Source organism: Arvicola amphibius, chromosome 9 (genome assembly GCF_903992535.2).
Source record: "Arvicola amphibius chromosome 9, mArvAmp1.2, whole genome shotgun sequence".
In the NCBI taxonomy this organism is placed as follows: Eukaryota; Metazoa; Chordata; class Mammalia; order Rodentia; family Cricetidae; genus Arvicola; species Arvicola amphibius.
Genome location: NC_052055.2, coordinates 118,418,217 through 118,559,832, shown reverse-complemented (window position 1 = coordinate 118,559,832; position 141,616 = coordinate 118,418,217). Strand labels below are relative to the sequence as shown.

Genomic DNA, 141,616 nt, shown 5'->3' with positions numbered 1-141,616 from the left:
TGCCCGCCGCCGCGCTGGGCGGGGGCGGGGCCGGAGCCCGGCAGGCCCCGCCCCCGCGGTGAATATTGATGCGGCGCGCGTCGGCGTCGCCCTCCTCCCATTGAGCGAGGCTGTGTCGCGTGGCCTAGCGTCGGCGTGACGGTTGGACGCGGGCGCGGCACTGCGGGTCCCGATTGCTGCAGCCGCTTGTCAGTGTGATGAAGATTGGCACCCAGGTAAGCTGTCACTCAACCGCTCCGCCGCCGCCGCCACCGCTCTCGCCGCCGCCGTCCCTATCAATCACACCGGCCGAGGCCGCCGCTGCGGCCGCCTCCGCCGCTGCCTCTTCCGCCGCGGGCCGGGCGGGTGGTCGGGCTGGCGGGCGGTCGGGCGGGCGGTGCCCGGGGCCGCACTTGACCCGCGCCCGGGGCGGGGGCGGGGGGCGGGGGGAGGGGAGCGCCGATGGGGGAGGGGGCGCTGCGGCCGCGGCGCGGGGGCGCGCCCGGCTTGTTTTCTTCTGCGGGTTCAGGGGCGCGGAAATTTCTGGAAGGCGGCAGGGCCTCCGCGCTGGGCCCGCTCGAGGCGCGCGCCTAACCGTCGCTCACGGAGCGCGGAGCGCGGGCCGGCGGGGGCGCGCGGGTTAGCGGGGGCGCGCGGGACGAGGGCCGGGGGGCTGTGAGGCAGGAAGATGGCGGCGGGGTCCGTGGCCCAGAGGGTCGGCCCGAGCCATCGTGGGGCTTCCCGCGGGAGTCCGCGGACGGTGACAGCGTGTCGCGCGTGTCCGCGGCCCATCAGGGATAGCTTCTTAGGGAGCGATTGGCCCGCTGCTCCTGCTCCGTGTGTTCCTGTGAAGGGAAGCGGCACAGATGAGGAGATCGGAGCCCGCCGATCTCGGGGCTCCGGGCTCCTGAGGCCACGGCTTGCGCGATCGGTCCCGCCACGCCACCCGGGAGCGCGGGCCGCGAGGCCCAAGTTTGAGCGCACGCCTGGGATTCTGGATAGCTGAGACATAGGCGTTAGCCTCGACACGGAAGTTTTATTTTTTTAGATGTAGGTGCTTTCCACTAAGGATGGAAGAACCCGCCCCTAAACAGGCCTCCTGTCATGGCTTTAGAAAAATGAGCTTTCTTTAAACACTCCGAGGAAAGATTTGACCGAGGCGGGATCGCGTTGCTAGCACGTTTTGTTGCTCAGGAGGTGTCCAGGTGATGCAGGAGTCGGCAGACCCTCTCAGTCTGGGTTCTGTGCCTGTCGAGCATCCCGCTGCAATAGCGTGTTGAGTCTAGATCCACCATTGTGTGAAGTATCGCTGAAGTTCACGGTTTCTCCTGGCAAACTTTGTCACCGGGGTACTAGGAGTGGAGGCTCCTTAAGAGAGTTCACTGTGCTTTAGAATTGAGGAGTCATGGCTGGAACGATAGCTCATTCCCCCACGGTCTCCGATTCATGTTGCAAGCATGTTGATGTTTAGTTCCGTTTCTTTGACTTTTGTGGCCTAACTTTAGGAAAGTTCTGTGAATTGTGGAAACAAAGTCACTACGGGAGTAGTAACATTCTGTTACAAGCTTGGTTTTGGTCAGGTATTGTTAAAACTAGAACGGCTGAGAAGAAAAGAAATTTGCCAAAGTTCCAAGTGTGGATCCAGGAGCCGTAACTTTCCCAGGGTTGAACAGAACCGGCTGTATTGAAATAGCTATCAAAAGTATGTGATCAAAGGGGAGAGAGTCTCATCTGAGCCCTGGATTAACTCACGGTGCAGCCAGGCTGAACAGAGCCCTCCGCGTCCTTCGGGAGTGTGGTGAGGTTTCTGTGACAACCCGGATGCTTTGCGGACATGTCTCACACTGGCCCTGCTAGATCTCCTGCTCTTACTGTCTGCCTTCCTCCAAGAGTTGGAGTACACCTGGAAGCTGCTGCAGATACTTTTGATTTTGTCAGTTTCAGCTACTTAGTTTAAACGGTCCTCATTAGAAATCCATGTACATTCAGTGATCTTTGGCAGGAATACGGGGGTAGGGGGGGATGTGCCCCTCAGCCTTCCTGACACGGTTCTTTGATGGCAGAGGTGACAAGGAATTCAAGTAATACAGCATTTGGGGGACTTGAATATCCTGATGTAATGGTGTGGCCTCAGAGTGGCTGAGGGTAAGAGTCTTTGATGATTAAGGTGGCTTACAACTAGCCGTGCTGAATACATGTCTTCAGTTTTGTTTAGAGCCTGTATAAAGTGAAGTATGTTTGCGTATAGAAGTTGGTGGCAGAGATTGGTAGGATGAACAAAGTCTGGGATGTATGGTCATTTGGTGCCAAGAGTCTATAGGCCTGGCCACAAAGGCTGCCAAGTGTTCCTTTGCTGAGAGGATGCTGGGTACCCAGCCTGCTGCGGCCCCTGCTGTTCTGCTATTGTTTCTGGAAATTTTCTGCAGAAGGCAGTCAGTGTGGTGCCTGGCCTGAGGTTGAAAACTCCTGTTTCTCTGCTGTTCTGTGGTTCTCAGGACATGCCTCAGGAGCATGGAAAGAAGATGGAGCAGCTTCTTATTCCAGGTATTTTCAGGGAGGAAACATCTGGAGTGTCTTCATCATGTTGAAAACCACTAGGTCGGGTTGTAGCTCACAGACAGAACTTTGCTTTACAGATCCCTGAAGCTGATTCTGAACATCCCTACCCCAGGTGGCTTTATTGTCTTGGGCCAGTCTCTGGAATGATGGAGTGTGGTCATCCTGATGTGTCGAACCACAGGACCTTCTTCCCTCTTGAGAGATTAGTGTGGAATGTCCATGCTCGTGTGTGAGGTCATTTCTGCTCAGGGGAATCCTATCATCCTAAATTCCTGTGTCACTTACTTTGGCCCACCCTCTAATAGAGTAAAGCCTTCTCAGGTGACAATGTATATGTGTGCTCAGTGGGATGAGACAGCAGGAGTCCAGGGTTCCCTCTGTAACCACCATGTTGCCTGGTCCTCACCCAGTCCATCTCACATTCTCTCAGTGCCCATTGTAAATTCTTCATCCTCTTCCCTTTGTTAGCCATGAACCTGAGATTTCTGAGCTCTTTCCCCACACATCACTGTCCACACACTGACCTCGGGGCTGGGGGCTGCCTTTTTCCACATTAACTACTTTTTCTTCCCAACAACCACATTTGACTTTCTGTGTGTATGAAGGTGCCAATTTTAGGTATCCCATACAAGTGGGATAATACATTTGCCTTTTTATGATTGGCTCATTTCACTTAGTAAATTTTTTTTCATACTTTAGTTTGTGCCAGCATTTCCATATTTTTAAGCCTAATACAGTCCCATTCTGTATCTGCCCTGCATTTTGTTCATCCACCCTTTGCTGAACACTTGGTTCCTTCCTCCTTTTGGCTATTGTGAATAACGTGGCCGTGAACATGAGTTGTCAGTATCTGAGGCTATGCCTTCAGTGCTTTGGTGGTCTCAGAAGTAGATTGTGATATCATGTTAGTTATGTCTTAACCCCTATCCTGCTTTTCTACAATGGCAGTGAAATACTCACGGTTTCCAGCTTCTCGCCGTCCTGGCTCTTGGGTGTTTGGTTGTTTTGGGGCAAGAACTGAGAGCTTTTTGAACAGGAGGCAAGCACTCTCCTAGCACCAGTTTCCTGTGTAGTTGTTAGTAGCTATCCTGCTGGGTGTGAGGTGGCATTTTATAATTTTAATTAATTTCTCTGGTGATAGTGATGCTTAGCATCTTTTCCTGGGTTTATTTGCCAGTTGTGTGTTTTCTTTGGAGAAACTTCTTTTTTTTAAAGTTCTTTGCCCACTTTTGAATCTAGTTTATAAGCATACATTTTATGTATCAATTGTTAAAATGCTTCTGTATCTGGCATTATCATATAATTTTATGCATGTTAACATAACTGTTTCTTATTTTAAAATTTTAAAGTCGGGCCAGAGAGATGGCTCAGCAGGTAAAGAAGGGCACTTGCTACCAAGCCTGATAACCTGCATTCATTCCCAGATCCCACATGGTGGAAGAAGAGAATTGACTTCTACAAGTTGCTCTTTAACCTCCACATTAGCTGTGGCATTGTACAAACACACAATAAAGAAATTTAATTTAAAAACGTGTCACAATTTTTTCTTTTTTAAAAATATCTGATGGTTATGCCTAATGTGTCAATGCCTTTGAACATTTAGCTTTTGACATTGTCTGTTTCCCATCTGAAAGCTGGCTTTCCTCTGATCTGCTCAACACTGTACTAGCCAGGTTGACAAGGACTCTGCTGTGGAAAGGCAGCAGCTGCAGGCAGAAGGGCCCTCTGGGGCCTCTTTCTGTAGTGCACCATAGATGGCTCTGAGCAACACTGGCAGTGCCCGAGGGAGAGAGACTGTCCTAGGGAAAGGGTGCTCAGTGAGCAAGAGTTACAGTCCCTGTTTCTACTTCCTTCCTTTGCTTTCCTTGTGCTAGGAATTGACCCTGGGATGCTGTACATGGTAAGCACATGAACATGGGACACTGTACATGGTAAGCACGTATTACCATTATGCTGTAGCCTAGCACCCATCTCTCACAGGACAGTTTTACTGATTTAATAACAAGGACATTATGTAAGTTTTGTGTGTCATTTGTATTGATGCCAGTGATAGTCATAAGGTCTTAAAACTTTGATAATTTCCTAGCTATGATAGACCATCTAACTCGGTCTATCAAAAAAAATTCTAAAACCTGTAAAATGTCTTTTATTAGGGCTAAGGAGATAACAGGTAAAGTGCTTGCTACACAAGTGTGAACCAAGCTCAGATCCCCAGATCCCACACAAAGCACATCTGTAAATCCCAGCACTCCTGTGAGATGGAAGGCAGAGAGACGTGAGAATCCCTGGAAGTTCTTGGGCCAGCTTGCCTAGCAAATGCAGTAGCAAACAAGAAAAGTGGAAGGCGAAGACTGTCTCAAATCTGTCCCCTGACCTCTGCACACTCATGCTGTAGCACTATGCCAGCAATCACACCGTTACACTAACACACGTGTCTTTGTTATTAGAAATTTGTTATATCTTTTATTCTGTAGATTTTTAGTGTGTTTTTTGCTTTGTATCCCAGGCTTGCCTCAAACCATTCTTATGTTTGAGCCTCCCATGTGGCTGAGTTGTTTTGGGTTGTAACTGTACCACTGTGCCTGGCACAGGTTTTGTTTTAATAAGATTTAATATCTGATTTTATTTGGATATTAAGTTTTAAATGGCACCTTCTCAAGCTTTGTTTGAAAACTAAAGTGGTTTCTTGGCAGATGTTTTCCTTCAAATGAGTTACTTATTGACAGACTGTCTCTGTGCTGGGGAATGAGAACTGGGGCTGTTTATGAGTTGTGAGCCCCAGTCACCTGAGATTTCTTATACAGTGGAACTCCCTGGACTTTATGCTAGGTGATTAATTCCAAAAGAGCTCCTGGAGAAAGTGTACTTTTTTTTTTTTTTTTTTTTTTTTTTTTTTTTTTTTTTTTCGGTTTTTCGAGACAGGGTTTCTCTGTAGCTTTGGAGCCTGTCCTGGAACTAGCTCTTGTAGACCAGGCTGGTCTCGAACTCACAGAGATCCGCTTGCCTCTGCCTCCCGAGTGCTGGGATTAAAGGCGTGCGCCACCGCCGCCCGGCAGAAAGTGTACTTTTGAAAACAGGTCTTCGCTAGAGTTCTTAGAATGAATGCCCTGGCTTTGCAGGTTTATTAAAAAGTAGATTTAGGACTAAAGACATGGCTGAGCAGTTAACTGGGTTCAGTTCCCAGCACCCACATGGCAGCTCACAGTTGTCTGTAACTCTAGTTCCAGGAGATCCAACACCCTCACCCAGACATACATGGAGGCAAAACACCATTGTATAGAAAATTTTTTTAAAAGCAGGTTTAATTTGGACAAAGACCATCAGTTCTTAGGAGGATTAGTAACAAGGAAAATGCAGAAACAGCCCAGCACTCTCTAGTGCTGTCTTCAGCTTTCTGCTGTCGTGTCTGCCTCTTTTAGTGCTGGTTTTGCTCTCCGCAGATACTAGAACTGAACTTGCCCAGAATGCCCAGGTTTTTTTGGATTGGGGTTACTAAGGCTCACTCTGAAGCAGGTAGGACTGAGAAAGTTGTCCTGTGTTGGTGTGGCAACTGGAAAGGAACATAGGATGCTAGGGCCTATCCCGTGGCATAAAACATCACCAACTGAGTTGGTAAACATTTTAGGTGGGTTAAGAGTATTCTGGGACAACCAGGGTTACACAGAGAAACTCTCTTCCAAAAAAAAAATTGAGAAAAAAAAGGAAAGAAGAAGACATTTTTCTTTGGTTAGCTATACTTTATTTAGACCAGGAGTTAGCAAACTACAAAATCCCACGGTGGCCTGCATTTGTATGGCCCTAGAGCCAAGGATTAGTTCATGGCAGTAAAGGGGGGGGGAGTGTGTGTGTGTGTGTGTGTGTGTGAGAGAGAGAGAGAGAGAGAGAGCACATGTGAGATAATACATGCAGTGTGGTGAAGACCAAAAGTCAAGGTCTCTCTCTCTCTCTCTCTCTCTCTCTCTCTCTCTCTCTCTCTCTCTCTCTCTCTCTCATCTTTTTGAAGGCAGGCAGGGTCTTTCACCAAACCTAGAGCTCATGGATTTGGCTAGAATGGCTGGCCAGTGAGCTTTAAGGAGTCTACCTGTCTGTCCATGTTTCCCCAGTGCAGGGGTTACAGATGCATGTTACTGTGCCTGGCCCTTAGATGGGTGCTGAGGATCTGAACTTGGGGGTCTCAAATTTTTTTTAATATTTATTTATTATGTATACAATATTCTGTCTGTGTGTATGCCTGCAGGCCAGAAGAGGGCACCAGACCCCATAACAGATGGTTGTGAGCCACCATGTGGTTGCTGGGAATTGAACTCAGGACCTTTGGAAGAGCAGGCAATGCTCTTAACCTCTGAGCCATCTCTCCAGCCCCTCAAATTTGTATAGTAAGCGCTTTGCCCATTGGACTGTCTACCCAACCTGATTTGGGCTTTTTCCTTTTTAAAATGTGTTTCTTTTTTTTTTTTTCTACATTTTAGCGATTTTTTTGTTTGTTTTGTTTTTCTGTATAGCCCTGGCTGTCCTGGAACTCACTCTGTAGACCAGACTGGCCTTGAATTTAGAAATCCACCTTCCTCTGCCTCCTTAGTGCTGGGATTAAAGGTGTGTGCCACCACCACCTGGCTTTTAGTGGATTTTTTTTCCTTCTTTTTTGAGACCTGGTTTCTTTGTTGCTTTAGAGCCTGTCCTGGAACTTGCCCTGTAGCCCAAGCTGAACTTGAACTTGCAGAAATGTGCCTGCCTCTGCCTCCCCAGTGCTGGGATTAAAGGCATTCACCACTACCGCCCGGTGGATATTTTTAAAGATTTATTTTTATGTGTATGAGTGTTTTTGCCTGCATGTATGTCTGTGCACATGTGTGTCTATAGAGGCCAGAAAAGGGCACTGAATCTCTTGAAAGTGGAGTTACACATGATTGTGAACTGCCATTTAGGTTCTGGGTAGCAAACCTCTGTCCTCTGGAAAAGCAGTGTGTACTTCATGTTGCCCAGGCTTCCCTTGAACCACTCACAAGGATCTTCCTGAAGCAGTTTCTTGAGCCATTGAACTGCAGGTGAGTACCTGCACACCTGGCTTGTAAACCTGTTTATGTGTAACAGATAATACAGGGTTGTTATGAAAACCAACAGGGATAGAATGTTACTGTTGACTTTAGGATTCTGTGTGAAAATAACCAGTTGATAACTGAGGATAGGTGAGGACAGGGAACACACCAAACATGCAGGATGAATATCAGGAACCACAGCTAGTTTGAAAGGACTCCATCTTTCATCTGATAAAGCTCTAGATTAAGCAGGAAAGTGACTTCTAACTAAATAATGTGACTGTATATACAGGGCATCTAAGACTGTCAAGTAGATGGCGAACAAGGGGTTGAAAACTTAGCCTATCAGGAGCAGCTGCCAGGCAAGACAAACTCCTGGTGGCAGTACTAGATAGAGGAGAAAAGCAGTGAGGGCCACTGCATGACACAAAGGATCAGTTACTATTGTAAATTTAATATGCCTTACTGAGATAGATTATAGCAGGTAAACTAACAAGCATGCGTGTGCACACACACTCATACACGCAGACAAACAGATCTCTCTGAGAGTGATCTCCTTGTGATCCTAGCAGCTCAGTGACCAAGAAGTTATCAAAGGAGGGTAGGCAAGACATGAGCCAGATCACTCGGTCAGGATCTCACATGCTTCAATCATCAGAAATGTCTCTGGGCATTGTCAGATGTCCCCTGGGTGCCAACATTGTCCAGTTGAGAACTGCTGATGCAGAGGAACCAATAAACATGGGCAGAAATTTGTGCCTATTAAAGAAAATGTAGATTGTCTTTGTCACATAAACACTTAACAAAATTAGCTGTGTGTTAAGGGTAAAAGAAAATCTCAGATTTCAGAAAAGTAAATTCTAGCCTGGTGTGGTGTACCACTCTTGAATTCCAGCATTAAAAAACAGATCAGGAGAATTGCTGTGAGTTCAAGGCTAGTCTGGGCTACACAGTGAAATCTTGTCTTAAAAAACAGACCCCTCTCCTAAAAGGTATGGTAACGTCTTCCTGTAATTCCAGCTCTAGGAAGTGGAGGCTGCATCAGGGGTTCAAGGTTGTCTTCCGCCTCTCAAAGACAAGTAAAGCTGAACAAGGAGTTCTACGAATGGGAATCTGAGACCAGAGCCTAGTTTGAACTTTAGAAGGGAAGCCAAAGATTCCTAGAAAGAAATTTTTAGCCAGGTGTGGTGGTGCTCACCTTTAATTCTGCCCAGCACTTGGAGGCAGAGGTAGGTGGATCTCATTCTTTTGTATATTTCTTGGAAGAAAGAGGAGATTCCAAAACTATCCCAGTGAGATGGGACATGCCTTTATTCTTAGCACTCAACAGGCAAGAGCAAGAGGATCTCTCTGAGTTTGAGGCCTAGACACATAGTGAGTTCGAGGTCTGTTAGGGTTGCATGTTAGACCCTGTCTCAAGAACAAAACTGTTTTCTGCCTCTGAATAAAAGAATGACCACAGCTATTTTCTGATTTACAAATGAATAACTGTATTACACATGCTCACCTCCAGGATAGAGCCAGAATAGGGCTCAGAAGAAACTAAATCCACAAGTGCTTGTACTAGGCCATAAGAAAGGAAGCAGATTAAGTTTTCACCTTAAGACACAAGAAAAGTAAAATTGACCCAAAGAGGGCAAATCTGATTTTGAGCTTGTTAAATTTGATTGAGAAGAAATTAGAGAAAAATAGTTATAAAAAGAGACAGAAAGATAGGTTGACAGTGACAAAAATAAGGACACATTACATTGGGGCTGCAGAGATGGCCCAGAGGTTCAGGGTTGCTGGCTGCTCTTCCAGAGGACCTGAGTTCTATTTCCAGCACCCACCTGGAAGCTCACAACTGTAACTCGAGTTCTGTGAACTAGTGATTTCTACTGGCTTCTGAAGGCATCAGGCACACACGGTGCACAGATGTGCATGCAGACAAAGCATTCATAAAGGTCTAATAACAAAAAGGAACACCATATGCTACCTGATGGCAATGCCTTTGAGGAGCTGTGGGTCGGGTATGAAGGCAGAGTCTGAGTTGACCTTCTAGGTAGAGCATCTTGAACAGGCTCCGGGCACAGATGAGTGAGATCTATGGAATTTTCATAGAACAGGTAATTCCTATGTTGTCCAGACTTTAGGAATCTCTTACTAAATAATGGGACTCCGCTGTGTACGCAGCATTGTGATAGTGGCTGGGAATGTGAGGATGAATAGAAACAGCTGAAGTTCCTATCTGGAATGTACAGAAGTTTGTGCCTGGAAGGAAATGAGTTCATCAGTGACTCATCAAAAGAAGTGGTCTATTACAACCGGGGTAAGGACTGGAAGGGAGGGGTGGGGTGACTCATGCAATGAGATGACTGCCGTGCAGAGGAGAATGGGAGCCAAGCCATGCTAGACAGAAGTTATGTGTTTGGAGGACAGCTTGGAGAAGATACTAAGGAGCCTGCAAGAAACCTGAAGTGACTGGTGGGGGCCAGGGAGGAAGGGAAAACCAAGGCCCAGCCATCATTGGATATGCTCAGAGTTATGGCCTTCATCTCATGGCTAATAGAAAACCCCTGAAAGGTCTTAGACAGCCTTAGGTATGTTAGTATCAGACTGAAGTCTCTCTTTAAAGACTTGGGATCAAGCAAGACTGAAAGCTGTAGAGCAAACACTAAACTTTGTAGGGCATGTGCCATATTTAGGTACAGTGTGCTGTGTAGCCAGCCCCACCACTGCAATGTTGCTGTTTGCAGTCTTCATGTCCTCATCCTTAAGCTGGCTCTGCTCCATGTTTGTAGCTTTTTCTGGCAGAAATAATCCATCGTCAGTGTCTCCCACATCATTGGGTCTCCTTCCCAATGTCAGGAAATGCTCAGAGTTTCACACATCACTCAAGTCTACCTGCAGGAACTCCACCCCATCACACTTCACTTTTTTGACAACTGGGTATAAGACTCAGCAAGACACTAAATCTTGCATTTTTCAGATTGCAAAGCTTGATTCCTATGGAGAACAGCACACTCCCGGAAGCACTCTCTTCTTAGTAGAAAGTCAAATGAATATTTGCCTTTACATCCTTAAGCCTGGGGGGGGGGGTCCATGGGGCCTGGAAAATCCTGAGGTGTCCTCACAGCAGCTTTGTTATTGCCCTGATGCAAAGTACTTGACTTCTCTTTAGTGTCTAGTCTTTATGTTTTTAGTGTTTAGTGCAGTTATGTTCTTGTTCTCTGTATAACAGTCTCTGGCTGTCCTGAACTCGCTCTGTAGAGCAGGCTGGCCTCCAGCTCACAGAGATCCACCTGCCTCTGCCTTCTGAGTGCTGGGGTTAAAGACCTACACTGCCACCACCCAGCTCTTGCCTGTAATTCTAACTGAGCTCCTTTTGTGTCTAAACTGTTTTTCTAAATCTTTCTCTTCTGCTTTTTGCTCACAATTTTTATTGTAAACCTGTCCAAAAGTACCCACCGATAAGCACATCACAGGCTGACTGGGAATTTCTTCCACAAGCTTAATTATAATTAGCCCATCTGCTTTCAATTCAGCTCCACATAATTCATTATAGACAAGATATGGGCATACATCTTTGCCAGAATGTACACAAATGGCCTCTAATCCCGTTCTCAATGGAATCCTCACTCCTGTTAGAAACCTTGAAAGCACACACAATATTTTCTCTCCACTTTCCTGTCAACCTCTGGCCTTCCAAGTTCACTCTGAAAGGCAGAAGCAGTTGAGAGCTTCTAACCCTCTTACAAGCTTTTCCACGTTCCTCCTACAAACAAGCTCCATAGGCTTATGAACCACATGGTGAGGTAGTCACAGTAATGCACCTGCTTCTTCTTTCTTCCTCCTCCTCCTTCTTCGTCGTCTTCTTTGTTGAGGGGCGGTTTCAAAACAGGGTTTCTCTGTTGCTTTGGAGCCTTGTAGATCAGGCTGGCCTTAAACTCACGGAGATCCGTCTGCCTCTGCCTCCCTAGTGCTGGAATTAAAGGCATGTGCCACCATTGCTTAGCTATGCACCAGCTTCTTGGTGCCAGTTATTTCTGTCAGGATTTCATCACTGTAGCAAGATAGCCCACCATACACAACTTAGAGGAGGAAGGATGTAATATTGACTCACAGACTCAAGAGGTTTCAGTCAGGGTTATCTGCCCATTGCTTCGGAGGCCAATGTCAAAGACAAGCGCCATGGAAGGACATGGCAGAAGATACTTCGCTCATTACATAGTAACCAGTAAGCAGAGAGAGAAGCAGGAAAGGATCAGGCTGGCTAACCCATTTAAAGGCACACTCTAGGCACCTGCTGCAGCAAGGCCCTACTCCTCCAGCAAGGCCCCACCTTTTTATAGCCCATTTATTATGAATTCAGTACCCTAACCATTGATGACCTTAGTGCCCCTATCACCCAGCTGCCTCTCAATAGTGTCACTAGTCAAGGATCAAACACGTGGTCTTTTAGGGAAGGACATTTCATGTCCTAACCCCACACAGATTCCCTGTGTTTCTCTGTTCAGTCAACTGTCTAGCTGACTCAGAGTTTGAAAAAACACCATGATACATGAATTGAGTTGATGAACTTAACAGACACCAGAGCTTATCAAGTTACAGAATGCTTCCTGATTTCCCCTTGTGAAGTCTGTATTATTATAGAGAAGAAGAAACTAAAGGACCTTGGAGCTGGGCAGAGCGACCTCAAGAAACTGGTTAACTGTGGTGTATGTTTCCTAGATCGTGAACTTTATTTCAAAAGTACATGGTTTATTTACTGGTATAAATCTAGTAACTTTTAATGGCATAAAACAACCATTTTATCATATGCATGCTTTTCTGTAGGCTAGAGTTGGAAAAAACAATCATAGGAAACAGCTTGCATGTCCATGATTTTTGGGTCCCTCAACTTAGGGACTAGGGTAGCCTGATGATAAAGAGATGCAGTCTGTGTTAGGGAAATCATTTGTCCTCCTCCTCTTCTCCTCACTCCTCCTCCTCCTCCTCTCCTCCTCCTTCCTCCTCCTCCTCTTCCTCCTCCTTTGTCATCATCTTTTCCTTTTCCCTTCTCTTCCAGGTCTCTGTATGTAGTTCTGACTGTCCTGGAACTTAGCATGTAGACCAGACTGGTCTCTCAAGAGATCCTTTGGTCTCTGCCTCCTGAGCAGTGGGGACATTTTCTTAAGTCTTACAGATTAGCTGTCAGCTATAATATAAGGAAGGGATGTTGGCCAGAACACTTAGTCTGTAGAGGTTCCATGTGACCAAGGGGCTTGCTTATAGCCTTATGGGGTTTTCTTACAGTCTTGAAGGAATAACTCACAGAACTAAGGGTTTGCACAGAATCAGAGAAATTTCCTCTCATAGCCTTAGGAAGGTTGCGCCTAAAATCAAGGAGTCATCCTTATATCTATCCTAAGAGGAGTTCTTCATAATCTTGTGTTAATTGCTTCCAGACCTAAGGGCGGTCACAGGTTTGTGGCTCTAACCCTAAAGGGCTGCAGGATTCTTCTCACTAGCTCGATCAATACTTAACAAGAAGTAATTGTAAGGGAGGAGTTCATTTGGCTTCACAGTTTGAGGGTACAATTAATCCATCATGGTGGGGAAAAACATGGAGGCTGCTTGCTCATCTCTAGAGGATCAGGAAACAGAGAGGAGTGGTAGTGGCTCTAGCTTTTAATTCCAGCACTCGGGAGGCAAGGTAGGTGGATTTCTGTGAATTTGAGGGGCAGCTGGTCTATATACTGAGTTCTAGGACAGCCAGGACTACATATAAAGACCCTGTCTCAGAAAACAAAGTATGTGGCGAGGTATTTGTGGCTCAGCGTCCCCTTCTCTTTTTTCCTATTTAATTCCTTCCTAGACCCGTGAGAAATGGGCGCCACTGCTGTACAGGTGTCATTACCCCTCATTAACTCTCTCTGGGAATGCCCTTGTCCTCCCTAAATCACCCATAGTCTGTTATAGCAGTTGTTAATAAAGTGATTTCTGTATGGTAGCAACTTTGTTTACTGATCCATCCCTGCACTTGGGATAGATCCCAGCGAGGAGAAAGACTACTCTCTCTCCCCAGTATATATGCAGAGTGAATGAAAGGTGCAATGAAGTGCATGCTGGCTGCAACTCTGCCTTCCCCACTCACTGCTGTTACTCATTCTCACTGCTTTTTGGGTTTTAGTTTGTTTTTTATTCTGGGGAACTGAAATCCTGGGGCTTCAGCATGCATGCAGAGGTGCACATCCCCACTTTGCATCCCCTCCCTTGTTCTTTCCCCCGATTTTAATTTTTAAAAACACATTAAAGGGTTATTTTTATGTGTATGAGTGTCTCCTAACATGTCCACATGTGTACTAATACCTGCAGTGCTCAAGGAGATTATATGCATTGGATCCCCTGGAATTAGAGTTATGGATGGTTGTGAGCTGCCATGTGGGTGCTGGGATTGAACCTGGGTCGTCTGGAAGAGCACCAGGGCTCTTACCTAACCATTATTTGTTTTATGTGTATGGGGTATTTTGCCTGAATGTGCATCACTTATATACCTGGTGCCTGTGGAGGGCAGAAGAGTATATTGAATCCTGGAGCTGGAGTTCCAGTTGACTGTGAGCCTACATGTGGGTTGCTGGGAGATAAACCCCAGTCCTTTGAAGAGAACATCCAGTGAGTGGCCCTTAAACCACTGAACATCTGCTTCCAGCTCCCTAACTTAACGTGAACTTTTGAAGAACACATTCAAATCATAGCACAACTTTAATGCACAGCAGCTTATTCTTTTTGTTTTTGAGACAGGGTTTCTCTTGTAGCCTGTCCTGGAACTAGCTCTTGTAGTCCAGGCTGTCCTCGAATTTAGAGAGACCTGCCTGCCTGTGAGTGCGGGATTAAATGTGTGCACCACAACTGCTGTCCCTATTCTTGGATTTTTGATGTTTCTTTCTAGTTTTTTTTTTTTTTTTTTTTTTGAATTCACTGTGTCCTACCATCTGGCTGGAAGTCAGAGCCCATGTGCTGTACTTGGGGACTGTGAACAGTGTGTTTGGGAGGTTCCCCAGTACTCTGTTCTGGAACACAGACATGGAGACACTAAAATCTTTGGGTTGTTTACACTGTCCTGCTTCCCAGATGTGTTATTGGCCTCGTCTTTTAGCCAGATTGCCCAGGAAGCCTTGTCAGTGAGACTGGAAAATGTCTCCCACACAGCAGCAGGGCGGCTCCTTTGCTCTAAAAAACCACTCTCCCTGGCATGTGGAAGTGCTCTGTGAGAGCTGTCTGGAAGCCTCAGGACCATCGACTTACTCCTGCTGCAGTCACTTCCAGACCTGCTGAACCGTCAGTAACACTGTTAGATTTGAGGTCTGGCTACACCGGAAGATAAGCCTCAGCAGAGTTCCTCTCCACCCAGAGTGGCCAGGAAGTAGTACCTGTGTGAGGGGAGTCTAGTGGCTTTTTTTTTTGTTTTGTTTTTTTTGTTTTTTTGAGACAGGGTTTCCCTGCAGCTTTAAGAGCCTGTCCTGGAGCTAGCTCTTGTAGACCAGGGCTGGTCTCAAACTCACAGAGATCCGCCTGCCTCTGCCACCCGAGTGCTGGGATTAAAGGCGTGCGCCACCACCAGCCCGGCTTGTTTAAAATACTTTTATAAGAGACTGGGTGTGGTGCTGAACGCCCTTAATCCTTCAGTATTCAGAGATAGAGTTGGGCAGATTTCTGAGTTTTAGGCCCACCTGGTCTAAAGGCTGCTATGGAGTTATAGAGAGACCCCGTCTCAAAAAAACAAAACAATGCCAAGTAGTGTGAGTTCGAGGCCAGCCTGGTTTATAAGAGCTAGTTCCAGGACAGGCTCCAAAGCTACAGAGAAACCCTGTCTCAAAAAAAAAAAAAAAAAAAAAAAAAAAAACAAACAAAAAAACTTTTATATCTTAAGCATCTCAGACCTTTAGGAGACATATACCTCCAGTTTACTGATGGTTGAAGATCATCAGTTTCCAAGACTCTCTGTGGGGTTCTTGTTCCCGTAGGCAAGACCCAGGAGGAAGGTGGTCATACTCATAGCTAGCCGTGCATACAGAAGGGGGGGGAGGCAGACAGAACTTCTAGGGGTCTGTAGTGGGAGAGAGTAAACCACAGAAGGGAGATAGGGGTGTACTCTTGTGGTAGGGAAGTTGGGTGAAGGTGGGCTGATACCGGGGATGGGCTAGGGTAGTAAGTAACTTTATGAGGCTAGTCACATGACCAGATTTGTATTTTAGAAAGCCTGGCGAGTGTTTTGGAGCAAGGCCAGACTTGGGCTATGACAGCCACAGGGAAATGAAGTCTCAGGGTACTGTGCTGTGCTGGCTCTAAAGGTGAAGGGGCAGGTAGAAGTCATTTGGGAGAGTCAGTACAAAGGCCTTTAGGAGATGCTCGACAAGGTGTAGGTGTGTGGCTCTCTGTCCAGAGTTGGGTCCTGGGAGAGGTGAAGCACACAGATGTAGCAGACTTAAAACAGGGTTTTAAAGATGTTAATTCAGAGGCTAGTCACATGACCAGATTTGTATTTTAGAAAGCCTGGCGAGTGTTTTGGAGCAAGGCCAGACTTGGCCTATGACAGCCCACAGGGAAATGAAGTCTCAGGTACTGTGCTGTGGCTGGCTCTAAAGGTGAAGGGGCAGGGTAGAAGTCATTTGGGAGAGTCAGTACAAAGGCTTTAGGAGATGCTCGACAAGGTGTAAGGTGGGTGGGCTCTCTGTCCAGAGTTGGGTCCTGGGAGAGGTGAAGCACACAGATGTAGCAGACTTAAACAGGGTTTTAAAAGATGTTAATAATTCAGAGGCTGGGCATAGTGGGGGTGGCATGACTTCCCAGCACTTGGGAGGGCAGGGCAGGTCTCTGTGAGTTCGAGACCATCCTGGTCTTCAAAGTGAATTCTAGTATGACCAAAGCTACATAGTGAGATCCTTCTCTAAAAAAAGAGAAAAAAAGTCTTTAAACTTAGTTTTCCACTGCACTCAACTCCCATCTTCTGAGTCTGTAAGCCGCTTCTATTATTTTTCCACCCTTCTTGTACAGACAGTTCTCAGGAATGTGCCGTGCTGGTACCATCACTTCTTGGTGGTAGAGTTTGGGGCCATGGTTCTTGTTTTGCTCCCCCACAGAACCTTCTGTTCACCAGCTGCTGACTCAGTCCTCCCCTTCCTGGTCCTGAGGAAGTCCTTCACATGGTTGGCACTCCCCCATCATGGCTCCCTCTTCATGCTTATCATGTCATGCTGTGTCCTCTTGTCCCCTGGCCTCCAGGCCATCTCTTAGCACACTTCGTCTTCCTCTGTTCTCTGCTCTCTTGGCTTTACATCATGCATTTATGTGTATTTTTTTTAAACTAGGGCTGCTGTGCCAGTTTACTGCAAACTGAGTATATTAAAACAGTAGACTGCTCTCTGGCATGTGTACAGCTCCTGATTTAATCCCTACCAACCTCAGAAATGGATTCTCTCATAGTTCTGGAAATCCATGATCAAGTTATAGACAGGGCTGTACTCTCTCTGAAAGATCCAGGGGTCTGTCCTTGCCTCTTGCAGCTCCTGGTGACCCTGCTTACACTCCCTGGACTGAGGGGTGTCTTACTGCCATGTGTGCCTCCGTCTTTCCGTGGTGAACCTCTTTATGTGTCTCTTCTTAGATAGACAGCCAGATGCTCCCTCCCAAGTCCTTAGTGTCGTTCCCTCTGTAAGACCCTGTTTCTAAATCTGGTCCATGTTCAGGTGCTGGGTTAGAGTGGGACGTGTCCTTATGGAGGACTCAGCTCATCTCCATGTGTAACCCACTGTACCTTGATGATGGCCAAGTGATTCCAGCCCAGCCTCCTCTGCTCAGTTTCCAAGAAAGTATCTGGGACCTTCGCCTGCCGCCTGAGATGTCCTGCCTTGTTCCTTCCCAAGCCATGGAGCTGACCTTAGCTGTTTGCTCATCTCGGGACCTGCGGCTCTATTCTTCCAGGTGCTCAGGTGGGAAGCTTGGACCCATCCCTGCTCCCTTAGTCAACCTGCAGGTCCCTGGCTCACTTCCCTCTGATTCTTGTGCCTATAGCTCCCTACCTTTGCTTCCTGTGCCCCTAAGCCATACAGTCTGGTCTATACATGTGTCACCCCACTGCTCACTCCTGCTGTGGGTTTCCTGTCCAGCAACTTGCTGTCCTCACTGTAACCACAGACTCACCTGATCAGACACATCCTTACCCGCTCTGTTCATTCGTCTTGTCTCTTGGCTTCCTTCTGCACAAGAGTGGTAGGGCGGCCTCTCCTCTAAGGTGCCTTACTTACCCTAGTCCATTCTCTGTCATCACTCCTGACATTGACTTGCCAGTGTTTGTCAGTAGTTTGCGTCTACACCAAACCATGTGTCCCTATAGTAATCTAATGAATTTAATGTATTAGCTCCATCCTATGGGTCTAGCTCCTGAGCCTATGGAAACTCTGGTACCTGGGGACAGATTCAGTATGATGATGCTGAGGTGAGTCTAGCTCACCTTTTGGTCAGCCCTGTGGCCTTGGCCCCATTATTCTGACTTTTAAGATATAAGGTGGGCATCATCTGAGAACCCTGAGGAGCTATCATGTGCGCAGAAGGTAGCCCAGCTACCGCTACAACACTACACTATTTAATGGGATAGACAACCTTTGAGCTGTCTCAGACATGCTGCTCATTCCTCTCCTTGGCTTGCCCTGCTCTGACTGTATGTGCTTCTGTTTTGTACAGTCTAGAGTATAATTGGTACTTCCCTTGGTGCCCCTTAGTTGATTCTGTCAGTGCAGACAAGTGATGTCCCTGCCTTGGTCTTAAAGTGACTATCTAGGCAAGCTCCTGCATGCTGGTGTAGGCCAGCTGGGGCTTGACCAGTGCTGCCCATCCCCCTCCACCTCCCATGCTTGTCAGATCCCTGCTTATCATTCCAGCTCAGCAACATTATTTGAGGGTTTCTGTCATCATTAAGCAAATGACATTGCTTACTTATTTGTGCTACACACACAGATACGTCAGAGTGCCATCTGCTACTGTGGGGGCACATTATTTCAGTTTGCACTAGTCCTTTCTTTTCTCTCCAGTCTTGCGGGTTCTCAAGCCTTTCTTAGATGGCCTTTCCTGGGGAGGCCTACTCTGCCTACACATCCCGGAATCCCTCCATACTCTCCTTTTCTCCTTGTGCCCTTGGTGTCTCTCCTAATAGTCTCCTATTCTGCTGCCACTGCCCTGTTCTCAAGGAAGGTGGGGTCTCTCTAGGCTAACCCCTGTGCTTCTGGTGTCCCAGCCCCTAGTGTCCTGTGTGTGCAGTATTTACTGGCTCCTTGTTAGGAGATAAAGGGGTGTGCTCAACCGTCTCATAGCAGGTTTGGGGGCCCAGCACAGTAAGGCGAGTGATAGCTAAACAAATGTGGTGTTGCCGAGGAGGGTCTGGCTTGGAGTTAAGAAGGGATTGTCCTCTGTATAAAATACATAGTATTTAGAAATTACATGATGCTCTGGGATAAAAGATAAGAAAGAAATGCTGAGACCATGTTAACCAGTACTCTTCTGCTTTATTTTTTCTAGACACCATTCGCTTCTGACTCAAGATGATCTGATGTCTGAAGTGAATCCTCATCAACCATGATGGCTACACAGACGTTAAGTATAGACAGCTATCAAGATGGACAGCAAGTAAGGGCCTGACCTTTATTTTGCATCCTGATCACTGCCAGGCGACCCGACACTAAATGTGGACAGCACTCAGTGTGAATGTTCAGCTCCATGAGCTCGCACATCCACCTTACAAATATATTGGGCATCCATTGCACATCAGAGCTCAGAGTTATCAATTGCTCATGCTTGTTCCTTAAGCAACACCAATTCCTGCCCAGCCACCAAACCATTTTTAGAGTATTTTATTGTGCACGGATACATGGGTGCATGCAAGCATGTGGTGCTGGGGATTAAAAACTGGGTACTTTCAGAGTGATGGTGGGGCATGTCTTTAATTCCAGCACTCAGGAGACAAGGTAGAGGCAGGAGGATCTCAGAGTTAGGGGCCAGCCTGCTCTACGGAGTTCCAGGACAGCCATTGCTATACAGAGAAACCCTGTTTCAAAAAAAACAAACAAATGAGCAAAAACCAAAACTGGACGCTTGTCTAGGATTTATGAAGCATTTGGATTGATTCCAGCACAGGGAAGAAAAAAAGGAAAGAAAAGCTGGATGGGTGTTTGTCTATTTGCAACTCTAGTACTTGACAAGCACTTTACTGTTATGCCCCATAAGCTGGGTGTTCTAGAGGTTTTGTTGTTTGGTTTTGAGACAGAGGCTTTCTGCATAGCCTAGACTGGCCTTGAACTCACAACCCACCTGCCTTGGTGTCCAAAGTGCTGGGACACAAAGTATGCCATGTGCCTCGCTCTGTTTTTTTTTTTTAATGTTTGTTTATTGTACATAGGGCACATGTACCATAGTGCATTGTGAGGTCAGAGGACAACTGTCTAGACTCACTTCTCTCCTTCCACTCTGTGGGTACCAGGGCTTGAACTCAGCGTATCAACCCTGGCAGTGAGGGCCTTTACCTACTGAGCCATCTAGTAGCCCCTCCATTTTGTTTTGTGAGACAGGGTCTCATGCTATAGTCCAGTCTAGCTTTGAACTTGTGGCAGACCTGCCTCAGCCTCGTGAGTATAAGATTACAAGAAGGGAATCCTGGGTCTAGAGAGATGGCAGAGCATTAAAATTGACTAATTATCTTACATAGCATCTGAGTTCAGTTCCCAGAACCTCTGGCAGCTTACAACTACCTGTAACTCCAGCTCCAGGGTATCCAGTATCCTCTTTTAGATCTCAAGAGCACCCGTACTCATGCATGTATATACCCACCACCCCATACACACACACACACACACACACACACACGTAAAAATCTTAAAAGAACATTATATGCATGTGAGTGTGTGCTGGGGATCAGATCCAGGCAGGATGTTGCACATGAGCTATGCCCCCCAGCCCGTGTTCTTATTTGCATAATGGTATAGGGCAGGTGTGGGAGAACTTGAACCTTCCACAAAGTTGTACTGTTGCGTTTGAATTGTTTGTGTGGGAGTATAAGAACACAAGCCTTCTGCTCAGTCTCCTAAGTTTCTAGTTGGGAGCACTGCACTGTTCCTGTCTGCAATTCATTGTGATGGCTTCAAAATCCTTTCAGTTTTTGTAGTATGTGTGTGTGTGTGTCTGTGTGGTTTTTTTGAGACAAGGTTTCTCTGTGTAACAGTCCTGGCTGTCATGGTATCTGCTTTGTAGACCAGGCTGGCCTTGAACTCACAGAGATCTGCTTGCCTCTGCCTCTTGAGTACTGGGTTTAAAAGTGTGCACCACCACCGCCCAGCTCATCTCAATTCTTAATGTGTTGGAAATTTGGCCTTTATGTTGTCTATTGGTAGAGCGTGAGATATTCAAAGGAGTTTTGCTGCTAATGTTCTATGTGTTATTGGCAGTTATATAATCTTCCAATTGCAGAGTGAATAGCACTTTATATTTTGTATTTTGTAACAAAATTTCTCCTTTTACAGATGCAGGTGGTAACCGAGTTAAAAACAGAGCAAGATCCCAACTGCTCTGACCCAGATGCAGAAGGAGTGAGTCCTCCTCCCATGGAGTCTCAGACCCCAATGGATGCCGACAAGCAGGCCATTTATAGGTAGTGCCCGGGTGTGGACTCTGGTTTTCAGAGGACCAGGAGGAGTGCAGACATGTGAAGTGGAACCAGGGCTGGGCTCTAGACTGAGCTGGGAGGGACCACTGGGATACTGTGACTACTGGGGACGCCTTTCAGACTGAGGTGTTACTTCTAATAGTAAAACAGGTTTTATACTACAGATCTTTGTGTTGGGTAGCCTTTCAGAAAAGCTTCATCCAGGCATGGCGGTGCACACTTGGAATATCAGCACTGGGGACAGAGAACTCAAAGTCAGTTCCAGGCCAGTCTGGGCTACTTTACAGACTAAAAGAGAAAGGGGGCCTTGAGATGGGTCAGCAAGGAAAGCACTTGCCGTCTAAAACATGACCTGAATTTGATTTCTGGAACCCACAGAAAGTAGAGAGAAGTCTACAGAGCGGTCCTCTGACCTCCACATATACAGCTTTAGAAATTGTCATTTTGCAACTGGGCGATGGTGGTGCACGCTTTTAATCCCAGCACTTGGGAGGCAGAAGCAGGCGTATCTCTGTGAGTTTGAGGCCAGTCTGGTCTACAAGAGCTAGTTCCAGGACAAGCTCCAAAGCTACAGAGAAACCTTGTCTTGGAAAAAAAAAAGAAAGGAAGGAAGGAAGGAAGGAAGGAAGGAAGGAAGGAAGGAAGGAAGGAAGGAAGGAAAGAAAGAAAAAAGAAGAAAGAAATTGTCATTTTGCTCTGTATACCTCAACTACCCAGAGTATCTCCTGAGTAAGGTCATGTTCTATAGTGAGGGTTCATTTCCGTTACATAGTATCTTCTTGATTTTCTTTTCTTGACTGGCTTCTTTCACAGAAAATGTTTTTTTTTTTTTAAAGATTTATTTATTTATTATGTATACAACATTCTGCCTTGATGTATGCCTGCACGCCAGAGCAGGGCGCCAGATCTCAGTACAGATGGTTGTGAGCCACCATGTGGTTGCTGGGAATTGAACTCAGGACCTCTGGAAGAATAGCCAGTGCTCTTAACCTCTGAGCCATCTCTCCAGCCCCCACAGAAAATGTTTTAAACATGAATCTGTAATGTAGAATCTGCTGGGACTTTTTGAGGCCAAATATATTTCACTGTGTTCACCGTGTATATACTACATTTATCTATTTGTGTTGCTTCATCCTTTCTTTTTCTTCCCTTGAGACGGGCTCTCTCTTTATATACGCCTAGCCTGGCCTGGAACTCACTTGCTAGATCAAGCTAGCCTTGAACTCATAGAGATCCACCTGCCTCTACCTCCCAAGTGCTAGGATCAAAGGTGTGCACCACCCTGGTTGTGCTTTCTCCTTTTGACAATTAGTGCACTATGAGCTGGTGTGCAGATCTAGCTGTCCACAGTGTATTAGAAGCTCCCCTCATGACTGACAGACTAGAACAGCCTATATGTTTCTCAGACAGTGTGGCAGGTCCATACAGTGTATGCTACTCAACATTAAACGGAAGGAATATGGCTGCATGCAACTTCATACATGAATCCCAGCTGTCTTATTCTGATGAAGGAAGCCCTTCTCAGAAGGCTTGCATTTTGTATAAATGCCTTCTCATAACACCAAGAGAAAATTTAATGGTGACCCCTGCTGGGGCTAGGGATTCCAGCATGGTATACCAAAGGGGGAAGAAAAGGAGGGTTTGAGGGCCCTGGTGTGACTAGATACACATATAAGGGTCTAAACACCAAGAATAGTCCATTTATTTTTGGATAGTTCACAGATAATAATTTAAATACAATGCATGGTGGTCCATGCTGTAATCCGCGCCTTGGGAGGCTAGGGTAAAAGAAGTGTGAATCAAAGCCAGCAAGGACTATGTAGTGAGATGCTCCGTCATAAAACAAATAGATCAGGAGCTTTGAAAAATTATCTTAATGTAACTTAAAACTAACTCAATTAAAAGTATTTTGCTGGGTGTTGGTGGCAGAGGGTAGGCAGATCTCTGAATTTGAGGTCAGACTGGTCTGCAGAGTGAGTTCCAGGACAGACAGAGCTACACAAAGAAACCCTATCTCCAAAAACCAGAAAAAAAATTTTTTTTCATGAAACACTTCCACTCAGAATATCCATGCCATATAAAAAAGCAAGACGGTTAAGAGAGATGGCTGAGGGTGGAAGAGCATAGACTCTTCCAGAGGACCCTGCTTCAGTTCCCAAGAGATCCGATGCCTTCTTCTGACGTCAGTGGGTGCGGAGCACACATATATTGAATAAGAATGTAAAAGAGCAAACAAAAAGAAGTAACAGACTGTTTAAAATCATTCATACATGCCAGACAAACACATCCCTGTAACTTAGTACTTGGAGGCTGAGGCAGGAGAGCCTCGAGTTAGAAGCCAACCTGGCTCGTATAATGGATCCCTGTCTAAAAAGGGGTGGAGGCTCATTGGTGCACACATCCCAAAGACTTCTGGAGAGAGGTGGCACACCTTTGCTCTCTTTCCCTGCAGGCACCCACTATTTCCATTACTAGCTTTGTTGTTTGAGAAATGTGAGCAGTCCACACAGGGCTCAGAAGGCACAACCTCTGCCAGCTTCGATGTGGACATTGAGAACTTTGTCAGGAAGCAAGAGAAGGACGGGAAGCCCTTCTTCTGTGAAGATCCAGAAACTGACAACTTAGTGAGTAAAATTCATTCTTTGTTTCTTTTTTCTTTTCCTTCCTTCCTTCCTTCCTTCCTTCCTTCCTTCCTTCCTTCCTTCCTTCCTTCCTTCCTTCCTTCCTTGTCTTCTAGTTTCTAGCTAGTTTTCCCTTTAACAATCTAACTGATTTGTACTTCCTCCTGAGGTGGGACTTAGTCCTCTCATGGGTGTCTGTAAAAACTTCCTGGGGCAGGCTGCTCCTACGGGGTGTCTGTTGCACTTGTGTTGTGAGTACAAGTCTAATCTTAGAAACAGGCTCGAGCCGTCATCTGCAAAGCAGCCTCCCTCCCAGTGCTGACACCAGTTGCTGTGCCTTCTTCCTGTCTGACCCAGTGGCAAGGTCTTTGAGGACACAGGCAGTGCCAGCATCCTTTGTCAGGGCACCCACACTGTCTGCCCTTCCAGCCTGAGTCTCTCCCAAATTCAGATGAACTCAGAGCCCCACAGCAAGGTGTATTCTCTGGGTTTTGTATCTGGAAGACTCCGGCCCTCAGCAGGTCTTCATCATCTGTGGATAAATCATATTGGCCTTAGCTCTGCTGCTCCTGATTTCTCGTTGTGTGTTCAGTGTTTACTACCTGAGAGCTTTCACAGATGCGCTGTGTTCAACTTTTTATGGTCTCTGAAATAAATGCCTGTCGTTTGAGTAAGGAGCAGAAGCTCTTTTGGTCCTGGCCCATCCCTGGCCTGGCTCAGTCAAGGAGACAGGTGTCCTCTACACCCTGCGAGCACCTCCTCATCTAAGCACAGGGTCTAACAGAGCTCATGCTCCATAGCTCTTGTTGCTGATTGGTCTCTCACAGCATCAAGAATGTAGGTGACTTCATACCCGAGTTTGTGGCTGAGGGGCTGGGCCTTGTTCATAGCAAGGGCTGTCAGTGACATGGCACTGCTGGCATTAAGTGACCCATTGCTAGAGAGCAAGTATGCTCAACCGTGGTGACTTCATAGTAAAAGAGAAATAACAGGAGGAGAACTTGGGGATCTAGAGTTAGGAAAGAGTTCCTAAACTTGACACCAGAAGTATGATCCAGAAAAGGCAGAGCTGGTGGGTTGGACTTTTGGAACCACCCCTAGGGTAGGTGTGGACACAGATGGAGCAAAGCGAGGCTGTGGCCCCATCATCTGCAAGCCTTGAGTCACACTCCCAGCATGGCCACGCTGAAGGAGGCACCTTGGTCCCGTGTCTGGCACAGGTGCAGCTGGGCTGGGGCAGAGGCCCTGGGGTACTGGAACACTGCAATCACCAGTGCTGCTCTGTTTCTGCTACTGGCACTGATGTCGTTCCCATTTGATAACTAAGCAGTATGTGTGATAACGGTGACTTCTGATAACGGCACATTATTTCTCACTTAACAGTCTCTATTTTTTCTGCCTCTAGATGGTGAAAGCAATCCAGGTTCTGCGCATTCATCTTCTTGAACTGGAAAAGGTTAATGAACTCTGTAAAGATTTTTGTAGTCGGTACATTGCTTGTCTGAAGACAAAAATGAACAGCGAGACCTTGTTGAGTGGGGAGCCTGGGAGCCCATACTCCCCTGTGCAGTCCCAGGTACTTGCCTTTGGGGCCCGCTGTGCTTCTTGGTCACTATAGTATTGATCGTGCATCATTACTTCTGAGACTGCCAGCTCCTTCAGAATCGTTTGCTGCTCTGAAATCCTGTCCCAGTTGACTGTTAACTCATCCTGCCCTCCCCTGCCCTGGCCCTGTCATTCTGTTTCCAGCTCTGAATTGACTACTCTTAGTTTCTTACAGAAGTAGAATCATACAATATCTGACTAATTTCACTTCTCAGAATGTCCTTAAGCCTAGGCAGGAATGAAGCATCATTGTGTTTTAACTATTCTGATATGTGGTGGTATTTCATCAAGGACTTGCATTTTCCCGATAGCAAATGATACTTTTATGTTGCTGATCTGTCTTCTGTGTGACGTCTTTGCTGGAAAAGTTTGCTTATGTCTTTTGTTCCTTTTTTAATTTTTATTTTCCTTAAGTTTCTGAGTTTTGAAAGTTCTCATTGTTTGCAGATGTTCACCTGCTTCAGCACCTATTGCTAGCAGCTGTCCTACTGAACTGCTTTTCCCCTTTTGTCAAAAACCAGGTGGGCATGTTTCAGGAGTCTGGTGTTCTGTTGAGCTGTGAATCTGCACCACCAGACCGTGATTACTACAGCTGCCTGGCAGTCTCAGCACTAGAGATGCTTTCCTCCAGCTCAGCACTTCTCAGAGTTGTTTTTAGCTCTCTTCTAGTTGCTTTGCCTTTCCATATAAATTGTCAATGATGCCGTGTAGATCTACAGAACAAATTCCACTGTGGGCATTGATAGCATTGCATTAACTCTCTGTATCAGTTTAGGGGAGCCGGCATCTTTACTGTGTGATTCTTCAATCCAGAATGTGCCACATCTCTGCATTTATTTACATCTCTTAGGGCTTTTTCATCAGTATTTTGTAGCTTTCACCATAGTGATCCTCACACTTTTAGAAGTACATACAAGTAGCCAACCGTAGTGAGTGTACCTTTAATCCCAGCATTCCAGAAGCAGAGGCTGGCCGGATCTCTGTGAGTTCAAGGTCAGGTCAGTCTAGTTTACTTAGAGAGTTCTAAGACAGCTAGAGCTACACAGTGAGACCCTATCTCAAACAAAAAGAATTACACACAAGTATATCTTTGAGTGACTGTAAATAAATTGTTTTTAAGATTTGTTGTTTTTTAGATATGTGAGTGATACCTGCATGAATGTATGTGTACTTTGTCTGGTGTCTGAGGTAGCTGGAAGAAGGTATAAAACTCCCTGGAACTGTAGTTTCCGACAGTTGTGAGCTGCCATATAGTTCCTGGAAACCAGCCTCATGCTTTCTTAACTGCTGAGCTATCTCTCCAGCCCCTGGATTGTATTTTTTGGGTTTTGTGTTCATTGTTAGCCTGAAGTAAAGCAGTTACTTTTACATGTGCTGTAAAAGCATTCATAAGAAAATCAGATAAAGTCGTGTGTTTCTGTGAGCAGATGTCAGCTGTAGAAAATAGTGGATTGCATTTTGACACCCCACATGTGTGTGGTGCTTTGGTGTCCCTAACCCCTGTTACTTCTTCATCCTTCTTTCCTGCCCCTCAGAGCCCTTCCAACATTTAGTGTTTGTTCTCATATCCTATGACCTGATGAGTTCATTTCTCTGTTCTAAGTAAAGTGTTTATTGGTCTATTCCCTAGTTCTTTTTATTTTATTTTTATTTTTTGGTTTTTTGAGACAGGGTTTCTCTGTGTTGCTTTGGAGCCTGTCCTAGAGCTAGCTCTTGTAGACCAGGCTGGCCTCTAACTCACAGAGATCCACCTGCCTCTGCTTCCTGAGTGCTGGGATTAAAGGCGTGCACCACCACTGCCCGGCTTCATTCCCTAGTTCTTTACTTTCACTGGTATCCTGTACAAATAGGAACAACTCTGTCTGCTCCCTTTCTGACCACTGTGCATTTGTTCCCTTTCCTTGCCTCATTGCATTGGCTGAAATACCCAGTGCTCACTAAGTGCTCACTTCCTTCTCCTGTCCTGGTCACTTCTGGTGCCTCTGAGCCAGTGGTGTCAGCTTTGCACGTGTTATTCTGTCCTGAAGGATCTGGTTATGGAGAACTGGTATCTGAGCCTAATGTAGGAGAAAGTGGTAATGTGAAGGCACGGTCTTTCTGCTCACCTCCTGGGCTTGAGCAGCAACAGGAAAGCCAAACACTGCACACACACACCACGGTGTGGATCACAGCTAGTCTGACTGCTTTTGCATCTCTGGTTCCCATATAGGATACTTGCTTTCTGAAAGCCGGTCCACTGAATGTGCTCAGTGTCCCTGGCCTCCCTCACCTTCCTTATTGCAACATTATAATCCTGCTTCCTTTGACGTTTGAACATGCTTTCTCTGTGTTCTAATAATTCCCACATGTGTGTGTTCTGACATTCAGCAGATTCAAAGCGCCATCACAGGCACTCTCAGCCCCCAGGGAATCGTGGTGCCAGCATCAGCCCTGCAACAGGGAAATGTAACCATGGCAACAGTGGCAGGTAGGACCACCTAAAAGTGGGCATTTTTTCTGTGAGCTTTTGCAGAAAACATCCATTATATTAGAACAAGCACATACATAAATGCCTTTTAACTTCTGGGGTTTTTTTCTTCTTAATTTCATTGTATTTTACTCAATGCCAGTTACTAATATAATAGTGCTAGAGTCCAGAGCAGTTTGAATATCTGCATCTTGTTGATTTTTCAACAAGTGTATTGTACAGATTATAGTTTTCTACCAGAAGCATTTGGGGGAAAGGTTTTATATAGGAACTGACTGTATGTAGCAAAGGGCTGGAGAGGTGGCTGAGCTGTTAAGAACCAGAAGATCCAAGTTTGATTCCCAGCATCTGTGTCAGGCTGCTCATAACTATCTATAACTCCACCTCCAGGAGATCCCCTGTGGGCACCTGCATTCATGTGCATATACTGCGCGCTCTCTCTCTCTCTCTCTCTCTCTCTCTCTCTCTCTCTCTCTCTCTCTCATACACACACACACACACACACACATTTAAAATAATAAAGTAAAAAAAGAAAAGTTGTTGGTGGCACATACCTTTAATCCAAGTACTCGGGAGGCAGAAGAAGGTGAATCTCTATGAGCTCGAGGCCAGCCTACAAAGAGTACCATGACAGCCAAAGCTGTTACACAGAAACTCTGTGTTGAAAAAAAGAAGAAGAAGAAAAAGAAAGGAGGGAAGAAAGAGAAAAAAAAGATATAGCAAAAATTAATTATGGTTTCAAACAACATAGTTTTAAAAATACTTAGTTGGTGTGTGTGTGTGTGTGTGTGTGTATGCACCCACAAAAACAGATTCATGTACATGTGTCACTGCATGGGTGTGGTCAGAGGACAACTTGTAGGAATCGGTTCTGAGGATCAAACTCGGGTTATCTAGGCTTGGTAGCAAGAACCTTTACCTGCTGAGTCATCTGCTAACTTCTCAAATAATATAGTTTTTAATTGTGCTATCCACATGACCTGGAAACTACCTAGTATTATGAATTGGTCCCCAGTGACAAGGGCAGGTGCCATACAGGCCAGAATTGATGTGATAATTTGTCTCACCACATACTCTGCTAAGTCTTGTTGACCATTTGAAATGGGTAAAAGGCTCGTCCAATAGGCTTTTCATTTCTTCCATAAACATATCAGGAAGAATAGCTTTAAATCATTAAGACTAAAAGTAGTTTAATATTTAAATTCTCTTTTTCTTTTTGAGGTGGCACAGTGTACCAGCCTGTCACCGTCGTCACTCCACAAGGTCAAGTGGTCACACAGGCGTTGTCTCCTGGGACAATTAGGATCCAGAACTCCCAGGTGTGTGATGTCCTCTAGGACTTGTAATGAGTGCTGCCTAGGTGGGGGTAGGTGAAGTAAGCTAAGCCGTCCCTTCTTTGTGACTGTCATTTGCTGTCAAGCAGTCTGTAGTCGGTTTGTTTCCTTTCATGCTTCGTCTCCCTTGTTGTGGAAGTTTACAAAATTCAGAACAGTCTGGAGCACTAGGGAAGCTGTTCACAACCCCAGGTGCAGCCATGGCAATGATGTCCACTGTGTATACACATCATGACTCACAGTCCTATGATGCAGAACAACCAGGCTCAGTTTTCAGAACCACAAAGCCCAGACTGTACCCCTAGCCTGAAGCTACACCCCAAGCTCTGGAATCATCCCAGGCCTTTGCTTTGTATCCTTGACATGATTGGGGTATTTTATTGAGGTCAGGCTCTGGGTGTCTGCAGTAGCAATTCTTGGCTTTGACCTTCAGGTGTTTGGCTCCTTGGACAAGAGGTGACCTGTGGCATATTGTGGCCATAGTCATTCTACAGTTTTTCCTTTGTAGTAAAATGGGGAAGTTGGATCTTCTGAGCTGGAAGACCCTCTGAGTTCTAGAAATGTGAATTTTTTACTTTGAATAAGGTATAAAGTATAGTTCTACTTTGTGGATGATTCACTTTGTGAGGTCTCTGTCCACATCCTTATCAAGGACTCTCATGCCTAGCCCTGGGGTGTGGCTGTTGTTTTAAAGGAGAAGCCATCCAAGTAGACTGCAGGTGCTCTCAGTGTCTGGCTAGTCTGGGGCTGCCATCTTGTCCATAAAGGTTTGGTGACAGCACTAGAGAAAAAGACGCAGGTGCTCCTGGCATAGGTGGGGACTTCGGAGACTGTCTGAGCTGCGTGACTGCTCAGGTCCCAGCCTACACAGGGAGAGCTAGAGCTCACTGATGTTGCCTCTTGTCTCCCTGCCGGCCTTCTTTCCTCGTCGTTTTCCATTTTAAATATTTGTGACAATAGAGCCATGTCCAATTCCTGCCTAGTTTCTGAGACAGGGTTTCTCTGTGTAATAGACCTGGTTGGTCTTGAACTCACAGAGATTCATCTACCTCTGTTCCCGAGTGCTGGGATTAAAGGTATGTACCACCACCACCCAGCAAATTATGCAATTTTTAGGGGAAGACATTTTAAGTCGAATAACCTACTAGTACTGTAGAAGATACTCCACTTGTCTTGTTAAAAAAGGAAGTTGTGGGATTGGTTTTGTTGTTGTTGTTTGTTTTTGGGGGGGTGGGACAAGGTTTCGCTTCTTTGTATCTGCATTTTCTTAGGGATAAAGGTTAACTCATTTAAGTAGCAAACCTATTAAGCCTGAGTCCTTCAGGGCAGTACTTCCTGACCTGTTGTAAAAACCCTATGACCCTCATTCCCACACTATTTTCCACTGTCACACAGGGCTCCCTGCCTAGGGGCACATGGCAGACTCAGGTCAAAAAGTGCTACATGCTGCTGCTCCCTGAGGAGGGTGTCAGCCTTGGTTGGGACTCTCTGATCTTTGCTGTTCATGGCCTGGTCATGATGATGATAGTAGGCTGGAGTTGACTCTGACTTCCTGAGAGATGACCACTAAGAAGTCTTTTTTTTTTTTTTTTTTTTTTTGGTTTTTCGAGACAGGGTTTCTCTGCAGCTTTAGAGCCTGTCCTGGAGCTAGCTCTTGTAGACCAGGCTGGTCTCAAACTCACAGAGATCCGCCTGCCTCTGCCTCCCGAGTGCTGGGATTAAAGGCGTGCGCCACCACCACCCGGCTCACTGAGAAGTCTTTAACCATATTGCTTAGCACACACCCACATAAAAATGGTTTTGAGAGGGAGGACTAGGCAGGAGGTAGGTTTTTATGTTTCATAAGCTGTCCTTAAACTCTGTATCTAACCAAGAATAACCCTGGACTTTTCATTCTCTGCTTCCGCCTTCTGAGTGTTAGGACACAGGCTTGTTTCACCACCCCTGGCTTATGTGGTACTGTGGGTGGAACCTAAGGTTACTTACATAGCTGCAGCCCCAGCTGCCTGACCACTTACTGTACCACTGCTACTCAGAAGAGTATCGGCTTTTGACTCCCTCACCTCTCAGCATTACTTGGAATGCTTCTGTCAGGTTGGGGTATGTCACAGCTCAGCCTTCACAGAGCACCATAGGCAGGCTGCAGATCTGAATACTTCTCTATTGCCCCCAGGTCCCCTCCAAGCCTTTGAGCCAATTATTCTATCCTCATATGATTCTAAAGGGAAGCATGCCTCTGATGAATGCCCTTGGAACTTCCTTGCCTGCCTTCCGCTGCGCGGGGCTCCTCTCTCACATGCTGCCCATCCTCCTCCAGCTGCATCAAGTCAGCACTTATGGTGACACCAGCCCCAGCTCCTGTGTGCACTCAGCAGTAGTTTCATGATGCTCTGGCTTGCAGTGTGCTTATTTTTTGTGTATACCGGGTTTTCATTATATAAGTGTCCAGTTGCCCCTTGATCTGTATCTACAGTACCAGGTGACACATCGGTGCTGCTTGTCCTGTCAGAGCCAGCCGTTTCAGGACTCTCTTCCAGGCCTGGGCCCATACTGCTGGTCTTACTGTGAAGTCTGTTGCAGAGGATGCAGATAGAGGCAGGAATAGTGTAGAGGGCTGGCACAGAACTCCCTGGTTCCTCTCTAGTATGCCACCCTCCAGGAGCTTGGAAACTTCACAACACAAGTAGGATTGTTGAACCCCACTGCCTGTTGGTGATCACCCTAAACTTTAGCCCGCTGGTGCATGACAGAGGTTGAGATCTGTGATTCTGCCTCAGTCTAGACTGTGAACAGTCCCTTCCTGGGGGCTGAAGTCAACAGTTGACACAGTTCAGATTATGGGAAGCATCCCTTAGCAGTTCGGAGAGTCTACAAATTGTAGGGCTTACATGCTGCAAAGATGGGAATGAAGACCAAACGTGTTGTCTGTGTTGCAGTATCCTTAAAAGATATGTATGATTATATATACTCTGTATAGGGTTCCCACACGTGCCTGTTGACTGTAAGTAAGCCTGAGAGCCTTAGAGTAAGTTAGCTTCCTCTATGTGTAGCTGTAAGCTGCTTGATGTGTTGGCGTTTCAAAGCCTTGCTGACATTATTTGTCCACTATGTGAAAGCTTCAGCTGCAGTTGAATCAAGATCTCAGCATCTTGCATCAAGAAGACGGCTCCTCCAAGAACAAGAGGGGCGTCCTGCCGAAGCATGCCACCAATGTGATGCGGTCCTGGCTCTTTCAGCACATAGGGGTAAGAGTGCATTGGGTACACCCTGAGTGACAAAGGTGCACTCCTGGCTTGTGTCCCCAGGAAACTGACTTTTGTGTTTATTTAACCCAGGTCTAAGTTTGGTATTATACTGTGTCCATAGTGGGGCTTGAGCATAGGTCCCTAGTAATGACGTCAAGAAACTTAAAATGCAGCAAGGGTATCCCTATGGCTGGAAAGGGAGCAACTGAGCTACTACTTATCATGCCCATTTGGGTCAGAAAAACCTACTCTGTGATGGGGCTGACGGGAGGAGGCGGCAAAGAAAAAGAGCAAGTAGCATTGCTTGTGCAGTGGATCTAAAAGGGAGATGCAGTAAGTTAAGGCACATCGTGAAGTTGGGCACAATGAGGAGTGCCAACGCATGGCTTGTTTAGTTTAAAATGAGCGGCCCAGGCAGGAAGAGAGGCACACGAGTGTACTTGATGGTGAGGGCTGCCCACGCAGGCGTGTCAGGTAAAGGACGAGAAGTGATGGCCAGTGCAGTGGCTGTGATGCAGTGCACAGCTCCCCGTGGAGTGCTGCGCTGGGTGCACCTCTTTCCTTTTCGGGTGTCAGTGTCTTATCACACGTCCCATTAATGAGTTAATATTTCTCAAACATAAACCCTGGTTATATAAGGGCCAGTGAGGACATATTTCCTTTTTTCCTGTGCCTTCTTATCCTCATTTCTTTGCAACACCTAGTTTTCCAAGCAGTGGCGCAGCAGTGACTGCTGTCTGATTTCTCATTCTGTGCTTGTGTTTCTGACCTTTTTGTTTATTGTTTAGTGGCATAAGGTCTCCCCCTCTTGGCTCTACCTTCTAAGTTTCCACCACCTCACAATAGCAGCAGCCTAAGAACCAAGCCTTCAACACCCAGACCTTTGAGGGGCAGTCAGTGTCTGGACTTTAACACCATGTTAATCCATCAGAGGTTTGATCCTAAGAAAGCTATCAGTGATACTGGTCTATCCTAGTGTCCGTTTATTCTCAGGGTTGAAGTAGATGCCACGTGTTGTGTTGCTCATGCAATAAACCTCAACAAAGTTGATATAGATGTGCTGTGTCAAGGCTCAAATGTCTGGGCACAGAGGATGCCCCACAACAGGGCTGCGGCTCCCACTATTCTTACCTGTGCATCTTGGGACACTGGCTGACCACATTCTCGCCACACACTGACAGCTGCTAGTGTTGGACGTTCTTGGTCAGGGAGGAGAGATGCCTCGTTCTTACCTGTTTTTTTTAAGCATTTATTTATTCTTATTTTATGTGCATTGATGTTTTGCCTGCATGTATGTCTGTGTGAGGGTGTCAGATCACTTGGAACTGGAGTTACAGACAGTTGTCAACTGCTGTGTCAACCCCGGTCCTCTGGAAGAGCTCTTACCTGCTGAACCATCTCTTCAGCCCCTTTCTTATCTGAACATTTCTAAGACAAGGATTTGCGAAATAGTCTAGTTGTGCTGGAAGCACTACTGTATTGGCTTTTTCTCTTATTTGTATGCATCTTATTTGTCTAGATAGTCTTGGGTTTCCCTTTTCAAATTCAAAGCCCAGTGTGACAGTAACCTTCTTTATTTTTAGCATCCCTACCCAACAGAGGATGAAAAAAAGCAGATTGCTGCTCAGACAAATTTGACACTGCTTCAAGTTAACAACTGGTAAGATGACCACGTGCTGACACCACACCTGTTACTCTGGCAGAGCTTGGCCTCCTGATATGCTCTATGCTGCCCATCAGAGTGCTGCAGCCAGAGACATGTGTCAGGGTATATTGGCACGTGTTTCCACCTCACGGGTATGCTAACACAGTGGCCCCTCTTGTTCTCCTTTAGAAATAGGCCATGGCCAGGAGTGATGTCATATGCCTTTAACTCAGCACTCAGGAGGCAGAGGCAGGCAGGTGGATCTCTGTGGGTTTGAGGTCAGCCTCGTCTACATAATAAGTTCCAAGATGGCCAGAGCTGTTGAGAGACCCCTGTCTCAAAAAAACAAAAACCCATGCCATCACTTTAGACCTGCAGCTTAGGGACAGTCTTGCATGTGTCCCTGCATTCATTCTGCTGCATGATGGGACTTAGAACCATTCCTCAGATAGACCTGCCCGGAGAAGACTGCCATGTTTACAAGTGAAACATTCTCTGCTGGGTTTGGGTTACACTGTGGGAGATAGTTGAGCCCTAGGCATGTGTTCCCGTGGTGAGAACTGGTGTTCATCGGGTGCTGTTCTCTTCCACGGGGCAGTCACTGTCTCCATTTCACTGTGTTCAGATGGAAGACAATGTCAGCTTCCCAGAATTAGCGCACAAAAAGGGAAGCACACACTACACTCAGAAGCACTAGCTTCATAGTGTGGCTGTGCTGTCACCATCATCCATGCCTGCTACAGTTCTAGAGTACGCCGTGCAGTTGGCCTGCTTATTCTACCAGAGATGCAGGAGCATAAACATGCCTACTTTCTTGCATTTGAGCCAGTATTTAATATTAAAGTGGAAATAGTAGAACATGCTGCTTGAGTTATTTCCTGTTAAATATAGTACCAGCAAAAATATAAAGGTTTCGGGGGCTGGAGAGATGGCTCAGCGGTTAAGAGCATTGCCTGCTCTTCCAAAGGTCCTGAGTTCAATTCCCAGCAACCACATGGTGGCTCACAACCATCTGTAATGAGGTCTGGTGCCCTCTTCTGGCCTTCAGGCATACACACAGACACAATATCGCATACATAACAAACAAACAAACAATTAATTAAAAAATATAAAAGTTTCAAGCATGTTGCTGTCAATCCAGTGAACCATTCTTGGCTGACTGACTCCCCCCACCACCACCTTCGGCCTCTTGTAGCTATGAAGACAGTGAACCATTCTTGGCTGGCTGACTGGCTCTTGCTCTCTCTCTCTCTCTCTCTCTCTCTCTCTCTCTCTCTCGCTCTCTCTCTCTGTCTCTCCGTCTCGCTCTCAGTCTCTCTCTCTCGTTATGAATACAATGAAATACTCTTGCTGGCTGACTCTCTCTCTCTGCTCTCTCTTTGGTGATTGGTGAGATAGTTTCATGCGGTGTAGCTGAGACTGGGCTCCTCCTGTGACAGTCTCCTGAGTATACCCCCATGCCAAATCTGTACAAGTTCTTTTGGCCTGAGTATCTCTGTCTACTCACAGGTTCATCAATGCCCGAAGACGAATTCTCCAGCCAATGTTGGATTCCAGCTGTTCAGAGACTCCAAAAACAAAGAAAAAGCCTGCTCAGAACAGGCCAGTTCAGAGGTTTTGGCCAGATTCTCTCGCATCAGGAGTGGCACAGGCAGCACCCAGTGAGCTCGCCATGTCAGAAGGTGCGTCCCTTCAGATGGGCAGAGAGAGTGATGGGCCAGGCCCCCTGCTGGAGCTGTATCCCACGCAGAGCTGTGTGCCTGAGATGCCCTTTCTTTGTCTCTTAAGACTCGAGGCTGGCAAGATGGCTCATCGGGTAAAGGTTCTTGCCACCCAGCCTAAGGACCTGAGTTTGGTTTCCAGGAGAGAACCAACTCCTGCAAGTTGTCACATCATGCCCACATTGCATCATACTTCACAGATACTAAACAAATACGTACAAAGTAAATAACGGGAGGAGGTGTCCATGGATGGCTGTTCAGGCTCACCAGTGGTGGGGAGTTAAGTTGTGCATGCTGCCCGTGAGAATGCTTACCGTCTGGAGGTGTCTTTAGCAAGGCGCTCTTCTTTATGTCCAGCTTGCTTCCTTTCCCTTCCAGCCTCCAGCAGACACTGGAGTTGGTCCTCACACCTGGCCTCTTTCTTTAGGGCATGTGTCTGTCTCTTGCTTTTGACCTTTTCCTACTCCCCAGTCCCAAGCCATAGTTCTGATGTGTGTCCCAGCAACTGTGTGACTGTGTGCGTGAGCACTTCAAGGTCTGCCTTGTTTTGTACAGGATTAGTTTTGCTTTAAGCAAGGCCTCCTGCAGCTGCTCAGGATGGCCTTGAAGTCCAGGCCTAAGCTCTTTATCCTCAGCAGTTCTGACTGAGGTGTGTGCCACTGCCTCCAACTGGGTGTGTATGTTTGAATGTGCAGGCATAGCCGTGTCTTCTTATTCATTCTTTTTTCCCTTGACAATACTCTGCTATATGGTTAGGAAGCTTTGGGCACAGTTTTTCATTTCTTTTTCTCATAATATTTTTATTGATTATTTGGGAATTTTACATCATGAACCCTGATCACACTTCTCAGTCCTCCCAGGCCTATAGCACCCCAAAAGAAGAAAAAAAAAGAAAAAAAGTCCAATTCATGTTACCTATATGCTCACTGAAGCATGGTCAAACTCCTGGTGGCCAGCCCCTTCCTCACCCCTACCTTCCCGCCCCCTGAAGCTGTCGGCTGTGGAGAGCTACACTTCAGCGTCCTTATCACGATTTTTAAGAGTTCTCTTCAGTGGCTTTCTGTCTAGGCTGTTACTGGTTTTTGGATGGGTATGGTGGAGGTAAGGATTGTCGCAGAAGCCTTCTTTGTCCCTCTTCTCAACTGTGAGTCTCTCAGTCATCGATAACACTGCAGAAGTAGCTTCCATGCCCCTTACAGTCAGCAAGAGCATGATCATGGCGTTTTTATTTCTTTAACGTTGTTATTGGAGTGCCGGGTATGGATCCCGTGGCCTCACACGTGTACTCTACCGCTGAGCCCCCGCCCAGCCCCCGCCCCGCCTCTTCTCAAGCTTTCTGTTGCGCGTGTTTGCAGTCTGTCCATGCCACTGGCGTGCCCCCCTTTCCATCCATCCCGCCTCACTGCCCTTTCTTTGCAGTGTTGATTCTGTACAGTGTGAGTTTGTCTTAGATGGTGTGGACTTCACCTTTCCAGAAGTAGGGTGGGAGTAGTTCGTATCCTTTGCAGTGACTGGCATACACATGGCTGTCTTAAATGTAGACTGAACAAGCAGGCAGTCCCTGTCTGGCTGGTGAAGGCAGTGACACCCTTGTGCTCCGCTTTAGGTGCCGTCGTGACCATCACCACACCTGTAAACATGAACGTGGACAGCCTTCAGTCCCTGTCCTCAGATGGGGCCACCTTGGCCGTACAGCAGGTCATGATGGCGGGGCAGAGTGAAGACGAGTCGGTGGACAGCACAGAAGATGACGGGGGTGCACTGGCGCCCACACACATCAGTGGGCTGGTGCTGGAGAACAGTGACTCCCTGCAGTAGGAGCCACGCCAGCAGGGCCAGCGCGAGCTGGAACCCTTGACTCTATTGTTTGCACAGCAAACATTTTACACAGTTTTCTTTGTAATCTGTTTTATATGTAGATAGAGAAGAGTGCACTTTTGTATTTCACAGCAAGCTTCAAGATGTCTTCGCTGGTGCAGCGACTTCCTTCAGATGTGCGCGTGTGGGTTTTTAATGCTAGAAAAGTGATGAGTGGCCCCTGCCCCTTGATCCTGACAGGATTAAGGAACAGTGCTGCCATTTTTTACAAAATGATGCAGTTGCAGTTGAGTTCTGTGGTTTACAGCAGGTCTGGGGGCTACTGCTTGTGTCGCCCACAGGTCTGAAGATGACCTGCACGTGGGCTTCAGGGCAAGAGAACACTGGCCCTGGTGGGCCGCGAGTGCCCACAGCACACTTGAGTTCTCTTTGGGCAGCATTTGCCTGTTTCATTTGCTATATAGAAAAAGAAACTCCTATTTTTACCTTGCTGGGATTATTGGATAAAAAGCTATTTTTATAAATCAATTATTAATTGGATTATGACTATATTGAGGATAAATTTCTAGAGAAGGAACAGCACATGCTTGTCTTTGGATTTGGAATGTTCTGAAAGGCAGCCGTCCATGGTGGTCTTCTGCTCCCCGGGTGGGGGTCTCACCGTAACTGCTCAAAGGAAGCAACCGTCAAGTGAACTTTTGACATCTCCAGTTCTGTGTTCATATGTGATACTCAGACTACAGTGTATACTTTCTCTAGCGTCTCACAGAGTGCACTCAGTAGGATGGATGGTGAGTGAGAGCCGCCGCCCTGCAGTGCCCTTAGTGTCGTAGCTCTCTGCCATACCTAGTCCCGCCTAGCTCCAACCTGACTGCAGTTACATGGCTGCCTTGCCGTGTTAACTGGGTGGTAATTTTACATTTTTTTTTTTAGTTAAAACATGTTATACATAGAATGTTTATTATAAACTAATATAAAATGTGCTCTACCCCACTGGCTTAGAGCTGGGGGAAACATGAAACATCCAAACCTTCATACACAATGGGGCAGACGTTTGGAGTTAGAGCCGTGCAGGGATTATCCCAGTGGCCCCACTCTCGGCTCACAGCGTCTGCAGTGCTCTTGCTGCCGCTCATTCTCATTGCACGTTGTTCCTTCCCATTTCCAGAGTCCTCCCCTTCCACGATTTAGGACAGTTTGAGGGCTTCATTTCCTGGTGTCAAGACAGAGCAGACCGTAGGCTGAGGTTTGGGGGTTTGCTTTTGGTTTACTTGGGAGGCCTTTTCTCCGAAAACTAGTTCCCTGCTTCATGTTGAGCAGCTGTATTTTCACAGACGGTACCTAGGCCCACCTGCTGTGTAGCTGTCAAGGGTGCCATCCTTGGGAACCAAGGTAATTGGTTATGGCCAAGGTTAGGGACATCTTTAGCTAATTCACATTTTTCTTCTGAAACGGTTCACCCCACCCCCCCAATTGTCTTGATTCCGTTTAGTCATAGAGCGTATACCTGGACAGCCAAATAGTCACAAGAAAAATAGGGTCTCCTTTCAAACCATTTAAGGAGCCTGCACTACAAAAAACAGAACAACAAAATAAACAAAACCAAAAAAACTTGCCAGTAACTTTTCTGAGAAGAGAATAATGTTTTAAGCAGCCTTTCATTACTTATTCTTACTTTAATGTTTTAAGTCACGTATATAAAAGCCTGATAGACTGTCAGTATTGGGTTTAGGGCAAAAGTGCATCGCCCCGTGAGCTCCTGCAGAGTCTGCACTCTCCCCAAAGGAAGCCTAGTCCCTGCTGTTTGGCTTGTGTGCCAGCTGGTGGCTAGCTGGGATTTGAACACCGTGATGCACTGTGTCCTTCTTAGTTGAAATCAGCTTTTCTAAGCCCTGAACTCTCAGCTGCTAAATTCAGAGGGATAACATGAGGATCTTGAGAAAACCTGGGCGTAGTGACACACTCCTGGAATCCCAGTACTCAGAACTCGAGACAGGAGGCAAGCCTGGCCTACATAACCTGACTCTAAAGAAAGATTGTAAAAGAGCTGGCACAGGGTCATAGCCTGAGTTTCTGTCCACCTCCCATGCATACTGAGATGCTTCTAAGTAACACCCATGAGGCAAGCTGTTCTGGTTCATAGAATTGCTGCCCAGCACATTTCTTGTCTGTCAGTTGCACCTTCAAGACACCTGCTTACTGGGCATTGTGGCATGTGCCTGGAATACAAGCACTTAGGAGGCTGAAGCAGGAGGATTGCTGCAAGGCTGAGATCAGTCTGGTGCATTGTGAAACCCTGTCTCAAAAGCCCAAGCATAACTTCTGCTCTCCTTTCTTTGGCCTGTGGAGAAAATCTGAAAGTCCATCTCCTTTGGGCTTTGTTTAAATGGTCAGATTCCAGCTTCCATTCCTATTAAAGTCCTCCCTGACATTGGAGCCTTTCGAATGTGTTCTGAGACCTACAGTCAACCTGTGTCATTCCTGCTGTTTGGCTGCCTAGCAGAAATCTAGACTGGCTGACCACCCATCTGGTGGCTTCAGTTTTCTCCCTTTTGAGTCCAGATTGTCAAATAGAAGTGTATATGCAATATGCACTGTGACCCTTCTGCCTAGGGCTGATGGGACACTGTGTAGCCTGCTGAGTGGCCGGCGCACCTGTGCGAGCAGTCGGCAACATGCTCCCCTCTGCATAGCTCCCGCACGCTGGCAGGGAATGCCCATCCTGAGGATTTCTCCCGCAGGTAGCCACAGAACTCGGCAGTCTGCCTTCTTCAGTTAAGTTCGGTCTTTGAAACTGACAATCTTTAAAATGTGAATACTGTAACGATATGTTTTCTCGGATTGTTGTCTTTAAAAGGATTTTTGTGAAGCGATTGATTTATCAAAGAAAAAAATTAAAAACAAAAACATGCCTTGTGGATGATTGATTCTGTAAAGCTTGTGCCACCAAGCTGCTTTTTCACGCTGAGACTTGCAGACTGTCATACATCTTGTGGTGACACCAGAGTTCCTAGGGACAAGCTGACATCGCACCAACTGTTTAGCTTTATTTGCACCGTCAAGGGTCTGGGCTTCGGTTCGTCATTTTTCAGGAAAAACTTGCAAAATAGTTTTCATTTTTTTTCCATAAATTGAATTACTTTGGTGTAACAAGAAAAGAATGACTCTTGGGTGCAGTGCCCTCTGCTGGTCCACACTGTAAAACCCCCTGCTAGGCGGTCCTGGGCACGACCAAGGTGCATAGGAAATTGGCTAGGCCTTGTAGGTGTACAGCTTGTGCTTGGAGCAGTGGACCAAAGGCTTTTTCTTCAGAAGTGTGTCTAAGGGCTGGGGGTGAAGCTCAGATGGTAGAGCACCTGAACAGAACCCTGAATTCAATGCTCAGTACCCCATAAATCTGTCATGGAGGGACACCCTCATAATCCTGGAAGTTGGGAATGGAAGGTCAGAAAATCAAAAGTTCAAGCTCAAATTGAGCTGTATCGTAAGTTTGAGATAGGAGAGACCTTGTCTAAAAAAACAAAAATAACATTTAAAATTGGAACTCTGGGTGGCCAGTATCTTGTGAAGTGTTGATGACTTATAGATTCAGCATACCTATTTAGACAGAGACAAGCCTAGCAAAATAATTGCAGATAGGTGCTGTATTTGAATTAAAAGCTTAGGGCTTTTGCCTTTTGTGATTTATACAATGTTTAGCCCACAAGCCTTTCAATGGACTCAAAGAGGGAGCCTTAGTGCAGTTTTTTGTCCTTGTACGATTAACTCTTCGGCCTTCACTGGATCCTATGATCCCCTTCCATTCTTCAGACCTAAATGTTGCCAAGTATGGTGACTTGTACTGATAATCCCAGTATTTAGGATGCTGAGGCAGGAGAATTACAAGTCCAACGACAACCTGGGTCAAACCTAAAGCCCCCCACAGCTGTGGCATCTGAGTATGTCTGCCGGGTGAGACCCCCATAGGCCATCAGTGTGCTCTTCTCTGCAGGGGGCCCAGAGAAGACTGCTCGGACATGGGCTTACACCAACAGGAAGTCTACTAGCTGGCCTGGTGGACTCCACTGGGTGCCCGGGATCCCACTGTAGCCCTGAGCCTTTCTCAGGATGAGCTTTTAAACACAAAAACCATGTTCTGATTTGACATACTTCAGTTAACAAGAACAGCCAGAAGTGGAAATGCAGAAGGCAAAAAGCAAGGTTAGAACTATGGATGTTGATGGATTAGGTCTTTGTTTTCATTTTGGCAGGTAGTGATACTATACCTGCGGAATTTTATGGCCCAAACAGTACTTCCGTCATAGAGTCAGTTGTGCTAAGGGCCCTGTTATACTCTTGCTTCCCAGTCTCTTGCCTGGCCTTCGATGTTCTGGAAGGCCAGTGTGGCCCAAGCTCAAGGGATCATCTGGTGAGTACTTAATAGGTAAGCAGCATTTAGAGCCATTACCTATGCCAGTGATGCCATCCGGGGTCCTGGCCATGTAAAAACAGCAACAGTGTTAATACAAATTGGGAATTCTTTTATATCATCATACTTGGACAGTTTTTATTATTTTATGTATATGGGTGTTTTGCCTGCATGTATGGCCTGATGCCCACAGAGGCCAGAAGAGGGTCTTAGATGCCCTGGAACTGGTGTTACAGATGGTGATGTGCCAGCTGTGTAGCTGCTGGCAATGGTCCTAAAGAACAGTGAGTGCTCTTAACCACTGAGCTATATCTCCAGTCTCTGTAAAGGACAGCTTTAATGTCAGTAATGGCTTTTAGTTTCTTCCCTGCCTTTGGCAGGACTGGAACGGGGACATAGGAAATGGAGACACAGGAAATGGATCTGACCAGCTAGGTCCTGAGACCCAGGTCGCCCCTTAAGCCATTAGACCCAGCTACACATGACTAGGACTCATGTGAAGCCTGCATGCACTCCTGTTCCTGCAGGGCTGGCTGTATGCAGTAGCTGACCCCCACATCTGGTGGTGGCTAGTGTCCTGCTTCTGCAGTGCACCCTTTGAATCTCCAGCTGGCCTCGCCACTGTGGGCTTGGTGTCTGTGTGTGCTCTCTTCTTCATATCCATATACCTATTTTCCAGTTTACCCTTTCCACTTCATCTTTCACATGCCAGTGTGCTCACTCCCTATACCAGCTCTCAACTCCAACACTGCTTACCTTCCTCTGAGGATGGACTCTTATCCCCTACCCCCTTTTGCTGCAGTCAGAAGAAATGTTTTGGGAATCAGTTCTCTTCTGCCACTCAGGTTCTAGGAATGGAACTCAGGTCATCAGGCTTAGCAGCCAGTGCCTTCACCTGCTGAGTCATCTGCTGGCCTGCGTACTGTTTAAAATGTTTATATATGGGAGCTGGAGTGATGGCTCAGAGTTAAGAGCCCTGGCTCCAGAGGTCCTGAGTTCAAGTCCCAGCAACCACATGGTGGCTCACAACCATCTATGATGAGATCTGGTGCCCTCTTCTGGCCTGCAGGCATACATGAAGGCAGAACATTGCATACATAATAAAATAAATCTTTTTTAAGTATATATATATATATATATATATATATATATATATATATATATATAATTTGAAACAAGTCTTGCTATGTGTCTTAAGTTAGCCTCAAAACTTACAGCAGTCCTGCCTCAGCCTCCTGAGTCTGGAATTGTGTTTCACAGTATGTAGCCCATCTCTTTTCTTAAAATGAAGCAGTGAGACAGGAGCTGTCTTGAGCCAGTGATCTCTGCTGGAACAGGTCTGAGGCAACGACCTCCACAGGAGCAGGTACAAGGAAGCCACCTCAGAGGGAGCAGGCCCGAGCCAGCGACCTCTGCCAGAGCAGGCCCCATGCAGCAATCTCAGTGGGAACAGTGCCAAGCAAGCAACCTCCATGGGAGCTGGCCCAAACAACCCAAACAAATTGCGTAGCTACGCCTGGGAGCACTGAGCAACCTCTAAGAACACCAAGTGACTTCTGGGGTGACTGGAATCATGGCCCTGACTGCACCACAAGGAGTAACCCTTGGAGACTTGGATCCACTGGCACCTGGAAGATTTATCACCAGAGACACAGCTCCAACTACACCAGAGGAAAAGATGGGTAGACAAGGTAAGAACACACTCAACACCACAAAGAGCAACATGACACCAACAAAATATTTAGAGCTGCAAAGGAAAAAGGCCAAGTAACATAAAGGCAGACCTATCAGAATTATATCTGACTTCTCAATGGTCCTGGTCAAGCATTTCGCAGACATTAAGAGGCCACAGATGCCAGCCTAGACTACTATACCCAGCAAAACTTTTTTCTTCAATAATTTACTTTTTATTTTATATGTATTGGTGTTTTGCCTGTGTGTATGTCCATGCAAGGGTGTCAAATCTTGGAGTTACAGACAGTTGTGAGCTGCCATGTGGGTGCTGGGAATTGAACCCAGATCTTCTGGAAGAGCAGTTAGTGCTCTCAACCTCTGAGCCATCTTCTCTAGTCCCCACAGCAAAACTTTCAATCACCATAGATGGACAAAACAAGATATTCCATGACAGAACCAGATTTAACCAATACCTAGCCACAAACCCAGCCCTACACAAAGTACTAGAAGGAAAACTCTAACCCAACTAAGTCAGCTATATCCACAAAACCACAGACAATAGATGATCTCACAGCAGCAAATCTCCAAGAAGGGGAAAATACACACAGTAACATCACCAACAATGAAAACTAAAATAACAGGAACTAGCAATCACTGGAGAGAAACTCAGAGCTATCCCATTGAAATCAGAAACAAAACAAGGTTGTCCCCTCTTCATGTTCTATTCAATATAGTACTTGAGGTTCTAGCTAGAGCAATAAGACAACAAAAGGAGATCAAGGGGATACAAATCGGAAAAGATAGTCATACTCTCACTATTCACTGATGATATGATTGTTTACATAAGTTACCCCAAAACTTCTACCAAGGAACTTCTATAACTCATAAACACCTTCAGTAATGTGCAGGATAAAAGATTAAAAAAAATCAGTAGCCCTCCTTTACACAGATGATAAATGGGCTGAGGAAGAAATCAGAAAAACATCATCCTTCACAGTAGCCAGAAATAAAATAAATCTTGGAGTAACTCTAACCAAACAAGTGGAAGACCTGTATGACAAGAACTTTAAATCTTTGAAGAAAGAAAATGAAGAAGACACCAGAAAATGGAAAGATCTCATATGCTCTTGGGTAGGTAGAATTAACATAGTAAAAATGACAATCTTACCAAAAGCAATCTACAGATTGAATGCAATGCCCAGCAAAATTCTTCACAGACCTTAAAAGAATAGAACTCAACTTCATATGGAAAAACAAAAAACCCAGGATAACCAAAACAATACTGTACAATAAAGGAACTTCTGGAGGCATCATAATCCGACTTCAAACTCTACTACAGAGTTTTAGCACTGAAAACAGCCTGATATTGGAATAAAAACAGACAGGAGGACCAATGGAACCAAATCAAAGACCCAGATATCAATCCACACACCTATAAACACCTGATTTTTGACAAAGAAGCAAAAAATATAAAATGGAAAAAGGAAAGCATATTTAACAAATGGTGCTGGCATAACTAGATAGCAACATGTAGAATAATGAAAATAGATCCATATATATCACCATGCACAAAACTCAAGTCCAAATGATTCAAAGACCTCAACATAAAACCAACCACACTAAACCTCTTAGAAGAGAAAGTGGGAAGTACTCTTGAATATATTGGCACAGGAGACCACTTCCTAAATATAACCCCAGTATCACAGACATTGAGAGAAACAATTAATAAATGGTACCTCCTGAAACTGAGAAGCTTCTGTAAATCAAAAGCAAGGTCAACAAGCCAAAACAGCAGCCTACAGAATGGGAAAAGTTCTTCACCAACCCCACATCAGACAGAGCGCTGATCTCCAAAATATACAAAGAACTCAAGAAATTGGTCATCAAAAGAACAAGTAATTCAATAAAAAATGGAGCCAGATGTTGGTGGCACATGCCTTTAATCCCAGCACTCGGGAGGCAGAGGGAGGTGGATCTCTGTGAGTTCAAGGCCAGCCAGGTCTACAAGAGCTAGTTCCAGGACAGGCCCCAAAGCTACAGAAAAACCCTGTCTTGAAAAAAAAAAAGAAACAAAAAAAAAAAAAAAATGGAGTACAGACCTAATCAGAGAACTCTGAACAAAGGAATCTAAAATGGCTAAAAGACACTTAAGGAAATGCTCAACATCCTTAGCCATCAGAGAAATGCAAATCAAAACAACTCTGAGATTCCATCTTACACCTGTAAGAATGGCCAAGACCACAACCACTGATGACAATTTATGCTGGAGAGGATGTGGGGCAAAGGGAACACTTCTGCATTGCTGGTGGGAGTGCAAGCTGGTACAGTGCTTTGGATTTCAGTATGGTGATTTCTCAGAAAATTAGGAAACAACCTACTTCAAGACCCAGCAATACCACTTTTGGGTATATACTCAAAGGATGCTCAATCATGCCACAAGGACATGTGCTCAACTATGTTCATAGCAGCATTGTTTTCATAGCAGAACCTGGAAACAACCTAAATGTCCCTGGGCCAAAGAAGGTTAAGGAAAATGTGGTCCATTTACACAATGGAGTACTACACAGAAGAAAAAATGACATCTTGAAATTTGCGGGCAAATGGATGGGTCTAGAACATCATATTGAGTGAGGTAACCCAGACGCAAAAAGACAAATATATGAACTCACTTATAAGTGGCTTTTAGACGAAGAAGGAGGAGGAGGAGGAGAACAAAGAAGAAGAAGAAAAAACATCTTACAGATCACAATCCCAGAGAACCTAGACAACAATGAGGACCCTAAGAGAGACATACATGGATCTAATTACACAGGAAGTAGAAAAAGACAAGATCTCCTGAGTAAATTGGGAGCATGGGGACCATGGGAGAGGGTAGAAGTGGAGGGGAGCAGAGAAAAACATATAACTCAATAAAAATAATAAAAATTTACTGGAAGAAAAGGAAAAAAAGAAAGTAAAAGAAATAAAATGAAGCAGTGAGAGCCTTCCTGTGTACCCTTGAGTCCTCTGTTCCTACACTGCTTTCTCCTCCTCTGCAGGATTTTTGAATCCCATCTAATGTTTGCCTGTGGGCCTCTGCATCTGCCTCCATCAGATGAAGACTTTCTGATGACAACTGGTTCAGGCACCAGACAGCCAGTTCAGGCTACTTATCCACTGTTGCTAGGAGTCTAGCCTGGGATCCTCCCCATAGACTCTGGAGATTCCCCTGTGCCGGACTTCCATCTGACCCCAAAATGCTCCCCCCAGCACTCTGTCCCTAGGAGCTCTCAGAGATTGATAACCAGGGAGCCTGCATGAGACTGACCTAGGCACTCTGCATATATGTTACAGTCATGTAGCTTGGTCCTCTTACCGGACTCCTAACAGTGGGAACAGGGGCTGTCTCTGACTCTGGCTTTTAGGACCATCATACCGGGTCTTCTTGCCCAGCCTTAACACACGGGGAGTTGCTTCGTCTCACTGCAACTTGATATGCCATGTTTTATTGATACTCATTAGAGATGTGCCATTTCCTGGATTGGGGGGTGAATTGTGGGGGTGGGAGGGGGGATGGAGGAGTGGGACTGGGAGGGGGAAGATGGGAAGACTGCGGCTGGTACGTAAAATAAATAGATGAATTTTTTTTAAAAGCAGTGAATCCAACTCCTAGAAGCAAAGATGGGTTTTCATGTCTTGCATGTGGCATTGAGGAGGACACACCCGGAGAGGATAGACAAAAGCAAAACTAAGTGAAGGTAAGCGGGAGGGTGGCACACACTTCCATCCTCACACTCGTGAATTTGAGGCCCAGCCTGGGCTACATAGTGAGACCCTGAACCCCACACCAAAGCAAAATCCCTCCCTAGAAGCAAAGAAAAAGACAGCACAACTTAAACATGGGTGGAGCAGGTGGGATAGCTGTAGTTGCTGGGGGGCAAATCTGAATCACAAAGAGTAAAAGATACCCAGGGTTGGGAGGATGCTGAGAAAGCTGCTCAGGAATGCACAAGCAAGAATGTGAGCTAGAGCAGCCCACTGCAACAAATGGAACACAGGATTGCAGCGAGCCCAATCCAGGATCCATCCCATGACAAACATGTTCGAGCAAACATCCAAGAGGTGAAAACAACACATACCTGTGCATGGGTGAACAGAACAAAGCAAGGACCACCCACACAATGGACCATTGCTCAGCCATGAAGAGAAATGCAACTCTGACATTGGTCGCAACATGAAACCATGAGACACGGGGCCACGGTTGTGTGAGTCCATTTAATAGGAAGTGTCCAGGACAGGGAAATGCATTGAGACAGAAAGTGGGATAAGTGCTTGTCAGGGGTGCAGGGGAGGGTGAGCCAGAGCTGCATGACAGGAGGCATGACCTAAGTGGTGACACCATGGGCACTCTGTTCACAGCTGTGGGTCCCAGGTCACAGGAACTGCACCGTCATTAAAACCCACGTGCTCCCGTGCTGGGAACAACACTGCCCCTGATGATGGGCACAGAGTTGGTGCAGGGTTTGCCCTTCCCCATGCTGGAGCCTTCTCTAGGGAGGACACTTGCTGCCCCCCTCAGGCTTGTCACAGTTGCATTCTGTTTATCTTCCCCTGCTGACATCCCTCAGTTCTTCTGTGACACCAGGAGGCCATGACACCAGAGGACACCCATGCTAGGTACTCAGGCTCGGGATTCATTTAGGAAGGTGAATGTTAGGAGGGAGGCTGGACCTCTGCAGCTGGTCTAAACAGCCACCTGTTTGTGCCGCCTGTTGCACTTAGGCATAACTGGTCTCTAAAGCCAAGAAGTCCCAGCAGGGAGGATGGAAGCCAGTCCCAACTTTCAGGTTCTATTTCTGGTTCTTTTCATGGGCTGCCACGAAGTTTAGCAGGTCAATGGCAGTAACAACCCCAAACACCATCTGCTGCTTGCTGGACAGGCCATTGCTGTGGTCTAAGGAAAGGAAACAGCTGCTGGATTAAAGGTGCTAGGATACAGAGCTGATCTGAGGCCGCAGCCTGTTGGTAGCAGGAGACCCTTTCCCAGCCTCTAAGCAGGAACAGAGTACCAGCCGCTGCTGTTCCAGCTGAGCCACGTGGGCAGCGCCAGAGGGCAGCTCCTCTCGGCAGCTCTAATATAGGATGCTGGGTGCTGTCTGGAACAGAACCGGAAACCAACCCGGGCTCCCCAGAATGGACGGCCTGGCAGGGGCGTCCTCTCAGCCTATGCCCACAGGCCTTGTGCAGTGTCTCTGCCAGGGCAAGTCACAGGCCCTCTTTCTGTCCAGAGTCCTGCATGGCACTCAGAGCCTATTCAGCTCAGGTTTCTCAGACTGGAGCCTTCTGTCAGCTTGGGCCTGGCCCTACAGCACAGGGCCTACAGGCAGAGAGGGCCACGACAACAGTTTTCTATTTGTTTGACAGGGTATGGGGAGCCCAGACTTCTGTCCACAGAGCATGCGAGGGCCTGAGAGGAACATAGGGGCTTCCCATGAGTAGGGGTGTCCCTGGGCCAGGACTTACCCTGGTTCACAAGTTTTAGGGTCTCTAGGCTGATGACTTGGCCTGCAGCCCTTGACACGTGTCTACCTCCATAATGGTGAGCTGGGCCTTCGTGCCAACACCCCCCGCAACAGATACTCATTCTCTCAGGCCTTTTCTCAGGATAGCCTTTGCTGGCATAGTCCTTGAGAGGCTCAGAAGGTCACCTAGTGTCTGAAGACAGAGGCCTCTTGAGAGATACCCATCAGGGACAGGCACCTCACTGGCCTATCTGGAACCCCAGGAAAGGACAGGAAAACTCAAAAGAATTGCAACTGATGCCTTTCAGAACCCCTGAAGCAAAGGGGCTACTTGATTGGCTCTGGGACCCCCACGGAGCAAGTGATAGCAGGCTCCGATTAGGCTGACTGACTGGTGGGGAATGTTTAGTGTGACAACACTCAGCTCTGTCCGGTCAGTCTAGCTGCCCCTGATGTTGGAATTCGTGTTTTGTTTTGTTTGTTTTTGAGATGCTCAAAGATCAGGAGTCCCCCTCCCACCCAACCCAACCTCGGAGAGCCAAGGCCCTAGATGCCTTTGGAAAGCTGTGATTCTGAACATGAGGAGCACTTCCTGGGGGCTGGGATGGGTGAGGCGTACATACCTGTGGGCCCCCCCACCACTCCTGACCAGGCCTGGTCTCGTGCTGTAGAGCCAAGGACGGGAGAGGGGTTAGACATGGGGCCACCCCCACATGTAGGCCAGCCTTGGAGCCAGATATAAGGCCCTCCCAGTTCTTATGGATTAAGGAGTGAAAATCAATGCCCCTCACCCCATGGGGACCTGAGAATGTCATCTCCAGATGACATCCTGCAGATGCTGACATTGGGAAGGTTCTCTGAGAGCAGGAAGGACAGATTGTGTTTCATATGCACACTTCCCTGCAGAGTACCCCTGGAGCCCATCAGAACCAATCAATAGCTCCTGGCGATATGTCCTGAAGGGCCAGGAAGTCCAGCTGTCACAGGTGTCTCTGAGACAACCCCCAGCATCCTTAAAGACTGCCTGCTGTCTCACCCTGTGCACCTAGGAGAATGCCACGCTATCTAAACAGATGACATGAGGGTCTGCTGGAGCATGATTTGGCCCTGTGTGTTCCTTGGGTACATGACTGGATTGACAGGTCCATGGAGAGAAATTTGGGATGTCAAAAGCTATGGTGGGAAGATGAGGACCACAGACTCCCCATCACCCACTAGGGAGCATACCTGCCTACTGCGCATAGCAGAAGTCTGTACCAAGAGAGCCTGGGCCAGGCATGGCCAGTGTCCAGGGTTTAACATCCTTTGCCCCCAACAAGAACCCAGCACCAAAGTGAACCCCACTCACATTGGATCTGCTCATGGATCACCAGGGCGAAGTGGTCGATCTCCAGGATGTGGGAGAGCGTGCCCAGTGTGTCGGACAGGTGGATCTGCAAGAAAAGCTGTGTCCATGCTGGCCCTCAGAACTACCAGCCCCCACAGACTTGACAAAGGCAAGAGGCACAACAGTCTCCAAAGCTGCTCAGATAAGTAGCAAAAAAGGCCCCGCAAGCCGGGCGGTGGTGGCGCACGCCTTTAATCCCAGCACTTGGGAGGCAGAGGCAGGCGGATCTCTGTGAGTTCGAGGCCAGCCTGGTCTACAAGAGCTAGTTCCAGGACAGGCTCTAAAAAAGCTGCAGAGAAACCCTGTCTCGAAAAACCAAAAAAAAAAAAAAAAAAAAAAAAGAAAAAGAAAAAAAAGAAAAAAAAAAGGCCCCGCAGAGCCTTAGAGCATTCTGTGTTGTAGCAACCTGCCTGAAAAGTGACTTGCCATTTGACTCCAACCCATGGCTTCTGCTTAGAGGCCAAACTAGCGGGCAGACCACAGCTTGTGGGGTCTGTGAAGGAGAGATGGACCAAGAGTACAGAGTCTGCACACAAGATCTATGTGACAGTGGTCACCTTAAACTGAAGTGACCTTGAGCCCCCTAAGCAAGCTGTAGAGTTTCCCAGGGGTGGTATGAGTCAGGGACCCAACTCGGGCACAGCAAACACAATACCCTGCTTTGAAGGCCCAACTTGCTTTCCCATGCCCACTTCCCCTCTGGAAAACACTTGTACCGGTTTGAACTGCTTGTAGAGAACTTTGCAGACTTCATCTGACGGCTGCACCTTCCCAGCAAGCAGGGATGACAGCATGTTCCCAAGAGTCACCATCCCTAAGATGGCCCTGGGAAGAGCATAGAGTTGGGGGTGGGGGAGAAGAGGCAACGGTCAGAGAAGGGTCCCTGGCCAACTCCAAAGGGCTCTAGCAGGCCTGAGCATGGCAAACGTGGCTCTGGCAGGTCTTGCCCTTCCCCCATTCCCTCTGGCTTGTCAAACCCTTAGATTATATTCCTAAACCCAGCCATCAAGGTCCATCCCCTTATTTGGCCGCTGACTCATTCCTAAGACAAAGCACCAATGTCTGGCTATCAAAGTATTAAAGTCCAGCAATCAAATGCCCCCTTTTGGCTTCCCTAATTGTCATTCCCAATCAAAATTAACCAACTCATCCTACTTTCTTTTGTTCCCTCTAAAAACTGCCAATGGCCTATGGAGCCACATCTGTCTATCCAGAGGCAGTCCGTTGTCCTGTCTCCCCTCCTCCAACCCCAGATAATATCCTTTTCCCCTTCTCCCTCATCCTCTACCTCTTTGTCTCTCATTCCCTGCCCTTTGTCCCTCTGGGGAAAATAAATCTTGTGCAGAGAACTTGGTCTTCGGTATCTTATATTGACTTGACATCAAGGTCCTTTCACACTTAAACCAGGAGCTAGAGAGACGGCTCAGTGATCAGCACATTTGCTGTTCTCGCAGGAGACCTGGGTTTGGTTCCTGGCACCCATAGGGCAGCTCACAAACACTCTAGCTCCCGATCTGATGTCTTCTGACTGCCGCAAGCATTAGGCACACAGGTGGTGCACACACATTCACATGTGCACGTGTGCACACACAAACACACACATAGATACACATACACACAAATACACATATTCAAGGCAAAAAGCAGTCATATGCATAAAAAACACAGTTGGGGGAGGAAGAACAGTGGGACAAGTAAGCTTACAAGTCCTGCAGTGTTTATGTCCCCACGGGGGTCCATGGTGACCAGCCATCAGACTTCTGAAGCTGGATATAGGATGCTGGTCAACTGGATCTCCCAACCATGCATATTCATGCACTGCTGTGTGTGCCACCCTCCAGGGTGCCTGTCACCTACTCCCTAGGGCAAGGGTGGGCCTGCATACTAAAAATGAACTGGGGAGACAGAAGCACTGAGACCCCAAGAGTTAGTACGGTCTAATCTCAGCTGCTCGGGGGGGGGGACAAGGTGGTCAGCAGCTGACTGTTACTCTGGACATTGTAAGCAAAATGACCACATGCAGCCTGTGGCCGCCTGTCCCGTTTAGTGGTATGGGTTTAGAGGCCTGGAAAGCAGGACCTGGGATCCTGGCACAGTCTAAAGGCAGAGTCCTGGACTGGCGTGCGGATGAGACTGACCCTGACTCATTGACCACGGGCACCTGGTCGAAGCCCTTCTCCCGGAGAATGTTGATGGTGTGCTCACAGGTGACCGTGGGCAGCACAGTCAGTGGCGCTGACAGGCTCAGCTCTTGAACACGTAGATGCCACCACCTGAAGGAGCAGCAGAAGAGGGCAGGGAAAGGCGGTGTGAACGTGAAGCAGGAGATAGGGGCGTGAGAGAACCACCGTGACAGGAAACTGGAAGGCCGCCTTTGCTGCTCGTCCAGGGATGCCAGGGTCAGGCAGCACCTTACCAAGGCCTCTTCACGGAGAGCTCCTCCTTCATGAAACCCTTCTGCAGCATCCATTTGTCACTCAGGAACTTGGACCTGCAGGGTCAGGGTGTCACTGAGGCCTCTGTACCCAGTGGGCACATTCATGGGCACATATATGGTCAGGGATGAGTTTCAGAGGGCCTTGCAACTGCCTTGGGCCTATTTCAGCATATGAGGGAAGGATGGCAGAGTTCCAGGGAGGCAGAGAACTGGGGGTTACTGGGCATCGAGGTTGAAGGAACCAAGGAGGTTGCTTCTGGAAGCCTCTGTGATCAGTACCCCTCTTGTAGGTTTCCTGGGCAGCCTCCTCCTTGGACCCCCCAGGTCTGTCCAACAGAGGGAGCCTTTCCCATTCTGACCAAAGGCTGCAGAGCAGGCTACAGAGATGTTAGGATCTGTACCAGGAGGCAGGCAGGCTGAGAGGCAGCAGCATGGGACAGAGGCGGCCCCTGCTCCAGCACCGATATGATATACATACTCACGCACTCTTGTAATAAAATGCTCAAGGGCTTCTGACCCCTTGAGCACACACCTGCACTCACACAAAACAGGACCATGCACACACACAGATGTACACACAAGACAGGCCAACCATGTGCGGGGAAGATGGGTGGCCTCCTGGGTTGCTCGTCACCCTACCTGGAAGCCAGCGGGATGCCCATGCACCATGTGTGGCCCTGCCAGGCTGCCAGACTCAATACAAACATAGCTCACAGGCTGTAGAGGAAGTCCAAGAGATGAGGAACCACTCTTGCTGCCCACGAGGCCTGCTGCAGAGCAGCTTCCCCTAGTTCAGCCAGGACAGAGGAGTGTATAAGGGACACAACTGTCTACCAGAGCTGTCACCATAGGCATACACACACACACACACACACACAAACACACACACACAGGCTCAGGATAGAGCCATGCAAAGTGAACACTGGCTCTGAAGACACAGAGGACCCTGGGGCTAGCAGACTTACAGGGTCCACCTGTCCACTACCCTTTCCTAGCATCCCACGGTCAACACTTAGGTGACAGCAGCCAGGAGCGCAACAGGGACAAGGGGTGTGTCTTACATGTAGTTCCGCACAGAGTCAGGCAGGATGACCACACAGCGCTGTCCTTTCTCCAGCTCCTGGGCAGCCTTCACGGCCACAGCCATTGCGCTGCCTGAACTTCCACCTGCCAAGAGGACTGTTAGACTTGCCCACAGGCTTGTGTGTGCATCCATAGATGAATACCATGTGCTTGTATACAACGCTCTAGAAGGATCTGTGGGAACCATTCAGGCATGCATCTCACACATGCCCAATTCATGCTCTGGAAGGGCTCATGCATTCTCTGGAAGAATCTGTGGGATCTCTGGACAGAGAACAGGCCTTAAGGGACCCTATTCTTCTGTATCATCTTCTTCCTCTAGGTCAATGGAGCTTGCATTTCATAATTAAACACTCACTGGGGAACTGAGGAGACCCAGAGACAAAGAGGTGAATCATGCTCGGTCAGAATAGGGGCTCATGACAGGGGCTCCTGGTTCCCCAAGCTACAGCCTGACCCCAAGCCAAGAGCCAAACAAGGACAACACGTGTCTCACTACTGCTCAAAGCCACCATGCAAAGCAAGTAGGTGACACCAGGCTCATTGACACTGACCATAGAGGGCCCTGGTCCTGGGACCTCCAGAGAGAGCCAAAGACACTGTGACACTGCCTCTCCAGTTGGGGCTCCTCCGGGCTCAGCCTAAGAAGGTGCAAGTCAGTCAGAAAGGTCAACCTGGTGCCTCTCACAGAGGCCATGGTCCTGCCCCCAGGTTTATACTTCTTACACTGAGTGTGAGAGGCGGGCATAAACCCCCTAAGTGAGAGCCACATGTCTCCTCTCCCTCCTAGTGGTCATGTGGGGTGTGTGTGTGTGTGTGTGTGTGTGTGTGTGTGTATAAATTCACTGAATGAGAGCCCAAGTCACAAGTCTCCTCCTAGTGGTCACACTGAAATTCTCTTTAATCAAACGGATTGTTTCCACTCTCCTAATAGTGTTTGGCTGTTGACCAGGCCATGCTAGGGGCTGATTGCCTTCCCCTGCCCCATTCCAGCATGACTCAGAACAGATGGGGCCATACTTATAGAGCAAGTTCAGGCACGCTTGGTGTTCTCCAATTCTCAGGTCTAACTCAAGCTGCTGGAGTCTCCATTGCCTGTGGCCAGGCAATGGTACCCTGTTCACCCTGAACAGGATGACCGAGGAAGCCCTTCAGTGGGACCCAGCATGCCCTAGCCTCGAGCTGCTGTAGACGGAGCCATCATTCCAGGGACAGGACTGTATATGAATGGGGAGGGGGACCCACGAGAGCTTGCCTCAGACACTAGAAGGGCAGATGAAGCCTGGGCCCTGTGCCTCATGCTCTCATCTCCACAGGTGACTCCAAGAGGCTGCAAAGGACAAGCAAACAGCTAAGGAAGGAAGAGCCTGGACAGACGGACAGGAAGGGAAGTCACTGTGGTCAGACAGCCTCAGAATGTCCACGCATTTGGAGTAGGTAGCACACAGCCTGGATGCTCCTCTACCCTACCCCCCACAGGGCTCGCCCAGCCACTCACCACACAGCAGTCCTTCCTGGGCGATGAGCATGCGGGCAAAGGTGAAGGACTCCTCATCGTTGCTCTTGAACCACTTATCCACCACCTGTGGCAAGACCAGGTCATGGGCCTCGGCTCGGGTGGAGGGGGCTGGGGGCAGGGCAACCTCCCAGAAGACTTTGTCCCCTGGGTATGCAAACCGAGACTTCTTTGCCCTTCCCTGCTCCCTTATGCTTTGCAGGGTAACTCAGACCACCCGCATCTCTATGGGTCTGGTGGCCTCTGTTAATAGTGGCCTCCCACATCCACCCTGACCATCCTTGTCCCTCCTTCCCATTGCATCTCAGAGGCTGTGTTTGAACATGGTGTTGCGCTTCACCCTGACTCAGCTCCTGTAACGGCACTCCCCACGCCATCCCCTCAACACCCATTAGGTCAGGTAGAGTGCCGGAATGCAGAAGCCGGCAGCAGTAACTGCCTGGGGGAGCACATTGGCCCAACCTACCGCCCTGTCCAGGACCGTCGGGATGAAATCATAGCCGATCCCTTCCACCTCATAGGCTGTTTGGTCCGTCTGGTTCAGCTCCTCAGGCTCCGCAAGGATTGACCCTTCAGGATCTACACCAATGATCTGCAGGGTGGGCAGCTTTAGGGCTCAAGTCAGGGAGAAATCCAACCCAGCCCAGGCAGCTGCCGTTAGAAAGAAGATTATTCCACTACTATCTGCCTGTTAATGACTGGCTCACAGGATGACTGTGCTAGCTAGTCCCAGAATCTCAGACAAGAAGCAGGAAGGTCACACCTTTTGGGGCTAAGATCCAGCACAGGGTATTTAGAAAGATTCTCCCCATGCTGCTCTAGGAAGGGTCCCAGTCATGGGCATTTGGAGAGCCTTTGGGGACAAAGGACAGCTCTGGACACTGATATATTCCTGGAGGGTGGACAGTCTCATGGGGAGAAAATGCCTGTTTCTTTGTGCCCCTCTTCATCAGGCCTGCTCCTAACCTGTGGCTCTCACTCTTCCTAATGCTACGACCCTTTAATATAGTTCCTCATGATGTGCCAACCCTCCAAACATAAAATTATTTTTGTTGCTACCTCCTAACTGTAATTTTGCCGTTGTTGTGAATCATAATGTAAATATCTGATGTGTAGAATATCTGATGTGCACCCCCCAAAGGGGTCATAACCCACAGGTTGAGAACCACTGCCATAACTCAAGACAACCTGGGACTGTCTCTGGTGGCTTCTGGGCTAGTTTCACTCAGAATAGAAGCCCCAGGACCCTGTGCTCCCCAAGTTCCTCCTGGGAGACTTGATACAACTATTCAAGACAGCAATGCAATGAGAGAGGAATGTAGGAGAAAACCAGTTTCCAGGCAGAGGGACCTCCCAGCCTGATGTCAACAGCACTGAGCCTCTCAATACAGCCTAGGCTACACAGGCAAGAGAGCAAGTCCAGGCCCACTCTCTCAGCCACCCAGTCTGTACCAGCACCACCCAAGGTGCCACACTCACTTTACACCCGGGGCACTTCTCCTTCAGCTTCCTGGCGATACCTGTGATGGTGCCACCCGTGCCCGCTGAAGCCACCAGCATGTCCAGTTTCCCTGAGGGAGGGAAGACATTCTCAGGTCACGACTCAGTCAGCCCTCCACTCTGAATGACCATTGGTGGAAACACAATTAAGCCAAACTAGGTCAGCGAGATAAACATCGCCTGTCACTGCCTCCATCTGTGGACACCATGCCCAAGGCAGGGGCTGCTGTCTGTACTGTGACATTGGCCTTTAAACCACCAGTGTAGCTGATCTACAAGGATGGATCACGGCTGGGCAGCTAAAAGTCTGGCAGAGATAAGCTGTCAATGGTGTGCCTTCCTAGGCTGGCTGATTCTTGGGTGATTACAGATAAGCAAACTGGGTTTTTCGATACAGGAAACATGGCTGAAGCTGAGAACTGGCCCAAGCTCTCTCATGCCACTGAGGGTCAGCTCCACATCAAGCAAGCCTGAACTGGGCAAACTCAGGAATGAAGCAATATGTATCAACTCTGCCAAATGAGAATTCTCACTCATAAAACAGGCTAGGCAAATACCCGGGCTTTTATGGGCCGGTTCCTGGGCACCGAACAAGTCTGCACTCAGGTCAATGCCAACACCAGGTTCTAAGTGGGAAGCCAAGGGTGGGACCTTCCAGCGCCTTCTCCCATGAGTCCCTCTTAGGGATCCCACCAGCCCCCAGGAGATAGGCACTCAGCACATGTACATGGTTCTAAGGAGCCTCATGCCTGTACTAGAATACGCTAACTACAACTATCGCCAGGTAGCTCCAGAGGTAAGAAAAGCCGAATGTCAAATTCAACGCCCCTAGCCGGGCATATGGCTCACACCTTTAATCCCAGCATTCGGGAGACAGAGGCAGGTGGATCTCTGTGAGTTTGAGACCAGCCTGGTCTTATAAGAGCTAGTTCCAGAACAGCCAGAGCTATACTGTTTCCAAAAAAACACCAAAAACCAAAACAAAAGCAAAAAAAGAAAGAAAGAGAGAGAGAGAGAGAAAGAAAGAAAGAAAGAAAGAAAGAAAGAAAGAAAGAAAGAAAGAAAAAGAAAAAATTAAATGTGGGCACACAGTCTGAATCACGTGTCTGGAACACACGGAGAGGCACCGGTGAAAGCCAAGAGGCCTCAGGGGCCTCAGGGAAAGAATAGTGTCTCCAGAAACTATTTCACAAAGATGGGTGTTTAAGCTGAGTTTGCCAAGGAGAGGGTGACTCGTGCACTCCCAGGCAACCACACTTGACTGAGTGTGATAGTTCTGTCCACTTGGCACAAGATTGACTCTTGAGGGAAGAGAATCTCAATGAGGGATTGCCTAGATCAGGCTGGCCTGTGGGCATGTCTTGGAGGGACTGTCTATTTATTTATTTATTTATTTATTTATTTATTTATTTATTTATTTATTTATTTTTGGTTTCTTTGTGTGGCCCCGAATGTCCTGGAACCAGGTCTGTAGACCAGGCTGGCCTCGAACTCACAGAGATCTGCCTGCTTCTGACTCCCTAGAGCCGGGATTAAAGGCGAGCGCCACCACTGCCCACTTGAGGGACTGCCTTGATTATATTAGCTGATGTGTAGAAAGACCCAGCCGCTGTGGTGACACTGCGTCTGTGCAGGAGGAAGTCCTGTACTGGAGAAGAGCAGGGAAAGTGAACTGAGCACCAGACATGCATGGCGCTCTTCAGTCTGCTCTGTCACGTGACCAGCTGCTCCACGTTCCTGCCTCCTTCACGGCTCCACAAGAAAGAACCGGAACCTGGAACTGTGGGCTGAAACAAACCTTTCTCTCCTAAGTGGTGCTTTGTCCCGGTGGTTTTTTTTTTTTTTATCACAGCAACAGAAATGAAACTAGAATAAGAAATGATTGCAGGGAATGGAGAGATGGCTCAGAGGGTAAAAGCACTGGTTGCTCTTCCAAAGATCTTGAGTTCAATTCCCAGCAACCACACAGTGGCTCACAGCCATCTATAATGAGATCTGGTGCCCACTTCTGATCTGCAGGCAATAATACAGGCAGACACTGTATACATAATAAATAAATAAATTAAGAAGGAAAAGGAGAAGGAAGAGGAGGAGGAGGAAGAGGAGGAGGAGGAGGAGGAAGAGGAGGAGGAGGGGGAGGAGATTGCGGTCCAGGTGTGTGGAGGAGTGGAAAGCACACACCTTCACACTGCTGCAGGATCTCCTCGGCCGTATCGTCGTAGTGCGCCAAAGGGTTGCTGGCATTGCGGTACTGTGCAGAAGAAGAGAAGGACGGTGAGGGGACGGAAACCACCTGCATCGTGCACAGACACTGGCCAGCAAGCCCTACAGCAGCCTAGAAAACCTCATCTCGGGAACCTCACATACAAGATGTTAAAATCGGGCCATCACAATATGAAATTAACCCAGAAGGGAAATGAACAGGGGGCTAGGCTTTGGTGGTGCAGGTTCTTAGACATTCTGCATCTTCATAGCCCAGAGGGTCCTCTGGAAAGGTAACCCAACCTCATTGCTGACCAAGCACAACTGGGTGGTGTCCAGGGGGACAGCCAAAACCAAAGGCTCTGCCCCTGAGCAGGGTCCTGGGGCACCTCCCCAGAGGTGCTGGGCAGGGGTCTCCCAGTCTCCCAACAGGATCCCAGAGGAAACAGCACACTTGAACACAAATCCCTGACCACAAAATTGTCTCCTGGGGGAGCAGGAGTGGGGTAGGGGAGACACCTGACCTGGTCCAGAATGTGAGAATTGGGGATTTCATTCTTCAGTCGCCATGCCACTCCCACGTGAGACTCGGGGGAATCGAACCTCGCGTTGGTGGGGGTCCTCACGATCTCAGCTCCCAGGGCCCGCAGCACATCCACCTGCACAGGGAAAACCATGCTTTTATCCTTGGAGCTGATCCCTATGCCTAGGCACCAGCCTAAGTGGTACCCTCCAGTCACTAAAAAAAAGGCTTTTATTAAAGGGTGAAGACACAGAGGGACACACACAGAGAAAGAGAGGGAGAACAAGGCGAAGAGACTGTAAAGCAGAAGGGAGGACACTCTGAAAGCCAAAGTGCCACCTCTACCCCCCAGCTCCCCTTTTTATTCATTTGATTTAGCAATAGCCCATCAAGTCATTGCCCTCCTACTGGCCACGCCCTCCACCTAGCCACACCCTAGACACACCTTCTCCATGCTCATCTTCTCTGGCATCACGATAATGCAGCGGTAGCCCTTCACAGCAGCTGCCAGAGCCAGCCCGATCCCTGAGGGGCACACGTTGAGGGTGAGAGGGACCCCGTGCCCAATACCCTGTGCCTCCCTGCCCCTGCCTGGAGCATGGAAGGACAAAGGGCCCTTGTTCTGGGGAGGAACCCCACACTCTGATGGCGATCTTAGGGGAATTTATTCTGGCAGCCAGGTATACTTCTGGGGGTGAAGCGAAACAGAACAAGCTAGCCAACCTTTGCCTCCTGACTTCCCTGCAGGTCTGCACAGGCCAGGGACTTTCAGCCTCTGCTCAGCCTCAGCTGGCCCTACCCTCACCTGTGTTCCCAGAAGTCGGCTCAATGATCGTGTCCCCAGGCTTCAAGGTGCCGTCTCGCTCAGCATCCTCAATCATCCGAAGGCTGATGCGGTCCTTCACACTCCCACCCGCGTTGAAGAACTCACATTTGGCCACTGAAAGCCAAACATGAATCAGAGAGTGGAGAGGACTCTCTGGCCCCCATGGATTTCTGCCACCCTCAACTACCCCGGATATAGCCCCAGGATGAGGGCGGGCCTGGGTGTTTGCCATTCTGGGCATCCGTATACCCATTGCCCACTTCTGTACCTGGACACCCCTGGTCATAGCTGGCCCGTCTCCCACCTGGCCTGCAGACCCATGGCGATACTAAGTGAATGGGAAAGACATTCAAGAACCCGCAGGCAGACGGTTAGCAGACATGTCCCAGCAGAGTGAGTACAGGCAGTAGGTGTCTGGATTTGAGCCCATGCACTCCTGCCAAGGCAGCCAGTTCAAGCAGCCCTAGACAGACCACCTCAGACCTGAGTCCCCTGGAACCCCTGCCAGTTGCCCCAAACTCCACCTCCCTTGACAGCCTCCATCTTTGGTCAGTAAGCCCAGCCTTTCCGCTCAGCCCCACCCCCACCTGACATCGCCTCCCTCCATGCTGGACCCTCCCTTGCTCTTTAGCCTTCCTCCCCACCTCACGGGTGTTTCAGGGCTGGAGAAGCTACTTCCACGACAGCCAGGGCTTCCCAGAGAAACCCTGTCTCTTAAAACCAAAACAAAAAAGAGAGCTCCACAGTGAAACATTGTCTCAAAAAACAATAAAAAATATAAAAAAGATATACTGAGCGCTTAGGTTTTGCTTCTGCCTTTGACCTCTACAGAACCTTCCCAGGTAGGCTCTTTGACCCCAAACCATCAGTTAGAGAGAGGCCAACTCCCTCACCAACACACATCCTGCATCCCAGAAGACCCCACTGCCAACACCCCAGAGCCTCAGCTAGGGGTCATCCCAGGGTCCTGGTCCAGATGGAGGCTGCCCCAGCAGACCAAACACTCACACAGCTCACACTTGAGTCCTGCATTCTTTGAAATCTTGTTGATTCTGACCATGGGGGTGTTCCCAATGTTCTTCAGAATATCTGGCAAAATTTTTGGAGATTTTGTCCTAAAACAGAGAAAGAAGACCATTCAGGAAGCAAAATAAGAATAGCAGTTGGAGGCTGGGCATCGTGGGCCTTTAGGAGATAAAGAATTACAGAACGGCTCCGAGGAGATAAAATCTGGCTCTGGGCTGAGGAGACAGCTCAGTGGTTAAAGCGTCATACTGGGCAAGCCTGGATTTGAACCCTGAGGATCCCTGTCAAATGTGGACATAGTAGTGTATTTCTAAAATCCTTGTGTTTGAACCAGAAAAGAGAGCCAGGAGCAGCAGAACCAGTAGCACACGCCTTTAATCACAGCACTTGGAGGCAGAGGCAGGTGGATCTCTGTGAGTTCGAGGTCAACCTGGTCTACAGAGCAAGTTCCAGGACATCCAGGGCTACATGGAGAAACTCTGTCTCCACAAAAACAAAACAAAAGAAGAGGAGGAGAAGGAGGAGGAGGAGAAGGCAGCGAAGGAGGAGGAGGAGGAAGAGGAGGAGGAAAAGGAGGAAGAGAAGGAGGAGGAGGAAGAAGAAGCAGAAGCAGAAGAAGAAGAAGAAGAAGAAGAGAACAGAGAACAGCAAGAGAGTCTCAAACAAGTTGGCAAGAACTGGTACCCAAAGTTGTCCCCCTGACTTCCACGTGTGCATGTGTGCTTTGGTACAAGCATACACACACACACACACACACACACACACCTCTGTTTAACATCTTTTACTACTGGAAAAAATCTCTATCCCAGCTGGGTCTGACACTCACCCTCAGGCTCAACTTACATTGCATAAACTTTACCCCAGTCTTCAAAATATAACCCTTAATTCCTCCTATGGGTCTCAAACATTATAGGACAGCTGATACACTAACTGGCCACATATGTCTCCTGTCTTGTCTCTCTCCCTGCCTTACAGGGCTTCCAGAAAACTCCCAAGTCCTCTGCCCCTGCACAGCAGCTCTTGCCTCCCCACTCTCTTCCTGGGGAGTGAGTTCTCCCTTCGTGCCAGGTCTGCTGCCCTGTCAGGTGGAGGGTTTCCCAATCATTATTTAGACAGATATAGCTAAGTTTGGGCCCTGGTTTCTCTGTGGCAGAATTTCTCATTCTCTCCATTTTCAGTCCGTGCCTCCTCAATGGCTAATTGGGTTAGCTTCCTTCAAAATTAATTAGATTATGCTTCAAATGGCTCTACCGCGAAGGCCCTGGCCATCTCTCCCAGATTGGATCACAAGACATCATATTCTATACTAGGCCAAATGGGACAAAACCCCCATGGGACCCTCCAGCTGACAGTGTCGTGGGTTCATGACACCAGTGGACTTCAAAGTCTCAAACTAAAATCAGCCAGGCACCTGTAATCTGAGTTAGTACATGGGAGGCTGAGGCCAGAGGATTACTGTGAGCTCAAGGCCCCAGACAAGCTAGGCTATGTAACCAACAAACAAAGCCTGACTTTGAGAAGGGACCCAGCCTCTGCCTAGAAAGTCTTCCCTGAGTATCCTAGCCCTCTGGTCTCTCAACCGCAGTTGACAGAGGAGCTCCTTCTTTCCCTTCAGTTCCCTGAACAACTGAGGTGCCTCCCTCTCAGGAGTGGGTCCTCACTGCTGACATCCAGATATCCTGCCACCTGCCAGTGGCACATACCCTCAGAGTCCCCAGAAGCCTGGCGTTACAGGGCCAGCAAGGCAGAAGTGGTACACAGAAACAAAGGCCCAGGTGGGTAGTGGTGGCACATGCCTTTAATCCCAGCACTCGAGAGGCAGAGACAGGTGGATCTCTGAGTTCAAGACCAACCTGGTCTACAGAGTGAGTTCCAGGACAGCCAGAGCTACACGGAGAAACTCTGACTCAAAAAAGAAAAGAAAACAAACAAACAAACAAAAGGGCCAAGGCTGGGGCTGCTCGTGTTTGCCCTTGGGGCCAGGGCTATGGGCCAGTGATAGGTCAAGCCTGTCTGCAAGGCTGTCCTGCAGCATTTCCATAGCAGTACAAAGTGACCAAAGCAGTTTCCAGAACAGTTCCTCTATGGCTCTCCCTCCACAGGCTCAGGGGTGGCTGCGCATACACGCACTCCCTTCCTATCCCCTAGCTGTACTCAGCCACCCTGTGCCCCACACCCAGACTTCAAGGCTGCCAGGTTCCTGCCTCCCCGCCCCAGGCTTCTCACACTGGAGCCAAACTGACTAAATAGAAGTCTCAGACACCTTTGGCCCCTGGTCAGGGGAGGAGTAAGCAATCTGGAGTTCCAGGGAGGGAGGAAAAGCAGCTGCCTGGGTGCCAACAGGCAGCAGCAGGCTAAACTCCAGCCAGGTGTTCGTTCCAGAGGCAGTCTTGCTCTGCAGAAGAGCTGGTCATGCTCCCTTCCAAGACTGTCTTTGGTTGGGCTCAGAAAAGTAGAGATAGGTTGGGACAAGTTAAAGAGCTCCTGACCCTCAACCCGAGGGAGGCCAGGCAGGGGTAGCATCAGGATAGGGCTGGGAACTCAGGTGTGCTCACTCAGTTATCAGCTGTTTGTACAGGTGATGGCTCAGCTCTGTTATCTGTCCCAGCTGCCTGTGCCTTGCCAGCGCACGAGGGCAACCCCACATGACCTCAGAAACCCCAATTCGCCATCAGGGCTGCCTGCCCACCTGTCCCTCACTCTGAAGTTCCCACATCAGGAACCTCTGGAACTGGCTGGCTTGTCTCACCCTGTTCGATATCTTCCATCTTTTTCCCTGCTGATATCTGGGGCCATACCAGGTTCCCTGAACCAGCACTTCCCTGTAGGAACCTCAGTTTAGTGTGTGAGCCTTCCCTCAGGCTCCCTCCCTGGTCCTCCAATGACTTCTGACAAAGGCAGGGCTAGGCAGCTGAGGACAAATCTGCCCTTTAGGGCTGATGCGTGCCACATACATCTTTGAACAAGCAGTTCCCAGACCCTCAGACGCTCTCGGCAGTCAGTTCTGCAGCCCCACCGACTTCTACCTCCTGCTCTCTTGTCCCAGCAAGGACTCTTCCGGCCAGGCCCCCACTTGTCTCCTGAGCTCCCAGCACTGGAGCCCATTCAATGGGCACAGCTTCTAGTCTGCATACTCTCCCGCCTCCTCCTTTGGCGCCTTGAAAATGCTGCCTCCCACACCTGCCCAGTGCTTGCTCAGACTTTTGAACCAATAACCATAAATGTTGGTGGCCATACACAGGGAACAGGACTCTAAAATTTAAAACACAATCCTTTCACCCACTTGTTTTAATTTGAAGATATTAGGCTAAGGGAATGACGATAATCCTAAGGGCTTTTACAACAGGGCAGGAACCCGTATGGCTCCATCCTGGGAATTAGAACAGGGCAGGACACAGTGAACGTTCCTGAGCAAGCTACTGAGTGACTGTGTGTGGAATGGCTTCTGATTTGAGTTCTTTCAAATAAAATCATGGCAGATATCTATCAGTGCCACTGACAGTCTCTGCCCAACCATAAAAGGAACCCACCAGAGCCAAACACTCAGTACAACTCAGTACATATGTGCTGTATAGTACAAAGAAACCTCTCTGCACCTGATCTACATTGCTTCTAGCCCCCTGGGCCGGCCCCCGCGTGCATCACAGAGCAGGGGTTCCCACTATGAACCTGGTAGCTGGATGGCCCCCCTACCCTTGCTCCACCCCTCAAGGAAATAGGCCCGCCATCTTGGGGTCAAAGCCAAGGACTTACGGTGCTGTGTGGTAATGAGGGGAGTCTGCCATGGGCTTGCCCAGCTGCCAGGTACATCTGCTTGGGGTATCGGGTGAAATCCACAGGTGCTCACTGTCCCCCGAAGAGCCCTTCTCTAGGTGCCCTTTCCCTGAGTGCATCTCGGGGTGCTGAGGGCACCCTGCAGAGCCAGCTTCACACTGGGATGTCCCCAAAGGCATGCTGGGATCTGTAGAGGGAGCAGAGAGTTGGTTTGGAAGTTGGCTGACATGTCCCAGCAAAGATGGGAGAAAAGGGGGGCTGGAGAGATGGCTCAGTGGTTAAGAGCATTGCCTGCTCTTCCAAAGGTCCTGAGTTCAATTCCCAGCAACCACATGGTGGCTCACAACCATCTGTGATGGGGTCTGGTGCCCTCTTCTGGCGTGCAGGCATACACACAGACCGAATATTGTATACATAATAAATAAATATTAAAAAAAAAAAAAAGATGGGAGAAAAGGCATGGGCTCCAGCTGCTGTGGAAAATAGGTAGGTTCCTGTTCAGAAAGTTAAACTGAGAGCTCCCATATGATCCGGCAACTCAACCCCAAGGCAGAGATTAAAAAAAAATGGAAATAGATATTTAGTATGCTTGTTCTCATGACAGCCTTGAGATCCAAAAGGTGAACATCACCCAAGGTCACAGATGAATGGATGCGCAAAAATGTGTTCCGTCCATGCAATGGAATACTAACTATCCAGCCACAAGAAGGAATAGGCTGGGGCTACAGAGATGGTTCAGCAGTTAAAAATGCTTGATTTGAAGTAATCAAGAGTGGAGTTCAGATTTAAGCACACATGTAACAAGCAAGATGTCCAACTCACACCCATACATAGACACAAATAAGTAAATCTGTTGTTTTTTTAAATTTTTAATGATTTATTTAACTTTATGTTCATTGGTGTGAAGGTGTCAGATCTTGTGGAACTGCATTTTCAGACAGTTGTGAGCTGCCATATGGTTGCTGGGAATTGAACCCGGGTCCTCTGGAAGAGCAGTCAGTGCTCTTAACCGCTGAGCCATCTCTCCAGCCCCAGTAAATCTGTTTTTTAAAAATAAGAATGGATGAACTCTGAAGACATAATATTAAAGGAAAGAAGTCAATCACAAAACAAATTTCATTTCTAGAAATGCCCAGAATAAGCAAATGTCCTATGATTTGACGTATGTGAGGGACCCAGAACAGGCAAATCAATAGGAGCAGAGTGTACAGGACATCAAAGGCAGGGGTGTGCAGGAAGAGAGTAACTGTTTAACGCACAAGGCTTTTGAAATGATGAAAATACACGAGACTGGACCTATTTTCACCCTGTAGCTGTAATCAAACATACGGAGGGGAGCCAGAGTTTATTTCAGTTACAGTTCCTGGTTACGGTCCGTCATTTCAGGGCAGTCAGGGCAGAACTTCTGCAGCTAGTCACATTATAGCCACAGTCAAGAGCCAGGAGAAACAAATGCAGCCATGTTGCCAGCTCTCACCTCGCCTTCTCCGGTCTTACACAGCTCAGAACCCCCTGTCTGGAGAATAGAGCAGCCCACTGGACTGGCTCCTCCCACATCAAGGACTAACGGACCCCAAGCCAAACTGACCTAGGCAACAGTCCCTCTGTTGAGGCCCCTGATCAGGTGACTCTAAACTGCGTCAAGGTAACATTTAACACTAGCCAAAACCTTGCACAGACAGCGGCGGGCGTTGCTCCACACTGTGGATAAGCGACAAGATACTGCCTCCACAGCTACCGATTCTGCACCTCAGACTGCACTGCGGACTGCAATTATTCAGAGGGTGGGGTAGCTTGGTGGGAGATGACATGGTGGCTGGCAAGTGCCAGGCCCTGGGTTTTATCTCCTTGTCCAAAAATAAAAATAAAAATAAAAAGTAAATAAAATAAAACAAATAAAACAAAAGAAATGTGTGTGTGCCTGTTAATGACACATTTTCATATTATTATTCCACAAAGAATGCAGTTGTGAAAGAAATGTGTATGTACTTAATAAGGACACATTTTCTTATTATTATTCCAGAAAGAATGGAGCATCACAGCTGCTTTTAAAAAAAAAAGTTTTTTAAAGCTGGGTGTGATGGTGCACACCTTTAATCCCAGCACTTGGGAGGTAGAGGCAGGAGGATCTCTGAGCTTGAGGCCAGCCTGGTCTGCAGAGTGAGTTCTAGGACAGCCAGGGCTGTTACACAGAGAAATCCTGTCTCAAAAAAAAAATTTTTTTTTTTTAGATTTACTAATATGTGTGGATGTTTGCCTGAAAGTATGTCTTGCACCATGTGCAAGCCTGGTGCTCTTAGAGGCCAGAAGAGAGAGCCAGATCCCCCGAAACTGGAGTTACAGATGATTGTGAGCCACCAGGGTCCTCTGCAAGAGCAGCAAGAGTTCTTAACCACTGAGCATCTTTCCACATCCCCCAGCATCTGTTTGCCTTATGTGAGGACCATTGTGGTGTTCTAAGTAATCTAAGCCTGATTTGGAGTCTGTGAGAGGTGCATATGATTATGTGGAAGGCTGCCCCTGGGGACCCACCCTCCATGGACCTGGAGAAAAGACATTATGTTTTATGTACATTAACCCACAATTTACAACAAAGAAGAACAAGGCCAGACAATGGGGCACAAACCAGTAATCCCCAGAGGTGGAAGCAGGAGATTAGAAATTCAAGGCCAGCCTGGGTTCCAGGCCAGCTGGGTGAAATTCTGTCTCAAAGGTGGGTGGGTGGGGAGGAATAAACTTCCTGTGTAAAACACAAGAGACAGAAGCTGATACTGGTACTCACAGTATGTTGTGGTCCCCAAGACTAGACAGCAAGCCAAAGACTCCACTCCAGCAGAGAGGTGGGCGGATGTCTAAATGTCTAACACCCTAAAACTGATGTAACCGTGCCCATGGGGCACTGAACATCATGCATGAGGCCAGCAAGAATCTGGGGTTCAATCTTAACCTGGGCTGCATAGACTGTAAAAAGGAAAAGAGAGGCAGGACCAAACACTTCCAGCTGAGGTCAGGAGCCCCACTAGGCCCTGTCCCATCTCACTAGTCCCCTTGGTGGGCAACTAACTTGAATCAAACCTACCGCCTGGGAGCCGCTGAGAACACAGCTTCCAAGCCTGAAGCCAGGTATTGGCCTAGAGAGGTGGTTTTGCAAGACTCCTCTCCAGAGCGCCCTCCTGCTGGGCGCCACTGGTTGTAGAACTCCCCAGGGCATCCTCCCCACCCTCACCGAGAGGCTACTCTTCCATCGGGATTTACCGAGGGACTTCGAATTCCCCCACACATTATCTGGCCACTTGACGTGCGGAAGGGGCGATTTGGGACAGTGTGTGGCAGTGACGTGAGAAACCCTTGCTAAGTTGCAAGTTATATAGCCCCGATCTACCCTCCCGCCGCCCATCACCCCCACTGCCGCACACTCCTGGTCTCGCGCGCCCAGCGCCAGGCTCCGCACAGAATCTGCTCTCCCGCGCAGTAGCCACCCCACGCGCGCCACTACTTCAATATTTACCCCACCCGGCACCAGAGCCCCATAAGAACAATTTGCGAAACACCAGTCTCCAACCAAAGCAGGGAAAAATCGATGACCGGTACCAGAGCAACGGGTCACCCTAGAACCAGGCTTCACGCTCCGAGACGCGTGGCCGTGGGGTCCACACGTGGGTACTCGGCTTGGAGTTGCGAGGGAAGGGGGCAAGGGCCTTAGGTCTCGGCGGGGCAACGGGAACGTCAGAGTGCTCCCGGTGGAGTCACACAGACTTTAGCTACCCGGAGCACCCGACTCGCAAGCTGGCACAGCTCTGAGCTTCCAGGTGCAGCTGATGCCAAATCCTCGCGCAGGGGTGGGGAGCAACCGCGGCGAGGACCTCGCTGCGCGGGACTCAACCCATCCAGAACTTACCAGGACTCAGATGCGGGAAAGCTCCGGCTAAGTTAGGCTGGAAAGAGCGCAAGAACGGGTTCAGCGCTCAGTTGGGGACCGGGGTTGGGGTGGGTGGGGAGGTGGCCAGTCTAGCACCGACCCCACGGCTCAGAGTAGGCGCACGCGATTGGCTCGGTGACGGGGGCGGAGGGCCGGTACCCGCCAATCCCGGGCCGCAGAGCGGCCGCCCACCTACCCCACCTCCACACAACCCTTCTCCTCCCCACCCCCACTCTGCCTCCTTAAGGGGCCGGCTGGACGCCCCACCTTCACACTCGGGTGTCTTTCTGTTCTTTGAGAAGTCAGGGAGGTGCGCTCGAAAGTTCAGAAAGCTCTGCCGTCTGACACACGTTAGTCGCAGGCACCAGAGCGGGCTCCTGTTCTGTGCCCAAAGGTTTGCACCCTGCGGCACAGTTTGGCCGAGTGTCAGACAACCTCTTTTTCCAGGACCCGTTTCGCCCGAGGTCGTGCCTCGGCGAAACGTGAGGTTTCCTGGCTTGGCATGCTCGGGCCACACATCGCTGCTCTGCCTGAGGCTCACTAAGCAACCAGCCTGAGGGGTCTGGGCCCATGATGCCACGGGAATGGTGCCCCATTATCGATGTCCATCCGTAGGAGGTTAAAATGGGCGTGATGGGGTATGCCTGAAATCCCCGCATTTATGATGGCTTCGAAAGAGGAGGATCTCGAAGTTAACCTGGGCTATAGAGACTCCTTCTGAGGGAAAAACAAACACATACTCATAAGTGGCTTTTAGACATAAAGCAAAGAAAACCAACCTACAATTCACAATCCCAGGAAACCTAGACAACAATGAGGACCCTAAGAGAGACATACATGGATCTAATCTACATGAGAAGTAGAAAAAGACAAGATCTCCTGAGTAAAATGGGAGCATGGGGACCATGGGAGATGGTTGAAGGGGAGGGGAAGAAGAAGGGAGGGGAGCAGAGAAAAATGTATAACTCAATAAAATCAAATTTTAAAATTATCTTAAAATAAATTGGCTGATTTTGATGAGTCTCCTGTGGCTAAGTAGATGGTCTCAGTTTTATTTATTTGTTTGTTTCTGTTTATTTATTTGTTTTCCTTTTCAAAAAACTTCTATTTTGCCTGGCTCTGGTGACGCACGCCTTTAATCCTAGTACTCAGGAGGCAGGGCAGGCGATCCTGTGGGTTGGAAACCAGCCTGGTCTACAGAGCTAGTTTTAGGATAACCAAGGCTGCACAGAGAAACCCTGTCTTAGAAAAAGAATAATATACATTTAAATTTTGTTTTTTTGTGCTTGGGCGCTTTTGCAGGTACATATGTCTGTGCATCTTGTGTGGGCAGTGCTCACAGGACAGGAACCTGAAGGGAATGTCATATCCCCTGCACCTGAAGTTACAGATTGCTGGGAGCCACCATGTTGGTGCTGGGAACCAAACCCTGGGTCCTCTGGAGAGTGGTCAGTGCCCTTGACTCTTGAGCTATCTCTCCACCCCTGCTTTTTGTTTCTTGAGACACGGTGGCTGACGAGCTCCCACTCCCGTTCTTTCTGTGTCCCTAGAGTTGGAATTGATGATCTGGGCCACCAAGCACATCTGGAGATATCATTTGATCAAAGGGACCACATCTTGTCTTCTGGGCTGGAAACTGTGAGTGCCTGGGGCAAGAGCAAGGTGGGTCTGGGAACTGGGTGCCAGTGGGAATGAGGCTGGAGGGAAGGGGAGGGGTGGAGCCTGTGGCTAGAGATCTGGCAATCAGCATAGGAGAGTGGGGCTTTTTGTTAGGGGGGAGGTGTGGGTGTGAGGGTATGCGCGGGGCGGGTAGTATGCTGAGGTTTTTTGTTTGTTTTGTTTTTTTGGATGCCGGTATAACTTATTCTGTCATACTAAAGGCAAGAACACTAACAGGAATTTCCAGGAACCCATCTCCTGAGTTCCTGAGTGTTGGCCCTTATTTAGAAATCCAGGTTTTGGACTTGGAGAGATGGCTCAGTGGTTAAGAGCACTGGTTGCTCTTCCAGAGGATTCATTGCCAGCACCCATGTGGCAGTTCATGATTGGATGCCCTCTTCTGGTCTGCAGGCATATATGCAGACAAAGCACCTGTATACATGTAAAAATAAATTAAGAAAGAAAGGAAGGAAAGTGAGCCGGGCTGTGGTGGCACATGCCTTTAATCCCAGCACTCGGGAGGCAGAGGCAGAGGGATCCATGAGTTCGAGACTACAGAGTGAGTTCTGGAACAGGCTCCAAAGCTACACAGAGAAACCCTGTCTCAAAAGAAAAACAAACGAGAGAGAGAGAGAGAGAGAGAGAGAGAGAGAGAGAGAGAGAGAGAGATCAAAGAAGAATCAATCCAGCAATCCAGGTCTTAGGGGATGTGATTTGATTATATCCATGCTAGTGGCTTAAATCCACGATGATAGGTGTCCTTACGAGAAGATGAGAATTTGGATGGAGAACAGCCCTGGGATGATGTAGACATGCATTGAAGTTATGGTGGACAAGACTCAAGCAGCCAGGACTGCTTGCCCCTGGCTGGCTGCCTACTCAAACAGAGGGAAAGAGGCCAGAAGTCCCTCCCCCAGTTTCCAACAGCCCCCCCCCCCCCGTGTGTGTGTGTGTGTGTGTGTGTTTGCATTTCTTTCCCATGCAAGTGGGGGACAAAAACATGTTTAAATTTTAAATCAAGTTTCTGATAGTTTGTGTAGTATCTCGTTTTATTTAAAATTGACAGTCGTGACCTAGTTTCAGACTGCCAGGGGTGGGAAAGAGTAGGGAGAAGTTCCAAGAGCCTTTCATGTGGACTTTCCCATTGTGCCCCGCACCCCACCCCCTCTCTCTTTTATACACACACATTCTATCTCACACACACACTCACACACACAGTCACACACGTTCTCTCACATACGCGCACTCCCACACTCATACACATACGCACACACACACTTGTGCCATCTGAGCTGTTGAAGCAAGCTGCAGGCAGGCAAGACACCGTCCTAGTTGGCTCCCTGTTGCTGTGAAATCACCATGATCAAAGCAACTTGTAGAGGAGCGGGTGTATACAGTTTACAGATTATAGTCCGTCTCTGAGGGAAGTCAGGGCAGGAAGTCAAGGCAGAAACCTGGATGCAGGACGGATGCAGAGAGGAGTGATTCTCACTGATGTGCTCAGCCTGCTTTCTCTTAGCACCAAGGACCACCTGCCCAGGGGTAGCATCACTCAATAGGCTGGCCCTTCCCACATCTGTCATTAATCAAGAAAATCCCCCACAGGCCTACCTAAAGGCCAATTTGATGAAGGCATTTTCTCATTTGGGGATCCTTCTTCTCAGATGACTCTAGATTGTGTCAAATTAAAAAAAAAAAAACTAGCCAGTACAAGCATCTTTTCCCTTCAATACTTATGACTTCCTAAAAACAGGACTGCTTCCTATATCCACAATGCACCTGTCAAAAACAGGAACTTGCTGCTCGATGGTGGTGCCACATTTAATCCCAGCACTTGGGAGGCAGAGACAGGCAGATCTCTGTGAGTTGGAGGCCAGCCGGGTCTATAAGAGCTAGTCCCAGGACAGCCAGGGCCACACAGAGAAACCCTGTCTCTAAAACAACACCCCACCCAAAACAGCCAGGAACCTAAAGTCACAAACTGCTCCAGCTGCTTGCCATTACTGAGTTTGCCAGTGGCCCCAACATTGTCCTCACCCAAGTCTCTGGGTTTGTGCCCCCTTTTTTATCTGGAGCAGTTCCAGGGTTACCCTCTATTTGAACAGGATCATTTCTGAGGTGCACAGGACTGGCATTTTTGCGGCATATCCATTGATTTTAATTTGTGTGTTCTTTCCTCCTCTTGGCCAGACCCAGGAAATGACACACTTTGTCTGAAGGCCATGAAAGGGATACTGAGTTTATGTCCCCACTTTTGTCAGGGATTATATTGTCTCCTTGCTGATGCTAACTTTTTGTTTTGTTTGTGACAAGATTTCATATAGTCCAGACTGACCTTAAATATACCATTGCTATGCAGCCAATGGTGACCTTGAACTTCGGGTTCTGTCTCCACCTCCTGAGTTCTAGGATGACAGTTTATATGGTGCCACAGGCCTCATGAAACCTTAGCCAGCATGCTGTCTACTGGGCTCCATCTCCAGCCCTGGTGATAACTCTGAGATCATGGCTGGGGCAATCTGCCTTTCTGTCTCTCTGAGAAGATCCTCTGCCACTCATTCTAATTGCTCAGTAACCTGCTGGGGAGACTTAATAACCATGGGGCTACTTTGGTCTTTCACACTCTAATATCTACATTGAACCAATTTTTATCGACAAGTGTCACCAAATGACATTTTAACCACATCATTCTTTCTGCATTAATCATTGGCCCTTACCGGGTAAGGGCGGTTCTCCCACATGGATCACTGATTGTGTATTTTGTTTGTGGTTTTTGTTTTTGTTTTAGACATGGTTTCTCTGTGTAGTCCTGGCTGTTCTGGATCTCACTATGTAGACCAGGCTGGCTTCAAACTTACAGAGATCTGCCTGCCTCTGCCTCCTGAGTGCTGAGAAAGGCATGTACCTACCCCTTTGCCTGGCTATATTTTGTGGAGTTTTTTTGTTTTGTTTTGCTTTTTTGAGATCTCATGAAGCCTAACTACCTCTGGGGAACTGGAATTACCTGTGCCTCGCCTGGTTTATTCATTTGTATCTCAGTGAATCCATTGGTCCTTTTTTATTATCAAGCAGATTTTTTTTTTGTCCTGACCACTTGTAAGACCACTTTGCAGGAGACACCTGAGATGAGAAAATGATGCTGGGTAGGACCACACCTTGACCAGACTGCTTAGCTGTGCACACCGCTAACGCTAACCTCCATTCAAGCATAAACTTCAGGCTGTTGACATGGCTGCCCCAGTAAAGTCTCACAAGTCCCATAGCCTTAAAAAGCCAGATGCATAGCGAGGTGGTAGTGGCACTTGCCTTTAATCCCAGCACTTGGGAGGCAGAGATAGGAGGATCTTTGTGAGTTCAAGGTCAGCCTGGTCTACAGAGCGAGTTCCAGGACAACGGGCTCCAAAGCTACAGAGAAATCTTGTCTCAAAACACAACAAAACAAAAACAAAAACAAACCAGATGCAGCTTGTGATGCAGATCTAGCCTTGGGACTCATGGCAGGAAGCTTGCAGACCAGCCAGCCTGGTGTGCAGAGAAACAAGGAGACTCTGACTCAGCAAGGTGGGCCAGAGGAGACCCTGCTTCAGAATGGTGGAACCAACTCCTGAAAGTTGTCCTTGAACCTCCACGTGTGTGCCATAGTATGTATACCCACCACAGATGGTGTGGGACCATGGTCTGTATTCTTTCAATTATATTTTAAATAAATGCTGATTGGCCAATAGCCAGGCACAAAGTATAGGTGGGACAACCAGACAGGAAGTAGAGGTAGGTCAATGAGAACAGGAGAATTCTGGGAAGAAGGAAGCCATTCCTCTGCAGTCCTCTCCTGACCAGAGAAGCAAGATGTGACTGCCTCGCTGAAAAAGGTACTGAGCGATGTGGCTAACACAATTAAGAATAATGGGCTAATAATGGGTTAATATAAGTTATGAGTTAATAAGAAGCCTGAGCTAATGGGCCAATCAGTTTATAACTAATGTAGACTTCTGTGTGATTTCTTTGGGACAACAATTGCAGGAACTGGGCAGAAGAGAAAACACTCAGACACACAGAATTAAAACAGAAAAACTTCATGTTGGAGTCCGCTTAAGATGGACTTGGGGGTGTGGCCATTGGGCTTCTTTGGTCCTCTTCCCAAGGTGACCACATTGAATAAAACCCCCTTTTCTTGTCACTATTTTTAATTGGCCTATTGGGTATGGGCAATCGTGGTCTGTTAGGGCTGTCAGACCCCCAACTGTGAACGTAACTTGTTAACAGTACACGATCAGCCTTGCACTAGGCCGCTGGAGGTAGCATCTCATGTCTGGGTCATGATACAAGCTGTCCATGTTCCTATGGTAGAAACTTGAAGGTCACTTTTCCTAAACCCCAACCTTTCACTTGAACCTACAGCTGTGTGACTGGAGTGTATAGAGGCTTGCTGTGTCTTGTGGAGAGTTAGATTCCTACTCAAAGGTTGAGGCAGTAGAGATGACAAGCGTCCACAGTTTGCCAGTCGTTTCATACATGACTCTTGTACAAGGTGAGCTTGGGATCTTTGTGTTGGAGAAGATCCTCACTTTTCCTATCTACCTACATTAGTGTCTTTCCTTGCAGCTTTGATAATGGCCAAAGTAACCCAAAGGTTTGAGGGGACAGAGTTCCTCACGGTTGGAAAGGTATGGCGGCAGGGGCTCCATAGCAGTGGGAATACGCAGCTCAGACCTCAGACAGCACAGGAAGCTGAGCTTAGCCAGGAGCTATACCTGTCAAGGTCCACCTCCAGCAATCATCTCCTTCCTCTGTTGAGGCTTCACCTCCGACACAGTTCGACAGCCTTCAGCAGCACCAGACCAAGTATTCAAAGACATGAGCCTGTGCGGATGTTCACAGGCTCACATGCAAACCCTATCACTCTTGATGCTTGAACTCCAATAAAGCCTCTCTTCACTGAAGGGGCAGCACACTTCAGCATCACCCCAAGTGCCAACGGTGTCCATGGAACAGACTGGGGAAGTAGTACCTCCTGATGTGTTGTGTGATGTCTGGGGGGAGACCCATGTCCTCCCACCCCAAGAGCAATGCTCTGGACACATGGGAGTGGACACCCACAGTGGGTTCCTGCCCTGGGTGAAGAGCTGGCAGGATACTACGTAAACTTCCAGAACTGGCTGCAGGTTACTCGGGATGGTACCTGACTCAGGCCTGGCAATGAGGCATTGCATGGCCACAGGCTGTTAATACCCATTATAGTATCTAGATAGGCAGCAAGGGTACCCTAGCTCACGGCACAAGTGGTTTAGGGAAAGAAACCACACAGGAAGGCCTTAGACAAAGGTTAGCGTTCATGGGGGCTCTATGTCAAGTCAACACAGCCAGCCAGTCCCACCAGGACTGCATCCAAAGGCACTGCTACTGACACCAGACTTGAATACACAAGTCATGTGACCCTAACAGGTCCCAGGCTGCACCTCACCCCAGGACGTGTCTTCTACAAGCATTATCCGTGGTAGCTGGACAGCAGCTTGTGGGCTGTTACTAGCAGAGACCCTACAAGGCTTGAAGAACAACTCCTGGTCATGAAGACACCAGAGCAGCTTTCCTAACGAAGAATCCACCCTTGCCTGCTGTGATTCTATGCCCTCAGACTTGTTTATAACCAGTGATATGAACCTCCCTCAAGGACACGGGACTAGCACTTTTAGAAAAGAGATTGCATTGGCTGGAGAGATGGCTCAGCAATTGAAAGCACTGGTTGCTTTTCTAGGACCGGGGTTCAACTCCCAGCACCCACATGGCAGTTCACAATTTCACACAAAAATAAATTTAAATAAACCATTTAAAAAGAAATCGCAGACGGAGACTTTACAAGAAGTCACACCAATACTGTATAATCACTACAAATTTTATTCAGAAACCCATCTTTGTTTTTTTTTGTTGTTTTTTAAAAAAAAAATCCCATTATGAACTGGCTTGTCAACCAACTACAACACTGTCTAGCAGACACACGGTAAAAACAGCTCGGCTCAGAATCGCCCAGATCTCTCGCGGTCTCTTGACCGCCTCCTGTCACGCTCTCGTCCTCCACCACCTCCACCTCCTCCGCCGCCACCGCGCCCACGGTCTCTGGATCGAGACCGCCGTTCTCGGGATCGGGACCTGGATCTATGCCTGGATCAAGGACAAGAAAATGGCATCAAAGCATAGCACTGACAGCCCTAACTACAAAGTGATGAACTGAGAGATGAGGCCAGTAGCTTCCAAGCCTCAAGTGTGGAACACACCACAATTAGATACTATCTTTAGGAAGGATGCATCCCCAAACTAAATGTGTGTGCTATGTTCAGTATCCTGTAACTTAGAACCAACTGAAATGCTGTGGGAAAGAGGCACAGAACAGATGCAGGCTGGGCAGCAGTGAGGCCTGGATGCACACCCAGAAGACACCCACACTGACTTGATGTGCACACACAACCCTTCCTTCTCCAACCTGACCCACTCCTTAGGAATGGCTAGGCAGAGTCCATTAGGTTAATTTTTAGAGAAAAAGAGTTGCTTCTTGCTGACAACCAAAGCAATCTCAATTTCTACTTCCTGAACTATGTGTAACAGGAGAGGGAGACAACTATCTAGAATCAGTGACCTCAACTCATCCTGACCCCTTCTTTGTGACACAGGGCCAGGAACAAGTACAGCGCCCACCTGTCAGCAATACAGCAAGATGGCCCAATGTATGCAAAACCAGACAACCTGCACCATCAGAAATCCCCGCAGACACGTGCAGCTCTGGAACACAAGTGCCTCCCTGTACATCAGGAGCAAGCTTCTCCCAAGCATTTTGTCCCAGGCCTGGTTTTTCTTTGGCAATGGGGAGCCTCCCACTTCACCATGCACCCAGAGGACTCACTTCTTGCGCCGGCGTCCATACAGCTCCCGTCGTAGCTCTCTTGAGATCGGCTTCAGATGCATGAAGTTGCAAAAGCCCCCTCTTGTGCACTCTCTGTGGGTCGGATCCAGACATGTTAGGCTGTGCCCACGCTGACTAGGCTCCACCCACCAGAGTTGTGCTTATGCTTACCCCATCTCATACTGGCGGCAGCAGGCTTCCCTGAAGTCAGTCACTGGAGACAGCTCTGCATGGATTGGCTGCCCATTAAACCAGCGGTTATTCAAGTCGATCACAGCTTTCTCTGCATCCTCCTCACGTCGAAACTGAAAAGCAAAAAAAGGGCTTTGCCACTCCTGTGTTGCTAATGTTTAATTTTCCACCCCACTATTGTTACACACTCACCGAGCAAAACACTTATGGGCTGATGCAGTAAAACTTAGCCAATCCTCCTCATGATAGCCCCCAGGACAGCCTAAGATTGCACCAAGTGTTGCCTACCCTTTCAAACCCAACCCATGAAGAGCAAATATCAGACTGTTCCCACAGGGAGTCAGTTCAGAAAAAGACACAAAGTACACAGACTAAGCTGTGCCAGCACAAGCAGCTTCAACTCTAGACATTACCCACTGGTCTGTACCTTGACATACACGTTCCCAACCAGGTGGTCTCCCAGGTTGTCACAGACGTTCATCTCCTCAACCTCTCCATACTTTTCTTCCATCTCGGTGAAGACTTCCTGAGGGGACATGGGATGAGGAGCACTGTGCACAGCCCCGTCTCTCATGGCTGCCCTCCCACCTGTGCCCAAATGCTCACCTCGAAGAACTCATCATAGTGCTCCTGCATCTCCACGTCGCTCACAGCACCTGCAGTCAAAGACAGCCAGCTGGTGAGAGCCCTGTGGCCATGCTGTCCTCAAGCTCAACTGCTACAGTGACTGTCTAGAGGACGCCAGGCCAGAGCTGCATGCTACAGGAGCACCGAACTGCTTGTGATTTGGAGTTGCTGAGATCTTAAAATGCCCACCATAGCCTCAGTCCTGGCTACCAAAACCACAGCCAGCTTTAGTAGGTACCAAAGGGTCACACAAAGTCCAAGGAAAAAGGTGACTCTTGGATTCAGACCTTTTAAAATAAAAATGCCTTCCTTAAGACTGGAGGCCAGATACATACAGATTTCCCCTTTATTAGGGGAAATGGAAGCTGAAACCAGGTGAGTGAGCAAGAGCTCATGTGCCTTACACACTGGCAACCACCGAATACCACACACTTCTTTCTGATGTGACTGAAACCCAAGCCACCAGCTTTCAGCATTTTGGATGTCTCTCTATACACAGTTAGACCTTTGTTGAAGGTGTTCCCAACCTCTGCGCCATGTTTACCCTCCATAAGCCATGTAAGTGAAGTCATGGCTGGTCACGAGCACTTGTGCCCAGTCGGTCTATCCCCCATCATTCCCTCAACCTCACAGAACTGGATGTCAATAAAGTCATGTTCCAAACACTTGAGGAGGTAGAAAGGGTCTGGCGGGGTTTGGGGGCCGAGCTGTCCAGCTTGGGTCAATCAACACCTTCTGTGAGCCATATTCCTGGACGAGCTTACAGGTAACTTGCCTCTTCTGGCACCACACCGAGGACACCTGGCTCTGGTGTCTGAAACTAAGGCCTAGCCTAGGCTCCGGTTCTGACAACTTCAGCTCTCTTTCTAACCCATCTGGGGTTGTTTTAGTTATTTTGAATTTCGAGGAAATGATTTGGCCTGAAAACCCAAATTTTATTGAAATGTGACAGGAGCCTACCCCATATATGGTACCTGACCAAGCCTTTAGGGATGCCCCATCCTGCCTGAAAAGGAACAGGTCACAGGCAACAGCAAATGGCTGAGAAGCCTGCTCCATAGGCAGATGACAGCAGCTAATATCAAGGCCTTCTGGATCAGGAAATCCGGAGAGGAAAACACCCCCAATTTGGTGATGGTTTAAAACTGACGACTCTTTACTCTTTTCCATTTCCCATCAGTCAAAACGACCCCAAAAGCCCGAGACTAGCACACCAAGACAACTGATCAGACAGAACAGCAGTGGGCTCCATATATTTTACATACTACAACTTAGAAAATTACTTTTCTTAAAGAAATACTATTCTTAAAACTGAGATTTATATTCAACTTTAATCTGTGTACCTGAAATGTATTTTTCTACAAGGTGGTAATCTGCTCTAAAATGAAGAGTTAGTTTCATTTACTTTCCACAACCTGGACTCCAGGACTGGAAGATTTAATAAGAGCTGAAAATTCAGTTTACAATATACCCCAGACATACTGTGCATTGCAAATAGAGACAGAAAACACAACATCCTGTCATTAAGCAGAGTCCCCAATTGAACCAGCAGGCAAAGAACAATCACTGTTACCAACCACGGTTTCCATTTGCTATACCCCAGGGCAGGGATGAGAACAAATGTTACTTAATAAAGCCACACATAAACACCTCCCTCCTCCTATGCAGACCTTCCTTACTTCTAAAAATAAAATGAGAACACGTATTTAAACCAAGGATTGCCAGGTGAATGCTGTCTCAATTTAGAGAGTGCTCTATTGTCAGGTCAGGGTTGGCCATCACAAACACCCAGCACCTTAGCAGGGAAAACACGAAAAGCCCGACTCACAGACACGTGCACCAGAGGCCTCCCAGCCTGGCCAGTTCCAGCAGGTGATGGCCCTGGGACCATTTATTACCCAGGGTAAGCCAACCAACAGATGGAGGTTGTGGTCAGGTGTGCTGGGTTTAGCTGTGGCCATCCAAGGGGAGTCTACCTTGGGTTTGAACACGACTGCATGCCAGTGTTCCACTGGAGAACAGTTATAACTTAAATACAGTAATTCCCAGCACACAAATCTGCAATGTTAACTGATACCAGTTTAAGCTGTTGCCCAATGAAGTACCCTTCATTACAAAATGTAGCACACTACCTCCTGAGGCTGGAGGTGCTACCTATACAAAGTGCATGGTTGGACCCTGAGCATCTCTTCTGGGAGTGCTCATCTGGTTAGCACACCTGCGGGGGTGCAGCGGGAATATTCGGGTCAGTGTGAGCTGCAGACCCTCACCCGGGAAACACTCAGAACAAGGCCCTCATGTAAGAACATGACCTCTGACGTGCAGAGTTTATGGAAACGAGGCTATTGGGAGATAAAATCTGAACATTTCTAAGCAATTTGCACTCAAGTTCCAGAAAGTGAGAGCCATTCAGATGCCACTGCTCTTCACAGGGAAGAGCAGACCTCGAACTCAATCCCAGTGCATCCCGGGGTGACGGTCCAAATGCGGAGGGAGCAAAGAGCAGCAAGTCCCAACTACTTCAAGGGTGCCCTTGCCAGTCCTGTCATCCTCTGACTAAGGGACAGGAGGTCAGCTCTCCAGAAGGTCAGTGGGGACAACAGCTCCTGTCACTTCTAGGAAGGCGGTTGTTGACACTAGCACAGCAGACCAGGTGGAGTGGACACTGAGCTCTGACACGCAAGCCCAGGGGACCAGGGAAGGAACTTGTATGAACTTACAGCGCAAACCGTCAGCAGACTGGGAAGAGTTTTGAGGGTTACGGTAAATGTTCAAGAGGGCAATGGTCTGAAATACAAAACGCAACAACTTTATATTATGGAAATTAAATGTACACACTTAACCGGTTGCCTGTGACGATCGCTTCAGTTGAGTCGGCGCTGAAAAGAGAGCAGGTTATTTCTCTAGAGCAGAGGTGTCCCCTTAGTTGGTGGCTGTCTTGAACTACGCTAACACTGCAGTGCTGGGAGATCTCATGAGATGCTAATATCGCACTTCTGCCCACAGCGGACTCTCCACTGCCAAGTGCCAACCAAGCAAGGATAGCACCGGCTCTTAGCTGACAGAGACTAAGAGGAAAAGTGCTCGCACCTGCAATGAACCAAGCGCTGTACCAGAAAAATACAATAATCTCATGTCATGAAATCTCCACTTCCTAGAGGAAAAATTATAATGATGAAATAAAACCCACACTTACTGGGCAACTTACCTTAATATTCCTACATTTTAACTTTACAGAAAGAACTTAAGGAAGGCCAGGGTTCAGTCACTGTAAAGCCGCAATCGGCTACCCGGGTTAAAACCCGCTTCCTGTGGGCGGACACTCTCGTGACAAATGTTAGTCGCGACAGGAGAGGCCGGCCAGTGACTTTCCCTAGAAGCGCCTCCTGAGCGCGGCCCCTGTCAAGTTCTGGCTGTGCGCCACGCGGTTCCAGCACCGTGTCCTGTTTGCAACAGCTCTATGTCAGCAGCTCAGAGCCAGCGTTATGTCTCAATTAAGAGTGGGCTCTTGAACACCATCGTTTTTTAAAAAAATTTCTCCAACTGTGGGACTTACAGTGTGAGCCGTCAGCCGTCTGTGCACTGTTTTGGGGATTACGATAGATGTTTTGAATCAAGATGGTCTGCGGGGAAAAAAAAAATAAAAAGGGGAATTCTACTGGCTGCTGTGCATATATCAGACAATTGCAAAGAGACAGTTTGTTTGCAAACGGTTAACGTTTGTTTGCTGTTTTTCTCACAAGTCAGACACTTGTGTCTTGTGCCAAGAACACCAAAACCATCATATTATGAAAACAGAGTTTGAGCAGTGACTTGGGTCAAGTCAGCCAGCAACCAAGAAGGAACTGTATCTGTTGTTTTGGGTGGTCCCCGTTACCAATGATAAAGTGCTTTAATACAAGATAAGAGAACACTAACACTTTCTTGTACTTCAAGTCAGCACACACGAACATATTGATAAGTCACATAATAATCATATTCCCCACACAGTATCTCTCTTAAACAAAAGCATACTTCAACTGTATGCAGTACTCAAGGTCTCTGGTCTCTTAGCAAAACAGCCACGCCAGTTGTCTTGGATACCTGACTCTTATTTACACTTTCTTGGTGGGTCTCTGTTTACATAATACAATAGTTAAAACATTTGCTCTTTTGCGATCCTTCTTTTAAGGAAAAAATCCTTTTAGCCCTTGTGCTTTAAACTGGATCAGGCAGACTTGAAACCTTACACTGTACCGTTCTTCTTAAAATCAAGTTGTCTGAAAAAACAAACCATGTTTAAGTTAGTAAGCTAATATAGTACATCATCTCAAGTCCACATGACTACGAGCTTACAAAGAAACCCACCCTGAATCACACTACAATTATGCTAGCCAAGAGACTGTGACTAGAGCACAGCCTCTCAACAATGTGCCAGAAAGCAGTTCTTCCGCCTGTGCTCAAAGGGTGTAGGGTGAGGAATAGTGTTTGGGATATGTTTGCTGCTGGAACCCACCAGACCACACACCCTGAGCCACTGAGCTAAAACAGTTCTCTACCACCCTGGGTCTGTGAGAGGAAGCCTGGTCCCTGCAGGTCTCCCCACTACTGAGGCATACAAAGGCTGTCCACTGTAGGAAAGCAATGTAAAGACAAGCTAGTTGCCTCTGACTAGTCAACCAAACCCAAAGGAGGTAATTACTGTAATGCTGAGCTCATTACATTGTATGGGGCTCCGTCCCTCCCTGCTTTGTTCTAGGACAGTGCTCAGGCCACAGGAGGCAACTGTGGGACAGAAAAGAAAAGGCTCAGAGGGCTGAGAACAGTCTCTCTGCCTACCACCTCACATGCCTCACAAACATACTAAAGGCATGCAAATTTAGCAGCCAATAACCATTGGTCAGGTGGTAGAGTTTGTTACTAGTCAAATATCACACTCATAACAGTTTAAAGCAGGTACTTTGATAGTATGAAAATTCACAAAAAAGGGTCACTTTGAGGGTCATTAGAGGACAGATGCCCTCTACACTAACCATAGCGGTAACTGGGGAGTTAAACTATTGAACTCCCCCCCTCTAAAAACATATAATGCTGTGGTTTCCTGGGGACTTAAGTTCTAAACCAAGATCTATTTCTTCTATCTCCTTGTATCAACTGGTCAATTTCTTAAATGCCCATAACCACAACAACAAAAAACAAAGCAAAACAACAACAAAACCAAAAAAAAAAAAAAAAAAAAAAAAAAAAAAAAAAAAAAACAGAGTATGTAAGAAGGGCAAAGTATGTGAAAGAAAAATGCTCAAGAAAAGACACATCCAAGGCTTTGAGGGCTGCTGCAAGTAGACCTGGGCTGGAGAACGAACTCCACAGCCCAATCAGACAGATACAGCAAGACCTTCCAATCTCTGCCCTCTTAATTCATTAGCAAGTCTGAAACTAGACTGCCTTCCCTGCAACTCCCTGCCCCACCAAAACAAATAATGTGGGATTGAGGCTAACCTAGACAGACCTAAGTCTAAGATGACAAGCACCTCTCAGTGAGCCAAACAGAACTGCTTGGGGCAATTTATACCCATCTTTATCGTTATAATTCTAAGATCATGATGCCTGCTGAAACTGTGTCAAAGTATAGACCTCTCTGAGGAACTAGAGCAGGCTGGGTCTGCAGACAAACACCCATGCCACATACTCGCCCAGTGGCTCACCACTACTACATTCACCAGTGTCATCTGAAGGGAGAACAGGGCAGTGGGCCCTTTAAGGAGCTCCTCTAAGGGTAAGAGCAACAGGACCTCCTACCGAGCTGAGGTGGGTCCATCACCCTCTGTAACAAATACAAAAGAAAACTGGAGGGAAAAAGGACTTACTAAGTGTGTGGAAACATTAATCACCATTGAAAGCACAAGAACTTTGGATAATTTATGTGGGGGAAAAAAGAAAAGCCCAACAACACACAAACCTGGCTAAAGGTCGGTTTATTGTGCAACCGAGAACATCTGTCTCCATGACGACATGCTCCAATTTTGAAATAAAATGAACAGTTGACTCTGTAAGGGAAAGAATAAGAACTGATTATTTTGGGGAAGAAATGGTGAAATCACCATTAGCAGGATCTTATTTCCCAGTTACTTTTCTTCCAATCACAGAAATTCGGCAGCTCTGGCTGGCTGCTTCCTCTTACGGGTTGTATGTTAGAGGCCGTAATCATCTCCCCACAGAATGCTCTGATTCTAACCTGCTCCGTTACTCTAAGCCCCCTCTCCTTTTAATATCTTCTTTGCTTTTCTTTTTTGAAGATTGCCCCACTCTCTGGGTCCTAGATGTCATCTACAGAATAAGGACAATACCAATTAGGAACTGTTTCAAGAACTGAGTGAAATATGTATTCTTAGTCACAGACTTAATTAAGTGCCATCATTATCTAAAGAAAACAGAAAACCAAAATCCAGGTTTTCTCCAAATTCATGTTTGGGGAGGCAATTTCTTTGGAGACCTCATTGCAAACATGCTACTTGGTGGGCACATGTCTGCACAAAGTCTCTTTAGCACTGCTTAGATACTCCATGGAAGCACAACCAAGTCTGTGATGTGAACTTTCACTCGAATAGCTTCCCTATTCGGAATGCTGCCCCATAGAAACTTTTACAAGAGCCACATGCTTAGGTCCTCACCCTGAAGGTCTCAACTCTAATGAAATGTGGGACCATGAAGACCAGTTATCCTCCTGTTATAATCAGACAGCAACAGTACAGACGCGGAGTTTACCGGAAGACAACTGTGATGGACCTCCTTACACAACCTAACCTGATTAGACAGTATCTTTTTAGAAAAATCAACTGAGGGGCTGGAAATGGCTCAGCAGCTAAGAGTACAGGTTGTTCTTCCAGAAGACCTGGGTTCAATTCCTAGCACCCACATGGTAGCTCACAACTGTCTGCAACTCCAGTTCCAAGGGAACTGGCACCCTCACACAGACTACACATAGGTAAAACACCAATTCACATAAACAAAAAAGAAAATCAATTGAAAATAAAGACCTTTTAAAGTCGGGGGAGTGGTGGTACACGTCTTTAATACCAACATCTGGGAGGCAGAGGCAGGAGGTCTCTGAGTTTGAGGCCAGCCTGGTCTAGAGATTGAGTTCTAAGACAGCCAGGGCTACAGAGGAACCCTGACTTGGTGGAGTGTGTGTGTAGAGTACAAGGGTGATTTCTACCAGACAAGTTGAATAAGAAAAATATACCACAGCCAAACACTTAATTAGAAAAGTCCCACACATTTTACTTCTTAAAAACAAAAATTAACCGGGCAGTAGTGGTGCACATCTTTAATCCCAGCACTCGGGAGGCAGAGGCAGACGGATGTTTGCGAGTTCAAGGCCAGCCTGGTCTACAAGAGCTAGTTCCAGGACAGGCTCCAAAAGCCACAGAGAAACCCTGTCTCAAAAAAAACCAACCAACCAACCAAAACCAAAAACAGGCACACATGTCCCTATTACAGATGACTTTCTGCTGAAATAACAGAACCTAGATTAAAAATAAACCATCTGAATGATACCCCTTCACTACAGATATGAACACAGGGCCCTTTAGGCATTTTGAAAGGACGCCTCTCTTGTATCAGAACTGGCACACATTTCACTACATTCCAACCCATCTTCTCGGTGACCTCAGAATTTAGAAATCACACTCTTCACAGTTCTTATTTCCTGTGTGTATTGATGTATTGAGACAGGGTCTCTATGTAGTTCCGGCCAGCCTGTAACTTGCTGTACAGACCACACTGACCTGAAACTCAGAGACCTGCTTTCCTCTACCTCTGGAGTGCTCTGGAACTAAAGGCACACACCACCACACCTGGCTTTGAATGTCTATTTTAAAGTACTTTAAAGGTTTTATTTTTAATTATATGTGGCGGGTGGTTTTAATCCCAGCACTCAGGAGGTGGAGGCCGAAGCAGGCAGATCTGAGCCCAAGGCCAGCCTGGTCTATAGAGTAAGTTCCAGGACACTCAGAGCTATGAAAAGAAACCATGTCTCAAAAAGACCAAGAAGTCTATGTGGGGCTGGATGTGTATACCTACTACATGTAGGGGCCTGTAGTAGCCAGACCATGAAGCTCCCTGGATCTGGAGTTACAGGTGGTTGCGAGATACCACGAAATGGATTTGGGAAACCAAACTCCTGGCTTCTTAAAGAGCAGTTCCCACTCTGAACCACTGAGTCATCTCTCGGTCCCTTTAATATATTGCAATCATTCTTAACACCACATACAGACTTCCTCCATGATTTCCTGAGAACCTAAATTTTATCCCAGCTGATGCTCATACCTCTACAGTGACTGCCGATTTGGGCAGGAGACTTTTAGGTACATTCCCTTTTGCACACACAGCAGACTATCTTGTATAAAGGTGCCTGATCGGACAGCCGGGAAAGGAGAACATTTTCAACAGTGAGATGTGGCACCAAAAATGTTATCTATTAACAAACACAGAAGCTTCCCTGCACAGATATCTGTATAAACCTCGTATGAGATTCAGGAACACCAAGATGGTGACTACTTACGCCGGGCAGGTTAAGCCAGACACTTAATCTTTAGGTTTTGAAAATAAGAATTATCCTTCAAAGCGTCTGAAGACGTTTCCTTCAGTCTAAACTTCAGCCATCACACTGGAAATAGGTATGTGCCACGGTGGCATACAAATACTAGCGGAATTATTGTGATGTTTTTTCTTCTTACTCCACGCAAACCTTAACTTAAAAAGAAAAGCCAGCCCGCCAACGCTTCAGCAGGCAGGTTTACTCGGTCGATTCCGCTCCCAACGATCAGTTCCAGAGACTGAGTTCTAGCGAGGACCGTGCCACCGCACTTCCGACACGACACTCAAAGCCCAAAGTTGCAAGAAACGCGTTAAATCGCCGCAGAAGCCAGGGCGGCAGTGGGAGCGCGGCGTGGGGCAGAGTCCCGCGTGGAAACCGGCGCGGAGCCCCATGGAGCCCGAGGCCCAGCCCGAGCAGCCCGCCAGGTCCCGCCGCCCGGCCCACGAGGCAGCGGCGCCCAGACGCGCGAGGCCGTCAGGGCCTCTCGGCCCGCCACGCCTGGGCGCCGCCATCGCTTGCCTCGGCCAGCACCGCTGGCCCACCGCCGCCCCGGCCCAAGCCCCGGTAGGCCTCTCCTACTCACTTGTCTTTCTCGGTGCCGAAGATGGAGGCCAAGTATTCCGCCATTTTCCAGCGGACGCCTCCGACACGGCAGCCGACGCCGCCGGCTCTCCCGACGTCCTCGGAAGACGTCACCGGACGCGACGACTTTCTCCACGCCCGTCGTAGCGGCTCCGTCCAATTGGAAGAGGCGTTGCCTGCGTGGGGGCGGGACGAAGAACTCACGGAAACTCCGCCCCCGGCCCTGGCGCCTGCGCACTCCCTGCCGCCCGGGCGGGTCCGGCGCGCTGTCTGCTACCTGGGCTGTGAACTGCTGCTCCGCGCGTGCTCAGCACCGCGGTTTCCCGCTCCCGCCGCTGGGACCGCGCCTTCTCCCTTTGCTGACTCTCTTACCCTGGGCGTCCCAGTGGTGCGGCTGTAGACAAGGGCCCCTATCCGGACTCCTGGGCGGATTTAAACCTACAGCATCCCCACAGTCACCAGCTCACCTTCAAGTTACCACATTTTCTGGCAGAGTCTAATCCTTTTATCTCGAGTTGAGACACAGGCCGTGAGATCATCTCGGTTGGATGACGTTGCCTGCTTTCTTTGCCTCCCGTGTGCTGGAATTAAAGGCGTGCACCACCACCGACTGGCTGTAGAGCCTCTTCTACCCGAGGATGAACCGTGGAATAGGGAAGGCTGCTGGGTTGTGGGAAACTGAGGTTTATACAGGCTGTCACCTATTAACCTTGTTATCGGAACCAGAATGATGACCAAACCATCAATTTGTTCATCTTCCTCCCACCCGTCCATTCACCCCTCACTAATCCACCCAACTATCTACCCATGTCTCACTTATTAATCCACTTCTCCATGCCACATCTATTTATCTCTTATTTGGAGATATTATGAGAACAAACCCTGTGACAGATACTTAAGACACAGGCTGCTGTGATGTTTGTCTTATTGTGCGTGCTTTGCCTTTCTCCACGAGATGATCTTGTATAAGCAGCAGGTTAAATGGCTATTACGTACAGCTACTGATGACCTTGAACTTCTGAGCTTTCTGAACCTTTACTTCCTGAATGTTAGGGTTGCAGGTGGACACTACCAAACACGTTTATGTGGAGCTAGGGATCAAACCCAGAACTCCGTGTCTGTTAAGCACGCTACCAACTATTAAGCATGTTATTAGCTGTGCCTTGTGATGTTTAATCTTCAAGTCAACTTCCCTGTATTGTGGAGAAGATGCATCTCGGGGGATGTCTGTGAGGACAGGATCAGTCCCTTCCATATTCCTCCATGCATTCCCCACTATGATGGACTCCATCCCCTCAACTACGAGGCAAAACAAACCTGTAAGCTATTCTTGTCAGGTGTTAGGTTATCACGACCGTAAAAATAACTACTCCATCTGGGATGACAGATTCCATTTGGAATCCCAGCCATTGGCCCAGCTGGCAGCTGTCTGTACGCTCTTACCCATACACCCCACCCTAGGGTTTCTCTGTGTGGTTGCCTGGAACTCACTGTGTAGACCAGGCTGGCCTCGAACTCATAGAGATCCACCTGCCTCTGCCTCCCGAGTGCTGGGATTAAAGGCGTGCGCCGCCACCGCATGGCTATACTCTTGTTTCTATTTGTTCATGGGCTCAGCTGCATCTCATGAAACCCAGTTACCGTCCTTAGCGAGTGGTGCTCTGTGTATATTTTATCTGGCACTCCACTAAACTGTGCCCATAGGGGACAGGGAAAGCATCAGATCCCCTAGAACTGGAGCCACAGATGGTTGTGAATGGCCATGTGTGTGCTTTAAATCATACCCAAGCCCTCTGGAAGACTAGCCAAGTCCCCTTAACTGCTAGGCCATCTCTCCAGACCCAACGCGTGTGTGCTTTAAAGGTTTTTTTAGAATTAATTTTTCTGAGATAATACTTCACTATGTTGTTCAGGCTGGCCTGCAAGTCTGGACCCAAGTGATGCCCCTGCCTCAGCCTTAAGAGTAACTGGGATGCAGGCATGGTCCATTGCACTTGGCTAGTGTATTTTAATTTTCAAAATTTTTATGACCTTGGGCATAATTGCACGATGAATACATTTTCTTAAAAAGTTAAACGAACCCCGTTGCTTACTGGGAGGACTTGCAGAAATGCTGTCTTTTCCAAAAAGCAGCAAACACGAATAAAATTCCTCTCATTTAGGAGGCCAGAAGAAATAGTCAAAGTTTCATAGCAATGATAATAAAAAGATAATGATAATAAAAGAGCCATTGAAAAACTGGAAAATTTATGCTGGCTCTGGTGGTCTAAGCCTGGAATCACAGCTATTCTGGAGGCTAAATCAGGAGGTTCAAAAACTCAAGGCCATCTTGGACAACTTAGTGACTCTTATTTCAAATGCAAAAAAAATTTTGCAAAGGGCTGGGGAAGCCAGGTGTTAATGCACACATTTAATTCCATGCTCAGGAGGCAGAGACTCCCAAGGGCCAGCCTGTTCTACATGGGGAATTACAGGCCAGACAGGACTATACGTAGTGAGATCTTCCAAAAAAGAGGGAGGAATGCTGGGCTTGTAACTCCATGGTACAAATGGTGGTTTATCATTCCTAAGGCCCAGGTTCAATTCCCAGTTTGTTTGTCTAAGATACAGATAAATGAGCTGGGTGGTGGCGGCTGCTGAGCACGCCTTTGATCTCAGCACACAGAGGGAGAGGGAGGCAGATCTCTGTGAATTTGAAGTCAGCCTGGTCTACAGAGCTAGGTTCCAGGTCAGTCAGGGCTATTCAGAGAAACCCTGTCTTGAGATAGAGAAAGAGAAAAAAGCTACAGATAAATGGAACTTATAAGTGCATATGTGGGAATATCTTTGCCAGTGATGGAGCTGGCAATGGGGATGCCACCATATGCCAGGGAGTGGTGTGCCGGTCATGACAAGCTGCAGAGTAGCAGGAGCGGTTGAACTTTAAAGGTGAGCATGAATATGCAAAAGCGCCGAGATGAAAAGCAACCTGCCCGGATGGAAAGCTTCCTACCCGGAAACAGCTGAAAACCACACGGGCAGGTTTTCTGTGAATCTGCTCGTGGAAGCTACAGTTTGAACAAGTGCCAGGGGCGGAGGAGGCAGTTTGCTGGCTCTGTTTCTGGTTAGGCAGGGTGGGCTAAGAGAGGAACAACAGGTGCCGCGGTGAAGCCGGCAGGTTGGAAAAGGCCACAGGTGTGAACGTGGGCATTTTGCCTCTTATGCAAAGGAAGCCAGGACATGTTTCCTGCCTGGCTCTTGTGTAAGTGCCACGAATTCCTAACAGAGAAGTTGGCCTGGAAGAAAACACAGCCTTTGGTGTTCTGCACAGCCGCCCCACACATCCATCCCTTCCTGAATGTCTTTTGAATAGTCATGTTTCTGACATTTACTTTCCCTCCCTTTGTGAAGGGAGTTTTATATCCTTTAAGAAGAGGGAATGATATATAGATGATAGATGATAGATATTGGCACCGTCTTTGTACGATCAATTTTGAGACAAGGTCTCATTATTCAGCCTTGGCTGGCCTGGAATTCACTATGTAGATCAGGCTGGCCCAAAACTGACAATAGATCTGTCTGTCTTTTTCCTTCCTAGTGCTGGTATTACAGGAGTTGCCACCACACCCACCCTAGAATTGTTGTGTTAGCATCTACAGAGACCACCTTAAGTCCAAAGCTTTCCCAGGAATCAACATCAGAAAAGTTACAGTGTGTGGTTACCTTATAATTAAACAAGTCCCTTTGTTACAATTTAGCTAGTAGTACCCGATAGTCAGCTGGAAGCCAGGTATAACACAATCCCTGTGCTATTTATCTCACAGAGCAGGAGGAATTTAGTTGCAAAAATGTAAATATATTTGATTTGGAAACCTGGTCCAGGCCCTGCTAGGGGTCATGAAATAGGTATTATTTGTTCTTAGTTTTCATTCTGCACTGGATAGTTTGTTTCAGTGTTTTTTGAAAGAATGTCCTTAATCTCCTTCTATCTCCAAGGACCCTTGCAAATGAGACTTTGTAACTATTTTTATCACGATGTAGCCTCTTAAGGCTAGAAGGGCAGTTCAGCAGTAGGGCAGTTCATGGAGATTTGTAACCCTAGTTCCAATGCCTCTTCTGGTCTCCTTGGGTACTGCATACACATGATGAACATTCAATATGCAGGCTCACACCTAAACACACATAAAATAATAAAAATGACAAAATTAGATGTTATAGTTTTTTTTTGTTTTATTTTTTGTTTTTTGTTTATTCGAGACAGGGTTTCTCTGTGTCACTTTGTTGCCTGTCCTGGAACTAGCTCTTGTAGACCAGGCTGGCCTTGAACTCACAGAGATCCTCCTGCCTCTGCCTCCTGACTGCTGGGATTAAAGGCGTGCGCCACTACCACCCGGCTAGGACTTTTGCAGCTAGAGTTGCAGGGTCTTTGTGAGCCACCATATAGGTGCTGGGAACTGAATTTGGGTTCTCTGGGATAGCAGCAAATTCTTTCAACCTCTGAGCCATATCTCTAAGACTAAAAAATAATCTGAAAAAGTGTTTCCTGCCATGTGGCAGTGGCACACACCTTTAATCCCAGTGTAGTGTGAATTCTAATTGTGTTTAATAATAAAAAACACGGAGTCAGATATCGGGGTGAAAGCTGAAAGATCTGAGAAGTAAAGGAGCCAGCCGTTAGAGAGAGCTTTTACCTCTACCAAATCCTCAGGCCAAAGCGGGCAAGATCTTGTCTCAACAAATCCTCGGAATGGATGCTATAAGCTCATGTCTCTCCTCTTGCCTTATACTCCTCACTCAGCCTAGTCACAACCCTTCCTGCAGCCACTTTCCTAGTGCTGGGATTAAAGGCATGGGACTCCCAAATCCTGGGATTAAAAATGTGAGCCACCACTGCCTGGTGGCTCTGTTTCTCTTTTAGACTGGATTAATTTTGTGTAGCCCAGGGTGGCCTTGAACTCACAGAGATCCATCTGCCTCTGTCTCTGCCTCCTGAGTTCTGGGATTAAAGGGGTGTGCCAGTACTGCTTGACCTCTGTTACTTGTTCCACACTGATCCTGAGCTGTTATTATTATTATTATTATTATTAGTTTGTTTTTCAAGACAGGGTTTTCTGTAGCTTTGGAGCCTGTCCTGGAACTAGCTCTTGTAGACCAGGCTGACCTCAAACTCACAGAGACCCACCTGCCTCTGCCTCTCGAGTGCTGGGATTAAAGGCTTGAGCCATCACTGCCTGGCTGCAAGCTTTATTTGTTATAGCAAAAACAAAATATTACCACATGTCAACCCTTGGCAGGCAGAGGCAAGTGGATCTCTGAGTTTGAGGTCAGCCTACCCTATAGAGTGAGTTCCAGGACAGCCAGGGTACACAGAAAAACCCTCTCAAAAAAAATTAAAAAGTGTTTATTAGCTATTTGTGATTCCACTTAGCTGCATAGTCAGTTTTTAAGCTAGATTGTTTTCTTCAGGTTTAAAATTTAAATTTATTTATTTTTGTGGGTCTCTCCCCCCCTCCTCTCTTTGTGTGTGTGTGTGTGTGTGTGTGGTACACATAGATGAATGTGAGGCTGCCCAGGGCTGGGGGAAGACATCAGGGGATGACTGCTCATGGGTGTGTGCTTTCTTTTGGGGTAATGAAAACATCCCAGAACTTGCTGGTGGTTGCTCACATCTATAATACTAGGACTCAGGAGTCTGAGGAAAGATGGTGGCCACAAGTTCAGGGTCATCTTGTGATGTGGGATTCCCCTCTGTATGCTGTGAATACCATTGGTTAATAAAGAAGCTATTTTGGGCCTGTGATAGGGTAGAACAGGTGGGGAAACTAAACTGAATGCTGGGAAAAAGAAGGCAGAGTCAAAGAGAAGCCATGAAACCCTTCCAGAGATAGACGCTGGAACTTGACCCCATAAGCCACAGTCTCGTGGTGATACACAGATGAATAGAAATGGGTTAAATTAATATGTAAGTGTTAGCCAATAAGAAACTGGAGCTAAAGGGGCAAGCAGTGATTTAATTAATACAGTTTCTGTGTGGTTATTTTGGGATTCGGGGTGGGCAGGAAACAAACAAGTGGCCTTCCACTACAATCTTGGGCTACATAGTGAGTTCCAGATTAGCCTGGGGCACACAATGAAGCCTAGTCTCAAAGCAAGCAAGCAAGCAAACAAACAGAAACAGAAGCAGGTAAATCCTGAGAATGTCCTGGCACTTGGTAGTGGAGCAGGGGTGAAGGATTCTGTTCCACTTTAAACATGGTACACCACTTATCTAAAAGGCTGAAGTTGATGGTATGTCAACCATGTCTCAATAACTGGTGCTTGGAAAAATTGGAGCTGTGGATGCTGGGGAGGAGATGGGTGGGCTGATTCTGGGAGAGGAGAAGAAACTAGAACCAGGAAGAGACTGGCGGTAAACTAGTGAATGCTTAGGAAGGACACTCCGGGGAGTTTTGGCTGGGCTGGAGGCAGAGGCCATGGGTAAGAGGGAGAAAGTTTTCGGTTTGGCGGACTGGGGGGTAAAGTAATCAGGCAGGGCTGGTGGGTTTCTGCAGGGTCTGCTCATTTCTCCTAAGCACAGGCCAGCCCGTTGCTGCAGCCTGCACAGGCAAAGCTCGTGTGGGAAACCTGGTCCCTAGTGCCACCGTGTGGAGAGTTGGGGCATTTCCAAGGTGTGAGGCGGGAGGGCTCTGCTTTGGTGACCAGTTGAATGCTGGTGTGGTGGCTGTGGAGCAGGGTCCTGATAAAGGTGTGTTTGTCTCATGCTTCTTCTCTGAAACAGGCTTTCTCAGACCACCAGCCCCCAAACCATGACATGGGTACTCATTATTAGTTATGAATTCTCAGCCTTATCTTATGCTTGTCCCACTAGCTCTTATAACAAGTTAACCTGATTCTTTTCATCTAAGTTTTGCCCCTGGACTTTTTCCTTTCTTTCATTTTGTATGTCCATCTCCATGTCTGGCTGGCTGACCCTGGGCGTCTCCATCTTTCTCCCTTGTTCTCCTCATTCTCTTCTCTCAGGCCTAGATTCCTTCTACTTATTCTCTCTGCCCACCAGCCCTGCCTATCCCTTTACTGCCTAGCTATTGGCCATTCAGCTTTTTATTAGACCAATCAGATGCATTAGTCGGGCAAGATAAAACAGCAACACATCTTTACATAATTAAACAAATGTGGCATAAACAAATATAACACGTTTGCCTAGTTAAAGTAATATTTCACATTTCCCTTTCCCTGGCCTTCTGCATTATGCCCTGTTGTGGCACAACGTGACACCAAGACCTTTGTCAGGTGCCAAAACCATGCTCTTGGATTTCCCATCCCTTAGAACCTTGAGCCAAATAAACCTCTGTTCTTTATAGGGTACCCAGTCTCAAGTAGTCTGTTTTAGCAATAGAAAATGGGCAAAGATGTGCACCATATGAGGTATGGTTGTTAGCATGACTTAAGACTTGTGCCTGGGACTCTGGATCTTGGTTCGATTGCAGGGTCTACCACAGGAAGTCCTTTGGTCAAGAGAAGTAATACCTTTTTTGTTCCTTGTTTTTTGTTTTTTGAGACAAACAAAAAGTTTCTCTGTATGGCTCTGACTGTCCTGGAGCTAGCTCTATAGATCAGACTGGCCTTGAACTCATAGAGATCTATCTGCCTCTGCCTTCTGAGTGCTGGGATTAAAGGCGTGTGCCACCACAGCGCGGCTCGAGAATTAATATCTTAAGATCATCTTTCCTACCTGTGCTGTAGGGAAGGCAAGTGTCTCTCCTTTGTCAGGTTTGGCTCATCTTAAGTCAGATGGGGCACTGTGAGGAAGGGTGTCAAAGCTGCAAGATTCTAGGGACCCACCTTGGCTCACTGATCCACTGGACTACCTGAAGGGCTTGTTAATAAGGTTGGGCTAGTTGCAAACCCTTCTCAAACCCCAGTTCTGTGATTCTGTGACATGAAACACAATCGGGTCTCGAAAAAGCTGTAAGATCTTACTACCCAGTGGGCATTCAAGAATAAACTGGAAGGTTCTCCTTCTTTGTAGGAGGCATGGAGGTCCTTGGGATCACAGGCAAACATCAGGGGAACCTGGAATGTTAGCACACATGATTGTTCTGCAAGAGGAGTATAAAATCCGTTATCCTCCCAGAAGACTGGGATCAGATGTGCATTCTAGCCTGATGACCTTTGCACTATCTGCGTAGCTAGGGACCACACTGGACCCTTCCCAGGACCCTGATCATAATCTTGCATTTCTCAGTCAATCTATAGAACCTATCTTTATGGTCAGTGTCACAAGTACTTTACAAAGAATTTTGATGTAGTAACATTTGATTTTTACTTAGTTTGCTTTGTTCCTTAAAGAGATTTATGTATGCTTTATTATACACATGGGATTGATTTAATTACCAAATCATGCTATGCTTAAATATGCCTAAAATAAATGACTCTGGGTCAGGCTCCTGAAGTTTGAGCCAACACCAGCTACTTTATTGTGTTGAACTAAGCTGCCTTCTTGGCTTTTTCAGATTGTGACTTTGCTGGCTGTGGAAATCACCGTGACCCCTGGATTCCCTTCACTTCATCCAGAGAACCTTAGGGTCTGAAGGCCATTCACAGTCACAGTTGATGGTGCATGATCAGTATCTTGTGGCCCAGTGAGATCTGCTATTCCTTTTTTGCAAGGCTAAGGATGAAAACTAGGGCCTCTGTAACTTTAGGCAAGTACTCTTTCCCTTACTACATATTTTATTTTATAATTATCTGCAACTGGTTAGATACTTATTTAAACCCTTACTAAGGCTGTGGTTGTATGAATGAGAATGGCCCCCATAGGCTCATATATTTGAACGCTTGGTCCCTGGTTGGTGAAACTGTTTAGGGAAGGATTAGGAGGCATGGCCTTGTTTGAGGAGTTGTGTCATTGGGTGGTGGACTTTGAGTTTTAAAAGCTCACACCAGGCCCAGCCACTGGCTCTCTGCCTCCAATTTGAGGATAAGATATAAGCGTTTAATTACTGCTCTAGTGCCATGCCTGACTGCCTACTGCTATGCTCCCTGCCACAATAGCCATGGACTTAACACTAAAACTATTAAGTAAGCCCCTTATTAAATACTTTATTTTATAAAGTTTATTTTATAAAGTTCCACCGGAACTGCTACTTTGGGATCCCTGGCTTAACTGACCACCTGGCCCATTTCTAGCTCCTGTCTCCTCGCTAGGACCCATCGCATGACCCCAAAGAATCAACACGAGGCAAGGCCATAAGTGCCCTAGTTGGAATCATTCACCATCTGTTGCCGTGCAACCAGAGTGGGTGCCAAGAGGAAGTGCTGCTCTGTTTGTGGAAGATGCCTCAGCCGAACCAAGAATGTGGTTGTGGCTTTGAAGCATGGGTTTGTTTCCTTGAAGTACTTTTGTCCCTGATGGTCACCCTCATCTGGGGTGTGTGAGAGGTATCTTCTGGGTGTCCTAAGTGTTAACTTCTCTTGGGGGGGTTCCAGCACTTGTGCCCAGCTTCTTCTAAGTCTGGGATAGCTATACACTGTGGTAGATACAGAAGATGCTATTTCTCTTTTTAACCTCATTCATACAGTCACATGACCATCAGCACCACAGGCTGACCTGTCTGGACCCCAGCACTCTGGTGCCCCTTATGACTGCCACATTTGTAGCTTTTCTTTCATTTTGATGAAGTACCTATCAGAGGCAACTTAAGGAAAGTTTAATTTGGCTCAGGATTTCAGTTCATCTTGGCGTGCACGGTGTTCTGGTGCAGGATGTCATAAGGCAGAGCATCATGACCAATCAAGAGGAAGAAAGCTTGATTTCTACACCCACCAGCTAGGTCTCACATCTCCACAATTCTTTTTCTTCTTCTTCTTTTTTTTTTTTTTAAAAATTGTTTCATGTGCATTGGTGTGAAGGAGTCAAGATTCCCTGGAACTGGAGTAACAGAAAGTTGTGAGCCACCATGCGGGTGCTGGGAATTGAACCTGGGACCTCCAGAACTGCTGAGCCATCTCTCCAGTCCCACATCTCCATAATTCTATAGTCAGCCAAAACAGTGCCACCAAGTATTCAAACACATGAGGGAGATAATTCAGGCCCAAAGGAGCCCCGAGGAGAACCAGGAAAAGTGGGGGTAGGAGCGTGTTTCTGGCCCTCTGGAGGAGATCTGGTGAGGGAGGTACCAAGAAGCCACCGTATGGTGATGCCCTGAGAGATCCTAGGCTAAGCCAGCCACCATGATTTCTCTCCAAATCCTTGACTTCTTCTCTTCTACCTACAAGTAGAAGAACCTCCCTCCTGTCCATGCTTTGCCCCAGGGTCTGTTTTCAAGGACCTGGGCAAGACAATGACTAAGCCAGGTTGATCATCATCAGATAATTCACTAGATAATTGATTCATTATTCTCCATGTTAGCAGATGAAAAAAGCCTATATAACTTTTCGGTGATGCAGAAGCAGCTTTAGAAAGGTTCTGCATGATAATTAGGGCAGGCCAGGTGGTGGTGGTGCACACCTTTAGTCCCAGAGCTCTGGAGGCAGGTGGATCTCTACGAGTTCAAGGTCATCCTGGTCTATAAAGTGAGTTTTAGGACAGCCAGAGCTGTCGCACAAATAAACCCTGTCTTGAGAAACCAAAATAAATAAATAAATAGCCAGGGCAGGGAGTGGGGGTGGAGAGCATATCAGATCAACCACCAAAGGACACACTTGAAATAATCAGGATCCCTGTCAAATGTGGACATAGTAGTGTGTTTCTAAAAATCCTTGTGCTCGAACTAGAAAAGAGAGCCAGGAGCAGCAGAACCAGTAGGTGGTAGCACACGCCTTTAATCACAGCATTTGGGAGGCAGAGGCAGGTGGATCTCTGTGAGTTTGAGGTCTATAGAGCGAGTTCTAGGACAGTCACCAAAACTACACAGAGAAACCCTGTCTCAAAAAAACCAACCAACTAACCAAACAAGCAAAACATCAGTAACTAATAAATAAATAAATTGATGATGATGACACATAGCAATTGGAGCAAAAACACAATGGTTAAATCCGGTTGGTACCTCTGTGGATGCTCTTTGTACCAATTTTTCTACTTTTGAGATCCCTGGATATTTTTGTAATGAAAATTGAAGCCCCGAGACAGCATTTTACTCCCATGGCAGAAGTTATCAGCGACACCAAGTGTGAGTGAGCAGGTGGGGTGGGAACTTTAAACCAGGTGTGTGGAGTCCTTGGCAAAGGTAGGGCTCCCAGGGGGGCCTCTTCAGACGCTTGGTGGGGGCTTTCACTGGTGTGCAGCCAGTGGCTTTGTCCTGGGAGGGGTTGGCAAACATGCCTGGCCCTCATTTTTTCCTGGGATGTGTGTTCTGTCTGACCTGCTGACCCCCGAGGCTGGGGCCAGGGCTTAGCTGGGCGCATTCCTGTTGCCCCACCACAATGCTGGTCGCCCTGCACTGGCTTTGTATAGGAGCCCTGGTCCCTGGGGTGGAAAATTGAGCGAGGCTTTCTGACTGCACAGCAGACTGCTGGCGTCGCGGGAATCCTCAGAATCAAGCAGATGTCAGCTCTGCCAGGGTGGGGCGGCTGAGCCATGTGCAGTGGAGCAGGAAGGCTGAGGTTGGGGTGGGAAGCTGCTGTCCACACCAGACGGGGAGGACACGGAAACAAGTCCAGAGGGCCTTCCTGCCTGGCCTCTGTTCTTAGACACAGGGGAAGAGGGCCGCCAAGGTGGAGGCTGAGACTCTTTCACACAATGCATACACACTTACCTCCAACTCCACCCTACTACCTCACTCCATAGACACACAATCACACACAACATACACACATTATCAGGTGCATATATTGCACACATAACAGATACACAATCCCCACATATCCCACACTCGCCACACCCGACACACAGTACAAATGTCTCTCCAAAACAGCTCCACAGGGGTTCTTTCCTAACATCCCCACCTCTATTCTCTGTCCCCTCTTCTACCTTCAGAATATCTGGCATCAAGCCCACACTCCTCATCCCCTGGATCAAGAGTGACTGGTGTCCCTGTAGCTTTGGCAGCCCGAGGCCTACCTTGTAGGTTCCCCTTTCCCTGTGGCCTGAATTCACAGGCCCCAGGATGCTGGGCACACATGGTAGCCATTGGCATCCAGGCCCTTTAGCAGACTCAGTCCCCAGCCAGGGCCTGTGAGAGAGGGACTCACTTCTGCTCAGACCCCTTTCTCAGCCCCAGAAGAAGGGTGCATTGTCTTTCTTTGATTTTGGGAAATGGATTTATTTTCTGTTTTTATTTGTTTGTTTGTTTTGTTTTCAACCTGCAAATGGGACATCATTTGTTAACAGGACATGTTGGGCTGTCTGCTTCCTAGGTTCTAGTCAAGAGAGGATGAGACCGCTGGTCACGGCCTGGGAGTTTGTGTTCCTGTAACCCCAATTTTACTTAATAATGTCCCTCCACACAAGCACAATGCTGGCAATTCCAGTAAGCCAAAGAGAAGCCAAGAGATGCCTTTGACCGAGAATATAGAGATTGCCAAGCTCTAGGGTGAGAATAGCCCTGCCTGTGAAACTGAGGAAGGGGCCTGGAATTGGTGCTGCTGCCCCCTCAGAAGGCAGACTGTGTGGCCGCACACAGGTTGGTTGCTTTATGAACACGTCACCCTTCACAGGACAAAATCGACTTCAGTGAAATCAGGTGATAATTATGGATAACGGTGATTCTTCTCATTTTTCTTTAAAGCAATTGGCAATTAGGGAGAAGAGAGCATTTCTATTTAGTGACATATTTCAGGCATGGGCTGATGCTTGCATTTGAACATGATGCCTGGGTTGGGCTCAGTTTCACAAATTTAAACATTAAGCCTGCAATAAAGCACAGGTGGGTCTCGTGGGCCACAGTCAGCGCTGATCCAACAGCCCCCTCCCCCCCATGAAGTTTATACAAGCAAATGAGATCCTTTGAAATCTGTTGACGCATGCAAATTTGTGGAGTCGCAGGGATTCTTCTGTACCCTCACAAGGCCTTCTGGTGAAATGCTGGCTGTCTTCATCTTGGTAGCCGCTGTGGGCTCATGGGAGCAATGGCCATGCGGTATCCAGAAGACAGCACCTCACCGCCGTACTCTGCACCCTCTGCGTCTCACACTCCTTCCCTCCCTTCTCAGATGCTCCTTGAGATTTGGGTGAGAGGCGTTCATGTAAATGTCCCATTTAGTCCTGACCTCTTAGTGGGTCACTTTACTCTCACACTTTGACTCTGTGAGCCTCTGCCCTGACTCTGCGACCCATCGCAGAAGACATTTCTCTGACCAAAGGTGAGAGCAGCTCTAATCTATGGGATTAAACATCAGTATTTAGAAGGTAGTTTGACAATGTGTCCATTGAGCAAAACACAGTGGTAGGTTTCCTGCTAGCAGCTATGACTTCACCAGCAATGAGCTTTTCATCAGGTTTCTAAGAGTTCCTTCATGTGAGTCGACTTCAATTCCATGCAGAAAGAGGTTGGTTATTCCTATGACTGCCACATCAGTGTTAATACCAGTAGACACATCCTGCCTTCCTGCCTGGAAGGTTGGCATTGCCCTCCCTCCCTCCCTCCTTTCTTCCTTTCTTTCTTTTCTTTTTTTTTTTTCTGAGACAGAGTTTTTCTATGTAGCCCTGGCTGTCCTGGAACTTGCTCTGTACAGTAGACTAGCCTTGCACTCCCAGAGATCCACCTGTCTCTGCTTCCCAAGTGCTGGGATTAAAGGTGTGTGCCACCGCCCAGCTGGAACAGATCTTTCTAAGAGGGGTAGGAGAGTGAGAGCTGGGAGGATGGAATATTAAAAAGTCTTGCCTGTCCCTGGCTTCCTTTGAATGTGAAGACAGAGCCCTGATCGGGAAGAAGCTGGAAAAGCAGGAAGCTGGTTCCCTCCAGAGCCTCCAAGGGCCCTACCCAGCCAGCACTTTTACTTTTGCTCTGAGATACACATTGCAGACTTCTGGCCTTCAGAGCTTCAGGACAATAATATGTCTGTGTTGTGTAAACTGCCCAGCCTGTGTTTTTCTGTTCCAGCAGCCCCAGGATATTCATGCAGCAACCTGAGCTGAGGCAGAAGGGTGGCACCTTCAAGTTTCCCTCTCTAGAACTCTGTGCATGCGTACTCAGGCCTGGTCAGGCTGAAGGCAAGCCCTGTGGTGAGGACTGTGCCTCTCATAGTCCCTGAGCCCACTGAACCCTTTAGCATGCGGGAATTAATAATCTCTCTAGGAGCGGGACTATGAGGGGTATAAAAGCTTGCTTTGTCCTCCCTGGTACTGGACTGTGTGTCCCACAAGAGGCGGTCTCAGGCTGGCACCTTGGCATTATTCCTGCCTGTAGTCCCAGATTGGTCTTCATTCACACACAGGATCTGTTTAGGAGACAGAGAAGAATGTTGTCTTCTGTGTTCAGTGACGTAGGTGGGGATTGAAAATTCCCAGCCCTTTTGTCTTAACCCAACATTTTTTTCCTTTCAAGACAGAGTTTCTCTTATATCCCTGGTGTCCTGGAACAGGCTGGCCTTGAACTCAGAGATCTGCCTACCTCTGCCTTAAAGGCTTGTGCTACAATGTCCAGCTCTTAAGACAGCATTTAAACAAGTCAAAATGACTTAGAAGAACTTGTGATTAAAAATATGAAAATTGATTATATTTTTGTGATACTGGTGATGGACTTTAGGACTTCATTTATACTAGGTAGGTGCTATGCTACTATAATATCCCTCCAAGAACTTATTTATTTATCTATTTGTTAATTTGTTATTTAGAGACAGGGCCTCCTGTAGCCGAGGCTGGCCTTGAATTTACCAGGTAGTTAAGAATGACCTTGAAAACCCAATCTTCTTGCCTCCACCTCCTAAGTGCTAGGATTATAGGCGTGTGCCACCACTGGCTAGTGTGGTGTGAGGGATCAAACCTAGGGCTTTGTGCAGGACAGTCAAGCATGCTACCAACTGAGCTCCATCCCTGGGCCTTCCTTGCCTTTCTTTTGAGAAAGTTCACGAAGCTGCTCAGTGTGACCTTGAGTTCACTCTAACCAAGACGAGCTTTGAACTTGAGAGCTTTTTGACTCAGCTTCTGGAGTAGCTTCCAGGACTCAAAGGCTAGGCTTGATTTTTTTTGGCTTGGTTTAAAATAATAATAATAATGATAATAATGATAATAATAATAATAATAATAATAATAATAATAATAATAAAGTGTGTGTGTCTTTGTGTGCATGTGTGCACGTGTGCACGTATGTGCATATGTGTGGCCACCTCAGGTAGAGGCTGTAGGATGACTTTGTGGAATCTTTTTTCTCCTTCTAGCCTTACATGGGTTGGGTTGTCAGGCTTGTGCCGCAAGCTCCCTTACCCACTCATTCATCCTGCTGGACCCCAGATGCCTAACTGTAAGTGAACGCTACTGTCTTTGCTTTCTCAAGCTCTAGGGCGGCTCCTCATAGCCCTGATCGTGGACCTGGTTTGACTGAAGCTTTCCAAGGAGGGCGTAGCCAGTGCTCTTCCATTGGGTAAGCCCCTCTCCATTCACCATCTCAGGTCCTCAACGTAGTTAGGTACGCCTCCTCACCCCTTCCTGCTGCCTGGATGTTGACCCCAGTTCAATACACAGCCTGAGCCCTCTGCATGGAATGCCATTCCTGTCTTCCAAGTGGGGTGATGTGCTCATGCAGTTTAGCCTTCCTAAATCCCGCTTCCTTGGTTTGTAAAGTAGAGTGATGTAGAAAGCATGAAGGTCCTTGTGCTCACAGATAAGCACCAGGGGAACCTGGAACGTTCATAGGGTTGTTCCTTCAAGGGAGGGAATGTGGTTACCCTCCCAGAAGGCTGGGGTCAGATATGCGTTCTAACCTGGTGACCTTTGCACTATCTGTGTAGCCAGAGACCACACTGGACCCTCCCCAGGGCCTTTATCATAAGCCCGCTTTTCTCCGTCAATCTGTAGAACCTATCACCTTTCATAAAAATGGGTCCTATAGATTGAGAAAAACTTTACATACTTTACAAAGAATTTCGATGTAGTCATGTCTGATCTTTATTTAGTTTGCTTTGTTCCTCAAAGAGATTTATGTGTGCTTTATTGTACACATGGGACAGAATTCATTAGCACCGGAAAAGTTTTCATCCAACTGTGCTGTGCTTAAATACGCCTAAAATAAACCACTCTGGGTCAGGCTCCTGGAGTCTGAACTCACATCTGCTACTTAGTCATGCTGAACTCCAACTGCTGTCTTACTTCCTGAGGATCATTTCTCATTTGATCTGCTGGGCCTTGGTGGTCAAAGTGACCTCCACAGGGTACTACTGGGACCCACCTCCTAGTGTGGCCTGAAGAAGTACTAAGTTGTGGGCAACAAGTGTTGTGGGGACTGGGGGGGGGGTAGACTGTGAGGCTCTCATTGCTTCGTGCGGCATTTATCAGGTGCATCTTCTGGTCCTCACTGCTGGTACCCCAAGAAGTCACTCCTCTGGGATCCCAAAGCTTTAGGGCCAAGGTTCTCGCCTCCTGTTCTTGGTGCTCTCATCACCTGCCAGGGCCACACACAGGCAGCTGGAGTGCAGGGATGTCTTACACCTGGTGATACTTGGATGTGAGTCCCAGGCTGAGGAGCAGAATCCTCTCCTGCCTTGCCTGGAAGACACTGGAAGACCTGGGAGTGATCTGCATAAGCCCTGGACTGGGCAGAAGCAGCTGGTTTAATACCCATGGTGAAGCAATGTTGGGAAGACTTGAGGCTTTGCTAAGAATGGTGACCACAGGGAGGGGAGCACAGGCTGGGATACACAGAGGAAAGCCCAGAATCATACCCAGGCAGGCTGTTGGAAGCATACAGACGCCTAGGAAGAGCAGAAACCGGAGCAGGATTTGGCCAGTTTCTTCGTTGTTTTCTGTCTCCTTTCAAATTTTTCTGTGTTGTGTGTATTTTGTTATGGGTAAGAAAAAGACAGAGGGTGTTTTGCTTTGAACAACATACTTTCATTGGGAGATCTGGGAGATGGCTTGCTAAGCTCTGTGCCTCAGTTTCCCTATTTGTGAAAATCCTAGGAAGGTCAGGAGGATCCTGCAGGACAATGTATGAAGTAGTGCTGTCTCAGGCCTGGAGGATCTCCTTGGGGACATCTGGACTGACAGCTGGCCCTTGCTGCTCAGTGTGTGTGGCTAGGGCCGGGCGATGGGTGAGCATCCCAGCTGCTGACAGTGCAGCCTCCCTTCAGAGCTGAGCATAGGCATTTTGGGAAATCCCTTAATGCCTCTATTCTGTGCAGGCGTATATAGGGCAGACCAGAACGCTAGCTCTCCACTGCACTGCCCAGAGGCCTTTGCCTGACTCGCTGCCAGCCTCCGGTCCCTGCGTTGCCAAGAAGAACATGGACGTCACCATCCAGCACCCTTGGTTCAAGCGTGCCCTGGGGCCCTTCTACCCCAGCCGTCTGTTTGACCAGTTTTTCGGCGAGGGCCTTTTCGAATACGACCTGCTGCCTTTCCTGTCTTCCACCATCAGCCCCTACTATCGCCAGTCCCTCTTCCGCACGGTGCTGGACTCTGGAATCTCTGAGGTAAGATGTCGCCACCCTGGCCGCTTGCTGGTCAAAGGGGTCTTGGACTGGTCTAGAGGACAGCTAGGGATCCACCACTGCCCTGTGCCCTCCTCTAACTATGCCCCTGCCTCTCCCAGCCTCATACCCACCCAGCAGAGACTGGGTGGGAGACCATAAGCCTAGCCGTCACAACCTCCCACGTCACTGGGAAAGGGGCCGGAGGAGGAGACCTGCCTGGGCCCGACTGCTGTCTTTTCCTCCCCTCAGCTCATGACCCATATGTGGTTTGTAATGCACCAACCACATGCTGGAAACCCCAAGAACAACCCCATCAAGGCAAGTCATGTGACAAAGGCAAGCTTCCCGAGCTGGCCGCCCCTCCCTGGACTTTCTCTTTTGGGGTGGGGGTGGGATGTACTGCCCTGAAGCACAGTGAGGAGAAGTTTCCTTACAGAGGGGCAGGAGCCTCTGTGTCTGGCAAAGCTGCAGCTGGGACTCCCTTCTGGCTTCCCTGGTAGCCAAAGAAAGGCCACAAGGCCATCTCCCTGACCCTACCTAAGTGATTCACAGTTCTAGAAGAGTTAAGCCTCCCTTTGCTTTAAAAGAAGGCTCCCAGAGCAGATCTAGCCAGAGTTCTAGTATGCAAACTGCCCAAACACAGGCTCTAGTCAGGGCAGAGGGAGGAGAGTGCATTGGGCTTTGTGCAGGCAGACAGCGGTGCTATGAAGCTGTTGGTAGCATCATGTGGACAGGTGAGGTAGGCTCCTGGGGCTGTTGAGAGATCGGAAACTTTCATCACACCAGCTAACCAGTTCCCAGCCAGCCAGGAAAACAATCCCCAGTGAAACCACCAGCCCTTTATCAACCATAACCAATCAGCTATTTAACAGTTTAACCAGCTACTTCACAGGCTAAGACCCACCCAGCTCATTACCGGCTTAACTTAATCAATGAGCTACTTAACGTGTTTAAGACCCTCCCAACTCATGACCAGCCACTAGGCCATAACCAAACAACTGGTCAACCTGTGAGTAGCCATCTGACGATGACCAACCAGCCAGCTAACTCATAACTAATGACTTGGACTCTAATCAGCCAAGCTACTCATTTATCAGCCAGTCATCCTATTCTAACTAGTTCTCCAACCTATAACCAATTAGCCAACCGCCCTATAATTAGTTGGCTGACCTAGCGTTGCCCAATCTTTGGGCCCGGAGGTCAGGGGTGCTCTCACCTGTGGGGCCAGGTGAGCGGTCGGTTCCAGCTCTAGGCTCACTTGGCCTGTGGAAGTTGGAGCTACGACATGGTTGGCAGTGGGTTCCTATGGCTGGGTACTTCCCTGTCTGGCCTCATCCACCCAGAAGGAGTCACACAGTTGTTTCCCCACCCTTTGTCACTGGAGCTGGCGGCCCTTTGGGGAGCTCCACATGTGGGTTTGGGTTTCAGGTCCGATCTGACCGGGACAAGTTTGTCATCTTCTTGGACGTGAAGCATTTCTCTCCTGAGGACCTCACCGTGAAGGTACTGGAGGACTTCGTGGAGATTCACGGCAAGCACAATGAGAGACAGGTGAATTTGGGTAGTATCCCCATCTATGTGGGCCCTGTACCCTAAGAGAGACCATGGGAGGCTGCCCTGGCTCTGCTGCTCCTGCTGGGACCTTCCAGGACCATGGAGGTCACTGTGCTCAGCCCCAACAGGGCCAGGCAGCAGCAGGTGCGGAGCTCAGGGATGCAAGATGAGAACCTTTGCATTGGGCACAATTCCAGCTGTCCCCCAGGGTCTTCTGGATGACAGGGGATTAGAAAGGACCTCTGAAAAGGAGAATGTTGAAAGCCATAGCCCCTCTGAGCCATATGCAACCTGACTGGGGAAAAAGAACCCCGAGGGCAGACGGACTGGCATTTACGCACACCAAACGTTGTGTGGTCACTGTGGTATTTCAGTTAGTGAGTGACAGTCCTGAAGCATAAGGAAGTCCCTTGTCAGGCAGGCAAAGCTTTCCTAGGAGTCATCCATCCTGCCCCATGGTTCCTGATCCAGTGGAAAACCCCCAGGTCTTTGGACTGAGGGAGCTCCAGGCGCTGGATCTGGCTGGAGGTAAAGTTTCCTGACAGACCGGAAAGTTCAATGAGGCTGGCTAGGTGGTCACGTCCATGTGGGCCAGATGGCAGAGAGGGCTAGCCGGGTTCTCAGTCCCGGTCCTAGTTTCTCTTGGGTGGACTTTTCTGTCAACACTAGAAGGGGGTGGGGCAAACCAAGCCCCCTGTGTGCTGAAGTCAGAACAAGGCTTCCCTGATCCTGGGCCAGGCTGCAGAGTATACCTCCTACCTCTTGGCCTTTGTTCCTAGAGATGGGAGATATTGGGTTCAGGGAGCTGAGTCTGAGGGGCCAAGATTCCAGAGGAAGTGAGTTTTCTACCTAACTGAAGCTTTCTGTGGGGTGGGATCGCTGCCACTCTGGTCCTGGGCAGTCCCTGTGGGTCCAAGAGGAGGGGAAGCTGGGAGGAATACAGAACCTAGGACGGCATAGCTCACTGGATGTGATCAGAAGTCACAGGGCAGGGCGGCTGACGGTTGAGGAAGAATCTGCAGAAGTCCGTTTCACAGCATGGGCCCTGAGCAGGCCCACTCTCTGTAACTGGCCTTTGCCAGTGGTCCCTTGGAGGCTTGCTATAATCCCAGGGTTGAAGGAGTCTGGTTGCAAGTCTGTGAATCTCATGGTGAAGGGGCTAGGCACTGGTGCTCTGGTCCTAAAGCCCAGCCCTGTAAGACCACCTGGACCCTAGCTATCTTGTGTGGTCTAAGAGGTTCTATTTCCAGTGTGGGATGGTGGCCACTGACATCCCTCACACCCCTGACCATGTCCTCCCTCCCCCCCGGCGGTCCCCAGGATGACCATGGCTACATTTCCCGTGAATTCCACCGTCGCTACCGTCTGCCTTCCAATGTGGACCAGTCTGCCCTCTCCTGCTCCCTGTCTGCGGATGGCATGCTGACCTTCTCTGGCCCCAAGGTCCAGTCCGGCTTGGATGCTGGCCACAGTGAGAGGGCCATTCCTGTGTCACGGGAGGAGAAGCCCAGCTCGGCACCCTCGTCTTAAGCAGGCCTCACCTTGGTTGTCCCCTGAGGCCCCTGACCCCTTGAGCCCAGGGATCTCAGCCTTGCCTTCCTCCCTTCCTTTCTGTTTCCTTTCCGTTTTTCTCAGAGGGTTGAGGGTTTGAGAAAGTGACTTAGAGAGCTTGGGATCTTGGCCTGAGGTGCTGCGGGTTCAGGGTGACCCAGGCTCAACACCAGTCAGCTGGAGAGAATAATGGCATTGAACTCTTGAGATATGACCTGGCCCCCTGGGATGTGGCATCTGAGATCTGCGGTAAAGCGGGAGTGGGTGGCGGCTAACCAACTCTGAGAGTCCTCTGCTGAGCCCCTGGACGGCCACCTCCCTTCTAGCTCACACTTGCTGCAGGCTCGTGTGTTGAGCTCTGATGGTCCACTTTTCTCAGCCCCTCTTCCTGTGACTTTCTCTATGTAGTGTTGCTCCTGGGGACCCTGGTCACCCATGAGAATGGAGCCCCTGGCAGACAATAAAGAGCAGGTGACAGAAGCAACTTGCAGTCTGGTGTCGTGCTGTCTCCCTTTGGGGTGCAGTGGGGGGCACCCGGGAGGGTGTGGTCAGCATCTCCTGCCTGTCCTGAGCGGGTTTTTGACAACCTGTCTCTCAAGTCCTCTGTAGCAAGCTCTGTGGCACTGTGTTATGACCCACACTGGAGGTGTCAGGTTTCCTTTCCCCTTCCCTCACCAGAGCAGACAGGACTTGGAAGTTCATGTCTACCCAGAGCAGGCTCCTGCTATCTGTTCAGATCCCAGTGGCGGGGAGGCCTTGTCTAAAGGATCACAGCCTTCCCTTAGGGGTGAGGCAGAGGCAGCAGGTTCTTAGGAGTGGCACTATGGCCACACAGGCTTGGCCAGGGCAGTTAAGTCCTGCAGATGGCCTAGTACTCAGGAGGTGCAATACACACATGTCCATCACATGCATGACACACACCATAGTGGATACCACACATCACACACATGTACACATGTACACTGCCACTCATTCCAAACATACGACATACCATGTATACTGTGCAGCACACAGACAGTGTACTCGTGGTGCCTGGCACACGTACAGAGCCCACCAAACACACCACATACACTCCACACACTGTACACTGTGCACACAAGCATCGAGCACACATCACTCCCGCTGTGTTGAACTTGTACAGAATGGCTTTCTCCTGGGGAAGACCCCAGCTACACCCAACCCATACCTTATCACAGGACACCCACAGGCTGCCCCATTGCTTCATCCATGTGCATAAACTTGGAGCATCCCCTATGGCAGAAATGACTTTCCCAATTTGGGGTTGATGCTGGGAAAGCTTTCCCTGAGACCCTCATTCCTGGGCCAGCCTTCAGTTCGACTTCCTGGGGTATCCCTTAAGGTCACGAGGGTGGAGTCTTGTACGGTGCTGAGCTGTCCTTGGATGTCCAAGGCCTGACATCCTTCAGAGTGGATGTTTGGTTGTGTAAGCTGTACTGTGATCACCCAAGATTACTTGACCTGGTCCCTCAGAATGAAGATATCTTTGGGGACAGGATCTTAATGGAGGTGATTATGGTGAAATGAGGTCCCCAGGGTGGCCCTGATGCAACCTGATTGTGTCATTGCAAGAAGAGGAGAGTAGGAATTTCCTCCCTTCCTCCCTCCCTCCCTCCTTCCCCTCCTTCCCTCCTTCCCTCCCTTCCTCTCCTCTCTCACTCTCTAGACATATTGTCTCTTAAATTTGGGAGCCTTAAAGGCTATACTTGGGGCTGCTTTCCTGCTCTGAGATGCTCTGGGATCTTTGGGCAGGGGGGATCCCCAAGAAACTCCCCCATTCAGAACAGAAAAGCCAATTCCAGGGCCTGGTTACCCACCTCTTCTGGGGATGCCTGTAGCCTATGTCTCCTCACCTGAACTCCCTGCCCAGGATTCCAGGAGATGTCATGCCACCACAGCTACTATGGGACCAAGGTCACAAGGCTCCCTGCAGGCTCAGAGCAGATGGCCATCCTAAGGCAGCTCTGGGGATCAGCACTGTCCTCCTTGCCTAGGAGGAACTCAATGAGGCCCTGGGGGAGTAAAGCGCAAGGCCTGGAAATCTCTAGGGCCTCCCTGGGCTCATCTCACAGACCCTGTGTGCGAGGAGTTGTGGCAGATGCTCCCCCCCCCACCTCTCTGCAGGCATGGCAAGGTTTTCTGGATGCTGTCCCAGCAGGAGGCTATCACGCCAGTAGGAGGCTATGATGACTCCACTCTAACACACTGGGTACAGCTGTGCCCATGGCTGCAGGGTCTGATTAGCTGTCAGAGGTTTTGTGGCCTTGAGGCTTCTGTCTGCTAGTCCTAGAGGCTACAGTAAGAACTCCAGTAAGAACTGAAGCATGGGCTGCCTGCTCCCCTCTCTTCTGCCCAACTCCCTTCCATTCATGTGGGACCAGTCCTGATCATATAACATGAATGCTTGCCAGCCCCTGCCTTAGACACTGCCTAGTCTGCTGGGCATGCTCAATCCCCACCCCTGACTTCTTCCTCAGAGGTTTGTGCCTGTGGTCTGTCTCTTGGCCTGGCTTTCAGGGTCCCTGTGCCCTGACTGCACCTGATTTCCTGATTTTACTCCTTGGTTTCCAGAATATGCCCAGGTCAGGGTGGTTTCCCAGACAGGCCCAGGCAGTCAGAGCTTGCACTGTCCACCCTGGGACCCATAGTAGGATAAGTTGGCCAGTGCCCCCCAGACGGAAACCTCAGAACCATTTACAGTGCTCTGTAAATACATTCCCAGCCTGCCCTACCTTCCTCATCAGAGTCTGGAGGGTAAAACTGCTCTATAGTCCTTGCCTGAGGTGATAACAAGTAGAGGAGATTCTAGAATACCAGTGGGAAATTCCCTAGAGAAATCTCCCTGGATGCTGCCTTGCTGGAGGCACCGCTCTATAGTGGTACCTGTTCCCCTCCACTCAGGACACCTGAATGTGGCTGCGTGGTTCCAGTGTAAGAATCATTTGTGAGCCCTTCCTGGAATTTCAGTCCCACCTCAGGGAATCCTCCTTGCTATAGTCATCCCCATCGGCACCACTATCATCATCTCCATCGTCACCACACGATGATGTCATCATCTCCATCGTCACCACACGATGATGTCATCATCGTTATCATCATCATTATCATCATGATCACCACCAGCATCACGTCCATTGGCATCATCATCGCCATGATGACATCATTACTATCGTCATTGCTATTGTCATCATCACCACAATGACAGGATCATCACAGCCTCCATTACATCACCACGATGACGTCACCACCATTATCACTGCCACGATCACTGTCATCATGTTCACCACAATGACATAATCACCATCACGTCCTTCTTGTCTTCAACGCTATCATCATAACTGAAAGGGGTAAGTTCCTCCCCTGGACCTGGCCTGACACCCGTGTTTGCTGAAGGTTTAGATGAATCTCCCTAAGTGAAGCAGGAGGTAAGACATTTGCCTTAGGGACTGCAGAACATGGAAATGTTAAACCTGTCACAGTGTGTAGAAGGAAGCGGCGGGGCTGCGTCCCACCACCCGGCCACCGGCTAGCTTTACACACGAAATAATTACACGGAAACTGTATTCTTTTAAACACTGCCTGGCCCATTATCTGTAGCCTCTTATTGGTTAATTCTCACATCTTCCTTTAAACCATATTTAGTAATCTGTGTAGCACCACGAGGTGTGCCTTACCAGGAGAGATCTTAACCTGCGTCCATCTCGGAGAGGAGAAGCATGGAGACTCACTATGGCAACTGCCTGAAGCGTCTCCCCACTGCCTGCTACCCCTTTTCCCACAATTCTGTTCTGTCTACTCCGCCTACCTAATTTTCTGTCTCTTAAAGGGTCATGGCAGTTTTCTTTATTAATTAACCAATGAAAGTAACATAGACAGATAACTCTCCTCCATCAACAGTGGGGTTACAACCTTCGAGATGGCAAAGCAGGAGGCAGTAAAACCTGCCACACTGGTGATTAACTCGGGACACCGAATGGGTCCTAATCTTAAGACTGTGCTGCCAATCTCATCGGCTGACCATTGGTTAAACTCTTTTATAAATGCACAGTTCTGCTTTTGTGACTTTTGTGAATACTTTGTCTGTGCTGATGGGTTGACCTGTGATTGAACCTGACACCTCTGTATTCCCTATGTATTATCTATGTATCTCAACATGGAGGCCTCTCTCTTCTCCTACTCCAGTGGGGAGTGAGGGGGCCTGTTGTGATTTTTTACTTTTGCAACACAGAGTCTTAGATCTAAAATTGGGGATATAGCAATAACTACTATCACCACCACCTCCATCATCACCACCATGATGTTACCATCGTTACCATGACAATATCATCAATGACACCACCATCATTGACACTCTAATAACATCGTTGTTGCCATCACCCCTCCGTGATTATATCATCATCATCATCATCATCATCATCATTGTCATCTCCATGGCTATTATCACCATTATCATCACCACCGTTGATGATGTTGTCATCACCTGCCGTGACATTCTCATCACCTGCGAATGATAAAAAGAAATAAAAGAAGGACATGATTGCTCCTAAGGGGTTGAAGTTTTTAAATTATAGATATAAGGAGAACACAGGCAAGGGCAGAGACATCTGGGAGAGTCTAGAGTAAACACAGCTGGAAAACTGAACCAGGCTATGTGAAGGGATGGGGAAGAGATGGGGAAGAGGAGAGGGGAGAGCCAGGAAGCCAGGAGACTGAGAGACCCCAAAAGGACTGGTAGCCAAGATGGCTGAGGTTATGTAGGGAAGAACAGCTGGGGGATGGGCAGCCACTGGGCAGGAAAGCCTAGTGTGGGAGTGAGGCATGCCAGCCAGGATGACTCTGTAACAGATCCTGGCCCCGCTGAGACAGGCTGGTGGATAATGTCTGCTTTGATATATTAACAGGCACCTCAGTTCGCCGTTTGTCCCAGGTTTGAGACTTAACAACCTGATGAGCTCATTGCCATCATCATTACCACCAAGGTCGTCATGACGACACCGTCACCACTACCACCAAGGTCGTCATGACGTCACCGCTACTACCAAGGTTGTCATGACGACACTGTCACCACTACCACCATCCCACTTCTAGGTCCCTTTCTGCCGCTTACGAGAGGGCAGGGTTTACTTGGTTTACACTTCCAGGTCATAGTTCATCATTGGAGGAAGTCAGAGTAGGAACTCAAGCAGGAACATGAAGCAAAAATCCTGGAGGATGTTGTTTGCTGACTTGCTTCAAGGCTCACACTTAACTAGCTTTCTTACTCAGCCCAGGACCACCTACCTGGGGAATGGTACCACCCACAGTGGGCTGCTCCCCCCCACCGACCTTAATTAACAACTTAGACAGTCTCCCACAGACATAGCCATAGGCCAATCTGATAAAGATTATTACCCACTGAGACTCTTCCTCCATCTCCCCCCCACCCTAGGCTCTGCCAAATTGATAGATAACAAGCTATCTAGGACAGTCACCATCTTGATGGTATCAGTTCCAGGGCCAACACCAGCAGCAGCATGGTGGTGTTATCAGAGTTAGAGCAGTAGGGGTACACTTCTTAACAGAGGACCTACTGTGTGCCCAGTAGGGTGCTGGTCACACTGGTAACTGGCCATCCTCACGCGACCTACCCAGAAGCCGGTGACTTGGTCACTTATATTAGATGACATAATCCTAGCTCTGAAATGGAGTCATTTGCCTTGTGTTGCCTGTTGGTGAAGGTTGGGATGGAATCCACGTTGACCTCAAAGCCAGCACTCTGGATCCCCAGGTGGAAGATTATTATAACGTCACAGGAAATCTGCAGGCTGGGATCTCTGGGGAGAGCAGGTAGATGCTGGTCCTGCTCTGTTCAGGGCTTGCTTTGTGGCTGCAGGCTGGTTTTTTCAGTCCTAAAATAACCAGATCCCCGTCTTTGTTTCAACTCCTCGTCTTTGTTTCAACTGGTCTCAACCTCACAGACTTTTGTCTGCTAACCACTGGTGTGTCACAGTCTTATCACCAGGGGGCAGCAGAGGCCTTGCCTCAAAGACAAGACTCTGGACGCTCGCCACTCGAGAACACCAGCCTTAGGGGTCACCTTCACTGGTCCAGGCAACAGGGAGCAGCCGCAATAAACATCCGCAGGGTCTGGCTCTGGGGGCCTCTGCCTGTGTGACAAGGAACTGTAGGAGCCCTGGCCCGGGGAGTCTTGGTCAACAGGGAGCTGGAGACACACAAAGGCCCTGTGGGGGTTAGTCGCGTTTCTGTATAATGAGTCTGCAGGAACAATCATTCGAAGGAGAGGTCACCTAACACAGGCCAGCACCGTGCCGCTCTGCTGCGCCTCCTGCGCGCAATGACGCGAGTTGTGAGCCGGCTGGGCCCCAGGGGTTACAGCTTCTCACTGGGAAGCCTCTGGCAGAGACTGTCAGAACAGTTTCCTTCCGGCCACGGCTGCAGAAACCCGTGTGGGGGCAGGGAGGCCGGGAGAGAGGGGCCTAACTGGCGGCCTCAGCTGACTGACACAGGTGTTGAGATCACGCGTTCTGTCGGCCTGGCTTGGCTTGCTGTTGCCGGCAAGAACAATGAGCCCAGGGACTTAAGCTTCCCTGTGGGACGGGCCCAGCTTAGAAGGAAAGGCATGAAGGGAATGCTGGAGGCTGGGGACAGGGTCTGCTCCAGGACAGCATCTTTTTCTGCAGGGTCGAACTCCCCACCCCTACCCCATACCCCCAACCCCACCGCACCCCTGCATCCTCTCACTTCAGGATGCTTGAGAACGAACCCCATTCCGGCTGGAGGCTCAGCAAGGTGGTGGGCTCAGCCCTAGGCTGTAGCTGTCAGGAGGTCCCTCTACCTCTGCGCTCCCCCTTCCTCAGTCTCCATTTTCCCACCTCCTTCACCTCCCCACCCCTGCCAGGCTGCTGTTGTTAGCTGAGAGACTGGGAGCCCCAAGGACGCGTGATTTCTTCCAGGATTCCCCGGCTGAGAATTGAGTTTACTGGAGAGGCAGGCAGACCACAAACCTGTGTGTGTGCCGGCTGTCACCGTTAGAATAGAACAGAAAGGAAAACACGCATGCAGGTACACATAAGTCATGCTACAAGCATGCATGAATATACACGCAGACGCACATGTGCAAGCACATACACCACACACACACACACACACACACACGCACGCATGCACGCACGCATGCACGCACGCATGCACGCACGCATGCACACGCCCCACAGCCACACTTTGGCTTCTGCTAGCTGCCTCATCGTGTTAGCTTCATTCTGTGCCTGACTTGTACTTGAACTAGAAGGATACAATCATGCAGATTTTGTTTTCTGATTTTCTACTGAGGAAAATACCTCTCCCTCATAGTCAAGGGTATCTGAAGGCCACTGGGAAGGAGGAGCTGTGTGGAGTTAGGGGAGGTGGTGCCTTCATTCTGCACGGAAGCTGTGAGCCTCACGCCTATGCCCCCAGCGTGAGCGAGAACTCCAGTTAAAAGGCTGCCTGGGTCAGAACCAACCCCAAGTTCACCAGTACCACAGGCTGCAGATACGCAGAGCTGAGCTGAGGGCACAGGGACACAGGTGCAGAAGGGCCAGGGAGAGCTGGGTGTGTCTGAACTTCAGAAGACATTTTCCTGAGACTAGGAGATCATCCAGAAGGACAACTGATGCCCCCCACCTGAGTTCCCGGTCGTTGTCTCTGGGGCTGCTTCACATGCGCTATTGTGTCTGTCCTCCCCAGGAAGCCCCGGCTGTCAGAGGACAGAGAACAACACACTTTAGTGATGAAGAAACTGAGACCTAGAAATGTCGTAGGGTGGAGAGCAGCAGGCCTGGGCCGTGGTCCAGCCTCCAGCTGGCCAGAGCAGGAGTACCCAAGTGGATCAGGAAGTAGAAGGCTCCAAGTTTCTTTATTCCCTAAAAAGAAAATTATTATTTTATTCTTTTATGTGTTTGGGTGTTTTCCAGCACCACACATATACTTGGAGCTGGCAGAGGCCAGAAGAGGTTGTTGGAACCTCTGGAACTGGAGTTAACAGGTGGCTGTAAACCACCATGTGGGTGCTGGAAATGGAACCCAGGTCCTCTGGAAGAGCAGCGATTGCTCTTCACCTCTGAGGCAACTCTCCAGCCCCAGTTTCTTCATTCCTTATGAGAGAATTTCATGGTTTATCCAGGAAATTGAAACACAGGGCTTGGGAAGCACTTAAAGATCAGCAAACCAGGAAAGCAGCCGAGCCCGCTCCCCGCCCTCATGTTCTGCAGAGCTAACTTCTTGAGACCGTCAGCAAGTGGCCACCCACTTCTGATTCCCGAGGGCTGAGTTGCACACTCATGGGCGAAAGCTTGTGTTTCTGTTCTTGATGTTTCTATGGCAATCCACAGAGCACACCCACAGATGACCCCTGTTTAGCGTCTGTCCAGCCATGAGTCACCCACTAACAAGCTCGGGGCAACGGTCCACCCAGCCAAGGATACTGCCACCTTCTGGCCCCAACGCTTGTTCCGGGAACCAGGAAATGTGAGAAAGCTTCCCTGGAGGACAGGGACTCTACCGTCAGGGATCAGGTCTTTCCAGGAAGAAAGCATGACCTCAAATAGTATTCAGGGCCTCCGTCACTCTCCTGCATTCCTGCTGTAAGGCCAAGTGAAAAGGTGGCTTTGTTTGGCCCTGAGCACTGGAAGGGGAGGCCTAAGGGGAGGGGTCATTTGGGAGCCCCTTAGTGTGCATGGTTTCTGGGTACATCTTTACAGGAAGATATTTTGAGGGGGATGGAGATAAGGGGAAGTGGGAGGGGTTTATATTAGCTGGCACCAGGGCTAGGCTGTGGCTTAGTTGGTAGGCATGGTACACTCTTGTCTAGCATACAGGGGACCCTGGGTTCCATCCTCAACATCTCAGAAACTCAGACTGCTGGCACATGCCTGTCTTCTCTTGGAAGGAAGGCAGGAAGGTCAGAAGCCAAGGTCATCCTCCGCTATGTAGAGAATAGGAGGCTAGCCTGGGCTGCCTGATCAAAAGGAAAAGGGAGCAAGGCAGGAAGGCCTTCCCTTACTAAACTTCTGCGTTCTCCGTGCGGTCTCCTGGTAGACAGTGGGGGAACTGAGGCAAGCAAGATCCCAAAGGTCCTTGGGAATCAAGAATGCCTGAGGTGATGGCTGGGGCCTGGTTTGACCAAGAAAGGTGGAGCAGGGACACAGGCTCGCCACTTTTCATGCAGGGTGAGAACATAGGTGAACTTGGAGTTTTACAGGTGGCAAGAATGGAGAAAATGTTCCCAGATTCCCTGTTGTTCTATGAGGAGAGCGGAAGGAAGCCGAATGGAGGCAGCACTGGGAAAGAAGCGGCCCTGGCTGCTGTGTCACCTCCCTGCTCAGACCTCGTAGGGCAGCAGTCTAGGTCCTAGGGAGGTGTGAGTGTGGATGGCAAGCAGCTCCAGGGCCACCACAGCCACACTGCTCTGTGCCTATCACATCGCTAGAACCAGACTGGACAAGGCCACACGGGCGGGGTGGGGGGAGAGGAGGAGGGACGACTGTCCTACTTGGGCTTCATTGGCTGTATAAGCGCAAAGACCAAGATGGAGGAAAGGGTTTATTTCAGTTTCCAGCTGCAATCTTTCATGAAGGGAAGTCAGAACAGAAACCTGGAGGCAGGAGCTGTGGCAGAGGCCATGGAGGAGTGCTGCCTGCTGGCTTGCTCCGCATGGCTTGCTCAGCCTGCTTTCTTTTTCTTTTTTTTCTTTTTTGGTTTTTCGAGACAGGGTTTCTCTGCGGCTTTAGAGCCTGACCTGGAGCTAGCTCTTGTAGACCAGGCTGGTCTCGAACTCACAGAGATCCGTCTGCCTCTGCCTCCCGAGTGCTGGGATTAAAGGCGTGCGCCACCACCGCCCGGCATCAGCCTGCTTTCTTATACAACTCCGGACCACTTGCCCAGAGTGATTGCACCCATGGTGGATGGATCCTCCCATCAGCCGTTAACCAAGAAGATGCCCTACAGGCTTGCCTACAAGTTGTCTGATAGAGATACTGACTCGGTTGAGATTCCCTGTGCTCCCTTTGGCAGCACATATACTAAAATTGGAACAAGAGTTCCCCTTCCCAGTTGACTCTAGATTGTGTTACGTTGACAAAAAACCAATCAGGACAGATGGGGAGATACTGGTCCTTCTGGTCACCAAGAAGACACCAAAGGCTCAGCCCCAAGGCAGAGCTGAAGGCTGTTGGGGAACTCATACCATAGATGGCTGTGTATTTGCCTTCTTGACTCTCCACATCTGCACTGCTCTGGGTTTACCCTTCCATGAGAGTCACTGGAGTCTCCTGAACTGTAGGATGACCCTCCTGCAGGGGTGGCCAGAGACTATCTGTAACCAGCTTCTGGGAGTCTATGTTACTGTGGTAACATATGCAGCTAGGGCAGTCTCCATTCTCAAGCTGGCTGCTACTGGTCACCCCATAATTTTTGGGTCTAATGGGATTGACAGGCATCCAGGCTTGCAGCTTCTCTCCCTCTGTCCTGGCTGGTTTCGTGTGTCAACTTGACACAAGCTAGAGTCTTCATAGAGGAAGGAGCCTCAGCTGAGGAAATGCCTCCTTGAGATCCAGCTGTAAGGCATTTTCTCAATTAGTGATCAATTGGGGAGGGTCCAGCCCACTGTGCGTGGTGCCATCGTTGGGCTGGTGGTCCTGGGTTCTATAAGAAAGCAGACTGAGCAGATCATGATGAGCAAGCTGGTAAGTAGCACCCCTCCATGGTCTCTGCATCAGCTCCTGCCTCTAGGTTCCTGTTCTGTTTGAGATCCTGTACTTGGCTTTTTCAGTGATGAATAGCAATGTGGACGTGTAACCCAAACAAAGCCTTTCTTCCCCGACTTGCTCTTTGGTCATGGTGTTTTATCACAGCAACAGAAACCCTGACTAAGACACCATTGGTCTCCAACTTCCATGTAATCTGGGCCATTTCCTTTGCATAGGCCAGCAGGGGCTTGCTCCTTGGAATTCCTAGGCATCAAGGCAATGCCTAGGGTCTCTTTCAGGCTGGGCCTTCTTTTATTTGAATTTGGGGACAGCTAGGTAACCTCAGTTGGGCACTGGAAGGAAATCCCGAGGACCGTATCATGGGTGCCAGGTCTGGGTTCTGTAGATAGGACAGAGTGCCCACAAGGAGGGAAGGCTAGGGGCAGTATGGGGTCAGCTTGGGGAGGCCCTTGGAGTGAGCTGAGCAATGGATAAGGGGTAAGGTTGGGAGGCAGCTGGTCTCTGTGGGGATGCTGGAGTCTGAGTTGTCCTCATGGGCTCAAGTCACAGGTGGGCAGCCAAGGCCTTTGGACTCAGTTATCACATCTGCACCATGGGGCTGGTTCTGACTTGGGGAGCCTGTTTGTGACCTCAGAGCCAGCTAAGGACCCCACTCTGGAAGCCCACAAGTGGCCTACACTACCTCATCACCCTAGGAACTTTGTGCTCTGCCATGCATGCTCTGTGCCTTCACCAGTGGAACCTGGGGATAAACCAGGTCAACCTCTCTTCCCTGAGAGGACCTTTCCAAAGCTCCCAGGTACCCCAAAGGAAACATTTTGTTTCCATCCCCAAATCCAAGCAGAACTGGTCCTTCCATGACCATGCTCCATGTTCCCATCTGGTTCTGGGGAGGAGGATCTCCAGGGCCAGGGAAACTGAGTTCTTTGTCTTTGCTGTCCTCTGCTGGCCATGCACTGCCACTGGAGCCCACCCAAGCTTCTGCATGGGTGGATCCCCCTCCCACCTGCTCCCTTTGCTGGAAGGCCCCCACATGAGGTGGCTCTCTTTCCAGTAAGGCTGTCTTCTTAGCTCTGGGCTCTTAGGGTTGTGTGCAGAGGCATTTGTGACTGCCAGTCCGTTCCTAGCAAGGCAGCATTCCTACCAGGCAGGGACTAAATCTGCCTGAATGTCTGCACTTCCAACAGCCTGGCACCGAGTAGGGACTCCACAAACACCGCAGAACGAACGGACAAATAAGGAGGCGGTCAGCACATGGGGTCACGTTCAGTCACTATCTCTGTAAGAGCAGCCTGCCCAGCCACAGTCTCCTTCCCCCGTCTCCCTCAGCCTGCAACCCTGGCTTGGCAGCTTTTAGGCCTAGATGAACATTAGGGTCACTGAGGAAGTCTTGAAGCTGCAGACCCGACCCCTCCTCCCATTCAGCTGTGGTTGGGAGTGGCTTCCACGTGCACGTCTCAGGTGTAGCCAGCCTTTCAGCCTAAGGGCTTGGTTTTTCATCATTTAAATTCTCTCCCAATCAGAGGGGCCCTTGTGTTTGTGACTCGGCAGATCTCAGCAGCTACTCACTCGTGAGTGTGAGCTAGTGGAAGCTCACACTGAGTTCATGGGTTGGGTAGTCTGGGTAACTTTGAGGAAACAGTCCTGGGGACACAGCTGGCTGGAGGGAGGATGGTTTGAGTCTGAGAAGAGGTAGTGTGTGGAAGGTGGGAAGGGTTTATTCCTTGTTCTCAGGGGAGGCTCTGAAGGTCAACTTCACAGAAAGGCCTGACTTATGCCCCTCCCCCCCCGCCCCAGGGGAGAGCTGGGTATCAAACCTCTTGTCTGGCTCAGGAATCCTGTTCATTTTAACCCAGGGTACCCAAAGCGATCTCACCCATTTCTGAAGCTAGCCTTGCACTAGAGACATTATCCTATGAGTTGGGAGGGCTCCCCAAACTGCAGGAAAATGGTACCCTGGGTTGGAACAAAGCCTGTGAGTGAATCTTATGCCTCCTGAGCAAGGACCTCTGACTGGAAATGGGCACTGTTGCTCTACTCTGTAGAAGAGGGGAGCGAGGGCCATGGGAAGAATGGCACCTGGTGCCAGAGCCAGCTGCACAGGGTGACCGCTGGCCAAGAGGAGCCGCCCTTTCTCCTGATGTCATCAGGTTTCCAGGACCCCCAGTCAGCAAGCTGGGGCCTGGGGTCAGCCTTTAGAGGTGGTGACCTTGAGCAGGTCATAAGGTCACTATCCATAGGAAGGCTCAGGTACCTGAAGAAGCTTGTCACCGGTGGAGTCTTCATTTTCTTTCCAAGGGTCAGCATTTACTTCGCATCGAAAAGTGACAGAGGGGCTGGAGAGATGGCTCAGAGGTTAAGGGCATTTGACTGCTCTTCCAGAGGTCCTGAGCTCAATTCCCAGGACCCACATGGTGGCTCACAACCATCTGTAACAGGAACTGACTCCCTCTTCTGGTGTGTGCATGAAGACGGAGCACTCGTATACATAAAATGCAGAATAAATAGATCTTCAAAAAAAAAAAAAAAAAAACAAAAGCGACAGAAACACCAGGAAGACTGTGTTTCAGCAGACTCAACACAAAAGTTCTTATCTGTGTTAGCAGTCTTGCAGAGGCCCCACACTTCCAGGGCATAGGGCCCTCTGTCCTAGCTCTGGAGCAGGTGGCAGATGGAGCTGCTAGGCTCCCAGTCGCCTATGAGGTAAACTAGAGAGCGTAGGAAGGGCCTCAGAGTCCAGGCCATAGATAAGTCTGGTCTGGCCTGGCCAGGCTGAGCGGGGCTGAATCTTCTGGGCAGACTATAAAGCTGGAGCTGAGATTCGCAGCGGCTAGCTCAGCCAGGATGCTATCTATGCTGGAGTGTGTGCAGTCCCCGGGGTTGGGGTTTGGGTTAGGCTGTGGGCTCTGGATGACTAGCTGCCCACCTTCTAAAAGGCTCAGTGCCCACAGCGGGAAGCATACCAGTGAGGCTCCTGGCTCCTGGCAGTAGAACTCCCCTTTGACAAGCAGGGCTGAAAGATGAGCATTTTGTTCTCACACAGCACAAGACACAAAGTTTAGGCAGCAACCAAGATAACCAGGCCCAGAAATAGGGTGTGGAAAAAACAAACCTCATTTTCTACCCCACCCCCCTACAGCACCACCCTGGAGATGGGGAAGGGCCCCGTAGTCCTGTCTTGCTGGGAACTGGCTCCCAGTACCACCAAGGCTGCTGCTGCTGGGTTTCACACGGCCGACAGGGGGCACCTCCTACCCAGTTCCGGGCCCGGAGCGGCTGCTGGCTCCCCTCCTCCCCAGGACTCATCGCCCAAGCTGCCTCAGCAGTGCTAAGGTTGACGCAGAAAGGTGGGCCACTGGCCTGCTGGGAGGGAGGAGTGGGAGGATGTGGGGGAGGACACGGGGAGGGGTGGGAGGATGACAAAGTAGGATGGCGTGGGACACGCAGTGAATGAAGCAGCTTAGCTCTGCTTGGTCACCCCTCCTAGGTAAGGTCGCGACCCCACCAGGGAAAGGGGCCCTCCCCGCCACAGCGAAAGCTCTTTGGTGCCCACGCTGTGACTCAAACGTGTGCATTGAATGTCACTGTGACATCAACAAGACGAGAATAACTCGGGTTTGAGAAGCAGTGACCTCATTCATTCCCCACCTCCCTTCTGCTGGCACAAGGCCAAATTGCCCACTGCTCCGGCTTCAGTTTCTCTATCTTTTTACCAGGGACTCTAATTCTCAGTTACAGGGCTGTTGAGGGGATATACGGAAGTCAGCTGGCTGAAAATGATCAGTAGACCAAGGATGCAGAGGACACGGACTGGCAGTGGGAAGTTCCAGAGACCTACTAGTAAGAGTACGACATAACCTCTATGTCTTTCCTTCTCTAACTTGATGTCTCTGCAAGTGTAGATGCCCTCAATCCAAGACCCATGCCAGCACTGAGTGGGGCCTCATCCCCACAGATCCGTTACTGTGCTCGCCTCTTCTTCTGTTAGTAGAAGGCAGACAGGAACAGGAGCAGGTTGGTACAGTAGACACAGGCAGGCACATGCATGTGCCCTCCTCACAGGCTGCAGGCTGTGGCTAACAGTCTGGGAGAGGAGGGGGCTCTGCATAGAGAAATGGAAGTCATCTGATATGGAGACCTGAGCCCAGCTTGTCAAGATCTGCACTGCGGCCCAGTAGGGCTGTCACAAATCTCAAAGAAGGAAATGAGATCAGACCTTTGTGTCTACCTGCGTCTGGGGTCCTGAGCATCTACAGCGTGCGTGTGTGTGTGTGTGTGTGCATGCACACATATACCTGCATTCATATGCAGATTTCTGAAGCACTTGCATATAATGTGTAGGCGTATATGAACACAGGCCCATAAGCAAGCACGTATGCAAGGGTGTATGTGCATAAGTGTCAATGTAGCAACGTAGTTATGGATAGGGTGCTTGCCTGTGTGTGGGGTATGTGTGCTCCCCGGGGGCAGAAGTGCTTCTGTTTTGCCACAGAGGCACTGGCATTCACAGCTCTAGGCAGAAAGGTTTTACAGCCTGAGTTTCAAGGGGTACATCCCCAGCTCCTGGGTCCCCTGAGTGGAGACAGGAGGGAGAGTGGCCATAGTTGAGCCCCTGCCTCAGTCTGCACTGGTTATAGGAATGTGTCACTGCACTTAATGTTGACCACAACCCCGGAAGGCAGGTGCTACTGTACATCAAAAAAGGACATTTGGCAGAGGGGTGCTGTGAGGGACTTGCTAAATGAATTGCCAGGATTTTGGGGTACCCCTGTATGCCTATAAGGCTGTGGTCGCTTTTTCCTGGGACCTTCCTGAGCTCTGCTCATTCTTTTTTTGATTTTTTATTTTGTATTAATATAAGGTCTCTCTGCTTTGTAGCTCTAGCTGTCCTGGAACTCACAGGCTGGGGTTTAACTCACAGAGATCACCCTGACGCTGAATCTAAAGTGCTGAGATTAAAGGCATATGCTATCACACCTGGCTTCTGCACTCTGCCCTTGATCAGTTCCTGCCCCTACTCTGTAGGGAATTTGGAACCTATCCCCCTGACCATGCAGGAGGCCCCAGCAAGCTCCCCTCAGCTTGTGTCCTGTATGTTCTTTGAGACTGTAATGGTCCAAAGCCAAGGAGTGGTCCTGTCAGCCTTGCTGGGGCCAGCTGTTGCTCAGAAAGAGGCCTGTGATTGTCTTGTTCACCCTTAACCAAGTTCATTTCTGCCTCTGGCAGAGCCTCCTCAGCACCCACGGGTAAGAGGATACGAATGTGCCTCAGAGGGAGACGGAGTGTGTTCTTGAAGCAGGCAGGCCTTTGGTAGGGCTATGGTTTACCCTTTTCTATCCCCTGCCCTTCATCTCCTCCCAGAAAAACATTTCCCACTGGTTCATGGGTTGGTTTCTCTGTGTGGACTATGGGACCTTGCAAGCTGAGGGAGCCTGATTGGGATCAGAGCTGTCTTGTCTCCATCTCCTGTAAGACAGGCTAATGATGCCTAGCACAGAAGACTGTTGCCACGAGCAGCAACGATGCAAAAACATTCACCCCAGTCAGGCTCTGGCTCAGAGTAAGTCATCACAAACTGTGACATCATCACCACCACCTAGTGTTACTATTGCTGCCCCCATTACCAATGCCATCACCGTCACCATCCTCACGTCAGCATCACCACCTACACCATGCCATCCTCACGGTCATCAGCCACCACTGCCATCGCCCTCACAGTGGCATTTTCGTCACCGTCGTCACTATGGCCATCACTGTCTTTGAATTGGCGTCATCATCACGATCATCCTGATTGTTATCATCGCCATCAGCATCCTACATCAGCATCACTGTTGCCGCTATCAATACCACCACCGACATTGCTGAGTTCAGTTCCCGGCAACCACATGGTGGCTCACAACCATCTGTAATGAGGTCTGGTGCCCTCTTCTGGCCTGCAGACATACACACAAACAGAATATTGCATACATAATAAATAAATAAATATTTTAAAAATAAAAAGATAACTATCCATCTGAAATATATATATATGTACACACACACACACACACACACACACACACACACACACACACACACACACAGGTTTTTTGAGACAGGGTTTCTCTGAAACTTTGGAGCCTGTCCTGGAACTAGCTCTTGTAGACCAGACTGGCCATGAACTCACAGAGATCTGCCTGCCTCTGCCTCCCAAGTGCTGGGATTAAAGGTGTGCGCCACCACCGCCCAGCGATGTATACATTCTTATGCATATACTGTGTTTAATGAGTGTGTATCTTAAGTATGTGCTGTGTTTGTGTGTTTAAACTGTGTGCTTGTATGCATGTGCCGTGTATATGCTCATTGCATGTATCTCTATGGAAAGGCCCTGATCCCTAGACACTGGGTCTTGAGGAGAAACAGCCTACCTGGAGGCTTTTGGGTGTTGTGTGCCCAGTATAAATCAAGGCAAGTTGTGCAGGAGCTAGCAGGGAGTTTTTGTTTTTTTGTTATCCAAGATATATCTAAGGTCTTTTTTCTGGTGTCCTGGGGCAGTAAGTTCACTGGGCCATGAGACCACTGACCTTCGGGTGAGTGTCATGCCCCACCCCGAGCCATTTTATTGCTTAGATTTGTGAGAAATGAAGACCCTGTCTAGAATAATCTTGGGGAAGAGATGGGGCAGGCATCATGTAAATGAGGAGCAAGTAGAAAGGCCCCAGGGGGAGAGGTACCACAGGAGGTTCTCTTTGCAAACGGTTCTGATGGCAGTGGTCCCTGAAGTTTGGGCCATATCAGAAGGTTGAATGCAGGGCAGGTGTGACACAGGGCAGGTTCAGAGAAGCCACGGTTGCTTTTGACTCTGGCTCCATCTGGTCTGAGGTCATCCCCACACTTCCAGCCTGACTTGTTTACCTTCAGGACTGACCGTGGTGGGTGTGAGCTGCCCAGTGGTATCCAGTGGGCTCATGGCTTTCCTGGGCCAGAGTAGTGGCTGGGCAGCAGCCACAGCCCCCACAGGACTCAGTGTGTCTCAGTGTCCAATGGTAGCATCTGGGTACCCTAGGTCTGAGCTTGGGTGGGCAGGGGAGATGGCATTCTGTGGCTCTTGGGCTGTGTGCCTGCTGGATGGAGGTGATGATGGGGCAGTCACAGTGTGTACACTGGCTTATACTTGTCCCCAGAAGGCAGGGGACCTGTGAGTGCAACCGCCAGCCTGGCTGATTGCTTCAGCTGCCTGCTGGGGTTGCACCTGCTCCAAACTGTGATCAGACTAAATTAGAGGGAAAACATGCAAGTACAGTTGGAGCTTTCTGGCAAATTAGCAATCGAGCATTGGGGGCGAGGTTCCTCGGCAAGGGGCACTTTGCCTGGCTGATTGCTGAGTGAAGACGGGCCCTCCACAGTGCAGCTTATAAGGGGGAATTATTTCAGCTACCTTCTCTAGCTTTCAGAGGCTGCCTAAAAAAGCCAAGTCGAGATTGACAGCTCCCTGCTGGTTTGCCGCCCACTGATGGGTACCAACTTGCTTGGTTTGTTCATCCTGAGAGCCTGGGGATGTCCCCACATGGCCTCGGACTGACCTAGGATGGAACACAACCTTGAAAACAGAGCGGGTCAATTTGCCTGGACTTGTTGGAGGTGGAACAGGAGAATCCCGGAATCTGTGGTGCTGGGTGGGGGAAAACAATTGTTGGGTTGTTTGTGTGTAGTTCTGAGGCCATGAAATTTGAAGCTGGAAAGGGAATACAGGTGAACCAACCAAAAGACAACGGAAACACAAGGCCACAGGCAGTTGGCACCTGATCCCTTGCATTTGTACCGTAACCTGTGATGTGGGTCAAGGCCAAGGACCCAAGAGGAATAAAAGGCACACAGTTGTCATTGGGAACAAGGGAATGGCCATTCCTCACACCCCACCCTCTGCCTCCCTCTGCATGTCTAGGACATTTCATTTATCACTTTTGAGGCAGCTTTCTTACTGCCTCCTCAGAAGGATCTGTTCCATGCCTTCCTGGTCCTGGCTTTCCCACCCCTGTTTTCTCTCAAGGCTACAATATGAACACAGCAGTATCTGGAGCGTGTGCATGGTAAGCTAATGGAAGTGGTGTGGGTTGCCATCTCTGAGCATCTGAATTGTGCCTGGAGGCCTTGGAAGACTAGAGCCAGCCTCCATGTCACCGTGTTATTACCCACATGCCTTCTGACTGTAGAACTAAACCGACTTCCCTGATCACACTGGTCTCCAGAGATGCCAGTCAACCGCAACCCCCCTCCCCCCGGCCTGGTTGGTTGCCCATACCTGTGGGCAGGCCTGGCTGTCAAATGGTGATCTTTCTATGCCTGCGTGAACCTGTGTGCACCTGTCAAAGTGAGGTCAAGGGGTGATGATGCTAATCATCACCTCACTAATGAAGGCTTAGATTGAAATCAATAATCTCTTTTTTTCTTGGGATGGGATTTAAAATAAAAATAATTCATATACAAATCATTACATCAGGGCTGAACGGATGGCTATGTTGGTAAACTCCGAGACCTGAGTACAGATTCCAGGACCCATATAAAGAGCCAGGCTGGGTGGCACGCATCTGCAAGCCCAATGCATGGGGTTGTGGAGGAGACCAAAACCCTGAAGCTCACTGACTGGCCATCCTAGCCAAAGTAATGAGCTTCAGGTTCAGTGAGAGACCATCTCTCAAGAAATAAGGGGGAGTGGAACTGCAGAAGACACCTAGCATCAGCATGCACACTCGCACTCATGTGCACACACGCATGCAAGCATGCACACAAGCACGTATATGCATGCCATATACATAGCATCTCTGCGGTGGAAGGGGACCTCTGCTGAAGTACAACCACCCTAAGTCAGTTGTTCAATCAGAAGACAGACACGTACTGTGTTTTGTGTATTGAGAGTGAAATGTACAGCTTGGCATGGTGGGGCACGCCTTTAATCCCAGCACTCGGGAGGCAAAGGCAGGCACATCTCTGAGTTCGAGGCCAGCCTGGTCTTCAAAGTGAGTTTCAGGATAGCCAGAGCTACACAGAGAAGCCCTGTCTTTAAAAACAAAAACACAAGCAAAGTGAAATGTCCTTGACAGGCTCTTGTGTTTGAAGACTTGTTCTCTATCAGGTAACACTGTTTTGGGGAGATAGTGAAACCTTTGTGGTAGGAAGTGTGTCTGGGTCACTGGGGGTGGAACTGAGGATTACATCCTGGCTTTGCTCTAGAACTGAGCTTTTTGCTTCCTGATCTACTAAGATGTGAACAGATATGCCACAAACTTCCACCACCCAAATTCCCTAAATGATTGCTTATAAATGTTTGTTTGTATTTAAAAGGGGATATGCTATAGAGATGAATACCTTGCATTGGTATGGATCTTGGTTTATTGATACAAATTTAAGGTCAATTTTGTTATATGTATATTTCTGTTTTTGATTAAGGTATTGTGTTTGTGCAGCTCATTTAAAAATGTAAGGTATAATTAAGAAATAAAAATTAATAGATAGTCATCTATAACAGTCAAACTTGTAGACATGTTAGTTAGGTTTTCTAGATGTACAGAGATATATTTCAGATGGATTGGTCTTCTTCAAATCTTTCAAAGACTTATAGAATATGGCATTTAAAATATTTTAAGAACTTAAACTTTTCTCCCCAGTGAGACATGTCTGCTCCTGGCAGTACCAATTACTTCAAGAGAAAGATGGGCATTGAAGAGTCTCCTTATGGAGTTTGTTGGCCATTTGGGCAAGAAACTGCTGCCTGGATTGCTGAATGGTATGTTGTGTAAATAGGACATGCAGGACCTACAGAAAAATGACTGCTGAACTTGCCTAAAGGTGAGGCAGTTCTTCAGGGCTCCTGCTTCATGAAAGAACTGCCAGACATTTTGCAGGACACAGAAGAAAGCATCTGATAAACTTTGCCATTACAAGATAGAACAGATCTTCAAATTTCCTGCTTCATGGAAACATCTACCAGATATCATGGACCTGTAGGCTAAAGATGGATGACCCAGAATTACAGAAGAACTTTGGGTGACTGTCCAGGCAGTGACATGTCTCTGTCAATTCTAGAACTTTGGAAATTGTTTATAATGCACTTCCTGTTTACTTAGGTAATATATCCTTCCAGAATCTTTGATGGAGTTGAAGACATTTATAGTTTTCTTTAGTTATGATAAGAGATAAATTAGATATAAAACTTTGGATTCATGAAGATAGGATAGATGATAAAATATTTTCCTTAATTTGTCAAATGCAAATGGACTAAATATTGTAACTATAATTCTTGCTTGATAACTGTTTTATATATGTAATTTTACTATGTTAAAGTTAAAACCCTCCATTTTATTTGGACAGAAAAGGGGAAATGGTGTGGGAAGTCCTCTATGTATGGGTTGCCTTTATTGGTTAATGAATAAAGAAGCTACTTGGGCCTATGGCAGGGCAGAATAAAGCAAGGCAGGAATTCCAAGCAGAGATAGAGGAGAAAAGAAGGCAGAGTCAGGGAGATGCCACGTAGCTGCCCATGGAGACAGATGCCCTGAAATCTTACCTGTAAACCATGAGCCTCATGGTAAAATATAAACTAATAGGAATGAGTTAATGTAAGATGTAAGAGTTAGTTAATAAGAAGCCTGAGCTAATAGGCCAAGCAGTGTTTTAATTAATATAGTTTCTGTGTGATTATTCACAGCTGGGTGGCTGGGAATGAATAAGCAGCCTGTGATTATACACCATGCCTTCCTATGCCACGATGGCCTAATATTTTTGAAATTGCTAGCCAAATAAACCCTTCCTTTCTTCAATTGCCCCATCAGGCATTTATTACAGTGATGAGACAAGTAACCAATATAGTTCTATATATACTAATACAAGTGGAGAGATAGAGAGAACATATTAGGGTCTCTCTCCATACCCAGCTAAACTATCAATTGAGAATGCTAGTCACAGAGATATTTCCAAGATAAGATACCCATTTAGAGTTTTCTACATGATTTAGATTCTAATAGGTTATCCAGAATTTTTTGTATTATTTAGGAGCAAGAGAGATACTTGAGACTTTAAGTATATATTTTAAAAATTGAAAAAAAAACCCAAACCCAACGACTTCCCAAATAGAATATGATAATTTTACAAAGCTTTAAATCAATGTGAAAGGAATAACATATTAAACATTAGCCAGACTTGGGAAGATGTGTGATCTGGGATTTTCTTGTTCTGTGTTTTCACAGGAGCTGTGAGGTGAGCTCTTCCCAGAGTGACTGAGTCTACGAGCGAGTGTGCCTAGCCACTCATCCTTTGATGTATGTTCTAAAGAAGGAATTGAGGATTTCGGAGGAGGCTTTGCTTGCATACAGTGGTGGGGGGCAGGCTCATGTCTTCCACAGTTTGCATTCGGGCTTGGAGTGTGGAAGAGCATGCTAACAGGTGACACAGAGGGTCCTCTTGGGGGTGACAAGAGGCTTTTGTGCAGCAGAGCTACTATACATCTGATGGGAAGACCAAGGAGCTAGCTGGGGAAGTGACTGGTGCTGTTACTCAGCTATATTGTGATACAGGGCTCACGACAGCCAATCCTTCTGCAGTCCAGCGCCATTGGCAGAAATAAATAAGCTTGCAAGCCCCTGGCAGGCCAACCTCTGGCTTGGCTGGCGGGATCCTGGAACCCTCTGGAGTTTGACTGTACCTCTCATAGCTACCCTGAATGGAGGAGTTGAGGCTGGGGACAGGCACGCCTAGTACTGACCCTGAGTCACCAGGGACAACATGCATTGCAGCCCAAGGTGTCAACACCATCCACATTTAGCGAATGAGCTCTAGTTTCAAACACCAGGAGTCAGAACAGTTTAGACTAGGTCACCCCTGGGCTGGGCGGTAAACAGACAGCAGCCACTCAATAGCAGGGGTCAGGTGACCTGTTACAATATTCATGTGTGCTGGGCCTTCACCTGGGTGGGTCCTCGCAGCCCTGGTCTACAGTGCAGTGGTTGGCTCTGCACAGGCTCCTCATACTGTACCCGCTGGGTTAATCCTCAGCTCTGTGCTCCATCTCCCCCACCCCACCTAGCCCTAGAGGGGCACAGTATACCCTCCTGTTTCTGGTCTTGTGCAATGATCACAGCTGTTGGCTGAGAATTGCCACCACATGGCTGAGATTGGACCTCGCCTCTGGGCTGTTGCCCAGGAGCCCTGGCAGTACAAAGGTGTTTGGTCCAAGGGGACTCTATTGCAGGACAGCATACAGGTCAAGTTCAGGTTTCCAGACAACTTCCTGTCTGGGCTGAAGCCTCCCTGGGACTCCTGAGCACCTATGTGAGGACCTGGCTGACTTCCTGAGTCACAGGGTCGGGCTAGAGTGTGAGGGTGGAAATCCACACTCATCTTGGACCTGAGTTTCCTGCTTTGTGGCACAGTGGGTCAGGTGGGGAGTCAAAAGGTCAAGGGTGCCTCTGAAGACATGAAGAGACAGGCTTGTTTCTAGGAAAGCAGGTGTATGTACACATGCATGTGTAAATACACAGAACACATGTATACATATATACACACAAATGTGCAAATTACACACACACCACACACATACACACATAGACCACACACACACACACCATACACCCCCCACATACACCATACACACGCACCACACATGTACCCACATACCACACCACACACACTTATACCCTCACACACATACCACACACACCCACACACCCCCCACACACCCAGATCCCTCACACATACAGTACACACACACACCACACATACTCATGCAAACACCCTCCATACACTACATACACTCATACATGCTTCACACACATACCACATATACCCACTCAACATGTACCACACATCTAACCCCAGAGAACTTGTGCTCAGAAAGGCTTATCTACAGATCCTAGGATCAAAACCATCAAAGCTTTTAGATTTAGATTGGCTTTTTTTGGTGGAGCACAGTGGCTTTAATTCTAGCACTCAGGAGGAAGAAGCAGGCAGATCTTGTGAGTCTGAGGCTAGCCCACTCTGCAGAGTGAGTTCCAGGCTATCCAGGACTACATGGAGAAACGCTGTCTCAAAGAAGAAAATAGAAAAGCATTAATTTTTTTTTTTTTTTTTAGGGAGTAGGCAGTGACAGGGCTCAGCGGATAAAGGTATTGGCTGCCAGGCTTGACTGCTTGAGCTCAGTCCCAGGAACCACACGGTAGAAGGAGAGAACAGACTCCTGCAAGCTATCCTGTGACTGCCACATGCACATCCTGGCACACATGGATGTGGATACCCAGAGATAATGTAATGTTATAAAAGGCGGGCTTTTTGGTGGGCATAGTGATCCAGATCTATAATTGTCACTGGGGAGGCAGAGGCAGGAGGATCACAAATCCAAGACGGGCCTGAGCCACACAGAATAATGACTCTGTGTCAAGAACAAACAGTCACAGCAGACAAATGCTTTCAAGCGGCTGGCACACCCTCTTAGTGGCTTGCGGGATGAGCTGCATCTCTACCAGCTTTAGAAAGAGGAGCAAAGCAGAATGAAAGCAGCAAGACTCGGAAAGACCAACTAGCAGAGCAAGGGCAAGAAGGAGAAAGGAAAGACCAGCCTTAAGCTTCCCGAGGTGAATGTAGCTCCGACACCCTTGGTCACCAGCCTGGAGCCTCAGTTGCTCACTGCCTCTCTCAGACAGAAGGCCTGTGTTGGCATCCGCCTCACTCCTGGAGGGACTCAGAGGACCCTGGACATGTCCGTGTGTTTCAAAGCCCAGTGGTTACGAAGCACAGTACAAGTCCATTCCACGCTATGGTCTGCACATGTCATGTGTATGTTTGTGTGTATGTGGGTGTGACACTGATGGGCAAGCTGTGGGACCGCCATCACTATTGGAGCTTCCTATTGCCCCCCTTCTCACGTGCAGCCCCGTCTGCTGCAGGCACCCCCCTTCTTTGATAATCACTGTAATTAGGGAACTCTGCATCCCTGGGGGAGGCTTGGCTCTGGAGGACCGACTGGTTCTGCATGGCCTGGCAGAGCTCCTCCTGGCCATCACAGGGCCTGGTGGGACCTGGCAGTGCACATGGGGTGGCTTCGCCAAGCTCCTTTGGCAGCCACAGAACTCTTCACATTGCCAAGGAGTGGAGCACAGCCCAGATCGGCTCCTTGGCCTCTTTGGCAAGTCAGAAAGGAAAATCGACGGCTCCATCTCTGCCCCGATCATCCTGAACTTGCTATTTTCTTCCTGCTCCCCTGGGTTTTAGAGAGTTTATGTCTGGGGTGTGTTCTTGCAGCTTCTCCCCTCATTATTGTTTGATTTTAGTCATGTTGAGAATTAAACATTTTTACCTTATTGTAGAATATGCAATACACAGAGGAGACAAATGTGTCCATTTTAAGGAACACAGCCTATTCCCAGTTAAGAAACAGAGTACTGCCCAGATCCTGAGAGCCTCTCTCTCTCTCTCTCTCTCTCTCTCTCTCTCTCTCTCTCTCTCTCTCTCTCTCTTTCATTCTTTTGCTCATTCATTCACGCATTCTTGCACTCACCTATGTATTCACCTACTTATTCATTCACTTATTTACAAATTCATTCATTCACTCACTCATCCAGCTTTGTGTCCATTCATTTACTCGTCCAGTTACTTAACCCATGCACTCACTCATTCATACATTTACCTAGTTATACACTCATTCACTCACACACTCACACACTCATTCATTCACACACTCATTCACCACTCACTCACACACTCACTCATTCACTCACACACTCACTCACTCACTCATTCACACACTCACACACTCATTCACTCATTCACTCACTCATTCACTCATTCACTCACTCATTCACTCACTCACTCACTCATTCACTCACTCACTCATTCACACACTCACACACTCACTCATTCACACACTCACACACTCATTCACTCATTCACTCACTCATTCACTCACACACTCACTCACTCATTCATTCACTCATTCACTCGTTCATGAATTCACTCCATTCACTCAGTCATTCATTCAGCAAATCCTGGAGTCCTTGCTATATGATAGGTGGCCTTCTGAGACTTTAACAATTCATAGAAAATCCCTGACTGCGTGGCTGACACCGCCATGTTTGACTTCTTATGATGCCCACACTTGTGTGTGCCCTTCAACAACATACCATACTTGTTTATAGTTTGGAGATACAAAGAATCCAGCTCCTTCTGGCTGTGCCCTAATTTGGCCTCGTTGGTGAGGTTTGTCCTCCCAGGTGAGTGGCTGTTGGTCGCTGTTTTCATACCTGCACATTTTCCTGTCTGACTTTGTGTCCATCTGTCCATCCCCCTGTTGTGAGCATCTGGGCTATTACGGAGATACCGTGTGAGCACTGATGTCCTGTCTCTCTCAGTCCCGTGTCTGTAAACGCTCTTCCCCATGGTGACTGACTCTCAGGTCTAAGTGACCGAGGATGTGACATGCCATCTGTCCTATTAATTTACATCTTCCCGGTTATTACTGAGACCCAGTGTCTTCACGGGTTTAGCATCCGTTTCCTCTCATGCAGTGTTTTGCCTGTGACTTCCAGTGTTGGCTGCTCTCTTGACTTCAGGCATTCTGTGGACAGATGGTGCTGGGCAGGGATGGTCTGACTCTGTGGGACATTTTGGCCAGACATTCTCTGCTGGACAGGCTCCAGGTTCTGGCTTTTGTGAACTCTCACATACTGACACAGTCTGTTGGGACATGGTGCCTCGCTCCTCCCCTAACGTCTAAGGCATGGTGTTAGCCCAGGGCCATCCCTAGCTCTCCTCCCTGACCTCTGACCGAGTTTGGTATAACCTCTGATGTAGAGGGAGGGCCCTCTGGTCACTACAGCTGCATGTAGCAGTTCAGCCTGCATAATCTGAGGCAGGATGGTGAGCTGTGCATTCATAAGTGGTAGGAATCCCTGAATGTTTTCTTTGACACCAGCGAGTCATTAGCTGTAAATTCCTGTGCAGTAGCAATTAGCACTGCTAATGTCAGAAGCATGGATTTGCACAGACTAAATCGCTACCCAAATAGATCTACACAATGTGTCAAAGGCAGCGTGTACCCAGCACTCGAGTGCCCCCCTCAGTTGTCTCTCAGGGTCCCCTCCCTATCAGGAATTTGGGTCTTGACAGGAAGGAGTCTCAATCAGAGCTCATGGCTTGACAGTTCTGTCTCCTGACAGGGTCCACAGGGGTAGAGTACAGACGGGCTGGAGACAGGGTACTGGGGCAACTAAGGTCGCTCTACCCAGAAGCACGGTGTCAGGGATAGCATAGGGTGGAATGCCCACCCACTTCAAGCAGTGCTGTGTGCTTCAAATAGTGTATTTTCTGCATTCTTTTTCTTCTTTCTTCTTTTTTTTTGGGGGGGGGGGGTGTTTCGAGACAGGGTTTCTCTGTGTAACTTTGGAGCCTGTCCTGGAACTAGCTTTTGTAGACCAGGCTGGCCTCGAACTCACAGAGATCCTCCTGCCTCTGCCTTTGGAGTGCTGGGATTAAATGCACGCACCATCGCCTGGCTCTTTTTTGTGTTCTTGAGAGGAAGTAAGTAGGTTCATATGAAATGAAAAAACCACCGGTGGTTAAAATCAGGAGTGTCTCATGTGCGCTCCTCTGGGACAAGGCACAGCTCCTCTTCCTAGGGTGACCTCATCCGGCCATGTCCCTTTTCTCAGACCCAGGGGATTCTCTCTCATTCTAGTCTGCCTTCCTGGGGCCAGGTACTGGGCCGAGAACCATGGCAGTCAAGTGAAGCGGGAATTTGAACTGCTCAGGTTACAGTGTGAAGGAAGTGACACAGTGGGATTCCTACAGTATGGGACTCACCTAGGTGTGTGTGTGTGTGTGTGTGTGTGTGTGTGTGTGCATGCTGTGTCTGTATTTAGGATAGAGGTTGGTGTCAGCTGTCTTTCTCAATTGCTCTCCATCTTGTTTTTTGAGACAAAGTCTGTCCTTGATTCTGGAGTTCACCATTTTGGAACTAGGCTGGCCAGTGAGCCCAGGATCCCTGTCCCTAATGCCCTGTTACAGGATCACACTGCTGGGCATGACTTTTGACATAGGTGCTGACAATCAAAGTGAGGTCCTTGCTTTCCACAGCCCCCTCCTGGACAGGTGTGTGAAGCAGGTGGGACTGGGCGTGAGGACAGCCGCCAGTGAAGGCTTCTGTCCACAGAGGAAGGCAGCAGCGGAAGCGAGCATGCCATCAACTGACTCTCCTGGTGGCAGTTTGCACACTCCCAGCTGGGGAGGAGTGTGAGTTGGTTGGGCTGATCTTCCACCCCGGAGAGAGACCTGGCTGTGAGAGGCTGAGGTGGGCAGAGTGGGAGAGAGCGGGAAGATTTGGGTGCGGAACTTTGTATCCATGCTGCTCTGCCCTGCAGGGTAGGTAGACATCCTGCCCTTGGAAGGTGAGGTGTGAACTAAATGATTCCTAGGACTTGCTCCGGGCTGGTTATCAGGTTCCGTCTATGCAGCTGGAGAGCACACAGAGTTCTGGGGTTAAGGGACAGGACACAAAGGACCGTGTCTGTGTGGCAAGGAAGCCAGACGTATAGTGAAAACTAATCTAGACCCATCTCAAGGAATCCTAGAAAGAAATCTCCGAAAGATAGACCTGGCTTACGGGAACAAATGTCAGCGCTCTCAAGGCAGCAAGGGAAGTTGGCCCAAGAGCCATCATCACACTGAGAATGCCTGGCACCCAGACGAAGAAACAGAAATGGCGATCTGTACCTAAGACTATCAACCAGGAACACAGACCCAGAAGTGATGCGAGTCTGGCATCAGATGCTGCATTTTAAATAGACAAATTCCACAAAACTGCTTGAAAAAGCGTGGGCACAAGGGCAAGAGGACGAGAGACTGCAGTTGTGACTTTCCTCATTGCTGTGACGAGACACTTTGTCTACCACGACGGTGAAGTCGCAGGGGCAGTAGCATAAATGAAGTCGGTCACGTTGTGTCCACAGTCAGGAAGCACTGAGAGATGAACGCAGATGCTCATCTCTCTTTATCCATCCCAGGGGATGGGGGCACCCACATTTAAGGTGGGTCTCCCCACCTCAGTTAACCTAATCTAGAAACATGCCCACAGACATGCCCAGAGGCTTATGTCCTGGGTGATTCTGGACCCCGTGCAATCGACTGTCAATGTTACCCACCGTAGGGATATGATGTAACGTCGCAGATGAGAGGTTTCCTGCTGGATTGGTCATCAAGTCCATCCTGAAGATGTCCACTGCTGGAGGTAGGTGGGAAAATGGACAAACCCCCAGGGCTGCTGGATCACAATATGCACCTGGAACTCAAGAGAGACAGCAGAAAGGTGGTAGATAAAACCTTTGGAGATGTAATGGTCCCAAGGTTTCCAATTCTGATGAAAAGCACAAATCTGCACATCTAAGGAATAATCGCCACCTGGGACAAACACGACTGTCAACCTACCAGGGCACACCAGCCTCGGGAGCTGAAGTCCAGAAAGAGGATAAAACGGACTGGAAGGCCTTCTTCTCAGCCACAGCCTTCCCTATATGCTCTTCTCAGACTTTGTCCAGCTTGCTGGTTCTCTGTATGTGTGGGCAGATATAGTGGGGTCCCATGCCAGTGTCTCTACTCCTTTACACTGGACTACAAAGGTCCCAGGGGAGAGACCCTTATACCCCAAGGAGGTGAAGAAGGGTCTCTGGAGACACACCCAGCCAGGTGCTAGCTGAGAACTGAGTTGGGGTGTCTCTAAATTGCTGGAAGAGAATCCACAACCTAAAATGTTATATTTAGCAAAACCTAAGCTCTCGGGAGCAGAGGTAGGATACTTTTAGACACCCGACCCCCTGAAAAAGCTGAGAGGATTTTCATGAGCGCACCTGTATTTTGGTAAATATTTAAAGAACTCCTTCAGGCTGAAAGCGGACGATCCCAGTATGATTCCAGAAATCACTTCTGAAAGCGATGATGGATGTTAAATAGTTTCTTTTTTCTTAAAAAGAAAATCCTTAATAAAGGACAACAGCTTAAAGTAAAAGCAGCAAGGGATTGTGGGCCTCGAACCCAGCAGAAATGAATGAGACTCAGACTGGCAGGTGGGCAATGCTGGGTGGTGCCGGACTAAGACAGTGAAAACACAGGCTGTGTGTCAGAGCTGCGCAGACGGCCGTGGCTAGGTGGGGGAACTGCTCGGTTCCCAGCACCCGCATCAGGCAGTTCACAACTGCCCATGATTCCAGCTCCTGATGCCTCTGGACTCTGCAGACACTGGCACGGAGGCATCCCACCCAGAGACACGCAATTTAAAAAAATCTTAAAAATAAACTGAGAGACAAGCACAGATAAGCGATAAGCTAGTAGTTGAGATAAAATGGGCTCCCTAAAAACTCCAGCTGAAACAACCCAGGAGAAGAGAAACCGAAGAACAAAGAAAGCCAGGCAGACAGCAAGCCGGGAGCAAACCGGAGGCTCTAACCCATTGCTGTCAATAATGACATCGAATGTAAGTGGTTTCAGCGCTCTAATTAAAAAGCAAGACTCAATTATATGCTAACCGTAGGAAATGAACTTGAAATACAAAGACAGAGATTAGAAGTGAAGGATGGAAAATGACATACCGCGCACACACTAATCACAGGGAGCGGGGAGGGCCACGGGTACAGAGGGAAAGGGAATGCGTTACTGGAGCTCGAAAGGGACCCTGCGTGCTGGCCAAAGCCCAAACCAACAAGAAGTGGCAACCCTGCCTTTGTCCGTACCCACTAACAGACCTCCAAGGTACAGAAAGAGGACAGACACATCTTCACGACTGTTGAATGTAATAGCCCTTTCCTAATAACAGCATGGTCAGAAAGAAGGTAGACTTGAAAACACCGTCAGACATTTCTAGTCTACCCGGCAAAGCGCATCCCCTGCGGGTGTGTACAGGGTGCTAACCGAAGCGGACCACATTCTGAACATCAAATAATTCTCTAGTTTAAAAGGAGCAGGCCGGGTATGGAGGGCCCATTGGCCCCAAGAACAGAGCTTATCACGTTTGCCAGACTTTAAAACCTGTAGGGCTCAGGAGCTGGGGGTGGAGCTCAGCTGACCCAGTGTTTGTCGAGCACGAGGAGGCCTTGGGTTTAACCCCCGGTGTGTAATCAGCTAGAAGTGGTGGTGCACACCCGTCTTCCCAGCATTCTTGGGGTAGCAGTGTGAGGATCAGAAGTTGCACGTCCTCCTTAGCTACACGGTCAGTTTGAGGCCAGCCTGAGCCACACCATTCTTCTACTGTTTATCCACTTTTAGGAATAGTGATAACTGGGCCCAAAGTTAATCTTCTACGACATTTGTAAACACACTTCAAAATTAAAGATTAGTTCACTCTACTTGTGATTCCATTCTAGCCCAGATTCAAGAAACACTAAGATTTCTGTTGTCTTTTCTCTGTGCTGGAGAAATCCGGAGCAGATTCTAAAACCAACTCTGTCGTTACACTCACACAATCCTACCTGTACTTTACCTCCAGGGTCCTCAGGACTAGATCTTGAAGCTCCAGAGGTCAGGGAGGGGAGAAGTGAACCCAGGACGTTGAGCAGACGAGAGGCAGAAGCGAGAAGGACTGAGAGGAAGCTGATTAGACGGGCAGCAGGTTTCTGTAGCTGCCAGCACACAGGTTGGGGCTCAAACGAAGCATCCATCCTCTCAGAGTCCTGGGTGCTGAGGTCCAAGGTCAGGTGTCACAGAGTGGATCTCTGCTGAGGTCTCGTTCCCTGGCTTGCAGATATCTGGGCATGCAGCCCACCTCCTCTGCCTTGTATCGTCTCTCTCTGTTCTGTACAGTCGGGGTCTCCAGCAGATACACACACCATCCTTTCTACCCAGCCACCATGCTCAAAAGCTTTATTTCTTTTGGGCTGGTGAGACGGTTTGACCAGTCAAGACGCTTCAGGCAGCCCTGAAGACCGGAGTTTGGTTTCCAGAGCCCTTGTGAGGTCGGAAGGAGAGACCTGATTAAAAGGTCTTCTCTGACATGTACACACATGCTGTGGCCTGTGTGCCCCCTCCAACAACAGCAACACGTCCCTTCATTTCACACCTGCCCCCAACAACAATGACAATCAGTCACTTTCATATTTCCCACCTCTTGACAGGTCTATTACTTTATTGGCCAATTTTTCATTACCGATTCCAACGTATTAATTTTTCCTCTCTTACCAACACATATTGACTGTATGTGTTAATGAAATTCAGAGCAATATTCTCATGCACACGCACGCAAGCCTGCTCTGATCAAATGCTGCCCTCCCCACCCCTCTCCTCGCTCTGTGCAGTATTTTTCCCACCCATTCGGGCTCATAAAATCTTGATGACTGTTCTTCGTTCCTAGCATTTTAAAATTAGATCTTCCCTCTGTTTTTCTGTTGTTGACTTATCATTTTTTTTTTGATTCTCTGGGGACTGTAAGCTTATATAATGGAACATCATTTTCCTCTGTGCCTATGTGCTTGGTTAAAATGCATGGGCACAGTTTCACAATACTGGCTTTTCTACGCATCTTTGGGAATTGGGCATCAACATCTTTTCAAACCAGTGGGTTTTTTGTTTTGTTTTCTGCCCTCTGCCCCTGGTGCTCTTTGATGTGTGCGATTTGTAGGTATCACCTCTCAGAACTGAGACATGAGCTCTGCAGATAGGAGCCTGTGCCCCAGGACACTGGAGCTGTAGGCTTAACTCGGCGCCCATGTTGGCTGCATGGATAGCTCTGTCCCCCAAAAGATAACTGGTCCCTTTGTTCCCAGTTCATAGAGAAGCCTCACAACAGCTCAGTTACCACAAACCCCTTGTCTGTGTGGCCAGACTGACCTGCACCTGTAGGAAAGCAAGCCACTTCTCCAGTGGAGAGTGGGCGTGCCCCCATCCCTGCCTCTCCCCAGGCCTACTGCATCTGTTGAACTTCCTGTTGCAATGCAACCTTAGGTTCTCTAGGGAAAAGCTTGTCCCAGAGCTCTGCCATACCTTACCTCATGAGCATTAGAAAGTGGGAAGCATTAGAAGTACCCTCTGACGTCTACACTCATACTGCGGCTTGTGTGACCCAACAATGATAAATTCCTTTCTTTCATGCCCACCTTCCCCCGGCAACAATGACAATAAATTCCTTTTCTATTCCCCACCTCTTGACAGGTCTATTATTTTACCGGTCAATTCTTCACTGACCGATGCCAAGA

At 48.4% G+C, this 141,616-nt stretch overlaps 4 protein-coding genes across 13 annotated transcripts; 2 read left to right on the top strand and 2 right to left on the bottom strand.

Annotated features, from left to right (window-relative positions):
* The first annotated feature begins 108 nt into the window (after positions 1-108).
* On the top strand, positions 109-40,611 carry Pknox1 (PBX/knotted 1 homeobox 1). 4 transcript variants are annotated; one of them, XM_038342551.1, is made up of 12 exons: positions 117-215; positions 17,282-17,516; positions 19,107-19,214; positions 21,101-21,228; positions 23,696-23,867; positions 25,270-25,440; positions 27,837-27,936; positions 29,158-29,255; positions 32,387-32,515; positions 34,099-34,175; positions 35,670-35,842; positions 37,488-40,611. In XM_038342551.1, the coding sequence occupies exons 3-12, from the start codon at positions 19,164-19,166 to the stop codon at positions 37,697-37,699; spliced, it is 1,311 nt and encodes a 436-aa protein (XP_038198479.1). In that variant the 5' UTR covers positions 117-215; positions 17,282-17,516; positions 19,107-19,163; the 3' UTR covers positions 37,700-40,611. The 4 variants fall into 4 exon arrangements, with proteins under 4 accessions (XP_038198478.1, XP_038198479.1, XP_038198480.1 ...); XM_038342552.1 differs by having other exon boundaries at positions 17,282-17,524; positions 27,840-27,936; XM_038342549.1 differs by having other exon boundaries at positions 17,282-17,524.
* Positions 40,612-48,016: 7,405 nt separating this feature from the next.
* Cbs (cystathionine beta-synthase) lies at positions 48,017-69,874 on the bottom strand. Of its 3 annotated transcripts, none has more exons than XM_038342031.2 (17): positions 69,743-69,874; positions 65,536-65,743; positions 61,765-61,871; positions 60,736-60,870; positions 60,376-60,455; positions 59,932-60,066; positions 59,387-59,456; positions 57,185-57,276; positions 56,172-56,297; positions 55,688-55,772; positions 54,168-54,273; positions 53,086-53,160; positions 52,808-52,942; positions 51,386-51,494; positions 50,631-50,715; positions 49,906-49,947; positions 48,017-48,714 (listed from the first exon to the last, which is right to left on the bottom strand). In XM_038342031.2, exons 2-17 carry the CDS (start codon positions 65,733-65,735, stop codon positions 48,611-48,613), a joined length of 1,686 nt encoding a protein of 561 aa, XP_038197959.1. In that variant the 5' UTR covers positions 65,736-65,743; positions 69,743-69,874; the 3' UTR covers positions 48,017-48,610. The 3 variants fall into 3 exon arrangements, with proteins under 3 accessions (XP_038197959.1, XP_038197958.1, XP_038197960.1); XM_038342030.1 differs by lacking the exon at positions 69,743-69,874 and adding an exon at positions 69,455-69,556; XM_038342032.1 differs by lacking the exons at positions 49,906-49,947; positions 69,743-69,874 and adding an exon at positions 69,455-69,556.
* A 7,134-nt stretch (positions 69,875-77,008) lies between these two features.
* On the bottom strand, positions 77,009-88,163 carry U2af1 (U2 small nuclear RNA auxiliary factor 1). Of its 3 annotated transcripts, none has more exons than XM_038343004.1 (8): positions 88,007-88,163; positions 84,784-84,871; positions 82,402-82,468; positions 78,825-78,874; positions 78,646-78,744; positions 78,198-78,331; positions 78,027-78,119; positions 77,009-77,290 (listed from the first exon to the last, which is right to left on the bottom strand). In XM_038343004.1, exons 1-8 carry the CDS (start codon positions 88,048-88,050, stop codon positions 77,146-77,148), a joined length of 720 nt encoding a protein of 239 aa, XP_038198932.1. In that variant the 5' UTR covers positions 88,051-88,163; the 3' UTR covers positions 77,009-77,145. The 3 variants fall into 3 exon arrangements, with proteins under 3 accessions (XP_038198932.1, XP_038198931.1, XP_038198933.1); XM_038343003.1 differs by lacking the exon at positions 82,402-82,468 and adding an exon at positions 81,566-81,632; XM_038343005.1 differs by lacking the exon at positions 88,007-88,163 and adding an exon at positions 81,566-81,632 and having other exon boundaries at positions 84,784-84,858.
* A 17,200-nt stretch (positions 88,164-105,363) lies between these two features.
* Positions 105,364-108,636, top strand: Cryaa (crystallin alpha A). Of its 3 annotated transcripts, none has more exons than XM_038343345.1 (4): positions 105,364-105,552; positions 105,802-105,870; positions 106,981-107,103; positions 108,427-108,636. In XM_038343345.1, the coding sequence occupies exons 1-4, from the start codon at positions 105,364-105,366 to the stop codon at positions 108,634-108,636; spliced, it is 591 nt and encodes a 196-aa protein (XP_038199273.1). The 3 variants fall into 3 exon arrangements, with proteins under 3 accessions (XP_038199273.1, XP_038199272.1, XP_038199274.1); XM_038343344.1 differs by having other exon boundaries at positions 105,802-105,888; XM_038343346.1 differs by lacking the exon at positions 105,802-105,870.
* Positions 108,637-141,616: the final 32,980 nt, after the last annotated feature.

Bases quoted from the DNA above. Each gene is read 5' to 3' on its own strand.
- Cbs (XM_038342031.2), bottom strand. From the start codon at position 65,735: ATGCCTTTGGGGACATCCCAGTGTGAAGCTGGCTCTGCAGGGTGCCCT. The intron at 60,871-61,764 runs GTGAGTGTTTGG...TTTGGCTTTCAG, and splicing joins AGGACTCAAGTGTGAGCTGT to TGGCCAAATGTGAGTTCTTC. The intron at 55,773-56,171 runs GTAGGTTGGGCC...GTCTTGCCACAG, and splicing joins CGACGGTCCTGGACAGGGCG to GTGGTGGATAAGTGGTTCAA.
- U2af1 (XM_038343004.1), bottom strand. From the start codon at position 88,050: ATGGCGGAATACTTGGCCTCCATCTTCGGCACCGAGAAAGACAA. The intron at 84,872-88,006 runs GTGAGTAGGAGA...TTTCCCTTACAG, and splicing joins TTCGGCACCGAGAAAGACAA to AGTCAACTGTTCATTTTATT. The intron at 78,332-78,645 runs GTACAGACCAGT...TTTGCTTTTCAG, and splicing joins TTGGGAACGTGTATGTCAAG to TTTCGACGTGAGGAGGATGC.
- Cryaa (XM_038343344.1), top strand. From the start codon at position 105,364: ATGGACGTCACCATCCAGCACCCTTGGTTCAAGCGTGCCCTGGGGCCC. The intron at 105,553-105,801 runs GTAAGATGTCGC...TCCTCCCCTCAG, and splicing joins TGGACTCTGGAATCTCTGAG to CTCATGACCCATATGTGGTT. The intron at 107,104-108,426 runs GTGAATTTGGGT...GGCGGTCCCCAG, and splicing joins GCAAGCACAATGAGAGACAG to GATGACCATGGCTACATTTC.
- Pknox1 (XM_038342550.1), top strand. From the start codon at position 19,164: ATGATGGCTACACAGACGTTAAGTATAGACAGCTATCAAGATGGACAG. The intron at 19,215-21,100 runs GTAAGGGCCTGA...CTCCTTTTACAG, and splicing joins GCTATCAAGATGGACAGCAA to ATGCAGGTGGTAACCGAGTT. The intron at 35,843-37,487 runs GTGCGTCCCTTC...GCTCCGCTTTAG, and splicing joins TGAGCTCGCCATGTCAGAAG to GTGCCGTCGTGACCATCACC.